The following is a 117,593-nucleotide window of genomic DNA, read 5'->3' on the forward strand; positions in this document are numbered from 1 at the left end:
GAATTTTAATGCATGAGTACAGATTCTGGGAATCCTGTGACTTTCTCAGCAACAATCATCAGAGACTTTTTTTTTTTTTTTTTGTCTTTTTGCGATTTCTTGGGTCGCTCTCGATACATATGGAGGTTCCCAGGCTAGGGGTCCGGCAGAGCCACAGCAACGCGGGATCCAAGCCACGCCTGCGACCTACACCACAGCTCACTGCAATGCCGGATCCTTAACCCACTGAGGGAGGCCAGGGATTGAACCCACAACCTCTTGGTTCCTGGTCGAATTCGTTCACCACTGCGCCACAACGGTAACTCCCCAAAGACATTTTCATATCACTTTATAATTGTTGGAGAGCACTCAACATCAAGTTCATCATCACTTAAGTTGCCGTAGTTAAGAGACCTGCTTACCTATTTCTACAGTCTGTTAAGAAGTTGCTGCAGCTGCATCATAGGTGGCAGCTGCGACTGGGATTCCATCCCGGGCCAGAACTTCCATAAAAAACAAAACTTGTTGCTGCTAGATCTTGTTACTTAATGGAGAATTATATTTTAATATAACTAGTTTCTTTTAAAGTTCTATGCATTTTATTTTATTCATTTAAAACATCATTATAATGGAGTGTGTTGTATTTGAGAATATTCAGTTCTGCTATAGAGACAAGAAAAAGAAACAGGATGAAACAAACTTGTTAAATAGAGAAGAAAGCTAGTAGCTTATGAGACATGGATATTGATTAAGCAAGTAGGTTGTGAGACATAGGTAAGAACCTGTTTTGTTTTGTTTTGGGGTGTTTTTTTGCCCATGGGAATTGGAATGTGGAATTTCTAGGGCCAGGGATCAAACTGCACCACAGCGGTAACCAGAGCCACTGCAGTGATAATGCCGCATCCTTAACCTACTATGCCACAGGGGAACTCCAGCAAGAATCTTAAGTAGTGAGCTGTTAGATATGTTGATGGCGAATAGAGTAAGTGAAGTATATGATAGAACAAATCAAAGAATTTTAGTAACCAAATCAAAGGCTATGATCATTCAACCTCTGCGTTGACAATTATGTCATCCCTAAAGGCCACTCATGGGTGATGACACTGTGGTTCCATGGCTTACATATCCTCTGCCCAAGAACTGCAGGTAAAACCAGTGTCTGGAGTTCCTGTCATGGCTCAGCAGAAACGAATCTGACTAGTATACATGAGGACGCAGGTTCGAACCCTGGCCTTGCCAAGTGGGTTAAGGATCTGGCGTTGCCCTGCCATAGTGTAGGCTGCAGATGAGGCTGGAATCTGGTGTTGCTGTGGCTGTGGCTACAGCTCCAATCCACCCTAGCCTGGGACCTTCTATATGCTGTGAGTGCAGCCCTAAAAAGACAAAAACAAAAAACAAAAAAACAAAACAAAACAAACAACCCATCAATTTCTGTTCAGCAGGCTGATTGGGGAGCTACATCTGTGACCAGGTGTACTTGCTCCTATGTCTGTCTTTTTTTGGGGGGGGCACACCTGTGGTATATGGAAATTCCCGGGCTAGGGGTCGAATCAGAGCTACAGCTGCCAGCCTACACCACAGCCACAGCCACACCAGATCCAAGCCAACACTGGATCCTTAACCCACTGAGGGAGGCCAGGATGGAACCCACATTCTCATGGATACTAGTCGGATTGGTTACTGCTGAACCGCTATGGGAACCCCAGGGCAGAGATTTTTTAATCTGTTGTACTCCTTGATAATATCCTCAGTGCCTGAACAGTGCCAAGCACTCAGTAGATTTGCTGAGAATTTCTGCTGTGGCAGAGTAGGACCCGACTGCAGTGGCTCGTGTTGCTGCGGAGATGTGGGTTCAACCCTTGGTCCATTGCAGTGGGTTAAGTATCTGGCATTGCCGCAGCTGTGGCATGGGCTGCAGCTGTGGTTAGAATTCGATCTCTGGCCTAGGAACTTCCATGTGTTGCAGGTGCAGCCAAAAAACAAATGTATTCAATGAATGAATCCACTTTGGCACTTTCTCTGCACAGCCCACCTGTTTAATAATAATGTTCTTTCACGCTTAGATTTGTATGTTTTACAAAGCACTTTCCCAAACATTATTTTGTTTGCCCCTCATTATAATACCATAAAATAGCAGTAGGGCTTAAAAAAAAAAAAGACAAATAAACTATTATATTTACTTAGACACATTCACTGTCACAACACTATTGCAATTCCCCCATTACAGAATAGTATTCAGTAACAGAACAACAATTTTTTCATATAAGCTGCATGACAGACAAATGAAAAAGCGACCATGACCTATATAATTAATTTGTACTGTGTACCGACAAGAACCTGCTTTGAATTCCTGGGCTGATTTGTAACCTGTACACAATACCTGATGAGGTCAGTAGCTGTTGAAAATACCACCAGGACACTCTAAAAAGTTGTTGGAGGATTCTTGTTAACAATACCTCCTCCCAAAGAGGCAGTTTAAAAACAAATCTTACACACCTTTACATTTCAAATTTTTTTTTTAATTTAAAATGAATTACTTGTGTCCAGGAAGGTTAAATCCTTCGTAGACAAGAAAGAAAAAAATACTCTTGTCCTTGTACCACTTCATTCATCAGCATCATCTTCAACTTTGTTGTTTTAACGTCCCCTTCCTTATCTTTCTTGCCTTCTTTGTCTTTCTCCTCTCCCTTTTTTTCTTGTTTGGATCAGCCTTGACAGCATCCTTTTTTTTTTTTTCCCCTGCCACATGAGTGTTCCTTGGCTCAGGATACAGCAGGATCCTTTTGGTACTTTTCCTTCCTCTGCACTGCCTTCTTTTCAGGCTACTGTCCATCTGCAGGACTGTCATTCACCTCTCTCCTGGCTTCTTTGCATCATTGCCAGTAGACAGACCAAGAGACCAAGATCTCCTTTGGTTTTCAGCTGGTACTCAGAGCTTGAAAAAGAGGCCATAGGAGGCTATTTGGGGTCAATGAAATCTCTGACCTTTTTTTTTCGTCTTCTTTTTAGGGCTGCTCTTGAGGCATTATGGAAGTTCCCAGGCTAGGGGTCGAATCAGAACTATAGCTGCTGGCCTACACCACAGCCACAGCAACACGGATCCAAGCCACAGCTTCGACCTATACCACAGCCAGATCCCTGACCCACTGAGCAAGGCCAGGGATCAAACCCGCATCCTCGTGGATACTAGTCAGATTCATTTCTGCTGCGCCACAGCAGGAACTCCTTGCTCGTGACTTCTACCCTGTTCAAAACCCTCTGTTAAACTCCTGTATTAAAACTTTTTGGGGAGTTCCTGTTGTGGCGCATCGGAAATGTATCCGACTAGGAACCATGAGGTTGCATGTTCAATCCCTGGCCTCACTCAGTGGGTTAAGGATCCGGCGTTGCTGTGATCTGTGGTGTAGGTTGCAGATGCAACTTGGATCTGGCAGTGCTGTGGCTGTGGTGTAGGCCAGTAGCGGTAGCTCCTATTGGACCCCTAGTCTGAGAATCTCCATAGGCTGTGGGATCGGCATCCCCCCCACAAAAAAAGGGGCAAAAAAAAAAAAATTAACACTTGAAAGAGGCAATGTTGGTAGAAAGGAAAGTTGCTTTTAATCATAATACGGGCAGTCTGGGGAGATGGTGAACTCAGTGTCCCTCCCAAAAACCACCTCCGAAGATTCACCTGGGCTATGAAAGTTTTTCAAGGGAGAAAGGGAAGTCATCTTAGTTAATCATTGAGACAGGAGTCAGGGTCATTGCCAGCCCCACTGTGTTTAGGCTTGTTGACTGGTGATCTTTCTTTAGATGCTGTCTGGTTCACACAGTTTGTTTGTTTGCGAGGTTACTTGAGGGGAAGCTAGGAAAGAGATCAGGTCGTCTGTTAATGACTTATTCTTCATTTCTATGTCTTTGATCTGCAGAAAGAACCAGCACCTTAGGCAGGGTTTGTATGATCAAAAGATCTGAAAGCTGTGCTAGGGCGGGAGAGTCGAACATGGGGGTGTCTGGTTTAGGGTTAGTGACAAGACACAGGGGCCCCTGCTGAGAGCTCCTTCCTGCCCAAAGCCGCTTGTAGTTTGATTTACTCTTGAGCTTCACACATGGAATCACACACTCTGTGTTCGTTTGTGCTCATCGCTTTTACTCGACACTGTCTGGGACATTCACCCCCTGGTTGTGTGCATTTACAGTTTGTTCATCTGATCACTGTGTACTATTTCATCAAGTGACCTCATCTCAATATACTTCGGTTCTTTAGTTGATGGATATTTAGGCTGTTTCCACGTTTTTGGCTAGTTCAAGTCTTATTACCATCCCTTGGAAGGCACATAGCTTTTGATGCTCCTTTAGACCAATGTTAGAGGTAGACCTAGGGCTGGGGTTGCTAAACCATAGGGTTTACATATGTTTAACTTGAGTCAACTCTGCCAGTTTCCCAACATGGTTGTTCCAATTTACACCCCCGAGAACAGTGTCTGAGGGTTCCATTAGTTCTACACCTTCACCAATACTTACTATTGCTAGGTTGTAGTATTGTTTTTATTTTTTAAAATTTATTTATTTATTTATTTTACTTTTTTCTAAAACTAAAGTATAATTGATTTACGTCATGCCAATTTCTGCTGCACGGCAAAGAGACCCAGTCGTACGTACATATATATTCCCTTTCTTATATCATTTTCCATCATGTTATGGCCCAAGAGACTGTGCTGTACAGCAGGGCCTTATTGCTTATCCATTTTAAATGTCAGAGTTTGCATCTACTAACCCTGAACCCCCATCCATCCCACTCCCTCCCCGCTCCCCCTTGGCAACAAGTCTGTTCTTCATGTCTGAGCGTCTGTTTCTGTTCATTATAGATAGGTTCATTATTTATTTATTTATTTAGGCCAAAGCATGCAGCAGCTTCATGGGAAATCTCAGTTCCCAGATCAGGGACTGAACCCAAGCTACCCTGGTGAAAGCATCAAATCCTAACCCCTGTGCCATCAGGGAACATCATTGGGAACTCTCCAATATTATTTTTATTTATATTTATTATTTTTATTTATGCAGTTTTTGATTGCCAAGAAAATTGAGTATCTTTTTTAGATTCATTGGCTATTTCAATTTCTTCATCTATGAATTTCTCCTTCTACCTTTTGCCCATTAAAAAAATTTCCCAGGAGTTCCCGTCATGGTTCAGCGGTTAATGAATCCAATTAGGAACCATGAGGTTTCGGGTTCGATCCCTGGCCTCACTCAGTGGGTTGAGGATCCGGCATTGCCTTGAGCTGTGGTGTAGGTCAGCTCTGATTTGACCCCTAGCCTTGGAACCTCCATATGCCACCAGTGCGGCCCTGAAAAAGACAAAAAAAAAAAAAAAAAAAAAAAAAATTTCCCCACACTGTTTACTCTGAGTCATAGTTCTTTTTATATTTATTTATTTATTTATTGTCTTTTTGAGGCTGCACCTGTGGTATATGGAAGTTCCCAGGCTAGGGGTCGAATTGGAGCTCCCAATGCTGGCCTTCACCACAGCCACAGCAACGCAGATCCAAGCTGAGTCTGCGACCTACACCACAGCTCACAGCAACGTCGGATCCTTAACCCACTGAGTGAGGCCAGGGATCGAATGTGCAACCTCATGGTTCCTAGTCGGATTCACTTCCACTGCACCATGATGGGAACTCCCACAGTTCTCTTTAAATGATATAAACATGTCTTCCTTTATTGCCCTGTTTGTTCTTAACTTCCAAATCCTCTTTACTGTACAGTACATTGGCTGGGTTATTAATGGAGGGAGACTGGAGAAAAACAAGCTCCTGCCTGATGGAGGAGGAAGGAATGATGATGGGAGGCTGTGGTGGGCGGTGGAAGCCGGGCATCTGTGCCAGGAAGAGGCAGAGAGGGGCTGTTTCCATGGCCGCCTCCACCGCATGGGGCCTCACCCTCCTTTTCTTGTCTTCCTTTAAAAAAAGCACAATATAAACAGCCTTGTTGTTTTCCCTGATTATATAAGCAATGCATGCAACCTGTAGAAACACAAAAAAGCCACATGACTTTGCGGATGAAAGGATGCAAGGCTCCAGTTTTGTTACCACTTTGGTGGCTGCCCCAGAAGGCGGTGCCCGTGGGCCTCTGTGGGTCTGGTTCTTGTTCACTGCTATGTCCCTGGCCCTGGAGCAGGTGCCTGGCATGAATGGGGTGGCATGGATAACTACAGGGCTCCCTCTCACTCCCAGGATGGCCTCCTTGGCCTCGTGCAACAAGAAGGAGTGTAGTTTGAACTCAAGGAACACCCTGAGCCCAGAGCCTCTATGGGGCCCCCAGTGGGAAACGGGGAATGTTCATGAGCATCTAGCTGTTTAATTCAAAATACAGGCCGCAGGAGTTCCCCTTGTGGTGCAGCAGAAATGAATCCGACTAGTATCCATGAGGATGCAGGTTTGATCCCTGGCCGTGAGCAGTGGGTTACGGATTTGGCGTTGCCATGAGCTGTGGTGTAGGTTGCAGATGTGGCTTGGATCTGGCGTTGCTGTGGCTGTGGTGTAGGCTGGCGGCTACAGCTCTGATTCGACCCCTAGCCTGGGAACTTCTATATACTGTGGGTGCAGCCCTAAAAAAAAAAAAAAAGGCAAAATACAGGCCACAGTTGTGCTGTAGCCAGTACCCCTCCCCCAATGGTCAGCCCTGGCATCTTTTGGGCCCTCATGGCCATTGTTGACTGTGGCCCTCAGATGGAACCATTTCAGAGACGTTTTGGTGAGCAGGTGGTCTGCCTATTTTCCCCAAGAGTCTCCTTGGCCCCCTACAGTCTTGTTTCCTCCCACCTCCCAGAACCAGATCTACGTGCCAAGTACTGAGCAGGACCCCCTTGGAGGCCGCACCTCCAAAGGAGTCATGGGGGGCCTGGGATTTTTGAGTGATCGGCACTGGAACATAGTCTCTTCCAAAGGGACCCCTGAGACAGGCAGTTTAGATAAAACAGCTTTCCTAGGAATGAATGAATGGATGGATGGATGGAAGGCAGCCCCCCAATAACCCTTATCATGACAATTGCATTTCCTACTGAACTCTACATTTTTTGAGGACTGGCACTTGCTCCTGGAGAGTCTTACCCTTACTCCACCTGCAGTGCCCTGTGAATGAATGAATGAGTAAACTACATAGCATTCCTACTTGGCAATGTAGGTCTGTTTTAGCATATGAATTTTTTTTAATTTATTTTAAATTTATTGCAGGATCACTGATTTACTATGTTGTATTAATGACTACTGTATAGCAAAGTGATTCACTTATGCATATATAAAATATATGTAAATATATTTATATATTTATAAATATATTAAAATGAGCCTATTTTTGTTTTGTAAATAATTTCATTGAACACATGAATTCTTTGGTATTCTTAACCCTTAGCCTCCCACTGGGCCCATGGTAGGCACTTAGCAGACATTTGTTGAATGAATGAATGATACATATATACATATATAAAAATATTTTTGACTTGCCATTGAAGAAGTGGGGGTAGGAGTTCCCATTGTGGCACAGTGGAAACGAATTTGATTAGTGTCCATGAGGATGTGGGTTTGATCCCTGGCTTCGCTCAGTGGGTCAGGAATCCAGTGTTGCTGTGAGCTATGGAGTAAGTCACAGACGATACTCAGATCCTATGTCAGTGAGGCTGTGGTGTAGGCCAGCAGCTGCAGTTCTAATTGGACCCCTAGCCTGGGAACTTCCATATGCTGCGAGTGTGGCCCTAAAATGCAAGCAAGGAAGCAAGCAAGCAAGAAGTGGGGCAAGGGATTTCCCTGGTGACTCAGTGGGTTAAGGACCTGGTAGTGTTATTGCTGTGGTGCTGGATCGGTCCCTAGCCTGAGAACTTCCTCATGCTGTGGTGCAGCCAAAAAAAATTGTTTTACAGAAGTAAGGGCAAGTCCAACAAGGCCTGGTGAAGAGCAGAGCCCTGTGGTGACAAGCTCAGTTCATTGGGCAGGTGGAGTCTCGGTCGGTGCCCAGCGCTGTGCCCGGGCCGCTGCTGCACCTCGCCACCCACATTGGCCAGTTTCTCCTGAGTGCATTTATCACAGAGCAAATAAGTGTAGTTATTTTGAACCACGAGTCTGACGTAAAGAACCTAATCGCAATTGCTTCAGAAAATTATGTTCCCTTCTGAGCCCTCAAAATTGTCCTGGATGCTGATCTTCTGTCAGGAATGGGGCTCTGTGGCGAGGGACTGAAATGTTCTAGAAAGAGCTGCCAGGAAATCACAGCTTCGTCCGTAGGTCTCCGGCCGATGCAGGAACTGAAATGCAAGCTCATTTCTCAAGGGAGAGCCACGCCGCAGTAATGGACATTCTCATGCCCTCTCTCCTAGTCTGAAGATCTCTGTCCTCGCGCTCTCAGTGACTGGGCTGATCTTAGTTTACCCCTTTGTTCTTTTAGAAAACATAAAGAAGGAAAGGGGAGAAAATAAAGCCACAGGTAGCTCACCAATTCAAGAAGGAAATAGCTTCACCAAGCTGCAGTTACTTTACGATGCAGTGGGGGACCTTTGTGTTTATGAAACAGAGCTGTTTTGGAAATTACATAATTCTAATCAGAGTACAGATTTCCTAACTGCACTCGCACAGAGACACTTTTCAACTGTTATGGTTTATTGTTCAATCACTCCTCTTCTTTTTTTAATAGCATCAAAATCAGTGGTTCTCCCTTCTGTACAATTTTGGAGGGCAGAAAATTTAGTTAGAACTCAATACACAGACATAATTTAATGTTTTAAGATTTGATGTTTTGAATGGCGGTAGAACCCTATTATAGTGTGATTTGTTATTTGACATACTGAGAAATAACTGAGTTGGATTTAATTCCCTAGGATACAATAATAGCAACCCACCACCCCCACTGGCCGCCCCCGGACTTTTTAAACAGGCAGGGATCCTGGAGCTGTGTCTGGTCCCCTCAATTCACAGCTGAAGCCAGAGGTAATGTGATTTCCCAAAGGTCACCCACCTAGTGACAACTGAGTGGGGCAGAACACAGCTGTTCTGGCCCTTGCTTTCTCTACTCTGCCCCAGTAGGAGCACGATTAATTTTTACGATTGTGGGCTGGTGTTCTGGAAAGAAGCTTTCTCTTATTGAGAGATGGAGGCGTGGGCTGGGTATGGGGGATCAGCAGTGGGCAAACCAGTGATGATTCAGACTCAGGGAGCCAGGTCGACCCCAGACAGCTTGGTTACCTGGATTCTACCTCAGAGGGGGCAAGGAGGGCAAGGGCCCTCTCCGGACCCAGACACTGTGCCCTGGGGACACAACCAAAGAGCCTTCTCGCAAAGTCTAAACTCATGGACTCTGGGGAGTTCCCAGTGTGGTGCAGTGGAAAGGAACCCAACGAGTATCTATGAGGATGCGGGCTCGATCCCTGGCCTCGCTCAGTGGGTTAAGGATCCAGCGTTGCCATGAGCTGTGGCGTGGGTCGCAGATACAGCTGTGATTTGATCCCTAGCCTGGGAACTTCCATAAGCTGCAGGTGCAGTCCTAAAAAAAAAAAAAAAGGAAAAAAAAGAAAAAAAAAAAAAGAAAGAAAGGAAAAAAAAAAGAAAAAAGAAAGGAAATAAACTCACGGACTCTCCTCAACCACATGTGGAGTTCTGTTTTATAATAATCTGCTCACATAGCAGACTTTTCCATCGAACCTGCGAATCCTTGAGGACAAAGGTAGTATCTGGCTCAAATTTTTTTAATTTTTTTTATTTTTTTAGGGCCGCACCTGTGGCATATGGAGGTTCCCAGGTTAGGGGTCGAATTGGAGCTGCAGCTGCTGGTTTACGCCACAAGCCACAGCCACAAACCACGCAGGATCTGAGCTTCGTCTTCATCCTACACTGCATCTCACAGCAACACCGGATCCTTAATTGACTGAGCAAGGCCAGGGATCGGACCGCATCCTCATGGATACTAATCAGATTCTTTTTTTTTTTTTTTTTTTTTTTTTTGTCTTTTGTCTTTTTTGTTGTTGTTTTGTTGTTGTTGTTGCTATTTCTTGGGCCGCTCCCATGGCATATGGAGGTTCCCAGGCTAGGGGTTGAATCGGAGCTGTAGCCACCAGCCTACGCCAGAGCCACAGCAACCCGGGATCCGAGCCGCGTCTGCAACCTACACCACAGCTCACGGCAACGCCGGATCGTTAACCCACTGAGCAAGGGCAGGGACCGAACCCGCAACCTCATGGTTCCTAGTCGGATTCGTTAACCACTGTGCCACGACGGCAACTCCTAATCAGATTCTTAACCTGCTGAGTCAACATGGGAACTCCAGGAAGAGTGTGATTTCATAGAACCACAGGCTGTTAGAGTAGGAAGGGATTTCAAACTCATCTAGTCTAAGCCTCTTGCTTACCGATGAGACAGCAGAGGCCCTGGGCACCAGAACTGCTCATGATCAGGCGTTCAGTGGCACTGCTAGCCTTGGAGGCCAGGTCACCATCTGTGTGGAACAGCCCTACTCTTCCGTTTCCTGCGCCTATTGCCAGGCAGCTGCCCTGAAGCAAGCTGTTAAGTCACCTTGGCCACACTGACCCTACCGTGGAGTCAAGGGCAATCTTTGCTTTTAAAGTCTGGCCGTGTACTAAATCCTTGGTATTAGGGAATTTGACTAGGGCTTGGGGAGTTCATCCTGCAGCTGGAAATAAGTCGCCCTACTTTCCACTAGATGGTGTCCAAGACACACACACCCCTGCACACACATCACTGGAATCGCACAACTAAGCATGCAATCAATGAAAGAACCGACCAGATCTAATCCATCCCAGGTTGGGTGTCTTGCTTTGTGGGCTGACAACAAGCTCTAGAAGAGATTTGGGAACTGGCAGGAGACGAGGAAGATATGTCTTCAGACAATCTCTCCAGTTGCACTGTTATAAGCCAGGAGGCAGAGAAAAAAAATAGGGGCTGTCTGAAGCCATCCAGGTAGGAGGCAATGGTGGCCTGGACCATGGCCGTGGGTGATGGGGATGCAGAGAAGAGGATGGATCCGGAGGTAGGAAAGACAGGCCTTAATGGAGGATTGGATATAGCTTGTACTCTTTACTAGTTTCAATCTCTCTTTCTACAAGATGGAAGAGGGGTTGGCTTATCAGTGTTGATATTTTCATTGCAGCTCAGAGTAGATACTTAATATACATAGACTTTTTTTTTTTTCTTTTTTTCTTTTTAGGGCCAAACCTGAGGCCTAGGGAAATTCCTAGGCTCTGGGTGGAATCAGAGCTTTGGCTGCCGACTACACCACAGCCAGAGCCATGCCAGATCCGACCTATACACAACCACAGCAACATTGGATCCTTAACCCACTGAGAGGCCATGGATCGAACCTGCATCCTCATGGATACTAGTCAGGTTCATTTCTGCTGAGCCACAACAGATAATGTTGAACAATTTGGATAATAATGAATAAAAGTGCTAAGATTTTTCAAGCATTTCTGTGAGCCCCTCTAAGCACTATGTACTGATTTCCCTTATTCCCCCCAAAATCTACACCTTGGTGCCCCACCAAGATCAAAAATCTCTGGGCCTGAGCCAGTGTATTTTGAAAAATCTCCCTGGGGTAATCTTTCTGGGCCCTGATGGGAGAAGCAGCTGAGGCCCAACAGGCTTGTCCGATGAGGGGGACTTGGGGCTCCCGCCTGGCAGAACCTCCGGTCAAGGTCTCCCGGTGGCCTTGGGCCATGTGTCTCTCTTCCACTTTGACCTTCGCAGCCCTTCAGTGTGCCACACACCACATGCGCCCTCTCCTCATTTCTTGATTTCTTCTTCCCAGCACACCTCCAGGCCCTGCTCCCACTCTCTCTCTCACTCTCTGTCCCCGATCCCTCCTGTGAACCATGCACAGCCCTGGAGCACATCTGAGATGTCGGGCCTGGTCCGGTCAGGTGAAGAGCCCTGTCCACTCGTTGCTCTGCAGAGGGGCCGTCCTCACAGCCTGGATCCCGACCTCCTCGCAGGGGCAGTGTCTGGACTCCACCTCAGGCCCACAGCCTCGCACCTGGGCCTCCTACCCCTGCTGCTGCTGCTGGCCTTCTGCGGTAACCTCCATGGATCACGCCCTCTCTGCCTCCACACAACTCCCCAATCCGTGCTTGGAGCACATAGGTGGGGGTGGCTCTGGGTCCACAGAGGCCTGAGGATACAGCCATGGCAAAAGGCTGGCTTGCTGCTCCCTCCCTAACAAAAATGAGACCCATAGCTGCATTCAGATCAACCACCGTTCACATGCACACCCCGCGCTGAGCCAGGCCCAGAGTCACCACGGTGAGCAGACGTCCTCCTCCCACCCCAGCGCCTTGCCTCCTTTCACAAATGCAGCCATGAAAGCAGAAAAGGTGCCCATGCATTGGTCACAGGGAAAAAGGATTTTTTTTTCCCAAATAATTTTTCTTTTGGTGGCCCCTTGGGATATGGAGTTTTTGGGCCAGGGGTCAGAGCTGTGTCTCAGCTGTGACCTACGGGGCAGCTCCGGCAACACTAGATCCTTAACGCATGGTGCCAGGCCGGGAACCGAACCTGTATCCCAGAGTTCCAAAGACACTGCTGAGCTGCAGTGGGAACTCCGAGAAAAGGGATGTTCACTGAGGCCGTGAGAGTCTGAGAAAGCCTCCGGGGAACCCTGGGGCCCCTCAAACCTTGGTCCAAGTATCACATTCCCCCAGAAAACTTCAACCCCCTTGCGCGGCTCTCTGGGTTGTTATTGCTGGTTATGGAGAGCCGTGATTCCCTCTCTGCTATGAGCAGCTTCAGGCAAAGCTTGGGCTCTGCTTTCCATCCCAGAAATCGGGGCCTGGCACACAGTAGGTGTTATATATTTGCATGTTGAATGAATAGGAGGTGCCCTTTGAGCTGGGCCTTTGTGCACGTGGAGGATTTGGAGTGTAGGGGGCAGGATGGGGTTGATCAGGAAGAAAGGAAACGCTGTAAGAGGCCTGGCTACTTCAGTGCCCCCTTCCCTGGGTCCTCTCTGGGGCATCTGAGCACCAGGGACCCCCTCCACCTCCAGCCAAGACACACAAGGCCAGCCTTCTCCATTAGGGCCCGGGTGCACACCCATGTCCCCTTGTCTTCTGACCTTAGAGGGGGAGGTGTGTAGCAGGCCTGACACCTCTTCTCAGGGGGTAGGGTTGGGGGAGTGGGGAAGCCAGTGTGTGGGGGGGTATCTTCCTCTCCCCACCCCCATCAGCCACAGCTGAGCATGTTGATCTCATCTCTGGGTGAACTTTAGAATCACCAGGGAAGCTTTGAAAAATTACTGATGCTTTCTTTAATTGGTCTGCAGTACAGTTCAGGCAGCCTGGTTGTTTCAAGGCTCCTCCCGTGATTCTAAGGCCCGGCCAGCACAGAGAAGCCCTGAGCTGGCCTCCACCACGAGGCCTCTTGCCAGCCGGCTTTGATCTGCTCCAAGCCTCCCTCCCAGCAGTTTCCTCTCCAGCAGTTCAGCCCAGAGCCTTCTCAGCCCTGAATCACACCCACTACAGCAGATGGCTGCGGTGCGAGTTGCTGAGGCGGGAGCTGCAAGGAAGCTCTTGGCCAATAAATGTTCCATCATTCGGCCAAGAGCCAAGGCCAGAGAGACTCTCAGCCCCTGGAGAGAATGACGGGGTGGGGGTTGGGGGGGCGTGGAGAGCTCCCGGGGCTGCCTCCCTGAGACAGAGGGAAGAGGGCAGTCAGTGTGCTGTGGGCGTGGTAATGGGGCCAGCGAGGAGGGCCCTTCCTTGAGTCCTATCTTTGGAAGACTGGGGCAGGAGACCCCTGTCTGGGGTGTGGAGGCCAGAGCCCAGCAGGGAGGGCACAGGGGGGCTATCGCTTAGGGGTTGGGCAGACTGGGGGCTTCTCAAGGTGGGCAGATGAAAATAGGGTGTTTATTTATATATTTTGCTTTTTTAGCATATGGAGGTTACCAGGCTAGGGGTCAGATCCGAGATACAGCTGTTGGCCTACGTCACAGCCACAGCAACACCACGTCTGCGACCTACACCACAGCTCACGGCAATGAGGGATCCTTAACCCACTGAGTGAGGCCAGGGACTGAACCTGTCCTCATGGATGCTAGTTGGGTTCGCTAACCTCTGAGCCAGGATGGGAACTCCCTGGGATGCATCTTTAAATGTGGCTCTCTTTCTCCTTTAGCAAGTAGCTGTGCCTTTGCCCAGGAACTGCCAGCGGGGACATCAGCTGAGGACCGCAGATTCCCCCATGAAGCCATCCTGTCCGTGGGGTCTCGAAGATATGTGGTGAGAGAGCCCGTTAGGCGTGGTGGTGGTGAGCCAGGCCGGGGGCTGCTGCCTGGCCCTGCTTGGTCTGTTGCTCCATCATGGATGCGTCCCCAGGCAGCAGCTCATCATCTGTGCCATGGGCCAGGGGACTTGGGCAGGCCTTTCCCACTTACCAGAGAGTCAGATGCCCAAACATAGGACCTCAAGCCCTAACACCCCAAGGACAACCCCTTCTGGGGTCTCCAGTTCTAATTCTGGACAACCCTGAGAAGGCAGTGTGACTCCCAACATGACTGCAGTTGCATCTTGGTAGGGTATGTGTGTGTGTGTTTCTGTGACACCAGTGACAGAACAAACACTCGGTTAGATGGTCCTTCCATGGCACTCATAAAATTTCACAGCACAATTGCCAGAATTGTGGATGGCTAATTATTAAATTGAGTCACGGCCCTGATTGGATCATTATATAAAAATATATATTTTTTTCTTTTTAGGGCCGTACCCACAGCATGTGGAAGTTCCCAGGTTAGGGGTCAAATCAGAGCTGCAGCTGCCAGCCTATGCCACAGCCATAGCAACGCCAGATTTGAACCGCATCTGTGACCTATACCACGGCTCCTGGCAACACCAGAGCCTTAACCCACTGAGTGAGGCCAGGAATGGAACTCACAACCTCAGGGATACTTGTTAGGTTCATTACTACTGAACAACAATGGGAACTCCTGGATCATATTTAAAAGTGTATTCTTGGAGTTCCCGTCGTGGCGCAGTGGTTAACAAATCCGACTAGGAACCATGAGGTTGCGGGTTCGGTCCCTGCCCTTGCTCAGTGGGTTAATGATCCGGCGTTGCCGTGAGCTGTGGTGTAGGTCGCAGACGCGGCTCGGATCTTGTGTTGCTGTCGCTCTGGCGTAGGCCGGCGGCTACAGCTCCGATTCGACCCCTAGCCTGGGAACCTCCATATGCCGCGGGAGCGGCCCAAGAAATAGCAACAACAACAACAACAAAAAAGACAAAGGACAAAAAATAAAAGTGTATTCTTTACATAACTGAAAGTGAAAAATACGCCTCCAGCTCTAAATGAGGAAGTGGGTTGTCTGCATCCTCCGGTCAAGGATTTAACATTACCCTGAAGATCCTGGAATCACACAGAGGGCGAGGGGCGGGGGCCTGGAGGGTAGGGTTGGGTTGCTCCCTGTTCAGGCACCTGATACTCTGGGAAGTGTTCCCAATGCTGTGTCCATCGGAAGGGGGGCGGGAAGGATGAACCCGCTGTCGACCATGGGAGGTGCCGAGCCAGGGGAACACAGCCCAGGGTGCGGACCTCAGGCTGCCGTCATCAATTTCCAATTAGCTGGAGGCTTGGCGGGCAAGTGTGGGCTCCAGACTCCACCATATTAATGAAGGCACTGCCCCTGCTGGAGACAGTGCTGACCAAGGATGGAAACCAAATTAGGTTATCCATATAGGAGGATGGCCAGGATCTGGTTTGGCGCTATCAGCTGACTTCTAGCAGGGCTGGAATTTTCTCCGGTACCGAAGGCAGGCTGTGCCCAACATCTTCCTTTGGGCTGAGGATCCTGGGGGTGGGAGATTTGTAACCCTGGAGCTGAGCCTCATGGCTCTATGTCTTCCTTCCAGAGAGGCAAGCAGGAGCTTGGAGGAGTTCCCACTGTGGCTCAGTGGTAAAGAACCTGACTAGTATCCATGAGAATGTGGGTAAGATCCATGGCCTCACTCAGTGGGTTAGGGATCCAGCATTGCCTTGAGTTGTGGTGTAGCTCACTGATGTGGCTCAAATCCAGCGTGGCTGTGGCATAGGCTGGCAGCTGCAGCTCCAGGTTAAGCCTAGCCTGGGAACTTCCATATGCTGCACGTGCAGCCCTAAAAAGCAAAAAAAGAGAAAACTCCCAGCAGAGAAGAAAGCAGGAGCTTGGGACAGAGCTGTGGGGTTTTCTGTCATCTTGGGCTTGTAACAGGGAAGAACACTGGGGACCCAGGGCTGGAGAGGGGCCTGGGTGGGGGGCTGTGTTGTCTGGGGGACCTAGGGAAAACTAACCCTTCTGAGCGATAGAGGCGGCTCAGAGTCCCTGACAGTAAGTCTGACCGGGTCTCAGGCCCCAGCTCTGCAAACCAAACAGCACCTATTTGCAGTAACAGGAAAGGAGGGGGTCTGAGAACTCCCACCCCTCCAGACACCAAATAGTGGCAGCTGGCAGCGTGCGCCAGCGCAGCTGCTGGGGAGTGTGTGGGGGGCAGTCCCCTCCCTCCCGCAGAGCCAGAGCCCCAGGGAGCATCAGCTTCCCTTACTGATGTCTCTCAGATCAAAACGGAGGTTTTCATAAAACTTGGGGAGACATATGCTGAGAAAATTAATTCAATGGGCAATGAAGAGTTCTCTTGGGAAGCCTCCAGGCTTGTTCCTCCCCCTTCCTCCCCCTCGGCTGCTCAGAGGGGTCTGAATTGTGGCTGGAGCCCAGTCTGAGAGCCCGGCTGACCAAGGGCTCAGGGCCAGCCCTTTCTCTTGCTCTCTCTCTCTCTTTTATTTTCTTTTTAGGGCTGCACTTGCGGCATATGGAATTTCCCAGGCTAGGGGTTAAATCTGTGCTGCAACTGCCGGCTTACACTATAGCCACAGCATTGCGGGATCTGAGCTGTGTCTGTGACCTACACCACAGCTCATGGCAATGCTGGATCCTTAACCCACTGAGCGAGCCCAAGGGTCAAACCTGCAAACTCATGGATACTAGTCAGGTTCTTAACCCGATGAGCCACCACGGGAACTCTAGCGCTTTGTTTTTGGCCTGGATCCTCAGAAGGTAGGAACAGCTAGGTGTCTTGACAGGCCAGGAACCTAGCAGAGCGGCTGGGCAAGTATGTGGCTCGTCCTGACCCACCCTTGGCACCCAGGTCACTGACTTCATGACCGTCATATACCCTCCCACTGCTGAGTGTGTCTGGCACTAGACAGGGAAACGTGGGAGACGTGGGAGACGTGGGAGACGTGGGAGGCAGGGGGAGAAGGGGCAAGGAATGGAACCCGCATCCTCATGGATACTAGTCGGGTTCATAACCCACTGAGCCACAACGGGAACTCCCAGACTTAATTTTTTTTTTAAATGGATTTTATTATATTTATAGTTGTACAATCATCATCACAATTGATTTTTTTTTAAGAGCAGTTTTAGGTTCACAGCAAAATTGAGAGGAAGGTACTGGAAGTCCCCTTATCCACCTGCCACCACACAGGTTCCACCCCCGGTTATCCACATCCCCAAGCAGAGTGGTACATTGTTACAGCCGATGAATCTCCATGGACACAGCATCATTACCTGGAGTACCCGAGTTTGCACTGGGGCTCATTTTTGGTGGTGTGCGCCCTATGAGTTTGGGCAAATGTAGCCATCAGTGTGGTATCATACAGGGCATTTTCTCTGACTTAAAATCCTCCTCTTCCCCAGCCCCTGACCACCACTGATCTTTTCGCTGGCTCCTCAGTTTTGCCTTTCCCAGAATGTCATAGAATTCCAATCATACAGTATGCAGCCTTTTCAAAGATTAGCTCTTTCAGTTAGTAATGTACAGTTAAGAAAGATTCCTCCACATCCTTTCACTACTCAGTAGCTTTTTTTTCTTTTCTTTTTTTTTTTTTTTTTAGGGCCCTACTTGTGGCATATGGAAGTTCCCAGGCCAGGGGTCAAATCGGAGCTGCAGCTGCCAGCCTACCCCACAGCCATGGCAATGTGGGATCTGAGCCATGTCTGTGACCTACACCACAGCTCATGGCAATGCCGGATCCTTATGAGGCCAGGGATCGAACCCGAATACTCATGGACACTAGTTGGATTGGTTTCTGCTGTGCCACAGTGGGAACTCCGCTTTTTTTTTTTTTTTTTTTTTTTTTTTTTTTTGAGTTGAATTACATTCGATTGTCTGGATGTACTACAGTAGTTTATTTATCCATTCACCTACTGAAGGGCATCTTTGTTGCTTCCAAGTTTTGACAATTATAAATCAGGCTGCTATAAACAGCTTTACAGTGCTATAAACAGCGTACAGGTTTTTTGTGTGGACATAAGTTTTCAACTCATTTGGGTAAATACCAAGGAGCACGATTGCTGGCTCATATGGTCAGAGTATGTTTAGTTTTGTAAGAAGCCAAGCTGTCTTCCCAAGTGGCAGTACCACTTTGCATTGCCACCAGCTGTGAATGAGGCTTCCTGTTGTTTCATTCTCTCCAGCCTTTGATGTTGATGAGGTTCCAGAGAGGGCCATTCTCATAGAAGTGTGGTGCCATCCCACCGTGGTGTCACTTTACCTGGCTGCACAAGAGTTAGAGCATCTCTTCACTTACTCATTTGCCATCTGTATATCTTCTCGGGTGAGGTGTGCTTGCCTGTGCTTCAGGGAGTCCAGATCTTCCTCTCCTGCAGGTAGAACAAGAAGGAATGTGCTGACAACCCTCCCTGGGAGCTACCTGGGAACTGCCGGATGAAGTGGAACGGCCCCTGGTGTTCACCTGTTCTGTTTCACTTATCACATCAAGCACACACCATCCCTGATATAGCATGCAGAGCTTAGGAGCTAATGTAGAACAAAGTCCTTGGTCAGTATGAAATGTTAAGTAACACAGAGAACAAATATTAGGTCTTAGTGTATACGTGTATACACACACATACCATGTATATATATATAGTCTTTTTAACGCCACACCCATGGCATATGGAAGTCCCCAGGGTAGGGGTCAAATCAGGGCTTCAGCTGCTGGTCTACACCACAGACCCAGCAACTCAGGATTCAAGCCACGACTGCGACCTACACCACAGCTCAGGTCAACGCCGGATCCCTAACCCACTGAGCGAGGTCAGGGATCAACCCCACATCCTCATGGATCCTAGCTGTGTTCGTTAACTGCTAAGCCACAAAGGGAACTCCAAATGAGTAATTTCTTGTCTTTTTTGTCTTTTTTTTAGGGCCACACCTGTGGCCTATGGAGGTTCTCAGGCTAGGGGGCAACTCGGAGCTACAGCTCTGTGCCTCCATTTCTCATCTGTGAAAAAGGAAAAATAACATCTACTTCGTAGGGCTACTGTAAAGATTAGATAAGATGATCCAGGTACCGCATTTAAAATGGTTTGTCATATTTTAAGCCTTGGTAATAATAACTGTCGCCATTGTTGTTTACTGTCTCTGCACAAGCACTTGGGAGTCAGAATGTGAACACTGCTTGGACATAAGTCTTGGGCCAACCACCTAAGAATGAGGCAGCTCCCCTCACTTTACCCTCAATCCCAGCTCTGCAGGAAGTCTGCCTGGCTTGTCCTGTTCCAGCGGCTTCTGTTGGCTGAATTCCCCGTTTCTTGGGGGGCGTTCAGTCTTGTTCTGTTTAGCCCGTCACCTTATGAGATGAGGCCCACTCACATTATGGAGGGCAATCTGTTTTACTTAAAGTCAGTGATTTAAACAGTAATATCATGCAAAAACACCCTCACAGACACATTCAGAGTAACATCTGACCATATATCTGAGCACGAAGGCCCAGCCAAGTTGACACGTAAAATTAACCACCGCAAATCTCAACACAAGTCCAGAGTTCCCATTGTGGCACTGTGGAAATGAACCTGACAAGTGACCATGACCATGAGGATGCCGGTTTGATCTCTGGCCTTGCTCAGTTGGTTAAGGATCTGGCATTGCTGTGGTTGTGGCATGGCTGCAGCTCCATTTTGACCTTAGCCTGGGAACTTCCATATGCTGTGGGTGAAGCCCTAAAAACAAACAAACAAAAAAAAAGAAACAATCTCAACCCAAATCCCAGCCCTAATCCTAATCCTCTCCAAAAAGAGCCCATTCTCCCTACCAAGCTGACTTCTGCAAATGGGATGGTGGGCAGGACACAAGGGGCCCACTTGGTAGGTGGGTGGTGTGGGTGTGGTTGACATGGGCCGCTTGAAGCCAGCCTGCCTTGGCACAGTGGGATTGATAGCTGGGGGGAGGGGGAGCGGGCAGAACCATGTAAGGAACATCATATTCTCAGACCCAGGCCCACCGGGCAGCATGAACACTGGTGGTATTTGCACTATAAGGTGGTGTTAACTTCAGAATGCTATTCTACCAACTTGGCCTTCATGTTGAATTTAAGTACAATTATGGCAAATTATGCTGATTTCTATTTCACATGCTTGGATGCAGTGGCTTTTGAATTCATCTTCTCAATCTATGTAAATTATCTACTCTGGCCTCAAATCTAGCAATTTTTATAAGAAGACTTCGGTCTTTTTTTTTTTTTTTTGAGGACTGTAATTTTTGTAGGAGGATTTTATACCAGCTTCTGTTAGCACTGGCTCACTGGGCATGGACCCAGCAGATGATTCAAATGAAGAATGAAAGAGCATCAGTGGAATTCATAGGAACAAGGAACACGTTTTAGAGAGCAGAAGAAAAGCATTAGATGGTCCTGATTCTGTACAATGCAACAAATGCTTTTTGGATACATGCCAAAGAGCTGGGATTGGCACCGCAGCAAATCAAATGTGGGAGAGATGGTTACCAGGCATGGGGATGGGGGAACGGGAGAGGGGGTACCAGGACCAACACCCAAATCACTTTCCACTTTCTCAATCAATACTGTAATTGCTTCCGGGTACTGTAATTGCTTCTGAGTACTCTATGAGAAAGGGCAGCCCTCCTGTGCGAATCTGGGTCCCCTAGGAAACAGGAGGTATGGTGTGCAGGGATTTGGAGAACACTGATGAAGAGTTAGAGGAACTATATCTAACCACTTGTGATGGAACATGGTGGAGGCTAATGAGAAAAAAAAGAATGTATATAAATGTATAACTGGATCACTTTGCTCTACAGCCGAAAATGACAGAACATTGTAACTAAACTGCAAAAAAAAAAAAAAAAAAAAGTTAATAATTGTGGCCCAGCGGGATAAGAACCTGACTAGTATCCATGAGGACGTAGGTTCCAACCCTGGCTTCGCTCAGTGGGATAAAGGACTCGGTATTGCCGTGAGCTGTGGTGTAGGTCGCAGATGTAGCTCGGATCTGGCGTTGCTGTGGCTGTGACATAGGCTGGATTTCGCTGGAAGTCTCTGGATTTCACTGGAAGGATGTCAGAGGAGGGGACAAATGTCCAAGACAAGCCTTGGGGAGGGGAAGGGTGGAGGGAATGGAGAACCAAGGAAGCAGACAGAGAAGACCTAGACAGGGAAACAGGAGACTGAGCATGAGCTGTGCAGCTTAAGGAAGGAGCACGGTGGGGAGACAGAAATAAGTGGTGCCCATGGAAACTGGCACTCAGTCAATGTTCAACCCATGTTCGTGCTGAATGAGGTCAAAATGAAACTTGAGAAATGGCCTCTAGACTGTACACTGAAGAAATGACTTGTGGCCAGAGTTCCCATCATGGCTCAGTGGTTAAAGAATCTGACTAAGAACCTTGAGGTTGTGGGTTCGATCCCTGGCCTTGCTCAGTGGGTTGAGGATCCGGTGTTGCAGTGAGCTCTGGTGTAGGTTGCAGACGTGGCTCGGATCCTATGTTGCTGTGGCTGTGGCATAGGCCAGCGGCTACAGCTCCGATTCGACCCCTAGCCTGGGAACCTCCATAGGCCATGGGAGTGGCCCAAGATATGGCAAAAAAAAAAAAAAAAGGAAATGACGTGTGACCAACACAAGTCATTTTAATAAAGTGACGGGTCCAGAAGCTAGGTTCCAGTGAGTTGAGGAGTGAATGGACTGCTTTACGAATTAGGTATAATGCTACAACAGGGATGAAACTTGAAAATATGCTGAGAGCCTGGGCCTGGCCCACCCCTGCCTCTCCTGCCCGTGGGGGTGAGTCACCCCTGAAGCCCCCTCACGGGCACAAGCAGCGGGAGGGAGCCTCAAAGGGAAAGGCTGAGATGGATGCCATGGGCAGGCACGGCTGGGCCCTCAATACAGCCTGCCATTCTAGAACCAGACTGACTCTGTGATTTCCTTTGATTAAACTTCTGTTTTCCCTCAGCCCACTGGATCCATCTTTCGGTTATTTAATTTCAACTGTAATAAAAAATCTATTGAACTGCACACTAACACAATAGGAGGCTATGAAGCAAACAGCAGGACTGGAATCCGCAGGGCTTTGTCATTTTATGTGCTCTGGTACATAAAGTCTGATCACTTTTTTTTTTGTTTTGTTTTGTTTTTCAGGGCCCCACCCACAGCATATGGAGGTTCCCAGGCTAGGGGGTGACTCAGAGCTGAAGCTGCCGGTCTACACCACAGCCACAGCTACGCGGGATCCAAGCCGAATCTGCAACCTACACCGCAGTTCACAACAACACCAGATCCCTAACCCACTGAACGAGGTCAGGGATCGAACCTGTGTCCTCATGGATACTAGTTGGGTTCGAAACCCGCTGAGACACCACGGGAACTCCCTGATCACATTTTTTGCTTCAGAATGCAGGAATGGGAGGCGCCCTCAGGACTAGCTGGGGGCTTGGCGAGGGACAGGAGGAGGTTCCTATGCTGTCATTTTCCTGTCACAGCCCCCTCCTCATCGCTTTTCATGTATCTAGGTCCTAGGCCTCCCCTTCCCAGTCTTGGAGCCTGAACGCCATGAACCAGCATGGCATGAAGCAGGCCTCAGGCACCTGATAACAGTCACATCTTGAGAATGAAATCAATGCTCTGACCCACCTCCCAGGCCTCGAACCAAATTGTTCTTACTCTTCCAGCGTCTGTCTCAGAGAATCGTTTCCAGCTTAACCGCATCCCACAGACCCATCCTTATGGCTGATTCTCCAATGTTGCCTTCCTGAGCTTTTGGTCCCTTCTGGGCCGCTGTAGACCTTATCCCTGGACCATTCTTCCAGCCCTCCTGGTTCAACAGGGTCCCACAGTCAGTTCAGGCATGCACGGGAGTTGTCCATCTTGGTGATGGGGGTCTCTGAAGGGCCGATGCCTGCCCTGGCCAGCTTCTTGCCCTGGGGACACCCTCTCTGTGATGGCAGAGCCTGATCCCCCAACCCCGACCTAGATGCTGCTTCCTTAGGGGGTCTGAGCAAGGAGGACTCTTTCATCCCAGTGGCCCAGGAGCTACGGGAGATGCCCTTTCAGACCAGCAGTTCCCAGAAGAGGGAGGGCCCCAAAGGAGAATGACAAAATAATGAAAAAGTGGGCATTGGACCCAGCTCTGACCAAGCCCCAGCCCTCCCCCAGGGCAGGGTCCAGGAGGCCCTGTGCAGGGCGGGATGTGGCCTCAGGGGAAGCTCCTGAGTGCCTGGGCCATCGAAGTGATGGGACCCAAGAGGAAAACATCAGGACAGCAGCTCTCTGCCAACGTGTGCAAATGTATTTCAGTGTTTCACCAACAGGTACAGCTGTTTGGGGGCACACCAGCTGGTTAGCAGTCCTGGGTGGTTTTGCTGAATGACAGCTGGGTAAAAAAACAGGCCTCAGTTATAAGGGACCTTTGTGGAAGCAGCTGATTTGTCTGAAGGCTCCACGGTCGCATACACTCAAAGCCTCCCCAGGGAGTGGTCAGGTTGCTGACCTCAGGTTTCTGGTCCTGCTCTTGTTTGCTCTTTCTGAGGAGGGGAGGGAAGGGGAGAAGTACCAAGCAGTCAAGGAGTCTTGCTGGGGTCAGACTATCCTGGGTTTGACAGCTATGTCACCAAAACTGCCCTTTTTCTCCTTCACCCAAAACTCTGTTTCTGCGTTTCAATTTGACACTGGCAGACAGAGGCCAAATTTTGGCATCATTCGTGCCACCAGGAAGGACCCTGAGCCAGACTGAACATAGGCCGAGCAAGATAATTGGCCAGAGACAACCTGGAAACTAACCGCATTCCCATAAAACCTGAGGCTGTGGGTCTCATGGCAGAGCTGTTCTCCTGGGTTCCCTCACCTGCTGCTCTGGGCCCGGGCGCCCCTTCCCAATAAGGTCTCATGCTTTCTCAGCCACATTCAGAGGGTTAGACAAGAGCCCAAGCTTGGGCCCTGGAAGGGGTCCCCCTTCCTGCCACAGTGTGACCTTGGGGAGTTTTCTTAACCCCTCTGAGCCTTGGTGTTTCCTCATCTGAAACAGAAGGCCACTACCATCTCTCTCCCTGGAGGCCCGTAAGGGTTCATTACGTTAAAAGTCAGTAAAGTACCTGGTAGAGTCAGTGCTTAATTAATAGTAATGTTGCCGAAACGCAGCCTCTGTCTGCGGTTGCTGAATAGAAACTCGGAGACAGGGTTCTGGGTGAAGGAGAAAGAAATAGCTTTTTTGCTTTGCCCAGCAAAGGGGGTCACAGCAGGCTAACACCTTAAAGACTGTGCCCCCCCTTGGAAGGGGTTAGGAGTTGTTTTATTGTTTGGGGAGTGGAATAAGGATCAGAGGAGAGGCAAGCTTGCATTGTCTTTCAAAGCTGGTGTTTAGTGGCCCCAGGACTGGCTCTGGTGGTCCTCCTTCTTCCTGGAATGAAGAAGCTTCATCAGGTAGCTCTTTCTTTTGCTGGGGGTTTTAGTTCTGCAGAAAGGCTCAAAGATATTGTTCTGTATATTCCTTAAGGAGGAACCTGGACCCTGCCCTAAGCCTGCACTATTGTCTCTTGACAGCTCCTCCCTGGTTTCTGCACTCCCTTCCTTCCCCGATGAGCAACTGCCCCTTGGAAACTCAGGAAGGTCATGGAGGCTGAGGCTTATTCCCTAAAAACAAGAAAATGGAGGACTCGGCAAGGCTGTGTGCCCAGGAGCCCCACAGGCCCTGCCCGGTTACAGTAACTCACATGGTAATTGGTTGGACTCTGATGGGTCCAGCTGACCATTTCCCCCTTGCCAACTTGACCGTGCCTATGCTCTGCCTCGGCAGCTCCTGGGGGCTTCCCGTGTGTCCCTCCCACTCTGCTAGACACTGAGTTTCAGAAATGAACACTGCAGCTACATACTAAGTCCTATGCGGAGTTTAAATAAATGAACGAGGTTCTGGCAGTTCACCGCCTCCCTCCCCTCACACCAGCCCATCTCCTCTCTTGCATGAAGATGTTCCTACCTGTAACGGTCTATGGTCTTGAATTCCCACAGAGAGGTTGATCGGGAGTAGAACCTGTGCACACAGGGCCAGGGCCCACACGGAGGGGATTTTGACCTCCTCCGAGGTGGCCAGTCCCTGGGGAGGGGGCTCTGCATGGCGGAGGCAGTGGGTGGAACAGCAGGACCCCTGAGTGCAGGCCAAGTTCAAGCCTCTGGTGTTCAGCGCGGTGTGGAGACCAGTCTGGGGAGCGGGCTGGCAGGCTCTCTCCACCCTGAGGACAAGAGGCTTGCCTATAGTTCTTTCTGAAAGAGAACCAGACATTCCCTGCACCGAACGGGGCCTGTTTCAAATGGGCACTAACATTAGGGTTCATACGTTTCTTTAAGAGTTTTTCAGATGTGTGCACTTAAATAAACTAACCTGGCTTCCCACCTACCTCTCCAGGGTTCAATTAGAGATCACGACTCAAATCTGGCCTCCCTGCTAAATCTGACAGGGTAAAATTGGACACACCTAGAAGAATAGAAATCCTATCCCTTCCTGCATTACCCCTGCAGCGGCTCAGGTCACAGCTGCAGCTCAGAATCGATCCTTGGCCCAGGAACTTCCATATGCCATGGGGGCAGCCATTAAAAGAAAAAAAGGAAGAAAAAGGAACCATATTGCTGGAAGCATTGTTTGCACTTATAAACTTGATGTTGCTGGTAATAGTAGTGAAGAAAAGAATTCTCATATTTTGAAATAGAGGTAATTGCTTGATTTTCTTTTTTTCCCTCTCTTCACTGTCCTGCCGCATACAGAACTCCTGGGCCAGGCATCAGATCTAAGCCACAGTTGCGACCTACGCTACAGCTGCAGCAACGCTGGATCATTAAGCCGCTGTTCCAGGCCAGGGATTGAACCTGTGTCCCAGTGCTCCCAAGGGGCCTCCGATCCTATTGTGCCACAGCAGAAACTCCTTGATTTTCTATTATTGATACTTTGTAAAACAGTATTTGTACCCTGAGGCTGAGGCTGCTGGCACATCCTTTCAGAAGCGCCCTCATCATGGCCTGAAAGGCCACCTGTGTCCTTGGTGTGACACCTGTACAGCGAGACGGCCCAGATGGATGTGGAGCCCATGCGGTTCTTGCATGAGGAAGGGAAAGAGGTGAGACTGCATTTTCTAGTTGTCAAGCACGCAAGCTTAATTGGGCCAGAAATACTCCCTGGTTCCTGCTTCTGGAAGACAGATCTCAGCTGTCACTAAGCATCTGTGGTCCCCGGAAGGGACAAGTGGAAGGAATTCTGTGGGCTGGAGGTTTTGAGAAGATTTTTTTCTTCTGTGCCAATTATGTACATGGCGTTTGGTTTTCTTTGTCTGAACCATCATGTCTGAACCTCTGGCCCCGAGGCTGACATGCTGAGCACACCCGAGTCTCCAGCACTGCTGCATGACCCGCAGGGAAGCCTGGTCCCCAGGCGTGAAGGCAAAGGGGGGCTCTGATCTGGCGAGGCTCCCAGAGGCAGGTGAGGGGAGACTTGAAGAGGTGATGACCTTGGATCTTGGAGGGAGGGGAAGGGCAGCAGAGGAGCTACCTGTCGAGAACACACAGGGTGGCCGTGTTCCTGCCGTGGGAGAGGGGGAGACAGGTGAAAAGCAAACTTATAGATGTGATGATATCTGGCGGTGAAGCAGGCTTTGAAGAAAAATTCCTGTTGTGACTCAGTGGAAACAAATCTGACTAGCATCCATGAGGACGCAGGTTCGATCCCTGGCCTTGCGCAGTGGGTTAAGGATCCAGTGTTACCGTGAGCTGTGGTGTAGTTTGCAGACATGGCTCAGATCTGGCATTGCTGTGGCTGTGGTGTAGTCCGGCAGCTACAGCTCTGACTGGACCCCTAGCCTGGGAATGTCCATATGCCACAGGTGTGGCCCTAAAAAAAAAAAAGAAAAGAAAAGAAAAATTAAACAAGACGAAGGAGACAAGGGAGTAGGGGCTGGTTTGGAGGGGGACATCAGTGCAGAGTTGGGCAGAAAGAACAGCAGGCACGCAGGGCTCTGCCAGCCTAGCAAGTGGTTCGGAGGACAGGGGAGGTACGGCCCTGGGGACCAGATGTCAGCTGCAGAGTTTTTGTTTATTTTTAAAATTGTTTTATTTTATTTTATTTTTAGGGCTGCACCCCCGGCACATGGAGGTTCCCAGGCTAGAGGTCGAATTAGAGCTACAGGTGCTGATCTACACCACAGCCACAGCAACTCTGGGTCTGAGCCTCGTCTGCGACGTACACCACAGCACATCACAACACCAGATCCTTAACCCACTGAGCAGGGCCAGGGATTGAACCCGCATCCTCATGGAATCTAGTTGAGTTCTGCTAAGCCACAACGGGAACTCCTGGCTGCAAAGTTTTGATGCTGCCTGATGGGCAGTGTGGGGTCCTTATTGACATTACCCACAGGGCCAGGAAGAGGAACTGCCAGATGTTCGAGCTGAGCCCTCCACTCTGTGAAGGAGCTGTTACCTTACTTCACCCAAGCCCTCCAAGCCAGCCCAGGGGTGTCAGTACTTGAGGACAACCAGTGAGCCCACCGGGCTTTTAATGGAGGAGGGAAGTGAGCCCAGGGAAGGGAGGTGACTCACCCAAGGCCACTTGCCCAGAGAGCTGCAGCTGCCCTGAGATGGGAGGCAGTGCCGTGGGTCAGTCCCAGGGAGGTATGGCCTGGCGTTGTCGGTATGAGCCTGTAACCGATCAGGGCCCTGTGGGGCTCCCGGGCACACAAGCCTTTCTGTGGCCCCCATTTTCTTGTTTTTAGGGAATAAGCTTCAGCCTCCGTGACCTTCTCTGAGCTCCAAAGAGCAGTTGCTCATCAGGAAGGGAGGGGATGCAGAGACCGGGGAGGAGCAGTCAAGACACAATAGTGCAGCCTTGGGGCAGGGTCCTGGTTCCTCCTTAAGGAAGATACAGAACAATATCTTTGAGCCTTTCTGCAGAACCGAAACCCCCACCAAATGGAAGATGTTAGGTACTTGAAGCATTTTTCACTTCAGAAATGCTGACTCTCAAAACCAGTCCTGGAGCCACTAAACACTAGCTTTAAAAACAGTGCAGGCTTGCCTCACCCTGATCCTTATCTGTGGCCAGCAGTATTTTCTACTCCCAAAACTGTAAAACCATCTCCTAATCTCTCCCAAAGAGCAGTACAGTCTTTAGGGCGTGAGCCTGCTGTAACCCTCCTTTGCCTGGCAAAGCAATAAAGCTATCTTTTTCTCCTTCACCCCAAACAGTCTCCTAGTTTCTATTTGCAGCAGGCGGACAGAGGCTGAGTTCTGGCAACACACCTCCCCCATTGGACCAGAGGACCTTTCCCGGTTCTCTCCCCTCCTACCTTTACTTTCCTCAGTTTTAGGCCCTGTCTCTTCTCTCTAAAGCCCCTTCCTGGAGTTCCCATCATGGCTCAGCGATTACAAAACTAGACTGGCATCCATGAGGACACCGGTTCGATCCCTGGCCTTGCTCAGTGGCTTAAGGATCCAGCATTGCTGTGGCTGTGGTGTAGGCCGCAGCTGCACCTCTGATTCAACCCCTAGCCTGGAAAATTCCATATGCCACGGGTGCGGCCCTAAAAAGACAAACCAACGAACCAAATTCACTCTTAAGACTTAAATCCTCCTTCTGTGTTTCCCAAGCCCCCTTCCCCATTCTCCTTGAGACTCTGGGACCTATCCCAGGAAACCTAACTATAAAAAAGCGCTTGTCCCAACAGGGGACAAGATCTCTCTGCTTGGTGCTCCTGGCCCACTGTGTTGATCGATTAACCTGCTTTCGATTCCTCCCCCGCCACTCCCCGCTCCAGCCCCCAGTTCTCTCAACTCCACTGTCCCAAGAGTGCAGCGTCCCAGTGGTGTCATTCCAGGCGGGAGCAGGGGCTGGCTGTACTGCGTATTAACTCCCAGGGGGACCATTGAGCAAACCATCGGCTGTGTCCTGAGGGGACTGTGAATGCTGTCACGGCCAAAGGCAGGCCGGCACGGGCATTTCAGCGGCCCACTGGAGTGACCCTTCAACCACATGAAGGTCTCAGAGCCTCTCTGACATTAATTAGCCTCCAATTAATGTCGGACAGAAGCTCACCCCAGAGAGCCAGCAGGATGGGCTGCCCCTCATTTGTCTGTAAACGGCCCAGCACATCACCACCAGGCTTCAGTCCAGCCAAACAACTAAACACGAGAATTTTCAGGGCCATTGGAGGCTCATTTATTTCTCAGGCCCATCACTGAAGAGTCGCCCCAGTGCCAGCTGCAACTCCAGCTTTCCCTCCTCGCCGTGGCTTATCCTGGCACGCCGAGAACCCTCGTTCGCAGCAGCTCAGGTCTTTAATTAGCAGCTTTGGAACTAATTAAAGGAGCTCTGAGGAATGCAGATGCCAAGGTTTCTCTAAGAATTAGCCTTAGCAGCTTGCACAGGGGTGTCTGAGGCTGGTGGTGTTGTCACGGGGACCCCTCTGTCCCCAAGAAGAGGACCTTGGAGCCCAGCGCAGGCAGCGGGGGGTGAGTGGGAGGAGAGGAACCAGAATGGGCTTCCCAAGTGAGCTTTCGTTCACACCTCCGGCAGCTCTGGGACACCCACTCTACTGCCCAAGCACTTCAGGGACAAAACAATAAATCAAGTCAGAGCCGAGGAGGGCAGTCAGCCCTGCACTCAGATGACAGAGGCGAGGGCGGAGCCCGATGGCAGAGCCTCATGTCACATTTCACAGCCCTTTTTTCTTTTTTTTTTCTTTTCTTTTTTTTTTTTTTTTTTTTAAGGGCCACACTTGTGGCATATGGAAGTTCCCAGGCCAGGGGTCAAATCACAGCTGTAGCTGCCGGTCTACACCACAGCCATAGCAATGCCAGATCCCAGCCGCATCTGCTTCCTACACCACAGCTCAAGGTAACGCTGGATTCCTAATCCACTCAGTGAGGCCAGGGATCGAACCTGCAGCCTCATGGATAAAAGCTGGGTTAATAACATTTTTATAATTATCTTTAACATGTTGATTTGTCCAAAGCAGGGGCCACACAAGCTCTGCATATTCATTCATTTAGACTCGTCCATTCTTTTTTTATACATGTATTTATTTATTTATTTTGCTTTTTAGGGCCGTACCCACAGCATATGGAGGTTGGGAGGCTAGGGGTCCAATCGGAGCTGTTGCTGCCAGCCTACACCACAGCTGCAACAACGCAGGATCTGAGCCGAGTCTTCAAACTACACCACAGCTCACGGCAATGCTGGATCCTTAACCCAATGAGCAAGGCCCTGGATCAAACCCACAACCTCATGGTTCCTAGTTGGATTCATTTCTCCTGCGCCACGACGGGAACTCCCTTGTCCATTCTTTCATTTAAACAGCTCTCTCCCCTCCCTTTCATCCTTTTGATTTGCTAGAGAACCTGGGTGATCTGTCAGGTAGAATGCTCCATATTCTGATTTGGCATGAATGCTTCCTTATGATGTCATTTCCTTATTCTCCTATATCCTCTGTTTTCTGTAAGCTGTTTTTTATGGCTAGAAACTTGATTAGATTCAGGCAGTGGTGTATCAAGGATGGAGAACATTAGGAACAGTCTGGAGGAAAGGGGTATTTTATCACTGACATTGTTTAGCATAGCTGGTGCCCGGTGATAACCGCAAACAGACTCAGGGAGTTCCCATTTTGGTGCAGTGGAAACAAATCTGACTAGTATCCCTGAGGATGCAGGTTTGATCCCTGGCCTTGTTTAGAGGGTCAGGGATCTGGCATTTTCTTGAACTGTGGTATAGTTCACAGACGAGGCTCGGATCTGGTGTTTGCTGTGGCTGTGGTGTAGGCCGACAGCTGAACCTCTGATTCAAGCCCTGGCCTGGAAACTTCCATATGCCACAGTTGCAGCCCTAAACAGCCCCCCCCCCCACAAAAAAACCCCACAAACAAGCAACAGAACAACAAAACAAAACAAAAAGCAGACTCAGTTTTAGTTGGTTTTATTATTGGTTTAAAATTCTCTACAGGAGTTCCCGTCGTGACACAGTGGTTAACGAATCCGACTAGGAACCATGAGGTTTTGGGTTTGATCCCAGGCCTTGCTCAGTGAGTTAAGGATCAGGTGTTGCCACGAGCTGTGGTGTAGGTTGCAGACGCGGCTCGAATCCCGAGTTGCTGTGGCTCTGGCTTCAGCTCCAATTGGACTCCTAGCCTGGGAACCTCCATATGCTGCAGGAGTGGCTCAAGAAAAGGCAAAAAGACAAAATAAATAAATAAATAAAAAATAAAATAAAATAAAATAAAATTCTCTACAAAACTACCTATTACACACAGGTGGATCCTTCTCCTAAACCCCTCTTTGGCAGAACACTGGATTCCATTTTTTTTTTTTTTTTTTTTTTTGCTTTTTAGGGCCGCACCTGCAGCATATGGAAGTTCCCAGGCGAGGGGCCGAATTGGAACTACAGCTGCCAACCTACATCACAGTCACAGCAACACCAGATCCAAGCCACTTCTGCGACCTACACCACAACTCACGGCAACACTGGATCCTTAACCCACTGAGTGAGGCCAGGAATTGAACCCTTGTCCTCATGGATACCAGTCAGGTTCGTTACTCCCTAGCTGCAATGGGAACTCCTGGCTTCCACTTTTTAGGCAAGAATATTTTAGAGGCGGTGTGGCACCCGTACATTCGCATCACAGCATGAGGCACAGGGTCATGCCTCTCTCTCTCCCTCACCAGGTGGGGTTAAGCTGTGCCAGCCTGGTGGTATTAGCAGCTCAGATTCATTAATTCGCAAGGGTTGTGAAATAGTGATTTTTAAAATTCTGTCATTTCTTTTGATTTATTATCTGATTGTTACCTTCTAGAAAGAAAATTTTCTCTCCCCTTTTAGTCTGCTGTGTAAGGAGTTGATGTCCTAGCAGCCTCAAATATTGATGGATTAATTTCATTGTTTTCAGTCTCATTTGGGTCCTTTTTAGGGCCACACCCATGGCATATGGAGGTTCCCAGGCTCTGAGTCGAATCAGAGCTACAGCTACACCACAGCCACAACAATGCAGGATCTGAGCCTTGTCTGTGACCTACACCACAGTTCACGGCAATGCCAGATCCCGGACCCGTTAAACGAGGCTAGGGATCAAACCTATGGATCCTCATGGATACTAGTTGGATTTGTTTCCGCTGTGCCACAGTGGGAGCTCTCCGGGCGCATTTTTTATATGTGTGACATCTCTAACCTACTGCAGTCATTAGTCTTTTGTGTTGCTCAGATTGTCCTGTTTTAAGTCTGTGGGTACACCTTGCACTTAGCTCCCTTGTCCTCTTGACATGACCTCAGGGCTTGCTTATTTTTTTGGTACAATAAGATACCCTAAGCTGCTCTTAGGCATTTCCTGCCCCAAATTCAGAACTGTCCGTTTCTCCAAGGAGCTTGTTTACTTGGGAAGAAATGGTACATAGAGAATGTCAGCTGGTCATCACGGGTGCTTATAGCTACTGCATTGTCATTACCACCAGGACCTTACAGGATTAGAGCTCAGGGTTTTGTTTTTTTTTAAACTTTTTTTTTTTTTTTTTTTTGTCTTTTGTCTTTTTTCCTTTTTTTGGGCCGCTTCCACGGTATATGGAAGTTCTCAGGCTAGGGGTTCAATCAGAGCCGTAGCCACTGGCCTACACCACAGCCACAGCAACGCCAGATCCGAGCCGAGTCTGTGACCTACACCACAGCTCACGGCAATGGCAGATCCTTAACCCACTGAGTGAGGCCAGGGATCGTACCTGTAATCTCATCGTTCCTACTTGGAGTCATTAACCACTGCGCCACGACAGGAACTCCTTTTTTAAACTTTTAAGTTCAGCATAACACATATAAACACGCACAAATCATAAACATATGCGGAATTTCCAGAGTGAGACCATTTGTTTAATCAGTACCTGGATCAATAAATAGATCATTAGCATCTAGAAAACCACTCTCCTGATTTCTAACATTGTATGTTTTTGAAATTTGTATGTGTTGTTTGTACGCTCATATTTTTTAAAGAGGAAAAATAATCATGATTTCATATGGATATTTCCCATTCAACTGTAAGATTACAGGGTTTTCACTTAACTTGGTTGCATTTACATTTTCATTTTCTTTCTCTTTGCCGAAAAGCTTGTTTTGTTTAAAACGACTTTAACACAATTACTTGTTTGCCTTGTTCCACAATACAACTATAATAGTTTCAGAATGGCTATATGCATATCGCTACTAACAATAAAATGACTGAATACAGTATAAGGTTTCTTTGTGGCTCATTTTTGTCCTTAGAATATTTCCCACTAGGACTGTATAATCAAAATTCTATATTTCTTTTTTTTTTTTTTTTTTTTGTCTTTTTAGCTATTTCTTGGGCAGCTCCCTCGGCATATGGAGGTTCCCAGGCTAGGGATCGAATTGGATCTGTAGCCGCCAGCCTACACCAGAGCCACAGCAACTCGGGATCTGAGCCACGTCTGCAACCTACACCACAGCTCACGGCAACACCAGATCGTTAACCCACTGAGCAAGGGCAGGGACCGAACCCACAACCTCATGGTTCCTAGTCGGATTCGTTAACCACTGCGCCATGACGGGAACTCCAAAATTCTATATTTCAAAGTCATTTGAAGCACTTATTTGTGTGTGTGTGTGTTGTTATGCCATTATCTAGATATGCAATTAGGTGCATTTCTTTCCTTTTGTTTTCAATTTTAAGACTTGCCTTTTTGCCTTTTTGATTTTTTTTAAATGATAGATTCAAAGTCAAAACTATACAATATATTCAGAGAAATCTAGCTTCTAACCTCATCTCCTCCAGCTTCTTCTCTCTCTGCATAGGTAACTTTATGAACACATGTAATATCTATTAGCATCGTCAATGATAAAAAAATATAAGCAAAGGCGTTTCCATTGTGGCTCAGTGGTAATGAACCTGACTAGTATCCATGAGGGTGTGGGTTCGATCCCTGGCTTTGCTCGATGGGTTAAGGATCTGGTGTTGCCGTGAGCTGTGGTGTAGATCACAGACACAGCTCGGATCCCTCATTGCTGTGGCTGTGGCATAGGCCCACAGCTACAGCTCCTATGTATACAAATTATATAATATATATATTATATATATATTTTAAAAATATGTGTTAGCACACAGGAGGGAAGAAAAGACAGTCAACTGGAGCAGTGAGGTCCCAAACAAGTTTTCTTGACCAGAGCGGTGGCAGGAGCATTGAGGAAGAATACAGTCCCCCCGACGTTTAGGGACAGTTAAGTTTTATAGGGCAGGGGTTGTGTTGAGTCACATAGTCATGGGATGGTAGTTAGGGTCTGGCCCAGGTGGGAGTTTTAATTTTTATCTGGCCAAAGTTTAAACAGACGGACATGTCTGAAAATGTTCTCAGGTGGTGGCAGGCACGGGCTGGAGTGGACCTGTAGCTCATGATGGCATTTTCATGGCTGGTTTGTTCACAGTTTCCACCTAAGAATCGGTCTATATCCACATTTTCCCTCCCATTTTGTGGTGGATGAGTGACGGTAACAAATTATTTGTTACTCTCCCAGCTGAGAGATGAACTTTCTTTCTCCTCCCTTGAACTTGGGTTGGTCCTGTGACTGCCTTAAGCAAGAGAATGTGGAGCAAGTGACCTTCTGCCAATTCCAGGCCTGCGAGGACTGGCAACTTTCATTGCCTCCTTGGTACACTCCCCCTTGGGATTCAGGATTTGGCTGCCAAATATAAAACCCCAAGGCAGCCATGTGGAGGCAGAGAAGGCCAACCTCTCAGCCGTGCCCGCCAGCACAGCAGACATGTGAGTGAGGCCTCTTAGACCATCCAGCCCAGCAGCCAGGTGCCTGGCAGCATGAGACACGCCAAAGAAACCAACAGAAGAACTGCTATGTGAACTCACAGATTCAGGAGAGCTAATTCAGTGTTTGTTAATGCATTAAATCATTAAGTTTGGGGACTGCTTGTTATGCAGTGGGAGATAACCAAAACATCTTTTTTTTTTTTTTTTTTTTTTAATACAGCAGGAAGCAATCCAGATAGGCTACTCTAACTGCCTAATGAATGCTGGAGATCACTGGGTATTATATACATTGATTTTCTTTTTTTGTCTTTTTCAGGGCCACACCCGTGGCTTATGGAGGTTCCCAGGCTAGGGATTGAATTGGAGGTACAGCAGCTGGCCTATGCCACAGCTACAGCAACACCAGATCCGAGCCGCGTCTGTGACTTATGTAACAGTTCACAGCAACACCGGACCCTTAACCTACTGAGCAAGGCCAGGGATTGAACTTGCATCCTTATGGATACTAGTCGGTCTTGTTACTGCTGAGCTACAATGGGAACTTCAACCACTTTTTTTTTTTTTTTTTTTAAGTGCCTGGGCTAGGGATCGAGCCTATGCCACAGCAGTGACCAGAGCTGATGCAGTGACAATGCCGATCCTTAACTCACTGTGCCATAAGGGAACTCCAAAACTTTTCCTGTTCTTTTCCATGCTTTCTCTGACTGTTTCTTCCTTTTACCATGGAAAAAAATAAACATCACAGAAATGATTTGTGACAGACTGGGCCATTTCCTTTCCTGTTCTTTTGTCCTGATGAAGTCTGGTTCTAGACCAACCAACAGCACCTGGAAAGAAATAGAGGTCCACCCAGGGGCCTGAGGTGGCTGAGGTGACTCAGAAAGTATCAGTCAGGGGCTGAGTGGGAAACCAGGGCCCATGATAGATACTTCCACGGAGGGGGCTACTCCAGCTCATTGGACACAAAATAGCCTTGAGGCTGTGCCTTTGGCTGCCCAGGGAGTGGGTACAGGGCCCATGGCTTCGCAGCAGCTTGGCGCAGCCCCTGGCCAGGACATGCTGTGGCCACTTGGCTGCTGAGTGTTACTGGCTTCAACCCACAGCTTGCTGTCCCCACTCCGAGCTGCTTTAGTTTCCTCACGCCACCCTAACTACTGAACCTACTTCCTGATCTCAGAGAAATTTAAAGCTGTGGTCTTTTTTTTTTTTTTTCTCTCTTTAGGGCCATACCCACGGCATATGGAAGTTCTCAGGCTAGGGGTTGAATCGCAGCTACAGCTGCCAGCCTACACCACAGCCATGGCAACGTGGGATCTGAGCCACATCTTCGACCTACACCACAGCTCGTGGCAACACTGGATCCTTTTCCCACTGAGGGAGACCAGGGATCGAACCCATGTCTTCACGGATACTAATTGGGTTCGTTACTGCTGAGCCACAATGGGAAGTCCCCCATTGCCCCTCTTTCACCTACTTTATTGAGCAAATTGTCCTGGCTTGGGTGCCTAGGGCACGTGCCCCAATTATAATGATTAGAATGGCTTCTTAGTGTATTCATTTCCCCAACTCAACTGTGCCCTTCCTTGGGTCAGGATTTGTCCCTTACTCCTCTGCATGTTCCTGGTACCTGGCACATGCAGCACCTGGAACCTCTGCAAGGAAGGCAGAGAGGCCAATGGCCTAGACCGGGAGAGATGCCCCCACCCCAAGCATACACCAGATCAGCTCAACGGCTGTCTCCTGGGCTCCGTCTGCTGCTCGGCTGGCACTGAAACAAGAGAAGACCTGTCCCCACTCTCTGCTCTCTGCATTCTAACATCCTGTGTCGGGAGATGAAACTCACAATGCAGGCCATTCAGTCCTTTACAGCAAGGTTTCCATGGTGACCGTGGTCCATGCCTGGTAGGAGGCATTCTGCCGGCTAGAGCAGGCCTGAGTACCCCTGTGTGTATAACAAGAGCCCCCCTCATCCTTCTCTTGCCACTGGGTGGGTGTCCATATGTTTCCGAGTCTCTTCTCCGTTGCTTCACACACTGAATAGCAGTTAAGACCATGAATTTCCCTGCAGAGTCGAGACCTTGGGAAAAGCACGTCCTGGGGCACTAACCCTGAAGGATGGGCTGCACCCATACACCCCAGACCGTGGGTCCTCCCGCAAGCACCGCCCTCCAAGGTCACCTGGCCTGGGTGGAGCCAGGCATCTCAGCCTCTTTGCTCAGTGATGGGGTCCCACGGAGATGTGTCAGGATAATTTTCTCACTCTTCTCACCGCTCTCCTAACCCTCTGGGACACAACTGAACTTCATGGATGAAAACTGGCTTTTGAGGTCCTCAGTTTTCTCATCTGAAAAATGAAAATGTCAGATGGAATATCAGTAAGTTCTTTATTTTATTTTATTTTGTCTTTTGTATGGCCACACCCGCGGCATATGGAGGTTCCCAGGCTAGGGGCCTAAGCGGAGCTGTAGCTGCCGGCCTACGCTAAAGATACAGCAACTTGGGATCCGAGTCGAGTCTGCAACCTACACCACAGCTTAAGGCAACTCTGGATCCTTAACCCACTGAGCAAGGCCAGGGATCGAACCTGCAACCTCATAGTTCCTAGTTGGATTCGTTAACTTCTGAGCCATGATGGGAACTCCAGTAAGTTCTAATTATACTGCGTTTCTGTGTCTGCCGGGTCCCACTCCACCGCCCCCCCTCCACCCCATTCTCACCCCACCCTCCTCACTCCTCTTCACTCTCCTCCCTGCCCCTCCCAACCTTCCTTCCCATCCCCCTTCCCTGCCCCGCTGGCTCCCAGTGGGTCTGCCCACTGACCTCCCAGTCCCTCCGTAGTGAGGTCTCAGGAGTCTTCATCCTTCTTTTGGATGTTTGGACCACAGTCCATCCTCAAATGAAGAAGAAGCTAAGGGGAGTTCCTGTCATGGTGCAGCGGAAATGAATCCAACTAGGAATCATGAGGTTCTGGGTTTGAACCCTGGCCTCGCTCAGTGGGTTAAGGATCTGGCGTTGCTATGAGCTGTGGTGTAGGTCACAGACACGGCTCGGATCCTGAGTTGCTGTGGCTGTGGTGTAGGCTGGCAGCTGCAGCTATGATTTTACCCCTCATGTGCTGCAGGTGCGGCCCTAAAAAACAAACAAACAAACAAAAAACCCCAAAAAAAGGAAAGAAAGAAAGAAAAAAAAAAGTCTCTCAAAGTGCCTGCCTCCCAACCCTGACTAACCTTGCCTCTTTCTCTTGCCTTTCTCGTTATTTCCTGTCACAACCTGTCCTGCCCCAGGCTCTCATTCTAGACATTAACTCTCTAGGAGCCAGCCCCGCGTGCTTCTCTCAGGGAATGTCTGTGCTGGGCGCCTGGCTGCATCCAGCTCCTGCCACACCTACGGGCAGAGAAGATGGTGCTTATTGGCTGGCAGATCAGGGCTAAGAAATGGAGCCTCGGCCTTACTGTTGTTGCTCAGGGGTAAGGACTCGACTAGGAACCATGAAAATACAGGTTTGACTCCTGGCCTCGCTCAGTGGGTTAAGGATCTGGTGTTGCCGTGAGCTGTGGTGTAGGTCGAAGATGTGGCTTGGATCCTATGTGGCTTTGGCTCTGGCATAGGCCGGCAGCTGCAGCTCCAATTGGACCCCTAGCCTGGGAGCCTCCATATGCTGCGGGTGTGGCCCTAAAAAGACCCCCCCCGCCCGCCCGCCCCCAAAAGAAAAGAAAGGAATGGAGCTTGGCACTGAGCAGACACTGGCTCTTACTATCGCTAGCCTCTGTCCAGGTACGTTTAAAGCTTTGGTGGAAGAGCAGGCCTCAGGCCACTCTGTCCCCCTCAAGGACCCAGGAAGCCCACCTTGGGAAGGCCATTTGGGAGATGAAGGCCGATGGAGGGGTGACGGGCCGTGGGGGTTTGGGGCAAAGCAGGCGCTGCCAGGACTTGAGCTTGAGCTGCTGCTTTTCACCGTGTGACCTCTGACCCCTTTATTTTCTTCATCTGGAAAAAAGGCAGTAATGCCTTCCTCATGTGTCATCTAGAGGGAAACTTAACAAGACGATCACGAGAAAGTGTCCCTCTGAGAGGGACAATTTCAGAGACGACGTGAGCCAGAGGCCGCCCTCGGGTGTGTAGCGATTCCTGCAGCTCCAGAGGACCCCACAGAGGAGCGTGTGGCAAAGCAAAGGCCAGTGGCCCTGGGTGGGGACAACAGCAGCCACTGGCTTGGAAACTCATGGCCTCGCTCTCCCATTACGCCTGCTCAGCAGTCCTCTTGCATCCTGTCCACTCTGACGCCTGGCTGCTCCAGCCGCTCCCACTGTCCAATCCCATTTTACAGCTGAGAAAACTGAGGCACAGAGAAACTAAGAAATTTACCCAAGGTCGTACAGCTAGTAATTGGCAGAGCTGGGATTTCACTGAGGCTGACTGGTCCCAGAATTGAGGATCTTAATCACGACAGTATTTTACCTCCGCTAAAAATAAAATAAAATAAAATAAAATAAAATAAAATAAAGGGGTATAAAGAGAAGTTCCCTTGTTTCTGCTTCATTCTCAACTCAATTTTCCTTCTCTGTCTTTCTCTCTCACTGGCCTCTCAGCAAAGGCTGGCTGACCTTTCTATCCTCAAAGCTCTGTGGTTTGGGGACAGCCTGGGACAATCCTGAATCAACTGCCCTGAAGGATAGTCACTCTGCATCCTGCCAAGCTCCATGGCTTTGCTCGATTCTTGTCCTGCCCGCAGAGATGGCATCTTCTTTACCTCAGCCAGCCTCGTGTAAAATAGCTTGTCCATGGGGTTCCCTTTGAGGCTAAGCAGTTAGCGAACCCGACTAGGATCCATGAGGATTCGGGTTCCATCCCTGGCCTCACTCAGTGAGTTGGAGATCTGGTGTTGCCATGAGCTGGGGTGTAGGTGGCAGATGCATCTTGGATCCCTTGTGGCCATGGCTGTGGTGTAGGCCAGTGGCTGTAGCTCAATTCATCCCTTAGCCTGGGAACTTACATATGCCACAGGTGTGGCCCTAAAAAGTAAATCAGTACATAAGTAAATAAAAATAAAATAAAATAGCTTGTCTAACTCTGGGGAAAAACCTACATGCTTTCTGGGATGTTCTTGCTGCTCTCCCATCCAAAGGGTACCCCGTTCTCTTGGGCAGGACGTTTTCTCTGGAGGACTGAATCCTAGGAAGCCCTGTGTGCTCTGGCCCCACTGACCACCAAGGCCCAGAGCAAGTTCTGGTCCCCAGGGCCCAGGGGCAAGCGGCAGCTTTCTCTGTTTCCATGACTTCAGAGTCATCACAGGCTAAACTCGTCCTTGGCTTCCTCCTCCTTTAATGTCTTGGGATATATTTATTCAGAACAGGATGGCTTCTTTCTATCCTTGTTTCTTGCTTGAGTTTTTCTTCTTAATTGTCAGTTTTGAAATAATGAATCTGTTTATTAATCTCCTCAACTGATAACCAAATCGTTTCTCATTGCAGACTCACAGGTTTAAATATATTTGACCTGTTTCAATCTATCGAAGTTACTGGGAGTTACTGCTGTGGCTCAGTGGTAATGAAACTGACTAGGATCCATGAGGTTTCGGGTTTGACCCCTGGCCTCACTCAGTTGGCTAAGGATCCAGTGCTGCCGTGAGCTGTGGTGTAGGTCGCAGATTCAGCTTGGATCCCTTGTTGCTGTGGCTGTGGCGTAGGCCAGCAGCTGCAGCTCTGATTCGACCCCTAGCCTGGGAACCTTCATATGATGCAGTTTTGGTCCTAAAAAACAAACAAACAAACAAATAAATAAAATGAAGTGACTGTCCTTACTGATAAACACTGTTACATCTCCGGCCACAGAGAGCCCCTTCAGCCTGGCTCCTGTGTCCTTTGGCCCCAGCCCTATTTGTCTTTGATGACTTCTCGCTGTCTGGTGTGACAAGTTGCTCCAGGTGGCATCCTTTTTGGGGGACCTCTTCTGTCAGCGACAGTGGGAGAGGCCTCGCTGAGTTTCCAAAAGACAGGGCTTACAACATCTTTTTCCCCGAGGGCAGGAAGAAAGGATAGGAAGGTGGGAGGAAATCTCTGTCTTGTTTGAGACTCAGGAGATTTGAGCTGAATTCTTCTTCTTCTTTTTTTTCTTTTTTTGTTTTTTAGGGCCACACCCTCAGCATATGGAAGTTCCCAGGCTAGGAGTTAAATCAGATCCACAGCTGCCAGTCTATGCCACAGCTACAGCAACGGCAAATCATGATCTGAGTCATGTCTGCAACCTACACTCCATCTCACCGCAACGCCTGATCCTTAACCCACTGAGTGTGGCCAGGGATTGAACCTGCATCCTCATGGATAGTTAGGTTCATTTCCACTGCACCACGTTGGGAACTCCTGAGCTGAATTCCTTCGGGTTGGGGAGGGGCCAGGGCTAGTGTGGGGAGGAGCCCGTCCAGAGGAGGAAGCTTCCCCAAGAAAGGGGAAGGGCTGCCTTGGGGGGTTTCCGAGGGTGGCAGGGGACAAGCCCTGCTCCCCTTGGAACCTGGGGGCTGTCAGACCTCTGCTGGGGTGGCCTGTGGATGCAGGGGGCTGTTTACAGTGAGCTGTGGACTTGGGCTCCTCCATGGGGATCCCTGTTCCCAGGCGTAGCTGGGCAGAAGCAAAGCTGACCCCCGACCATGCCAGCCAGGAAACAGGCATCTCAGATACGATCCTGTGATGAAGACTGGAGTTCTCCCCTGGTTTTCTGCAAGTTCTGCTCTCTAATCTTGCACAGCTCTTGGGAGGGGGAGGCTGAATTTGACACCACCCTGGAAAGGGGCTCAGAGCCACATTTAATTTCATTTAGGGGAAGTCATAGGAGCAGTCACCTGTGACCAGGTCTCTAATCTTCAGACACAGTTTTGACTTAGGGCATTTTGTTCCCCAGTCCCAAGTATCAGGAGAAGAGGAAGGGGAGGATCAGTTCTTTAAAACCCTTCATCCAATGCCAGCAATCATGGGTCCCTTCTGTGCCCATCATCCCAAGAACTCCAGTCTCACCCTGCTTCCCTTTCCAGGCCCTCCTGCCACCCCTCCCCCATCATACACTTTATTCAACTCCAGCCTTTTGGAACCATTTGCAGAGGCAGAGGGAGGAATATGCCAAGTGCTCTGTCACCTCTGGACCTTGGCACATAACATTGTCATCTGTTAGGACTAAGTGCAGCTGCAACAGCCACAAAAGCAGTAAGTGGTTGGAATATGGCATTTATTGCTCTTGCGTGGGAGGTTCTCCATGGCTGGTACAGCTACTCCGTAGTTGTCAGGGACCCAGGCTCATTTGAACTTTCTGTACCACCATTTTTAGCAGCTGGTTTTCATCCTCCAGTTTGCTCTGGGATACAGAATGGCTGCTGGATTCCAGCCATCACATCTGTGTTCTAGGCAGGAAGTGGAAGAACTAGGCTGCATCTCCTAAGTGAGACAGAATTCCTTCCAAGAAACCTTATAAACTTCCATTTATATCTCATTATTTATTACTAGTGACAAGGGAGTCTTTTAGCTGGACATGCTGCCAGCCAGGATAAGATGACATTCTAATCATAAGGAAGAGATGGATGGATATTGGTCAGGAAGTAATCTCTGGTATTTAATATCTTTTTTTTTTTTTTTGTATTTTGTCTTTATAGGGCCGTACCTGTGGCATATGGAGGTTCCCAGGCTAGGGGTCTAAAGGGAGCTGTAGCTGCCTGCCTATGCATGAGCCATAGCAACGCGGGATCCGTGCTGCATCTGAGACCTACACCACAACTCACAGCAATGCCAGATCCTTAACCCACTGACAGAGGCCAGGGATCGAAACTGCAACCTCATGGTTCCTAGTTGGATTCATTAACCCCTGAGCCTAGATGGGAACTCTGTAATGTCTTTTCTCTTTGTTCAGCTGTTCTATTGACCCCTTGCTGTCAGCTTAGATACAGCTTCTTTAGGATTCAGCCTTCTTCTAGGCGCTTCTCTCTCTCCAAATTCACCCATTATCACACCATATGGCACCTGCTGGCTCACCTGTCTGTCTTTCCCTTTGAACAGTGGGCTTCAGAAAGGCAGGGACTGTAGATGCTCAAATAATGCTCATGGATTGAAAGCGTGGAGGCTGGGGCACCATTCATTCTAGAACATTTCACACTAATTCCCTCTGTTCAGAATGCTTTTATAATCCCCAATTGATCTGGCTGTTTTTTCCACTTCTAAGTCATTACCACAACATGTACCCAAATTGCCTTTTTTTTTTTTTTTTGAAAGGAAAAGGCTTGTCTTCCCAAACCACTGGAGTTGCACATGATGTGTACCTTCTCAGCTTTGGAAAGCCACTGGTGTATCCAAAACAGCCTTTGAGCCTGTCTGGATGCAGGTTTGGAGGGTAATAAAATGAAAAGTAATTTATAGGTGGCAAGGAATTTGAACCGAAGCATAATTCCATTTTGCGCAGAAAGCCAAGCTGTTCTGCCTAATTTGTCATCCAGCCAGGGCTCTCCAACTTGCTCTAGCCAAAGTCTCCTGCCTCCTCCCCATCTCTGACTGGTCCTTCTAATTTCATTCTAAGTGGCAGGGCTCCCAGTGTCTAGATGTTTGTATCTCACAGCTGAGCCAGCTGGTCTGTGCTCTCTGCAAATGGCTGACCTGGGATGAAAAATCTCAGCTATACTAACCCAGAAACTCACTCCCAGAAAAAGCCCATCAGTGGGTTTGGTGATCCAGCCCAGCCTAACAACAGCTCTGAATGCAGTGGCTTAAAATAACAATTTATTATTTCTCGCGGTTCTGGAGGTTGGCCGAGTTCGGTCTGGCAGGTCCGCTCCATGTTATTGTTTGGTTCACTCACGTGGTGGTGCTCAGCTGGGAGTCCACTGTGGCTGAGAGTTCACCCTGGTTCTCCTGAGCTTCTCTCCACATGGCCTTGCACCATGCAGTAGCCTAACCTGTGCTTCCTTCAGCACGGTAGCTGGCTTCTAAGAGGGAACTTTGGAAGTGGCCAGTTTGCAGGTGCCCATGAGGACGTATGTGGCTAGTATCACAACTGGCCACAGCAAGCCACGTGGCCTACCAGAAAGTCAGTGAGGTAAGAGGATGTACAGGCCACGGATACCGGGTGGTATGGTTTCTTGGGCCTCCAATGTACCAATCTACACAAGAGACCTCAGAGAGGGCAGCCTGGAAATACAAACTAATAGGTGGGATCCTATTAGGGGCCCCATTTTGCAAATGTGGAAAAGAGTCTCTGGGAGTCCCTGATTACACAGTTGGTGAGTGGCAGAATTTTCCTTCCCGGGCAGGTCCGACTCCAGAGCGCATGTCACAGCCTCTTCCAGGCCAGAGCACGTCCTGTCCTGGCTATTGAGCATGTGCATACCTCCCAGGGAACGCAGTCCCCCTGGGGTTCTCTGAGTCCCCCTCTGGGACCCTGGGAGAGTGGGGGGTGGGGAGGGGGTGCCTCCTAGGGGCCCTCTGCGGCACGGCAGCTCCAGCAGCGCCCCCGTCCCCCCAAGCCTTGGAGATACTGACATCAGTGCTGGGTGGTGAAGGGAGAAACAGACCAACCTACGCCGCCCAGGAACTAAATGCTGAGAGAGACCAGTCTGTGGTGGCTGGCAGAACAGCAGAGCTTCGTGTCCCCATGTGTCATCACAGGAAGCAGGAGACCAGGCAACTGTGCAAAAATGGCCGGGGCTGGGAGCGGGAGCCAGCTGGCCGCGTGCTGCAAGGGGCCACTGGGCCAGGCCTCCCCGTTTAGGGCCAGAGGGAGTTCGATTGACAGGCGTGGAACCAGGTCAGGAAGAAGACACTGTCTTCGTAATGGCCCATCCTGGGTGACTTGAGGATGTCCAGGACAGGCAGCATCCGCCTTCTAGGCTGGCCGGGCTTTGTAGTTGCTTTCCTTTGTTTTGCTTTCGAACATGTTCATTTCTTTCTTTCTTTCCTTCTTTCTTGCTTTTTAGGGCCGTACCTGAAGCATACGGAAGTTCCCAGGCTAGGGATCAAATCAGAGCTGCCGGTCTAAATCCGAGTCATGTCTGTGACCTACACCGCAGCTCAAAGCAATGTCTGATCCTTAACCCACTGAGGGAGGCTGGGGACTGAACCCTCACCCTCATGGACACTTTGGCTTTGTAACCTCTTGAGCCACAACAGGGAACTCTCAGCACATTAATTTCTTAGTTAAATGCCAGGGTTGTGAGTGCCCTGGTTCAGATTATTTTTAAGGGAAAGGCGAGCTCTCTGTCTCTGTCTGTCTTGCCTTTTTCTCCCAAACGCTCCTCTTTCTTTCCTCCTCTCTCTTTTTTTCCTATTTCTCTTTAGATTCTTCCTGGCTTCTCTCATCCTCTATCGAGTCATCAGTTCTAGGACTCCCACTACTTCCGAAGACATCAGTGAATCGGGGGCTGTCTGGGACAGCCGGAAAATACAAACTGCATGTGCAGATATAGCAATTGATTGGTGCCTGAGTAAGCAGGCAAATTCAATTCGCATTGATTGAACACTCAGGATGCGCCAGCCTCTGTGCTCATCCCGGGTGTGGGAGGGGATTGCAGGGGAAGGGAGTTGGGGGTGGGAGGTGAAGTCTTCAGAAGCCCCAGGACCCTCACAGGATGGGGGAAGAAGGGTCAGCATCCCTGCCTGGACTGAGCACCCCTGCTCCAAGCCCACTTGGGTCCCTGGAGAGAAAGGAGAAGCAGATTGGTTTCCAGTTTCCAGGGCATCTGGAAGACTACCTCTTAGCCTTCTTAGCAACCCTCCCCGCCTTTGGCCCCCACCACCATGCCCACCGCTGCCTGCCATCCCCAGTTTGAGTTTCCGGACTAGCTAGGGTACCGCCATCTCTCAGAAAGTCCTGGAGTTCCTGTTGTGGCTCAGAGGGTTAAGAGCTCTACTAGTATCCATGAGGATGTGGGTTTGAACCCTGGCCTCGCTCAGTGGGGCTGGGGATCCAGCATTGCTGTGAGCTGTGGTGTAGGTTGTAAACGTGGCTCGGATCTGGCGTTGCTATGGCTGTGGTGTAGGCCGGCAGCTGTAGCTCCAATTCGACCCCTAACCTGGGAACTTCCTTATGCCGTGGGTGTGTTGCTAAAAAGCCAAAAAAAAAAAAAAAAAAAAAGATAAAAGAAAGTCTCACTCCCTCCCACTCCTGTCCCCAAGCAAAGAGAGAGAAACCCCAGGAAACCAAAAGAATTCTCCAATTCTTACCCAAAACCCAGAGCAGAAGGGGTTTTTGTGCATGGGAGGATGCACCCTGGAAGATTCTTGCTTATCTTCGAGATCCCTTTCCTCTGTGACCTTCCAGATCTTGACCTCCAGCCCAAGGTCAGAGGCCTGATCTGGCTGTTCCACCCTCGGCCTTGGGAGCAGATGTGGAGTGAGCCAGGTCACCTGCGGTCAGGGCCTGGTTGGACAGACCACAGGAGAAAAGGCATAAGGTGTTTTGAGGTAACCCCATTTTTTCTCTGACAGTCAATTTGATGTGCTGCTCAGGTCGTCAGCCGTAGTTACAGAGACAACGCAAACCTCATCTCCACCAGGTTTACTCAGGAGGCCTGATTTATGGATTGATTATCGCTTAAAGATTTATTAGGTGCTGAGTGGAAGCGGTGAATAATCGGCTGAGTGAGGCCCGCCTGGTGACACTGGGAACTAGATGAGAAGAGTGAAAGGAAGGGCAGGAGGGGGTTAGGATGTGAGGAGAGAGACAGGCAGGGGAGGGGAGCCATGGAGAAGGAGAGCAGGCCTGAGGAGGGAAGAGCAAGAAGCTGTGAAAGTTAGCGAATCTGCAGAGAGCACCTCGGGAGCAGCTTAGTCCAGCTCATCATTAAATTTTCTGAGTCGCAATGTCTGCATCTATAAAATAGGCATAATTAACACTTCCCTCACCAGGAGGCTGTGACGGTGAAATGCGATCTGCTCATGGGGCCTGCAGCATAGCAGGGGGTGCAGTGGGGAGGTGGGTAGAAGGAAGAGGGAGGGAACGGGGAAGAAGGAGGATGGAGAACAGAGAGAAAATGTACAGCAAAGTATAGTTGACTTACAATGGTGAGCCAATTTCTGCCGCACAGCAAAGTGACCCAGTCATACATCTGAACTTTTCATTTCTGACCAGAATCAAGGTTCCCAGTGTCCCTTGCAGTTAAGGGAGGCTATGGGACAAGATCTCTTGGTGGGAATTTAGGCTGGTGAAACCACTGTGGAGAACAGTATGGAGGTTCCTTAAAAAACTAAATATAGAACTACCATATGATCCAGGAATCCTACTCCTGGGTATACATCCAGAGGAAACCACAATTCGAAAAGACACACATACCCCAGTGTTGATTGCAGCACTATTTACCATAGCCAAGACATGGAAGCAACCTAAATGTCTACCAACAGAGGAATGGATAAAGAAGATGCGGTGCTTATATATAATGGAATATTACTCAGCCATAAAAAAGAATGAAATATCGCCTTTGCAGCAACACGGATGGATCTAGGGATGATTATGCTAAGTGATGTAAGTCAGGCAGAGAAAATCAAATATATGAGATCACTAATCTGTGGAATCGGATACAGATGATACAAAAGAACCTATTCACAAAATAGCAAAGATTTCAAAAGTTTTGTTGAAGTTTAAGCAGCCGCAGTCAGCTACAACTCCATATTGAGCAGTGTGATAGCGGCTGTGTGTCCAGGCTGCTTAGTTCTCTCTGGAGATGACCCTTTTATATAGGGAAGAGGTTCCTGGGACAGGGTCCTCTAGGCCTCTGCTGGTTTGGAATTTGGAACTTCCGTGTGCAGGGGTCTAGGAGTGCTCAGTTTTTTTGTTTGTTTTGTTTTGTTTTGTTTGTTTTTGTCTTTTTTAGGGCCATACACGTGGCAAATGGAAGTTCCCAGGCTTAGGGTCTAATCAGAGCTGTAGCTTCCAGCCTACACCACAGCCATAGCAACATGGGGTCTGAGCCGCATCCGCGACCTGCACCACAGCTCATGGCAACACCAGATCCTTAACCCACTGAACGGGACCTAGGAAAAAACCCACATCCTCATGGATGCTAGTTGGATTCATTACCACTAAGCTACAATAGGAGCTCCTAGGAGTGCTTAATTTTGTTTTTTTTTTTTTTTTTTTTGTCTTTTTAGGGCTATACCCATGGCATACAGAGGTTCCCAGGCTAGAGGTCGAATCAGAGTTGCAGCTGCCGGCCTACACTATAGCCACAGCAACTCGGGATCTGAGCCACGTCTGTGATCTACACCACAACTCATGGCCATGTCAGATCATTAACCCACTGAGCAATGCCAGAGATCGAACCCTAGTCCACATGGCTGCTAGTCGGGTTCGTTAACTACTGAGCCATGGCAGGAACTCCAGGAGCGCTTAGTTCTTAGGAAAGTACAACTCCGTCTGCTTTGAGATCAGAAAGGCAGCTGCTGCCTGACCGACTTTGGAAAACTGGGAAACTGTTTGCACAAGAAGTAGAACTTGCCAAGGTAAAGCTCTGGCTCTGAGTGTCTGCTGAGGACTCTTAAAGAGAGAGAGGTTTCCCCAGGCCTCCTGCCTTGCTTGAGTTCATCTTAAACATTTTTTTTTTTTTTTTTTCAGATCATCAAGACTCTAAATTCAGTGTGACAAATAGTTCGTTCATTCCTTGGTCTTTCAGGATTGTGCAGGGCAAGGAGGGAGGTTGTTTCCAGTAACCCTGGGTCCCAGGTCCATCTTCCCTCACCTGGAGAAGCTATGCCCAAGCTCACTTCCCTTGGGGGATAGGTAGCTTCTGCCACGCTTCACTCTTCCCTGTGAGGGGTGACTCCCTACAAGCGCTAGGTTTCCAAAATTTTTTTTCTTCTTTCCTTTTTAGGGCTGCAGGTGCAGCATATGGAAGTTCCCCCGCCAGGGTCTGAATCAGAGCTGCAGCTGCAGGCCTACCCCACAGCCACAGCAACAACAGATCTGAACTGCATCTGCAACCTACATAGCAGCTCATGAAAACACCAGATCCTTGACCCACTGAGTGAGGCCAGGGATTGAACCCGTATCCTCATGGACACTATGTTGTATTCTTTTTTTTTTTTTTTTCGGATGTTTCGTTCAACTTTAATAGTTTTGTATATCAGCAAATGGAATCTCATTTTTCAAAGTTACGGTACCAACACGGTTCATTTTTAAAAGAACAGAATTTGCCATTGTCTTTACAATTGTTGCTATTGTTTTAATTAACATTTTAATTTAAATTGGCACATTTGGTATATGGAACTCAATTTTCTTTCTTTTTTTTGTGGACCGATTAAAACTTTATTTGTGGACACTGACCTTTGAATTCTATGTAATTCTAATACATCAAAAAACTGTTTTTAATTTTTAAAAACCATTTAAAAATGTAAGAATTGGTGTTCCTGTCATGGCTTAGCAGAAACAAATCTGACTAGTATCCACGAGGACACAGGTTTGATCCCTGGCCTCCCTCATTGGGTTAAGGATCCGGCGTTGCCATGAGCTGTGGTGTAGGTCGCTGACATGGCTTGGATCCCTAATTTCTGTGGCTGTGGTGAAGGCTGGCAGCTGTAGCTCTGATTCGACCCCTAGCCTGGGAACCTCCACATGCTGCAGGTGTGGCCCTAAAAAGACAAAAAAAAAAAAAAAGGAAAAATTGTTCTTAGGTCACATGCTATACAATAATTGGAGGCCACTTGGCCCATGGCCCATCACTGGCAGGTCCTTGAGGTAGAATGAATGGTAAGCACAGAAGCTAAAGAAGGCGCAATTGAAATAAGAGTAATACCGCAAAGTGCTGTTTTCCAAGATGTTTTAATTTTTTATTTATTTTATTTTATTTTTTTGCTTTTTAGGGCCACACCCACGGCATATGGAAGTTCCCAGCCTGGGGGTTCAATTGGAGCTGCAGCGGCCAGCCTACACCACAGCCACAAGTAACACCAGATCTGAGCCTCATCTGCAAACTACATCACAGCTCATGAAAACGCCAGATCCTTAACCCACTGAGTGAGGCAGTTATCGAACCTGAGTTCTCTTGGTTACTAGTCAGGTTCATTTCTTCTGAACCATGGCGGGAACTCCCTTTCCAAGTATTTCTGTAAATAGCTAGTGTCCAAATCTAGACATCCTGGCCTGATTATGCCTCCACAGCCAAGGTTGCTGCCAGGCTTACCCTGTAGATCAGTCACCCACCGTGAGTGCGGGTGCGAGCACCCTGGTACCAGCACCGGAAGATGGGTGAGTGGGGGCCCAGGCCTTCACTTCTCTGTTTGACCTTGGCCTTATAAACATCCCTTCTATTTCATCATGTCCCTCTGCAAACATTACGCATTATGCCTTCGGGGAAGGAGGCAGATGGGCAAATGTCACTTCGGGAAGGAAGGGGAAATTTCATCCACAGAGGGAGCAGGGAGATGACCCACCTGATCCAAAGACCCACAGTACTGCTACTGTTCTAATTTATGCTCTAGGTCCACACACTGGTCTTTAAGAGCGAGAAGGGTGGGCATGAAAATGCCGATTCAACAGATGGATAAATGGAGGCGCAGAGGGCTGACTTGCTCTGATCAAGATCACACAGTTGGGTAGGAGTGGAGATGTGAGCTGAAGCTGAATTTATTATCAACATACATTCCTTTTTACCCTCCATAAGCTAAATTTGATTTCCCGGACGGGAGTTCCCGTTGTGGCTCAGTGGTTAACAAACCCAACTAACATCCATGAGGATGTGGGTTTGATCTCTGGCCTCACTCAGTGGTTAAGGATCCAGCGTTGCTGTGGCTGTGGTGTAGGCCTGCAGCTGTAGCTCTGATTTGACTCCTAGCCTGGGAACTTCCACATGCCATGGGTGCAGCTCTAAAAAGGCAAAAAAAGAAAAAAAAAATTGAGTTGGGTTTTTCTATCACTTGGCATGAAAGGGCTCCTGACTCGGTTGCCATTTGTTGAGTGTCTTGCACATATTTTCCTCCCCTAATCCTGACTCACAGAACAATGAGATAAGGATTATTTACAGTTTGGAGACTGAGGCCCAGAGAGGGTAAGAGATTGTTCAAAGACACAGAACTCCAAATAAAGTCTGTCTCTCTGCTGCCAAAGCTGCAATGTAGTCTTTGCCAAAAGGAGCCATTCAGGTTGATATGTGCATTCCTTGTGCAGTGTGGAGGCTGACTTAAACAACAAAAAATTGTTTCAGTTAAAAAAGAGGTCCAAAGCTGAGGTGACAGAACGAGGTCAATAAAACAGATTTTATGTTTATGACCCAATGCCTGGCCTAGATGTGTTATTTGGTTGATGTAATCAACCTTTGATTTGTTTCCCTGACAGTGTCTGTGTCTGATTTGAGAGAGATTTTTTTTTCTTTTTAGGGCCTCATCCATGGTGGTTCCCAGGCTAGGGGTCACATCAGAGCTGCAGCTGCAGGCCTACACCACAGCCACAGCAACGCAGGATCCAAACCTTGTCTGTGACCTACACCACAGCTCAGGGCAACACCGGGTACTTACTCCACTGAGTGGGGCAGGGATCAAACCCGCATCCTCATGGATACTAGTTGAACTCATAACTTGCTGAGCCACAACAGGAACTCCCATACCTAGATGTCTTTCTGACAACCAGATATTAAGCAACTCATCTAGAAAATGGGAGGATATAAATCCAATTTCTTCCCTGAAATACTTTTAGTGGCCCCCAGATGTTTGAAAGAATGTTCAAAGGATGTTTACTTAACCTCTCTGTGCTCCAATTTCCCCATTGGTAGGTAAAATGAGGATATAAATAATCCTTACTTCATAGACTATGGGGAGGATTAAATAAGCAAAAATGTGTAAAGTGCTTCGTGCCTCATAGAGTGCTCAGAGAAATGTGTTTGTTTAAAATAAAATAAATCTCCTGTGAGTAGTTAGCTCTGGTCATCGCTCATCTCATTCCCATCTCCTTCTTTGGGGACAGTGACACCTGACGCCTCCCCTCTCTAGCTGGTTTCACAGATGGGTCCTTGTTTTCTCAGTACCTTCAGCTTACTGCACGACAGCATTTGTCACCGCCTGTAATTCTATCATCCTGGGGGTTAGTGTCAGTTCATCTATTAAGCCCTTGAAGCCAGGGGCTGGGTTTTATTCCTTTCTCTCTCCCCAGAATCTAAGCCCTATTAGGTCTCCCATAAATACGTATTAAATAGAATCTTGCTTTGACTTTCCAATCACAGTAATTCAAGCCCCTGAGAGGCTAAATGAGTCTTCTAAGTCATACGGGTAATTAGTGGCCGAGGAAAGACTAAAACTTTCAGTCTTGTTCACTTCTGACTGCCAGACCTAAGCTGGTAGTGTGTGTGCGGGCTCACCAGCATCACCACTAACACCTGCTGACCATCTGCTTCTAAAATTAGTTTATTCAGATACCCATAAAAGAATGCATGGTCTTTCAGCATCCTTCCTCAGAAGTTCCTGGAATGTTTTGGGATGATTTAATCACCATTGTTCCTGGAGAAAAAGAGCGACTGGGAAGGAAGTGGATTTGCATCTGTCCAATCCGACGATCTGCTGACTATCTGGATAATTCTGATGCCTTGAATCCCTCCCTAAGGTAAGAGGCGGTTGCTTTCATCCGTTCATTTTTCCAGGTGTGGCGATGAGGGCAGAATTATTTGGAAAATCTTATTAAATATGGGGCCTCCTCCTGCAGGCTTGGACCTGACCAAATCCTTCTGCTTCTACCAACTGCTGCATTAGCAAAACACCAGACGGCGCTGTGTCTTCGCTGGCTTTTTAACCATCACGTCCAGCTCACAAAAGCCCCAGGTTTCCCCTAAAACTGTTCAAGGGATGGCCCAAATCCTCCCTTCTGAGCAACAGGCTCGTTTCTTGCAGCTTTTCGCGTCTGCATGTATGTGTTTTAGGGAGGGTCCCGTTTTAACTAGCCTCGCGGAGACCTGTTTGAACAGCTGTGTCTCCTGCTTTCTCTTATCCATTCTAAAAGAGCGTTTTCTCTGTGACTTAAAACAAATCTATGTAAATTGGAATGAATTTAAGGCACACTAGGCTCGCTTTCTTGGCCTTCATCGCCCTAGTTTTAAATGCATCCTCCAGAAGAAAGGATTCAACCTCGAAGCCTTTTCCCAACGTGCCAGAGGAGCGCACACGCCCGATTCGCGGTGTGCTTGGCGGGGGTTCCCGCCCGGGTTCACCTGTCTGGGGATGGAGAGGTGTGTCCATGCCTCCCAATAGCTGGACAACTGGCTCCCTCTGCTTTTCTCTTCTACTTTCTTCCCTCCGCTCTGATTAGTAAGTGGTATTGGGGCGGGAGGGTGGTGGGGAGCGGTGAGGAGGGCGGGGAAGGGGCCCGGAGGGGAGGGGCGTCAGAGCGCTGTCACCGAGTGTCGCGCCGCCCTCCCCGCCCCTCTGCCGGGGGTGTGGGAGCGCAGCCGAGCGCGCGGCAGAGGGCCGGGCGCGTGGGGACGCGGGAGTGCGGGGTTCTGGACAAGCCGCGCGGCACGAGGAGCGCGCTGGCCTCCTGAGCTCGGCGCTGAGCCCGGAGCCCGGAGCCCGGAGCGGGCCGCTACCCGCTCCCTGTGCGCTGGGCGGCAGCCCCGGCCGCGGCAGCCCGGCTCCCGGGGAGCGCGCCTCGCCATGGAGCCTTCGCACAAAGACGCCGAGACGGCGGCTGCAGCGGCGGCAGTGGCGGCGGCGGACCGGGGGGCGTCCTCGTCCAGCGGGGTGGTGGTGCAGGTCCGCGAGAAGAAGGGCCCCCTGCGCGCCGCCATCCCCTACATGCCCTTTCCTGTGGCCGTCATCTGTCTCTTCCTCAACACTTTTGTGCCGGGACTGGGTAAGACGCGGTGGCCGCGACCCCGGCGCCCCGGGGCCCTAGCGCGGGAGGACAGCAGGGGAGGGGTCGAGGAGGGACCCTCGGGCGGCGTCCACCGGCGGCGGCAGCTGCGCCGGCGCTCCCAGCGCCCCCTGGCAGGTGGCAGGGTCGCGTGGAGCGGGTGCCGGGAGGGGGGCGCGGCGCAGGGTTCCCTGACGCGCCTTGCACCTTCTCGGACCTGGGAGCCAGGCGATTCAGCCCCGAAGAGCTAGAAACTTTGCCGGGGATGTTGGAGCCCGCGGGCGGCGGCCCAGACGGTTCCCTCAGCCCCAGCTAGGCTCCCCTCCAGGCGCCTCCAAATCCTGCTTCTTCCCTTCGCCGCGCGCACCCTCCCACGAGCTCCTTTCTCCCAGGGGCACGGGGTCTGAGCAGGAGGAGCCTTGGGGCCGCGCCTGGCGGAGAAGTCAGGCGGAGCCGGGTGGGGGGCGGGGGACGAGCCAGGTTAGGAGACAGCCCGCAGCGCCGCCTGCATTCGCGCGCTGCGGGGCGTGTGGGGGCGAGAGCTCTTCAGCCAGAGCCTCCTCTGCCTCCTTCCCGAGTACCCGCGATTCCGCCTGCAGCCCCAAGGCGAAGCCGGGTGATTTTATTAGCTTGGACGTCTGTGGGTTTGAACCGCACGTGGCCAAGTGGTTGACCCTATGACCCCCCTCCCATCACTTCCGTTCCTGAGAAAGTGGAGAGCGCGCGCCTGTAATTACGTCGGACTTTGGCTGCCCGCAGGGTCCCTAATGGCACGAGGGTCCCTGATGGCACCAGTGTCCCAAATTTTAAAGCAGAGGCTCATCACCGAGATAGGAGTGCCGAAAGGTGCAGAAAAGGGGGCAACGCGAAGTTTTCTCAACTCTCTGTCTCCTAACCCCGCTCCGAAATTTCTGTCTGCGCGCTTGGCACTCGCTGTTCTTGCGTGCCAAGGGCACCCTCCCCAATCTCAATTCCATGCCAGACCTGAAGGGGGCAGGCACCTCTGGGCCCTCTCCAGGAGGGAGCTCGCCGCCGCGCTCGAGCTGGTTGCTAGCATAGGCTCCAAGTTCCCAGGAACAGAGGTCAGCTGGAAGCGGTTTTACTTTGGCCTTTCTCACGGCCCGCGCTTAGCCAGCTTTGCAGGGTCCTCTGCGACGCTAACATCAAAGGTCACACGCACCCACTACAGGTCGTGTTCACTTTCCCCTTGGCGCTCATCTGTGGCCAGAGCAGCGTATTTGTCTGAGAAGGAAGTTAGGTGGTCTCTAGTTGGGCTTCCCCCTCGTTGGTGCCCTCAGCAGCCTAGTTGACGTCATCAGGCCTGCTCTCTTTGCGCCTTTAGGCACTGTGAGGAGGCAAGCTGCTGTTAATGCAGTTGTGTCAGAAATTCCCACCTGCTGGAGTGAAAAGACACTGCCTGTCCATCTCTCTAGGCATGTGAAGATAAAGAGCAGGGACACATCTCCATCCGACTTTTTTTAGAGTGGTGAGGTAGATGGCCAGCTTATGGTCTCTCTCTCTCTCTCTCTTTTTTTTTTTTTTTTGGTGGCTTCTTAGGGCCGCACCTGCAACCTATGGAGGTTCCCATGCTAGGGGTTGAATCGGAGCTGTAGCTGCTGGTCTACACCATAGCCACAGCCACACCAGATCTGAGCCACATCTGCCACAGCTCACAGCAATGTGGGATCCTTAACCAACTGACCAAGGCCAGGGGTCAAACCTGTGTCCTCATGGATACTAGTCAGATTCTTTTCGGCTGAGCCACAACAGGAACTCCAGTTTATGGTCTTTGAGGAAAGAAATGCATTGGTGGCACGTGGGAGGGCCCATATGCCCCGTCCATGCTGGGTGAGGCCACAGCCTGGGCACCTGCACACGTCCTTCTGGGTATGCCTCACTCGGCCCCTTTCTTACCCTTTGCCCTGCCGCCTCCCTGCCCTGGGCATCCAGTTTTTCCCTCTTTACACTTCCCTTTGTTAGATCATCATCCTTGGAGATATTTGTAAGAAGCGTTTTGAAGAAGCCAGAAGAAAAGAAAGGGAAAATAAACCAACTACCAAAGGGAAAAAACAGGGTGAGGCAAGCCATGGGTATACAGAGTTAGGAATTTTCAGAGACTGACTCCAGGCATTTAATTGTTCTGATGGGGGGGGGCGCCCCTCCCCACACTGAAGGGCGTTTCTGATCCTTGGTGATGTTTCTTCTTCGTGAGTCAGGGATGTCTGTCTCTCAGGGTTGCTGGGAGGATGAAGTGAGATTACGTAAAGCTCGGGTCTGGCCATTAGAAGTGTTCCAGAGACCTGAGTCCTTGCTCTTTGCTCTTCTGCAGAGCTGAGCACTGGTCCTTTCCCTGGTGTGTGTGGGTGCCTTCTGGGACCTTTCTTCTGATGACTTATTCACCTCTCAGCTCCTCTGCACCTGCAGAGGAATCTTGGACCACAGAGCTGCCCAGGCTAAACTTGCAGGCTCCGCCCCCCCCACTTGCCCCCAGTGGTTTGAAAGGCTCCAATTCTTAGAATTTTTTTCCCTCAATCCAGATCCACTTCTCCAGGTGTGCCAGGCTTATCCAGTGCTCCTGTGAAAACTGAATATTCATGTCTGGCTCTGCCCTTTGAGGAAATGAAGCTTCTTTTAATCCATTCACTCAGTCATCCAACAAACACAGGGCATCCACCACGTGCCAAGCACTGGGGATGTGATGAGAAATAAATTAGTCAAGATGTCATAGATTGTTGAGGACAACTGATGCAAACTTTAAGTTTGTAAGTGCTGGAGTTTCTGTTGTGGCTCCGTGGAAACGGACCTGGCTAGAACCCATAAGGATTCTGGTTTGATCCCTGGCCTCGCTCAGTGGGTTAAGGATCTGGCAATGCCATGAGCTGTGGTGTAGATTGCAGATGCAGCTTGGATCTGGTGTTGCTGTGGCAGTGGTGTAGACCGGCAGCTGGAGCTCCGATTAGACCCCTAGCCTGGGAACTTCCATATGCTGCAGGTGTTGACCTAAGGGGGAAATTTTTTTTTGTAAGTGCTGTGATGGCAGCAAGAACAGTATTGTATCAGTAACTGGGGCGATTCTTTCTGGGTTGGGGTGGCGGTTCAGAGAAAGCTTCCTGGAGGGAGTAGTATTAGGCTAGACCTTGCCGAGGGCATCTATCTCATGGGCCCAAGCACTTGCCATCCTCCCTTCACTCTTACTCTCCAGAAACTGGTCAGAGCACTCGCCCAAAGAGCTCTTTTTTTTTTTTTTTTCCTGGAAACTTCCTTACCTGCAAGTCCTTTCCTAATTTGCAAATTGGATAAGAGCACGGGTGTTGGGTTGAGTGAAGGCGTGGTTTTTCTCTGATATAGTGTCTCAAATCCATCTGAGAATTCTAAGCCTAGTCCTTACCTGGTACCTTCTAGATCCATGCAACAGGGCTGCTGAGCTAAATACTATAAGAGGGATGTTTCCTTTCCTGGGAAGTGGATAGGAAAGAGAAGTGATTTATGATTATTCTGACTCCTCATGGGACTAATATGAAATAAATTTGAAAAATAGACTATGGTAAAATGAGTTTCCCTCGGTCCTGTTTAGGGAAACTCTACTAATAAAGACCATGGCTAGTACTTTGATCCTCCAGCAGGAAGGGCATTTATAAGTATGCACAATTACTCACACATGTAATGGAAGTTCACTGTTATGTCCCCAAATGGCCGGAGTGTTTATTTATCTGCAGGTTAGGAGCAAAATTATACTTTCATATTTAAAAATTGTCTCGATCGACTTGGCGAAATGAAAATGTTGATAACTCAGAGAGTGGCAGGGAAGGGACAGAGGAGAACTTGTATTAACTGTTCATTATTCCATCTGATTAATATTGGCTATTAATCTACTGTTAAATATTCATAAATATTTAATCTATTCCTAATACACCGTCTACTCTTTGACAGTCAACTAAGGTCTTGCTTCCCTGGTCAGAGCACCACAGGCTGGCTCAGCTTCTTCTCTTTCCTCTAAGCCTCAGCCTCTAATCAATGATTAATCATGCCCTACCTTGTGGTACCTTTTGTTTCAAGAGTTTATTCTTTGTCTATTTAAATAGATTGTAAGGAGTTCCTGTCATGGCACAGCAGAAACAAATCAGACTAGGAACCATGAGGTTGCGGGTTCGATCCCTGGCCTCGCTCAGTGGGTTAAGTATCTGGCATTGCCATGAGCTGTAGTGTAGGTCGCACACACGGCTTGGATCCGCTATGGCTGTGGCTGTGGTATAGGCTGGCAGCTGTAGCTCTGATTCGACCCCTAGCCTGGGAACCTCCATATGCCATGGGTGCAGCCCTAAAAAGACAAAAAAAAAAAAAAAAAAAAAAAAAGGAAAGAAAAACAGAAGGCAATCAGTAACTGCAGTAAAGACTGAAAGCTATGCAAAAGCATTAAGATCTCCAAATGAAACAAACTATCCAATTATATCAGGTCAGCAGGCTTCAAAAAGAAGAATTTGGAGTTCCCATCCTGGCTCAGTGGTTAATGGATCTGACTAGGAACCATGAGGTTGCAGGTTCGATCCCTGGCCTCACTCAGAGGAGTAGGCCAGCAGCTACAGCTCTGATTAGACCCCTGGCCTGGGAACTCCATACGCCACAGAAGTGGCCCTAGAAAAGGCAAAATAAATAAATAAAAATAAAAGAAGAATTGAAGATTCCAAATAATAAATAAAAATTTGAAGATATCAGGAACATAATGTAGAAGGCACACGTTTCTTCTACCAATAATAAAAAAAAAGAGATAAAGCAACTTCAGGAAAAAAAAAATATCTATTAAAGCGATAGCTCAGGAGTTCCCATTATGGGTCACTGGTTAACGAATCCGACTAGGAACCATGAGGTTTCAGGTTTGATCCCTGGCCTCCCTCAGTGGGTTAAGGATCTGGCCTTGATGTGACCTGTGGTATAGGTTGCATACGTGGCTCTGATCTGGCATTGCTGTGGCTGTGGCGTAAGCTGGCAGCAACAGCTCCAATTAGACCCCTAGCCTGGGAACCTCCATATGCCTTGGGTGCAGCCCTAGAAAAGGCAAAAAGACAAAATAAATAAATAGATAGATAGATAGATAGCTCAAATAGGAAGCAAATAGAATTGTGGCCTGATTTTGAGCAAGTGGTAGAATGTAAGGAAGGCTTTTTTTTTTTTTTTTTTTTTTTTAGGGCCACACCCATGATATATGGAAGTTCCCAGGCTAGGGGTCGAATCAGAGCTACAGCTGCCAGCCTACACCACAACCACAGCATCACCAGATCTGAGCCGCATCTGTAACCTACACCACAGCTCACAGCAACGCCAGATACTTGACTCACTGATCCGAGGCCAGAGATTGAACCAACATCCTCATGGATACAAGTCAGGTTTGGTATCGAAGAGCCATAGCGGGAACTCATAGGAAAGTCTCTTTTAAGTGCATAGGGTATGCCATTGGAAGAGCGGGGCATGATATGGCCTCGTGGTTTCTCTTTGATTCTGTAGTGAAGAATATTTGCTTAGTCATAATGATATAAGTGCTCCTCCGTGGGTTGTTTTTTTTTTTTTTTTTGTCTCTTTTTGTCTTTTTTTGTTGTTGTTGTTGTTGCTATTTCTTGGGCCGCTCCCGCGGCATATGGAGGTTCCCAGGCTAGGGGTTGAATCGGAGCTGTAGCCACCGGCCTACGCCAGAGCCACAGCAACGCGGGATCCGAGCCGCGTCTGCGACCTACACCACAGCTCACGGCAACGCCGGATCATTAACCCACTGAGCAAGGGCAGGGACCGAACCCGCAACCTCATGGTTCCTAGTCGGATTCGTTAACCACTGAGCCACGACGGGAACTCCCTCCTCCGTGGTTTTTAACTTCTGAAACCAACCAGAGGAAAGCACTGAAGACTATTTAATAATAGCTATAGGGAAGGATATAAGAGTTTTAATCTTGACAATATAAAATTCAAAAAACAGCTTGTAGAAGTTGGCAGATATATGGTCATAGATTAAATTATTGTTCCCATTTATCCACTGTCCTCCCTGAAAGATGATGGCACATTCCACTTAATACCATATGGCTTGCCACGATTCCTGTGGGAGGGGATGACTTCCTTCCCTGCCCGTCAATATCAGGCTTGGCCATGTGACTTGTTTTGGCCAATTGAAGGAGTGGCAGCGACACCTGCGGTGCCTGGGCAGACATTTTAAGAGGGATTGTGAACTTCTGCCATTGTTCCTTTCCCTTTCTCTTGAAAATGACAGGTCTCAGATGGGGGCTGCTCTTTTTTTTTTTTTGTCTTTTATGGCCACACCCAAGGCATACGGAGGTGCCCAGGCTAGGGGTCCAGTAGGAGCTGTGGCCGCTGGCCTACATCACAGCCATAGCAATGCACGGTCCAAGCCACGTCTGCGACCTACACCACAGCTCATGGCAACGCCGGATCCTTAACCCACTGAATGAGGCCAGGGATCGAACCCACATCCTCATGGATGCAAGTTGGGTTCATTAACCACTGAGCCACGATGGGAACTCTCAGATGGGGGCTGCTCTTCACCCCAGTTCTTGGAATAAAGAGGACATCCGTGGCATGGCATAACATCTCGCATGAGTGAGAAATAAACCTGAGTTGCTGAGTTATTTCTCTTGTGATGTAAGGGTTGTTATTGTCCCAGGACAAACTACCAGAGCTGACTAATGTGGGGAGGGTTAAAGTGGAGGTGTAAACACCTGGAAAGGAGGTGATCAAGGCACACTGTCTGCAGTTGATAGGCCAGGAAATAAAGGCTACCAAGGAAATCAATAGATGAACTGAAATAATGAAGTATCGGGACAATGGAACTGTGTTGGCATGAGTACAAGGGGGCTGAGGGTGATGTGATCAAACTAACTCTCATGTCTCATAGTAGAAAGTCCATAAATGATGTGTAAAGTTGATAAAACATGAAAAAGCCATAGGAGCATCCTCTGGAGATTAAGAAAACACCAGAATAATTACCAGGATCAACAGTCTTAAGATTTGCTAAACCCAGTGGTCAATTCTCTGTCATCTTCCTGGACCTCTTGGTCCCACTGGATGAAGTGGCTCACTTCCACTTCCGAACGCTGTCTTCTCCGCCTGGCTTCTGGAACACCACCCTCTCCTAGTTGTCCTTGTACCTTCATGAATCCTCTTGGCTCCTCCTGAGAGTTCCCTGGGGCACTTTGGCTTCTTGATCTTGATCTTCAATTTGATCTTGATCTCTTTTTCCACCTACACTCCCCCGACTGATGTTCAAGCTCAGTCTCTTGGCTTTAAATTGCATCCCTGTGGAGTTCCCTTTGTGGCTCAGTGTATTAAGAGCCTGACTAGTGTCCATGAGGATGCAGGTTCAATCCCTGACCTTGCTCAGTGGGTTAGGGATCCGGCGTCCCCATAAGCTATAGTGTAGGCCAGCAGCTGCACCTCCAATTCAACCCCTAGCCCAGGGACTTCCATATGCTGCAGGTGTGGCCCTGAAAAAAAAAGAAAAAAGAAAAAAAATTGCATCCCCAGATCCAGATCTCCAGCTCAGCCTTCTCCCAGACCTCTGGAGTCTCATATCCAACTGACTTCTCAACATCTCCCCTCAAAAACCAAAACCAAAAGTTATGCCCAACCAAACTTCTGATTTATTTCTCCCTCGTCTTTCCCCATCTCAGCAAATGGCATCCCTCCGGCAGCTCAGGCCAAAAGCTGGGCTTCATCCCTGACTCCTGTTTCTCTCACACCCCACGCACAATCCATCAGGAAATCCTTTGCCCTGCTTTCAAAATCTAGTCACTATCTGGCCACTTCTGACCCTCTTGCATCCACCTCACTGGTCCAAGCTCCCGTCTTCTTCCGAGTGCAGTGCTCTCTTAACAGGCTGCATCCCTTACTGATCCCCCTGAGAGCCTGTCCCAAACATGGCAAGAAAAGCAATCCTTTTCAAACATGGGGGGGCTGTCAGATCCTGTCACTTTTGAGCTGGAAACCCTCCCATGGCTCTTGAGTAAAAAGCTCAAGTCCTTGTGATGATCCACCAGCCCTTTGGCCAAAACTTTTCAAAAAGAAATGTAACAGGAGCCACAGGTTGTCATCTAAGATTTTCTAGTACCTACATTATAAAAAAGTTAAAAGAAACAGGTGAAATTAACTTTAATAGTACCTGGTACTTAAGCCAGCATAGTTGAAATATGATCATTCTCTGTATATCAATATGACAGTCATTAATGAGATATTTTATATTTCTTTTGTGTGTGTCTGCTAGGCTTTCAAAATCTGTTGTGGATTTTACCTTTACACTGCCTCTCAGTTTGCACTAGCCCCATTCAAGTGCCCATTAACCGCAGTGGTCACCCCAGGGGACAGCGCAGCTCCACAGTGTCTACCCCTCCCCCGCAGTCTTTCTGACATCATCTTCTACTTTCCCTCTTGTTACTCTGCTCCAGCCCCATTGGCCTCTTTGCAGTTTCTTGACCATGACAGAAGCACCTCCTCACCTCAAGGTCTCAAGGCTTTTGCATTTGCTGTTCCTTTTTTTTTTTTTTTCCTGTCTTTTTATGGCCACACCCTTGGCATATGAAAGTTTCCAGGCTAGGGGTCAAATCCAAGCTGCAGCTGCCAGCCTGCACCACAGCCACAGCAACACTATGGGATCCGAGCTGCATCTGCGACCTACACTACAGCTCATGGCAACACCGGATCCTTAACCCACTGAGCAAGGCCAGGGATCAAACCTGCATCCTCATGGATACTAATCCGGTTCATTACTGCTGAGCTATCATGGGAACTCCATGCATTTGCTGTTCCTTCTGCCCGAGTACTTATCCTACAGATATCTATGTGACTCCCTTGTTCATGTCCCCTGTCTTTGCTCAGAGGTCACCAACCCAGCGAGGACTTCTGTATTTGTTTGCTAGGGCTGCCATAACTGTACCATGGACTGAGTGGCTTAACCAAGAGAAATTTATTTTCTCACAGTTCTGGAGGCTGAAAGTCCAAGGTCAAGGTGTTAGCAGAGTTGGTTTCTCCTGAGTCCTCTCTCCTTGGCTTGCAGATGACCACGCTGTCCCTGTGTCCTCATATGATCTGGTTTCTGTGTGTCTCTGTGTCCAAATTGCCTCTTATAAAGGCTCCAGTCATACTGGGTCAGGGCTTCTCCTCAAGACCACATTTTATGCTATTTACCTCTTTCAAGACCTCATCTCCAAAAAGAGTCATAGTCTGGAGTATTGGGGGTTAAGATTTCATCATAGGAGTTTTGAGGGGCCACAGTCCAGCCCATAATACCTTCCAAATTATCTTAGAATTGGGCCTCTTTCCCTGCTTCCTAGACTCTGATCTTTCTTGCCTTCATTTTCCTTAAGAGCACTGTCAAACACACTATCAAACTCACTGTCAAACATACCGTATATTTTATTTATTCTTCCTATGTTCTATCTCCTCACACTTGAATCTATTCTCTGTGAGGGCAGGGCCTTTTTGGGGAGCAGGGGGATCTGTTTTGTTCATTGCTGCATCCCTGCCCTGTAGAACAGTGCCAGGTTCACAATAGATGCTCAATAAATATAAGTTGAATAAATGAAGAAATATGTAAAAACCGGAAATAGAAGTCATTCCCTTTGGGAAGCCAGGCTTAGAGCAAGGAGAGCTGGGATAAGGGGCTGTAGCTTTTCATTAAAAGTTTCCCCTCCTATCTGATTTGCATTATTTGTTGTTGTTGTTTGTCTTTTTAAGGGTAAGAATCAATGTTATAGAAGGAGAAGGGACTTTTATGCACTCTTGACAGGAATGTAAATTGGGCCATCTTTTCTCAAAAATAGCCTAGCACTTATATCAAGAATCTTAAAATGTTCATACCCAATGATTCAGTAATTCCACTTGCAGGCATTCATCCCAAGGAAACAATCAGAAACATGGACAAACATTTACACATAAAGATGTTCCATGAAGCATTATAATATTTATAATATAAATTTAAAAGAAACATAAACATATTGAAGATTATAAACAAACTCAAATGACAGTAATAGAAATATAGTTAAATAAATTGTGGCTATTTATGGTAGAATATTATGCACCAATTAAAATGGTGTTTACACAGAGTTTCTGATGATGTGGAAAGTTTTAGGGTATAAGGAAAAGAAGTTAGTTGAAAACTGCACTGTCTGTTTGATCTCAAATATTTGTTATTTGCTTGATTCTAAGGCACCACCTTTCCCCCATTTTGCATGTTTCTGCAATTGAAGTATGTATTATCACTGATAATAGCGAGAAATGGTTTTTTTTTAAGTTATTACTAAGTTAATGATGTATTTTATGATCAATGGCATCTTAAAATCAAGAAAAATATAAGGTTGTGGAATTCTCTTCGTGGCTCAGAGGTTAGCAAACCCGACTAGCATCCATGAGGACACCAGTTCGATCCCTGGCCTCACTCAGTGGGTTAGGGATCCGGCCTTGCCGTGAGCTGTGGTGTAGGTCGCAGACATGGCTTGGATCCTGCATTGCTATGGCTGTGGTGTAGGCATGCACCTGTAGCTCCGATTGAACTCCTAACCTGCAAATCTCCATATGCTGCGAGTGGGCCCTAAAAAGACAAAAGACCAAAAAAAAAAAAAAAAAAAAAAAAAAAGAAAGAAAGAAAAAAAAAATGTAAGGTTGGAAATTCCCATTGTGGCACAGTGGAAACAAATCTGACTAGTATCCATGAGGATGCAGATTCAATTCCTGGCTTCCCTCAGTGGGTTAAGGATCTGGTGTTGCCTTGAGCTGTGGTGTAGGCCGCAGACACGGCTGGGTTCTGGCATTGCTGTGGCTGTGGCTGTGGCTGGCAGCTGCAGCTCCCATTCGACCCCTAGCCTGGGAACTTCCATATGCTGTAGGTGTGGCCCTAACCAGCAAAAATAAATAAATAAACAAATAAAAATAAAAAAGAAACTATAAGGTAGATGACAGATAATAAAGACTGGAAGGAAATACATTAAAATGTTAATAGGTGGTGGAATATGGGTGATTATTTTCTTTATACTTTTCTATATTTAAAATTTTCTAGAATGAGCATAAAATATATTACTTTTATAAGCAGAAAACCTAAATAAGCATTGTTTTGAGAAAACATTCTCCTCACAGGTAACGATGATGCTCTAATGCAAAGACGGCATCACTCTAACCATTGTGAAAGACTGTAGCATATCTGGGACAGTGGGATCTACGCTCCACTGTATTTACCTTCCATGTCTACGTATTCATTGCAGGATCGCTTACAAGCCAGTGTATAAATGTCACTGTGCCACGCGATACCTGCTCAGTGAGTCTCCCCATGGGACGTATCCCATGGTGAGTTGGGTCACAGCCTAGGGCCGTGACACTTTGAGGGATGACCGGGTCAGGTTCAATAATATAAACCGCATCCACATTTCCTCCGAGATGTTGCAAGAAGCAGAGCCGCTGGGGGGGCGCAGACGTGGTCAGTCAGCAGAGGATGCTGAGGAAGTTTGTGTTTGCCTCAAGCGGAGACAAGAGGGGCGCGCTGAGCCGAGGAGAGCTGACTCAGCGCCTCTACAGCACATGCTCCCCGATGCGCTCCTGCTCCAGCTGTGGGCCAGGTCTGTGCTCCAGCAGAGATGTGAGGTCAAAGGAGGCGCAGTCCCTGTGCTTTAGGAGCGGATGGCCTGGGGAGGGGGGCGGTAGTAGACGGTAGTAGACGGTAATAAAGCAGCCAATAGATGTGTGCTTTTGTGGAAGAAAGGGGTGGGATGGCTTCTGGGTGCATCTAATTCAGTCCCCAGCCTGGAGGCAGTGCTTTCCTGGCTACACTATGGGGAAAGGAGCCTCAGGCTGAGCAGAGTGACCAGAGGACACCGGACCAAGTCACATCTCCAGTTGTGCCGCGGATTCATGAGTCCACAAGGCATCTTAGGAAAGGGGTGAAGCAGAAGTGAGGAAGCCTCAGGACTGGTCCTGCTTCAGGTGCAGAGCCCTGAGCCCCCTCACCTCTCTGAGTCCTGTCTCCATCCGTGCAACGGAAATAACCCCTGCCCTGCTGTCTCATTATGTTAACCAGGAAGCATCCAGTGGTCAGAAAGGGGGTTACCACTACTAGTTAGCACTGGCATCATTTCCTTTGTTCCCAGGATCGTTCCCTGAGTTTTCCTTGCAGTGGCACTGGGGCAGGAGAGCCAGAAGGAAGCGGGGCCACCTTTTCCAGCATCTGGTCCCCAGGTTGAGCTGGGACCTGGGAACGCCTGCTGGTCACTAACCCCCACCTCACGCACCTGGCACCCATTGCTGGGGGTGAAGGGGCAGCAGCGTACTTTCTCCAGGGCTTGGTTTATCATTTAGGAGAAGGTTTGCTATTATACTCGCCAAACCCTGGGCTTTAGCAAGGAATGTTTCTCTGAGGCCGACTCTACCGTTCGGTAAGAGGCTGTGGGAGCATCAAACTGATGAATGAATGAGTGTATGTGCGTGTGTGGCTTTACCTATCATTATTCTATTATAAAAGTTAGTTCCTAGGTCTGTGTTTGAACATCTCAGCTCCTGAGTCCAGGGAAACCACTGGCAGCTCCTTCATTCATCCTGGAAGCCATATGGGTGATTTGTATCCCTGAAGCCACATACCTGGGCAAGGAGCTGGGTGGGGGTCCATCTTGGGAGAACATATGTTGGGGGCAGCTGTATTTTCAGGGTGGGAGCTTCCCAGTGAGCATTGGGTTCTGGGTCTCAGTGGGTCCAGCTGAGTACATTTTCTTCAAGCCATGTAAATTAGGAATGGCTTCTAGGAGTTCCCGTTGTGGCTCAGTGGTTAAGAACGCCAACTAGGAACTATGAGGTTGTGGGTTCGATCCCTGGCCTCCCTCAGTGCGTTAAGGATCCAGCATTGCCGTGAGCTGTGGTATAGGTCACAGACACGGCTCTGATCTGGCATTGCTGTGGCTGTGGTATAGGTCCGTGGCTGACAGCTCCGATTAGACCCCCTAGCCTGGGAACCTCCATATGCCACAGGAGCAGCCCTAGAAAAGACAAAAAGACAAAAAATTAATAATAAAAGGAATGGCTTCTAGGGGAAAGGGCCAATATTATTTGAGAGAAAAAGCACAGGGATTAATTATGCATTTATTGTACTTACTTTTAAATTAAATTTATTTTGTATTGAAGTATAGATTTATAATATTATATTAGTTTCAGGTGTGCAACAGTAATTCAATATTTTTATAGATGATACTCCATTTAAAGTTATTAAAAAGTATTGGCGTACTGGCTCTATTCCCTATGCTGAACAATATATCCTTGCTGCTTGTTTATTTTATTTTATTTTTAATTAATTTATTTATTTTTGTCTTTTTGCCTTTTCTAGGGCCACTTCTGCGGCACATGGAGATTCCCAGGCTAGGGGTCTAATCGGAGCTGTAGCCTCCCGCCTACGCCAGAGCCACAGCAACGCGGGATTCGAGCCGCGTCTGCAAACTACACCACAGCTCACGGCAACACCAGATCCTTAACCCACTGAGCAAGGCCAGGGATCGAACCCGAAACCTCATGGTTCCTAGTCGGATTCGTTAACCGCTGAGCCACGATGGGAACTCCAAGGTCATCTTTACAGAGCAGCTTTACAGAGAAGAGGCCTCCTCCCAGACCCAAAACGCTTACCCCCAGTCTGACATCACTTACCCCAGCCAGTGGCCCGGGTGCCACCACCGTGCCTGGCTGGAGTGGAGGGTTCCTTCCATGTGTGGATAAAATGAATGTGCGGGTATTGTAAAGCTCTGGGGAGGGCTGCGGGCACATGTCCTGTCAGTGACCACATCAGATCCTGCCATCCAGACCTTCTTCTCCCCCATGGCCCCGCCTTTCCCTTCCTAGCGGCTGTATTGAGATAAACCTACATAAAAGCCACCCCCCACGTCAGTAGGTTTTAGCAAATTCAGAGCCTTTTGTTTTGGTCCTTCCCGGGCCCTGCCTTCCACCCTCGCCTTGTGACCGCTTCCCTTCAGAGCTTCAAAGGCTTCATGTGACAAGAACACCTTCCGGCAGGTTCTTTTGAGGAGTGATCGCTGGGGAACCTCTTGTCGCCGCTGTCTCAGAGTTCCCCCAGTCAGGAACCTGCCTCTCAGAAGGCCAGGCCCAGATCAGAGACACGCAGGCTGCCTGGAGGCTTTGGAACAAACACTGTTTGCAAGGTTGTCAAGCTGCATTTTCTGTTTTCTTTTTAAAAAGAAGCATCTCACCCTGAAGGAAAACTTTCTCAATGGAAAAGTGATAGCTTGGCCCCAGTGGCCTAAGTTGAAACGTGGGCCATTTCCCAGGTGGGGCGGGCCCCTCCCTTGGGGGACATATGGCTCTGGCCCTGCCTGTGGGTGTTGCGTGGGCCTGAGAAGTGTCACCTTGGGAGTTCCCGTTGTGGTCTAGCAGGTTAAAAGCCCACTGGTATTCACAAGGATGCGGATTCAATCCCTGGCCTTGCTTAGTGCATTAAGGATCTGTCGTTGCTGCAAGCTGTGGTATAGGTCAAAGACTTGGCTTGAATCTGGTGTTGCTGTGGCTGTGGTGTAGGCTGGCAGCTGCAGCTCTGATTCGACCCCTAAACTGGGAACTTCCATATGCCCCAGGTACAGCTCTTAAAACAAAAAGAAAAAGAAAAAGGAAAAAAGAAAAATGTCATCTTTAGGCCAGGTGCCACCTCAGGTGGACCTGGGTCTTCCTGGGCCACAGCTCAGGCTGCCTATCGTTTCCTGCTACTGTTTTTGTTTTTTTTATCCTTTTGTCTTTTTAGGGCCATACCCACGGCATGTGGAGGTTCCCACTCTAGGGGTCCATTTGGCGCTGTAGCTGCCGCCCTACACCACAGCCACACCAACGCGGGATCCGAGCAGCGTCTGTGACCTACACCATGGTTCATGGCAACGCTGGATCCTTAACCCACTGAGCAAGGCCGGGGATTGAACCTGCAACTTCATGGTTCCTAGTTGGATTCATTAACCACTGAGCCAACATAGGAACTTCCTGTTACTGTTTTAATAGCATTTCTATGTTAGCAGATGAAGCCCATCTCTGCCCAGGTCTCAGCTATGACCGTCTCATTCTTCTGCTCTGAAATCATCAGGAGCTCCCTCTTGTCCATGGACTAAGTTTCCATTCCATATCGGGCCCACAAGGATTCAGTGAACTTCACCTGTTCTTTCCCTCCCTGTATTTAGTGAAACTGGACAACTTGCTTTTATAGTGATGCCCAGACTTTTCTGCTCCTTTGCACCCTGGCATGGAACACCCTCCCCTATCCACCGTTATGTCCAAGTCCTGCCCACCCTCCAGGCCCTTCCCCAGAGCCTGCCCCCCCAAGCCTTTCTTGACCATTCCACCCCTGTCCCCCGCCCCCGGGGGGGGGTGTTGCATGCGCCTCCTTTTTGGGACTCAGGCCACTTAAGACATGTCCTTGCTCTCCTTAAAGTCTGTTTCTCTGTTGATGTCTTAACCTTCATACTCAAATCATTTCCTTGAGGGTAGGGGCTCTGCTTTAGCACCTTCTACCCCCACAGTGCCTCGCATGGTCCTGTAGGTCTTTGTCAAAGGACAGGTGTGTGTGCAAACTGACTTCTGGTTGTACAGGTGGAATCAAGAGCATGTCTTTGCTCCCTTAACCTAGTGCGTCTCTTACCCGAGGGACACAGGCTTTCGTGTCACTTCTCAGCCTTCCTTGCTTAGAGGGAAGGACATGACCCAGGTTCATGGCTGAGGCAGGCCTGCAGGAGTGCTGAGTGTCACAGGGAGGTCCTTGGTGTTCTAGCCACTCAGAGGAGGGACACGGAGCAGGGGAGGGATGGAGGCTGTCTCATCGTTGCGACACAGGGCTTGCTCTGTAGGGGACTCGTGAAGGACAGTCACCATGTGACTAGGAAGAGCAGGGGGCAGGGGTGGGGGGGTCGACTTCCATCCTTTCAAGTTGTTCAGCCTACGATTGGGTTGATGAGTGGGTGGGGGACTGGGGCGGGAGCAGTGGAGGTGATCAGTCAGAGAAGACATTTTAATAAAGATTGGTTTGGGCAATGGCCGTCAAATTAAATCCAGGGGGGAAAGTTTGATGAGAAGCAGGATGTCTGCATGATCTTCAAATGCCTCTCCGCAGAATGCGTATTACTTGCATGGGGAAAAATCATACAGTGGAGAAACCGGACAGCCTCTTGATTGGGTGAACGAAATCACATTACCTAGACCTTGAAAACATGATGCGAGGTGAAAGAAGCCAGTCCCAAAAGGCCAGATACTATACAAATTCCCTTTCTCCCTTCCTCCCTCCATCTCTCTCTCTTTCTTTCTTTGCTTTTTAAGGCTACACCTGCGGCATATGGAGGCTCCCAGGCTAGGGGTCGAATCAGTAATCGGAGCTGCAGCTGCCAGCCTACAACACAGCCACAGTAATGCTGGATCTGGGCCACGTTTACAACCTACACCACAGCTCAGGGCAATGCTGGATCCTTAACCCACTGAGGAAGGCCAGGGATCGAACCTGCATCCTCATGGATACTAGTCGGGTTCATAACTGGCTCAGCCATGTCGGGAACTCCTGAAAGTCTTTTAAAATAAGACATTAAAACATATGGTTAAAAGCTGAATATTCTGAACTGATGTAGTTCAGACATAGCAATTGCACCTAAATCCAAACTACCATACCCTACGTACGTGCTTTCTTAATGCTTTAAGGTCTACTAGCTCTAACTAACTCGGGGCCGCCCGGGGCCACAGGAAGAAAGTCATGGTACAAGATGGTCTTGATTTGTGGGGCCCAGATCCCCTACAGAGATTCTCCCAGGGAGGCTCACCCCAAAAGTCCCAAGGTGGCACGGAAGTTTACTGCAGCAGTTTGAGAGTGTGAGCCGTTCCTCTGTTCCATCAGCACAACCCGATGCTTGTGCTGGGCATGCAACGGGCCTCCCCAGCACAGTGGCTGGTTGGGACTGACCCGGCTGCATTCCCAGCCTTCCTTAGGGGCGGAGCAGGCATCTGAAACCTTGAGCTAGAGCTGGAACAGATCCCAAAGCTGCAGGGCTATTTTGGAGAAGCCTCTCTTAGTTAGTAATTCCTCTTTGTGACATGTCAGTGTGGAGTCCAAGAAGCATTTGTGGACCTCAAAGAAACCCACCTCCAGCCAACAACCAATGACCGCACCACACTGGGAAGGCATGGGTGAGCTGCTCCTTGGCCTTGGCCGCTCTGAGGGTCATGTGCATTGAACATACAAGTAGAATCTTCCCAGGGATCACCCTGTAGCCTGAATCAGGAAGGTGCAAAAGAAGCATATCATCTTAAAGTCAGGGTTCAGAGGCTCAAGGCAGAAAGGGGGGCAGTGGCCGATGCACCAAATCTCACAAACCTACCGTGGCCCAATTTCTGAGGTCTGGGGCCTCAGTGCCGGTGGCTGGACCCCGAGTCCTCCATCCTGCAGAGAGAGACCTCACCCGGGTACTGGGGAATTGCTTTGGGCCGGTGGAAAGGAGAGAAAGCCATGGCCTTGGCAAGATCCCCGGTAGCTTGGGCCCACACTTGTGTGGGATGGCTGTGTGTTTTCTTTTTCCCTGCTGGGTTCTCAGTGTATCCTGAGCCCAGTGCAGGACACGTGTCAGGAGGTTGTAAATGTTCCTGCGCAGATTCCCCTGGGGACTCGAGAGCTGGTCTTTCTTGTGTCGGGATGTAGGTACTTAGAGATGAACCCAAGCTCTCCTTAAAGGTAGACCCAGGGAAGGAAGGAGCAAGCAGTTATGTCTCCCAGCACCATTTGTGTCCCATCATTTCAGATTCTGCATGGGGTTCCCCGCCCACCACCCCCAGCATCAGAGGGTGAGTACTACCATCAACCATGGGGGAAATTCGTGTGATTTTTTTCTTTTTTTGGCCCTGTGTGCAGTGGCTTGTTGTGGGATCTCTGTTGTTCCCAGACCAGGGGATTGAACCCAGGCCACAGCCATGAATGTGTGCTGAGTCCTAACCAGTAGCCCACCAGAAACTCCCCAAGTGGTTTTGGGCATAAATCTGAAGACAATAAACACTGACCGGTGGTAGGAGGTGGGGTGATGGGTAGAATGTGCATTGAAACAAGGCATCTTGGATTATCTGGACTACCTGCCATTCTGACTTTGGGTTTTCTTTTTTTTAAAATTTTTTTTATTAATAATTGATTTACAGTGTTCTTTCAATTTCTGCTATACATCAAAATGACCTGGTTATACATACATAAACTCTATCTATATAGTCTTTCCTTTTTTTTAATTTAATGATTTTTTTCCCATTATAGCTGGTTTACAGTGTTCTGACAGTTTTCCACTGTACAGCAAGGTGACCCAGTCACACATACACATATACATTCCTTTTTTTCTTTTTTTCTCATATTATCTTCTATCATGTTCCATCACAAGTGATTGGATAAAGTTCCCTGTGCTCTACAGCAGGAGTACTTTGGGTTTTCTAATCTATCTCATGCATTAGTCTTGTCTCTTTCACTACACCTCTTTTGTGATGTCTCCTAGATTGTGGTCTAGGGCAGAGCACAGAGCAGGATCCCAGCCATACGTGCTGATAATGAGCTGGAAGGAGTGTGGCCCCTGCTGGGCTGAGATCTGGAATTGCAGCTTCTCATTCTAGATCTGTCTGGATCTATGCTTATTTCACTAAGCTCTATGGTGTTCACTTCCCTGATAGGCCCTATTTTGTGCCCATCTGAAGCAAGAGTGACTATTATTCTTGCCTCCTTGTTTGTGCTGAGATAATAAATGAAATACGATCAAGGTCATATGCACCCTGTAACTTTAAGTCAGGAAGTGAATGGGGGCTGTGCTCCAGGAGCTTCTCTGGCAGATCCCAGCTTTCATGCTCTGAGGGCAAGATGTTCTGCAGAAAAGGAGGCTTCCTCATCCTTCTCCCTACCCGCCCCCCTCCATCCATCCCACCCATTTTCAATCCCTCCCTGGCTGGGAGGCAGACCTCTTTGTAACCTCACCTGCTCCAAGGGTGTCGGTCAATGGAGGCATTAGCAGGGGGTGGAGGAAAGGAAGAGGGAGGTTGTGTGTTGCCCCCCCACACCTACCTTCGGTTTCTTGTGTGTGACCTTGGCTTCTGTCCTGCAGCCCCTTTCTCCACCCAGCCCTCTCCAGACTCAGAGGACAACCCCCTTCCTGTTGCTAAACATCAGCCGTTTGCTCTCCTTGTTGGTTCTTCGGGTCCTGCCCAGACTTCTGTCAGTAGCCACTGCTATAACCCTGACCCCCCAAACCAGCACAGAGTCCTTTGTTTCTAGCGCCCCCAACTGGGCTGTGGGTTTCTGAATCACCAGCTTGGAACCACTACCGCCTCCCCCCGCACCATGACCCCACCCCCAGCCTGGTTTTCCTAAAGAAGTTGGTTTTTAACACAGTCTTCCTCCTGGAAGCTCTGGAACAGCCAGTACACGGAGCCAGAAGAGTGTGGGCGTCCAGCTTCCAAATGGCTCCCGTGCTCCTGAGATGCCACATTCCCGAGGCGGGGCGGGTTGGGGGGGGTTGCTTGACACGGAGCTGAGTGGGCTCCCCCTGGGCCCCCGGAGTCTCTTTTCTGTGTTCTCCTTTACGGTTTTTCCTGCTCTTGCTTAGTGACGGGCACCAGCCCCAGCTCTTCGCTGGGCAGTCAGTTCTGGCCCCTGGCGCTCGGCTCAGAGGTCTCTGGGCGGACCGGACCATCTTTCCCCAGCGTCTGGCTGAGGCGGGAGCTACTGCACCCCCTCCACCTGGAACGCCCCCCTCCCTAGCTTGCCTGTTGGCCCCTCCGCCCACTCTTCCCGCATCGCGAGTCTGCACACCATCCATCTTTTAAGACCTAGCACGCCATTCACCAGCGACTGCTATTTCTCCAACCTTATGATCATTTTGAAAGATGCAGCATTGATCAGCCCAGGCTGTTTGTAAGCTATTTATTCCTCCTTACACCTCCTGCTCTAAACGGAAGACGGGAAAAGCAAATCATCACCTCAATCCAGTGTGTATTCGGCTACGGAGGACCACCCATCCCTCGGCTTTTTGCTGTCCGTTTCCTTCAGCTGCCCCACCCCTGCCCCCGCTTTGGAGCCTGAGAGCAGCTAAAGCACGAAGTCCTCAGGTGCATGGTTGGATTTTTCTTCCTCTGCTCTCAAAAAGAACCTCCACTGTTTGAGTTGTTAAAACCCCCAAAGATTCTTTGTTATGAGAAGAGTCATCAAAATACGCCTATTACGTTTAAAGTCTTTACAAAAGACACCGAAAATTAGTGCATCATCTACTTAAAAGGATCCCTTTTGATAGCCACACCAATTACATTTTTAAAAAGCAAAAAGGTTCTGGTTGGGTTCTTCTGAATCTGGCTTTCCCCCCACCCCTCCTGTGTGATTTGTGTGCAGACTTCTGAGAAGCAGGTTTTATAATAGAGATTCAGGCAGGCTAGATCACAGTGGCAGAAGCTTATGCAACTGTTAAAAACCTATGAGTTAAAAATGGAATAGTCTTGCAGAGTGGGGAAGGTAATAATATCAGTGATGTGAAAATAGAAAGTAAGAAATTCGTATTTCGGCAATTCAGGTCTCTTAACCGCATTTTTCTGCACCAGGAGATCTTGGTGTCATTTTCCAGAAAAAATCCAAAGTGCAACCTCTTATTAGAAAAATCAAACTTTGCTTTCACAGAGTCAACCCTCTGTCCCCATGTCATCCAGGGTCAGGAGGCTTTTTTTTTTTTTTTTTTTAAACTGACTTTTGGGCACCATGTCACAAAACACAGTTTGTAATTGTTAGAGTCTGTATGTTCACTAATGCCCATACAGGAACAGATTTTGGATTTTTATAAGTGGGTTTTGTTAATTTGCTATTTTAAAAATACTTGTGAGACCTTTACCGTTGCCATGGTGATATCATTTCCATAAACATGATTTTTTTGTGGAGATTTTTGCACATTGAAGGCTGAGGTTGATATGGTTGGGGGAAAGTAGGTGGTGAATTTGGCAGCCATCCATGCCGCTCCCTCAAATACCACAAATCTGATTCCAAGAATCCATGTTGTGGCAGAGACCTGGATCTCTATAAACCATGCAGTCAACACGAGAGAATTCTTGGAAGTGGACCTGTCAGGGGAGAAGGAGGCTAGTCTGCGCTCTGGATGAAACCAACGGGGTGGTGGGTCCCGGGTGCCTTCTCTGCTAATTGGTGGTCCTGCTGAAGTCACAATGACCTGCAGTCTTTCTAGATCTCGGGTTCATAAAGCCTTTGAGGACCAGACACCCTGGAATGGCCCGAGGGGGAGTAAAGAATCTGGGGGGGGGGGTCATTTCTTTTTAACCAGATTTGCCAGGAATTTAAAAATCCCACTTAACTATACTACTGAAATGCTGAAATCTGTGGTGGAAAATAACAGGAAATCAAAACGTAGCAATATTAATTGTTAAACAAAACAAGAAGACACTGAATAAGAAATAGTTTCATGGTCTTGAATGCCAGCAGTTAAGAAAAAGCAGATTTAGGAGTTCCCGTCGTGGCGCAGTGGTTAGCGAATCCGACTAGGAACCATGAGGTTGCGGGATTGGTCCCTGCCCTTGCTCAGTGGGTTAAGGATCCGGTGTTGCCGTGAGCTGTGGTGTAGGTTGCAGACGCAACTCGGATCCCGCGTTGCTGTGGCTCTGGTGTAGGCCGGTGGCTACAGCTCCGATTAGACCCCTAGCCTGGGAACCTCCATATGCTGTGGGAGCGGCCCAAAGAAATGGCAAAAAGACAAAAAAAAAAAAAAAAAAGAAAGAAAGAAAAAGCAGATTTAATTAGAAGAGACCTATGGTCCCAGTGGCACCAAAGTTTTTTTTGTTTTCTTTTGTTTTTAATCAATGATGCTGGGTATTTGGCTTACAAACTGAGGGGCTTTTATTTCCCAGAAAGTGGAATGTGCAAAGCCATGGAGAGAGAAGCGGAATGCATGAGACAGAGGATTTTCTAGTACCTAAAAATGTTTTGGAAAAGAAAGGACCAGTGAAAGGAGTTAAAAGCGGAAGTGTGTCAGCGTGAGATAAATTCCACTGAGGGCTCGGGCGTGAGCAGGTTGGGCGCTCCCTGCCAGCAGCCGCCTAATGGAGCACCTGGACACAGCCGAGGGGTTTGAATCATACAGAATTATGAATCACAAGGAATTATGAATTACTAGAAAGCCATTATGTTGACTGTTATTGTTTATGGAGTACCAGAAATTCGAACAGGACTACCAGAGGACGTGCCAGACTCCTTGTCTGGCGGCGTGCTGATCTCCATTCCTTGAAAGCCAAACTGCCATGCCCAGGAGAGGTGTGTGTGCACGTGGGAACCTGCGCACTGGTGCCCCCGATGTGCACAGGACAAGGGCGTGCCCAGAGTCTGCACAAGTTACAAAGATTCAGAGCCCCAGCTATGCTACCCAGTCTCACCCTCACGCCATGGGAAAAGGCCAGCCAAAGTCTACAGACTCTGGGAACAGCAGCCGGACTCATTATTTGTTAAGTGTGTTTATTGCAAAAGAGTGACAGAGGAGTTCCTGATGTGGCGCGATGGGGTCAGTGGCATCTTGGGAGCCCTGGGACACAAGTTCAATCCCTGGTCCTGCAGAGTAGGTTAAGGATCTGGTGTTGTCACAGCTGTGGCTTAGGTCGAGACTGTGGCTTGGTTCTGACCCCTGGCCCGGGAGCTCCATATGCCATGGGGCGACAAAAAAAAAAAAAAAAAAAAAAGAGCGAAGGAGAGGCGTGAAGTGGTACCTTTGGTGCTTCTAGAATAGTGAGGCTTGAGGCCAGGCTTGTCCAGGGCCAACTTGGGCTGAGTCCAGCCTGTGGATGCAGAGTGGAGAGCCAGCATCTTTGTGGTCACCAGGACTTCCCTGTGACTTGTTTAGGACCAGGTGATCAACCTGGAGTGATGCCTTCCAGGGCTGCTCAGAGGGCTTTCCAGGTGTTTTTATTTCCCCTGAAATAGACCAGAGGACTTTGGCCTGGAGAGCTGCCGGAAGTGCTCAGTGCCCCGGAAAGTGCTCAATGCCCCGGCCAGAGTGGGAATCAGAACCAGAACAGTGCCTGGAGCGCGGCTCCAGCCTCTTCCCTTAACGCATATTTAATTTAGAAGGTTTTTTTCTTCTTCTTTTAATAATACATCAGTGGCAGGCAGCGTGGCTGGGGTGGGTGGGCGGCCAGGAGTGGGAATGAGCCTGCTGAGCTGAGAAGGCAGCAGCCACAGTATGGGAGTCTTTCTGCCTATTGCCCCCTCTGGTGCCCACTGTCCAGCCCTTGGCTTAGGGCTCTGGGGGATGCACACTGCAGCGGGCAGTTATATTCCCCAGGCGTTGCTATCCGAGATGCTCCTCACAGCTCAGGGTACAGGAAGGCTAGGGCCGGGCCTTGCTTCCCCACCAGGAATGGGAAGCTTTCATTCTCAGGGCAGAAAACATACGTAGAAGCAAAACCACCCGCCTCATTGACCAGAGGTGGGAGGGAGAGGCCCCTTGGGGTTCCAGAGCAAAGGACTGTTGATGACAGGGAATCAGGGATCTTCAAAAAAGGGGGGTCCCCTGAGGCATCTCAGCACATCAGAGCCCTGCTTGTCCCCTTAGCCAGTGTCGGTCCTGTGCTGGAGGCCTCCTTTGCCAGCCCCTGCTCCGAGCCTGCAGGCAGTTTGGCCTGGGTGGAGCCCCTCTTTCTGCCCAAAGCCATCACCCCAAGCTTGGAAAGTGGCTCCTCTGTTTGGGTCAATGGAGCAGTTCATCGGATTTTCCTTGAGGCTCCAAATGAGGCCTTTGGAAAATAGCTCTTAGTTTAACCTAAGCGGCCCAAGAAAAGACACATTGGTGTTAAGTGAGGAGGAATGTGCTTTTATGGAGCTGTGTGTTTAAAGATACCTCTGGGGTTTGTTTCTTAGCAACAGGGCTCATCCAGAGCACTCTGGCAGTGTCAGAACAGCCAACGATGCCCGCAAGCACCATCTAAAATACAATAAAAAGCTGTAGAGTCTGAGAGAAACGTCCGAGCATAGCGCCTCCAAGGGGTAGAAAAACTCAGAACCCTGAACAGATGCAACAGCCATTGGTGTAGACCGGAGAGCTCCACGGAGAAAAGTTTCTACCCACGCCGCCAAGCCTCCTCCCTCCACGTGGCTTCCTTCCAGCCCGTGGATCAAGCATCACTTGGAGCGCTTTGCTGTCCTGATGCCTCCCTCCTCCTGGGCACCTGGAGATCCAGCATCCAATCAAATGGCCAAATCTCTAGCTTGTAATTGAAGAGTGGCAGGTTTGAGCCATGGAAGAGATATTAGATCCAAACGCAGGGGTTCTGAAACTTGTTTTGTGGCCATAGGACCCTTTAGCTGTCTAGTAAATTCTTGGATCCGTTCTCGAAATAATTTTTAAAAATGTTATTGAAGCATAGGTGATTTACAGTATTGTGTTAATTTCTGCTGTACAGACTCAGTTATACGTATATAATATTCTTTTTCATATTCTTTTCTATCATGGTTTATCACAGGATATTGAATATAGTGCCCTGTGTTGTGTATGCATTCTATGTATCATCATCTGCCTCTGTTAATCCCAAACTCCCAATCCCTCCCTCCCCCATCCCTCCTCCCCTTTGGCAACCATAGGTCTGTCCTCTATATCTGAGAGTCTTGTTTTTGTGTCTTAGATATGTTGATTTGTGTCCTACTTCAGATTCCATATGTAAGTGAGGTCTTATAGTATTTACTTTCTGACTTACTTTGCTTAGTATGATAATCTCTAGGTCCATCCATGTTGCTGCAAATGGCATGATTTCATTCTTTTTAATGGCGAGTAATATTCCATTGTGTATATATACCACATCTTCTTTATCCATTCATCTGTCGATGACATTTAGGTTGCTTCCATGTCTTGGCTATTGTAAATAGTGTTGCTGTGAACATTGGGGTGCATGTATCTTTTCGCATTGTAGTTGTATCTGAGTATATGCCTAGGAGTAGGATTGCTGGATCATATAACAATTCTATTTTTAGTTTCAAAATAATTTTTCTAGGACCGCACCTGCAGCATATGGAGGTTCCCAGGCTAGGGGTCAAATCAGAGCTGCAGCTGCTGGCCTGTGCCACAGCCATAACAACACGGGATCCAAGCCACGTCTGCAACCTACACCACAGCTCATGGCAACACCAGATCCTTAACCCACTGAGCAAGGCCAGGGATTGAACCTGCATCCTTATGGATACTAGTTGGGTTCATTTCCACTGAGCTACAACAGGAACGCCTCAAAATAATTTTAGTGCATTTTAAATGCATATAATACATAGACTTACAAAGAAAACTACTGATATTAAAAAGTTATCAAAATATTAAAAATAAATTTGAATGGAGAAACCTCACACATCTGTATTAATGCACTAAATAAGAAGAATCAGTACTGGGTCTGATAAGTACTGTAAGTCCAAAACAGTAATAAATGTCAATGATATTTTGAGGTGTCTACTTCTCAGCTTCAGTCTGGAACGGAAGTATCTGTGATTTTTCATGTGATGAAGACCAAATTAGGTAATATTACTGTGGTTGTTTCTTACATCCAAAATGAAAGAACTGCTGGAGTTCCTGTCATGATGCAGCAGAAACAAATCCGACTAGGAATCATGAGGTTGTGGGTTCGACCCCTGGCCTTGCTCAGTGGGTTAAGGATCCAGCATTGCTGTGAGCTGTGGTGTAGGTCGCAGATGCAGCTCAGATCTGGTGTGCTGTGGCTTTGGCGTAGGCTGGCAGCTACAGCTCTGATTTGACCCCTAGCCTGGGAACCTCCATATGCCATGGGTGCATCCCTAAAAGGACAAAAGACACACACACACACAAACCCCAAAATGAAAGAACTGCTAAAATTGAGTTAATGGTGACTGAAGATAAAGATGTGATTTTTTTCCAGTCCCAGTTCACGGATCCCCAGTGGGTTTGGGGCCCCCGGGTTTACCCCTTAGACCCTCTTTCCTTCCTAATCCTCCTACTTTGCGCCTCTGTGTACCTGAGGCCTGTTAACCAAAGTTGCTTTAAAACCTACATTGTCAGAACTGCTACACAGGTATGGACAGACAGACAGACCCAACAAGAGGCAGCAAGACACTGCTGAACAAGCACAGTCAAGAGCTGAAGGGCATAGTGGAGGGACCTGGCCAGGAATCAAATCCAGGTCCTCATGGAGGAGACTACATCAGGTCCTTACCCCACTGAGCTAAGTGGGAATCTCCTGGCTTGTTGTTAACACAACTGTCTGAGAGTCAGCACCCACAACTGTGTTACCTGGGCAGTTCTGATGAGGTGACCTGGGTCCCTCCGTCGGGTAGCAGTGCATACTGAGGTTTTCCAAAGTAGTTAGGTCATCAGCCCTGACAGCCCTGGCTCTACCCTCTCTAATGTTGGGGCAGGTCAGTTAAACTCCTTGTACCTCTGTTCAAACAACCTGATGTTACTAGTGCCTACTTCACAGGCTTGTTGCCATACGTGATTTTAGTATGCATAGAGCTCTTGGTACAGACAGTGGTAGGTTACCATCTCTGGGTTAGGAGTGTCAGGAAACCAACTCAACTGGCTTAAACAGAAGAGGAAATATATTGCCTCACAGAACTGTGAAATCTACTAGTAGATTGGATTTCAGGCCTTGCTGGATCCACGTGCAAAGATGGCCTCAGAACTTAGTTTCTCTTCCTAGCTCTTGGCCCTAATTCCATTCCTCTATGTTTGGTTTTTAGGTGGCTCTTTCTACATGGTAGCTCCCAGGCGCTGCATGTTGATAATGTCTTTTGAACTCACAATTCCTATGAGAAGAAGGCTTTTTCTTCCAAGAGGTCCAGTAAAACTCTTGGAACTGAATCTCATGGGCCTGGCTTGAGTCATGTGCCCATTGCTGAGCCAATCATTGTGGTCTGGGGAGTGGAATGTCTGGATCAGCCACGTCTGTATCATGCATCCGCCTTGGGAATCAGGGGCCAAGGTCAATCCCACCCATACTTCCTGGCCTGACAGTGGGAGAGAGGGAGGCCCCAAAGGAAGCTATGAGTACTCTTTTCAGAAGAAGGGGAACTGATATGAAGTAGGGGAAAACTACAGGTGACTGGACAGATGAGGGATGTGGTGACCTTACAGAACACACGGACCTGAGTGTGGGGATGTTACCACTGCCATCTCTCAGAATGGAAAGAGCTGAGTAGAGGAAGGGAACGCGGTGGCTGCGGCTGGTGTGCAGGCCAAGCGAATGGGCAAGTAGTCGAGAAATTGTCCCTGATGTAAACCTGAGGCAGGATTGAGGGACGTCCTTGGGGAGCTGCTCATATTGTTAAGAGATTTGGGTCCATAAGTCTCGTTCCCATCCACTGGAAGCAGCTTTCTGAGGGAGACATGGGAAAAGGGCTGGGGGGGGGCAGGTTCAGAAACCTGTTATGGAGTCCGGAGTCTAAACATCCCCAGGGCTGCACCTGAGCTGGGCCTGTGACAGGACTTCTGATGTCCAGAAAGGGGAGGAATCAGGCTCTGGCAGTAAATGAACTGGAAAGATGGAAGAGGCACCAGCCTGGGTGTCAGGGGACCCCAGAGCTGTAGACGCTCCGAGGAAAGGGATCCGGCATTGCCGTGAACTGTGGTGTAGGTCACCGATGTGACTTGGATCCTGTGCTGCTGTGGCTGTGGTGTAGGCCAGCAGCTGCAGTTCTGACTTGACCCCTAGCCTGGGAACTTCCATATGCCGTGGGTGTAGCCCCCTCCCCCAAAAAACCAAAATCAGTTGGCACCTTGATCTCAGACTTTCCAGTCTCCAGAACTGTGAGAAATACCTTTCTGTTAAGCACCCTAGTCTGAGGCCCCTTGTTATGGTGGCCCGAGCTGCCTAAGACACTGACATCACCCCCATGGGGCAGAGGAGGATGGGAACCGGAGGCATGAAAGGCCTAGGTGACCTGCGCTAGGCTGAAGGGGGTGGAGCCAGGTCGACACAGGCATCCTGGTGCCTGCTGCAGCCCATGACTGCTGCCCTGCCACCTGCCTTGCAAGGGGCGCCCACCTCGAAGAGATGTTGCAGGTAGAGCCCTTGACCAGCCTGGCAGGGAGCGAGCCCCCCGTGAAGGTGGGCGTTTTCACCATGCCCCATGCACACAGAGAAGGTGCCAGAAAGGGAGCAACAGAAAGTTCGGAACCACCCCAGCTGGGAGCTGAGGCTTCCCAGAAAGACGGACTGGCTGGCCTGTTTCTCAGGCCCCCACACCAGTGGGGTGCCCAGCGTGGGGAGCGTGGAAGAGAGGCAGGATGGAGATGAGCCGCTGCGTCCTTGAACCTGGCAGTTAGGCCTGGCTGGTCCCTGGGTCGTGGGGAGCAGAGTGGAAAGTGACATGGGGAAGTTTGGGGCAGGATGGGTGAGAGGGCAGGGGGCAATGTGCCAGCCTCTGCCCACACTGTCCCTGCAGGGGAGGGAGGCGCGGGTAGCCTGGGAGTCCTTTAGAGGACAAGATTTCCCAAAGTGCTCTTCCAGAGAAGGGAAAAAAAAGAAAAATCACCAATTGCTCCTACAGAACTGCGTGCCTTATTCACTCACCCATTTTCCATCCCCTTTGAGGCAGTGGGGACCTACGGCGGCGAGTTTGAACTTCCAAAGTAGCCAACAGAACTACACGCCAACCACGAATTCAGCCCTTCTGGTGTGCAGTCTTCTTGCCCTAATAGGCAATGTCTGGTGGTGAGCTCTTCCCCTGAGCCTGCCCTGGCATCTGGCCTGGAGCCAAGGCCCGCCCTCCCATCTCCCAGGGCCACCACCTCTGTCATTTTCCTGCTTGTTTAGACCGCTGGAAAGAGAATGTCCCAGCCAGGTTGCAAAGCCCCGGATAAATCTCTCTCCACTTAATGAGTTCTGCTTGGAGAAATCCATCAGCTGGAAGTGGCTCCATCTGCCCCCCTCCCCCGAGTTTCTCTCCTTGGCTCAGCCATCAGACGGGCATCACCACAAAGGACACGACTCCCCGCCCACCTGCTCCCTGGCAGGGGGATTGATGATCTGTCCTTACACCAGGTCTCAGAAGTACCTCATTAAAGGCAGTGACATACCGTCTCCTGAGATGCTGGCTGGGTGGCTGCAGAAGCAGTTAGCGGGACAGAGTTGTACTGGGGGGTAGGGGGTGGGCTGTGTGTTCCCCCACGTGTGAGTGTCCCTAGGGGGCTGGCCCTCCTGATTTGGGTGTTAACATGCTGCCTCCCTATGGGTTGAATCAGCGTGGCATTCAAGTCAGAGAAGAAAAAGGGATTCTTTCCATAGGTTAAAAACCATGATGAGGAGTTCCTGTAGTGGCTCAGTGGTAACGAGACCGACTAGTATCCATGAGGATGTGGCTTTGATCCCTGGCCTTGCTCAGTGGGTTAAGGCTCTGGCGTTGCCCGTGAGCTGCAGTGTAGGTCACAGCCATGGCGGGGATCTGGCCTTAGTGTGGCTGTGCTGTAGGCTGGCAGCTGCAGCTCCGATTCAACCCCTAGCCTGGGAACTTTCATATGCCGTGGGTGAGCCCCCTACCAAAAAAGATGAAATTAAAGATTCTTGGAGAGATTACACAGGGTCAAGTTTCCCAAGCAGCTGTGTTACCCAACCAAACTTGGGTCCTCTCACCCTTGCACAGTAAAACCAATCTGCTGACCTCGGGTTGTGATGAAGGAAAGTGCAGCATTTATCTCAGGTGCCAAGCAAGGAGTCCGGGTGGCCAGTACTTAAAAGGTTTGAACTCCCCAAAGACTTTCAGGGAAAGGTTTATAAAGACAGGGTGAGGGAAGGAGGCTGTGGGGTGTGTGATCAGCTCGTGAACGTTCTTCTGATTGGCTGGTGGTGAGGTAATCAGGAGTCCATGTCATTGTGCTCCCGTGGCGTGAGCTGTGATGTCAGCCCTGCTAGGAGAGAGCCATCCTGAGCCCAGTTCCAGAAGCCCCGGCAGGAAGCTGTCCCTGGCACAGGAGTGCGCCCACATGGGCCACCCTGCGGGGCACAGCTCCAGGGAACAGCTCCTGTGGGGAGTCCCCAGCCAGACAGGGAGCACCTGAGCACAAGACCCATACAGGCCTCTTGCTGCCCTTCCTCCTTCCTTCCTGAGCCTCTGGAAGGCGGGGTGCCAGCTTAGCCCAGCCACCTCCTTTTCCACTGTTGTTGTCCTGGAGCCACCTAAACGAATCCACTAGTTCTCTTGGGAGTGAGACTGCCCTACCCCCTGCTCCCTGCTTTCAAATAGGAAACCTCAGCATCCGTCCTCCCATCCCCCCTCCAGCAGGTGAGCCCGAGCCTCCCATTTAGCTGAGAGCCCTGCTTTGCCTGCTGAACTAGCCAGTTTGCCCAAGGACTAGGAGCTGCCTCGCAGAGGTGCTCCTGGAACTTCAGGGCTTTTTGTCGCAGCCCCAGCACGGTCAGGTGACATCATTTATTTTCTGTGTCAGGTGTCTGTGGGCCAGCTGACCCCTAGTGTGACTGCCACAGGGTTTTCCCTGTCACCAGTAAGATGCTGTTTGGTGGACAGCAGAGTTGGATCTTGACACAGGTGGCTGAAACTTTTTTTTTAACTGAAAAGAGAATTTGTTTTTGAAAAAAGAGAAAAAGCTACCTATAAATCTCTCATGGCAAAACAGGTCTCATTTTGCCTAATACACACCCGGCTGTGTCCACATACATAAGTAATTTTCAATAGTCCCCTGCAGGGTATACGTACTATTTTGGTAATTTCACTTAAAGCACTTGCCTGGCTTGCTGTGTAGCCACGATAATGATAATGTTGACTGGTGGCAGAATCATGGCATACAGATGAGAACCGTGCCTCCACCCCGCGAGGCTGACGTAGTGAACTTGGCAATTACAATGGATTTTAAGGTGGAGTGAAGAGTGGCACCATCGCCTATAAGGCACGAGGAGAGCGGGATTCCTTGAGATCTTCAGCTGCACTCATGTTCACAGAGAATAACTCGGGATTGGTCAGGGTTCTGCTGCAGCACAGGCCTCCAGGGGAGACTTTCCGGGTCCCCCACCCCCGCCAGGGTGAGGGTTTGTCCCCGGCTCCCGTAGGTCCCGGGTTGAGTACTTTACGTACTTTACGTACCTGTACCCTGTTCCCTACGCACTCTACGTGCACGAACTCCATCCTCACATAGTCACATCCACCCTCTGAGGCGGGCTACCATCACTGCCTGAACTTCAGAGATGGGGAAACTGAGGTCTAGCAAGGTAAGGTCCCTCGTCAGTCTCACGGCTTCTGGGAGGTGCCGCCGGAGGCCGGAGGCCCCCCACCCCTCCGCCACCTTTGGAACGTGGCGTCCCAGCGTCTGCCCCGCCCGCAGGGCTGACCACACGGGTTCCGCAGTTTCTGTTTCTCCCACCACCTTGTGGGATTCTCGAGGGCCGGGGCACCCTTGCTTGTTTGGTGCACGTGGATTGAGCCCAGTTCTTGGCACCCAGCAGGTGCTTCACCAGTGCTGCCTGAACCCAGGGGAAAAAGAGTGGGTGAGGAGTTCCCGCTGTGGTGCAACGAGATCAGCGGCATCTTGGGAGCGCTGGGACACAGGCCACCACCTACCCTGTCCTCCCACCTGCCCAGGGTGTTTGACCACTGCTTGGGGCACCTGGGACAGCTCACCCAGCATTCCCATTGGTGAGTGCCCCCCCCTGGGGCCTGGTACACCTGGACTCCTGCCCACTTGGGTGCTGTAGGCCCGGGGCAGCCTCATCCCACGCTTGACTCAATCAGGAAGCGTGACTTCCATTCAACCAGCTCCATGTGAGCAGATGGTGGCCGTCCCATGTTATTCATCATTTGGGTGATTAAATGGGGGTCAGCTGCAAACCCAGTGGTCTTGCCCGCATGGGTGAAGGACACCCACTGAGGCTGTCGTGGCCTTGGGGAGGGGCTCCTGCTATCGGTTGCTGCAGCAGCGTCCCCGGAGCCATGCCTCCGAGTCTCACCATGTTGCAGGTTCTCACTGCGGTGATCTCAGAAAGGCTCCCCAGCAGCTGTGACCTTGGGCAGAGCCCCTCTCTGTTTTTAATCTCAGTGTCCACCCATCCATGGAAGTTTCATCTTGTCGGCCTGCCAAGTCTAAGGAGATGGACGCTGTGTCATCTCCTCCAACAAATGTCACCACTGCTGCCCTTGCTCCTCTTTCCACCTGACTGACCACCCTGAACGCCAGTCCTGCTGGAAGGCGGAAGGATGGAGCTCCCCCTCACTCTTGGTCCCATTCCCACCTCCTCAGTTTATCCTCTGCCATTTAAGCAGATGCCTTTGCATCTGTTGGACCAGGCTCAGAACTGGGGAACCGAGAAATTCTGCAAGGTCAAAATTTCTGCTCAGGTTCAAGATCCTGGGGAGATCCTGGTGTCCAGTTCTATCCTGCAGCTCATCCGGGGCTGGGAGTGGGTCCTGGAGCGTGTCAAGGATCTGGCAGAGGAGGCCGGAGGGTGGTGGAGATTTGCCAACCAGCACAGGGAGGCCAATGCAGCACCCAGAACCATTAAAATTAATCAGCAGCTCCAGTTGGCCTGTCCCCAGGGGGAGGATCAGCCTGGTGTCACCATGGAGGCACTAAGAGCGATGGAGGAGGGAGCTGGTCTCATCTTCTCTGTCCCCAAAGGAGGCATGACAGATTTAGGAGTGGCAGCCAGGGGGGCTATCTGTCCTCCTTCCTTTAAGTCACAGAGCCTTTTCAGTTGGAAAAATCCTTGGCTCCATCCAGGGCTGTTACCTACCAAGGTCGCACTTGTAAGCCACCTTATTCATCTGAAGCCTTCTTCCTGGCTGCCTGTCCCCAAGCTCCTGATCCTCGGGTCCCCAAGTGACTCCTCAGCGTTTGCCTGAGGCTCAGGGCAGGTACCCCAAGCTGTTCCTCCCTCCCTTCCTTCCTCCATCCCAACCTCCCTCCCTCCCTTCCTTCCTTTTAAAATTTTATGGCCACAGCCATGGCATATGGAAGTTCTTGGGCCAGGGATCCAATCCGAGCTACAGCTGCAATCTATGCTGTAGCTGCGGCAATGCTGGATCCTTTAACCCACTGCCCTGGGCCAGGCATCGAACCCGCACTTCCACAGTGACCTGAGCCACCGCAGTCAGATTCTTAACCTACTTACGCCATGGTGGGAACTCCCAGAGCTGGTACTTTGTGATTGGAGAGAGGACAGAGGAGAGGGGTCCCCCAGGTGTGGAGTAGCAGCTTGGGCCCGGGATGATGTGGTCCTGGATGCCTTACGTCTTCCCTCTACTGCGGGGACAGAAGGTCCCCTCTGCCCACCCTTCATTATTTTTCTTCCATGAACTTGATGCTTAGAAAGATTTAAGCCATGATAATTCACTTTCCCATCTCTGATTAGAGGTAGATAGAATGGCTGTTAGGAGCTGCTGACAGCAGGAGCGAACCCCTAGTTACTGCACTGAGATGGTGAGCTTCCAACTGAGCACTCATAAAGCTGCCTTCTGATGGGCTACTTACTAGGAGTCTGTGTGCTGTTTGGAATAGTGAGAGCCATTCGGAAACCCCTTTACTACTGGTCTAGAATCTATGGGACAAAGACACTGGCAAATTTTTTTTGGTCTTTTTAGGGCTGCGCCCAAGACATATGGACATTCCCAGGCTAGGAGTCAAATCGGAGCTGCAGCTTCTGGCCTACACCACAGCCACAGCAACTCCAGATCCAAGCCACATCTGTGACTTACACCACAGCTCATGGCAATGCTGGATCCTTAACCAGAATCAAACTGAAGTCCTTAAGGATACTAGTTGGTTTCGTTACTGCTGAGCCACAATGGAAACTCTGATGTTTTGTTTTGTTTTTACTATATTTTCCTTCCAGCTGCAGTGTGCAGTGGCTTCATGTGAGATCTTAGTTCCCAGACCAGAATCAAATCTGGGCTGTGGTGGTGCAAGCACCAAAATCCTAACCACTAGACCACCAGGGAACTCCCTTTCCCTTACAGTTTTATTGAGCTATAATTGCCATACAGCACTGTATAGGTTTAAGGTGTACAGCATAAAGGTTTGACTTACATACATCATGAGGTAGTTATGGCAAGAGTCATCTCACATAGATACAAAATTAAAGAAATAGAAAAAAAGTTTTCCTTATGATAAGAACTTAGGATTTACTCTCTTACAACTTTTCTGTGTAACATAGAGCAGTGTTAATTATATTGATCATGTACATTTCAGCTTTGGTACTTATTTATCTTATAGCTGGACGTTGGTGCCTTTTGACTGCCTTCATTCAGCTCTCCCTTCCTCTTGTCTCTGGTAACTACAAATCTGATCTCTTTTCTGGGAGCGTGTTTATTTGTTTTTGAAGTGCAAGTGACCTATAACACCATGTTGGTTCCTGTTACACAACAGAGTAATGAGGTATTTCTATACATTTCAAAATGGTCATGATAAGTCGTTACCATCTGCCGTCCTACAAAGATATGACGTAATTATTGACTATATTACCCACATTGTACATTTTGTACCCATGACTCATTTCTTTTGTCAGTGAAAGTTTGTACCTTTTAATTTCTCTCACCTATTTCTCTCCTCCTCCCACCTTCTCCCCCTCTGGCAACCACCAGTTTGTTCTCTGTATTTATGACTATTTCTGCTTTGTTATGTTTGCTCTTTTATTTTGTTTTTTAGATTCCACATGCAAGTGAAATCATATAGTATTTGTCTTTCTCTGTCTGATTTGTTCATAATACCCTTTAGGTTTATCCATGTTGTTGCAAATGGCAAGATTTCATTCTTTTTAATGGCTAAGTAATATTCCATTGTGTATGTACACACCACTTCTTTATCCATTCGTCTATCATGGACACTTGAGTCTCTTTCATATCTTGGCTATTGTAAATAATGCTGCAATGAACATATAATAAATCTTTCAAATTAGTATTTTCATTTTTTTTCAGACAAATACCCAGAAGTGGAATGGCTGGATCTGTTTTTAATGGTAGTTCTTTTTTTAATTTTTTGAGGAATCTGCATAATATTTTCCACAGTGGCTGCACCAATTTACATTCCTACCAACAGTACACAAGGGTTTCCTTTTCTCCACATCCTCGTCAACACTTGCTATTTCTTGTCTTTTTGGTGATAGCCATTTTGACAGATGTGAGCTGATATCTCATTGTGGTTTTGATTTGTATTTCCCTGATGATTAATGATGTTGAGCATCTTTTCATGTGCCTTTTGGCCATCTGTATGTCTTTTTTGGAAAAATGTCTATTCAGTTCTGTCCAATTTTATTACTCTTTTTAAAAAGCTTTTTTAGGGCTGCTCCCACAGCACATGGAAGTTCCTAGGCTAGGGGTCGAATTAGAGCTGCAGCTGTCACCCCATGCCACAGCCACAGCATCTGCAACCTACACCAGAGCTCATAGCAACGCCAGATCTTTAACCCACTGAGCGAGGCCAGCGATCGAACCTGTGTCCTCATGGATATTGGTTGGGTTTGTCACTGCTGAGCCATGACGGGAACTCCCAGTTCTGTCCAGCTTTAAATTGGGTTGGGTTGTTTGTGTGTGTTTTATTTTGGGTCTTTTGGATGTTGAATTGTGTGCATTCTTTGTATATTTTGGATATTAACCCCTTGTGGGAGATATCATTTGCAAATATCTTCTCCCATTCAGTAGGTGGCCTTTTTGTTGTGTTCTTGAGGAATGCAGTTAGCTGACAATAGATTCGTTTTGAAGAATGTTGAAGGTGGTCAGGATACTGCAAATCCTGGGATGGTCCGTGTTGTATCTGGCCTTGTTCTGTCTTGGTTTGACAGTTTAATCTCTGCAAGTTCTTTGCTGGCCAGGACATGACAAGCACGGTGTTGGGTATACAGAACACTTTCTGGTTGAGGACACAGACCTCCAATGGCCTTGAACCCTGAGCTGACTGTCCTTTGTCTCACAGTGATTCCCTTCACTCTCTGAGACGCACTCTCGGCCACTTGTGATGGTCAGGGCCTGCCCTCCTAGCCTGTCCAGCACGGCCTCCTCTGACTCTGCTCCAGGGTTATCAGGCTGAGCAAGCAGCCAGTGCCTTTCCACAGCATGTGTGAACACAGCATCCAGCATCCTCTCCCCTTCCTGCCCCCTCTGTTAAGAAATCAGAGCCAAAGGAGCCAGGATGAGAGAAGGAGCACGGAGTCTGCTCTGGGACCAAGGCCTTATCTTCTCAGACTGACCTTGGCTTACTTAGGCCATGGGCACAGAGACTCTGTGGGCTTTTTGTTTTTATTAGCTTTTTAGGGCTGCATTCACGGCATGTGGAGGTTCCCAGGCTAGGGATTGAATTGGAGCTACAGCTGCTGGCCTACACCACAGCCACAGCAACACTAGATCCGAGCTGCATCTGCGACCTACACCACAGCTCACGGCAACGCCGGATCCTTAACCCACGAGTGAGGCCAGGGATCGAACCTGCATCCTCATGGATGCTAGTCAGTTTTGTTTCCTCTGAGCCACGGAGGGAACTCTCCTGTGGGCTTTTTTTTTTTTTTTTTTTTTTTTATTTTTTTTTTTTTGTCTTTTGTTGTTGTTGTTATTGTTGTTGCTATTTCTTGGGCCGCTCCCGTGGCATATGGAGGTTCCCAGGCTAGGGGTCTAATCGGAGCTGTAGCCACCGGCCTACGCCAGAGGCACAGCAACGCAGGATCCAAGCCGCGTCTGCAACCTACACCACAGCTCACGGCAATGCCAGATCATTAACCCACTGAGCAAGGGCAGGGACCGAACCCGCAACCTCATGGTTCCTAGTCGGATTCGTTAACCACTGCGCCACGACGGGAACTCCCTGTGGGCTTTTAAATTATTCTCGTTCTGTTTTCCTAGGGCTTTTATCCAGGATCATTTGTGAATTGGTAGTCACTTCATTGTCCTTCCCTTTTCCCTTTCCAGTTGAAATGAGTGCACAATGATAAAGCGAGGATGACCAGGCCTGCTGACTTAGTATCTCAGGGTGGTATAGCCCAGGAAGGTGTATTTTTAGCCCAAGCTCCATTGCTTCTTATGGCCCCTCAAGGTTGGAGACGTGAAATTCCATTAGGTTGAGTGTGACCCTGAATGTGATCTCCCGTTTGTCTCATTCTGGCTCCGGACTGGACACAGTCAGCACTGGGACCTGTTTCATAGGGTGTGGCTTGTCCTTCCAGATCGGCTGTGTCCTTCCTGTCCCCCTAAAGCTCACGTTCAAGGTTGTGCTGGTAAAAGAGCTGTGCTCAACCAACCCTCCCTGAGGAGTGATGGAGGGCGTCCAGGTGGAGGTCTCAGGCGCTGATGAGCGGCACATCTTAATGACCACAGAGCCAGGTGCAGGTGACCCCGGGGTCCAGCTGGACTTACTCTCCTCGGTCCCAGGGGAGCAGCCCTTCTCCCCGAGTTCCACGAGGCCTTGAGACCTGCCCCCTCCAGTCCAGTGCCTTTCACTGCTCCCACGTGAGTCATGCAAAAAGCTGAACCTGACAGGGACTTGTGAAGGACGATTTCAGCCCCCAGGCTCCATCCTTTGGAGGCAGAGCTGCCCCCTCTCCTGGCGGTGCCCACGCCAGCCCACTTCTGCGCTGCTTCTCTTCCAGCGCCTGACCGAAGCAGGATGGGGGGGCGGTGGGAGCCAGGCTGGGGAGCCCTCCCCCAGGACCCTTTGGGACATCCAGGACAGACGTGTCCTCCCTGCTGCCTGTGTCTGGAGCCTGAGACCTGAGCTCCTTGGGGAAGCCAGTGACCTCAGAGCGATGGTGGCCAGAGGGGACTGTGGCTGCAAAGCGCTCTGGTGTCTTTGCTGTGAGTCTGGTGGGGTGGGGGTGGGGTCTCCTAAGCATCTCCCGCCTGGCCGCCTCCCTCGGGACCCGGCAGAGTGCATGTCTGTGCCTGAGTTCCAGCTGTCCTTACAACACTGATTTTGGTGGTTGACAGTTCAGTTCATTACCGTCATTTTCCGCTGTGCCCATTAGCGTTGGCAAGGCCTGGGCATCCTCAGAAATATTATGGCTGGGCCCTGTCCACCCGCCTCTGCTCCCTGACTCAGCGCCCAGGCATGTGGCGGTCGCTGTGGGACAGAGTGAAAGGCCAGGATCGTGGACTAATCTCCTGCCAGGCGGTGTGGTTTTCTGATTCTGTGTCTGCCGTGCCAATCCCTCCACTGCTCCAAGAGCAATTCTCAAACCTGGTTGTGTGTTAGAATCAACGGGGGCAATGTTGCTTTTATCTTTTTAATTTTTTTTCTTTTCTTTGCTTCCCCTGTATGGACCTCCTAGGCCAGGGATCAGATATGAGCTGCAGTCACAACCGAAGCCGCAGGTGTGGTAACGCCGGTTCCTTAACCCATTGTTTGGGGCCAGGGATTGAACCTGTGTCCCAGTGCTCCCAATATGCCTCTGATCCCATCGTGCCACAGTGGGAATTCCTCTTTCATCTTTTGAAACGAGCAATCCAATCCCTGGACCCATTCCTGTGCCTTTGGGGGTCTGGAAGTGGGGACCTGCAACCTGCATTTTTATAAACTTCAGCTTGAGTATTCTCACGTGCAAACCAGTTCGGGAGATCTGCTGTGGGTACCCCACCCACCACTTCTCACCTTGTCGAGAACCTTTCCACCCACTTAGCCCTTGTCTGGTTATGTCCTCATCCTCTCCCATCCCGTCCCCCGTGGCTTCTCCTCAGCAGACAGACAAGCTGCACTTTCTCTTGTGTACTTTAGAGAAAGGGCTCGTAGAGCATGTTCTGGAATCCTCACCGCATTCTCTCTGAACCTCTGACATCCTGCTGTCTCCCCGCCATCCCCTCAGACTCCCACTGAGGCCACCCAGACTGCGTCCCCTCACTGTCTCTGCGGCACGTGATCCTATCCAGCACCTTCTCTTCCCTGAGGCGCCCCTGTTTCTGGGACACCCTCCCTCACCTCTCTGTTTGGTCCCCCTCTGTCCCCTTTGTGGCCATGATAGGTCCCCCAGGAAAGATGAGTCTTTCCTGGATCTTTCCCTGAATTCCACGCCCTCCTGGGTGACCTCATTCACTTGGGTGACTTCTGTTTCCTGCAGCCCACCCTCCCAAGGCCCCATCTAGGGTGTGGCTCTGGGCCCAGGGTTCCCCACCTGCTTCTTGGCTCCACCCTGTGGAAAACCAGACACCCAGACCCGTCCGTGCCCCCTTCATCCTGCCCCAACCTGCAACATGTCCCCCAATCTCAGGCCACTCCCTCCTCCTGGGGGTCCTCCCTTCTCCTCCCAGTCCCCCCTGCCCTGTCTCCCTGCCCCCCTCACCTCCTCTCCGCTCCAAGCCTCTGCCTCACCCCTGCCCTGCCCCTGCCTTGGGGGTCACAAACCTGATGTGTGATTCCCCATCCAGACCCTTCCCAGAGGCTGCCCTTGCTGCAGCAAGGCCCTCAGATCCCGTCCAGTCTGACCCCTGTCCTGCAGCCCTGGTTTTCATCCCTGCCATGCACACACCCTCAGAGCCCCCGCCGCCCTCAGCTTCCGGAAGGATGAGCATGCTGGATTGTTTTGGGGGGCTCTCCCCCTGCCCCTCCGTGATTACTTCCACCAGCTTGCCAGACCTCTCCTCCCACAGAGTTCTCTTCTCCAAGCCTTTGCTGCTAAACCAAACAGGGTTCAACACTGTTCCTTTTGGGACTCAGCGTCCCCAGCAGAGTGTGAGGTCCCGGATGGGACCAGGCAAGCCCCCCCACATGCCCGCACTCCATTCCCGAGCCGGCACTGCTGCCTGGCTGGTGCTTATGGACTAAGAACTAACCCGTTGCAGTTGGGGAGGGCTTGTTCTTTAGCAGTTAAGATTCACTTAAAATAATTAACTGTGCTAAAATCATTTTTTAAATGTCCCATTGATAGATCAAAACAGTGTTTTTATATTACAAATCCATTCACTTCATCCTTACCTTCTATGGCCTGTGTTACCCTATATGGCAGAAGGGACCTATCACCATTGTTTCCTAATTAATGAAATTCTTTACCCCAACTAATGACTAATTAATGATTAATGTATGCACATCAACACAACTGCAGGTGATATATATACATATTCTTATATGTGCTTATATTTTTTGTATGCATCTGAGAGTTATCATAAGCCTATTAATGTGGGCCCTCCCACACCGCATGGGAGCCAATGTTTTCATTTCTTTAAACAGAATATGGAGTAGCCCAGTTTTTCCCAGCAGATATGCTTTCATCTTTGCTAATGCTGCCTGTTGGTGCAACAGTGGGCTCGCTGGGCCTCTCTGCCTCCGTGGCAATCAGGCAGATGCATGAAGAGGCCCATTGGCCTCTAATCAGTTTGGCAGTTCTGGTGAGATTCCATCTTTTGTCAGGGGATGGACAAGATGACCTAACTTCAAGAATCTCTGGGAGTTCCCGTCGTGACTCAGTCGTAACAAATCCCACTAGTATCCATGAGGACATGGATTCGATCCCTGGCCTCGCTAAGTGGGTTAGGGATCCGGCGTTGCTGTGAGCTGTGGTGTAGGTCACAGATGTGGCTTGGATCCCAAGTTGCTGTGGCTGTGGTGTAGGCCATTAGCTGCAGCTGTGGTTCGACTCCTAGCTTGGGAACTTCCATGTACCCTGGGTGCAGCCCTAAAAAGACAAAAAAAAAAAAAAAAAAAAAAAAAAGAATTTCTGAGTTTAGGGCCAGAGTTTCCTTATGCTCAAAATGTTCATATACATATTAGGCTGAGCCATAAGAAATTGCTATTAATAGAAACATCTTCCTGTTTCTGAGCAGGAAGACCAGGGCAAAGCCACAGCTACAAAGAGACGGAGTGTCACAGGACCTCAGCCAGCTCCCACTGAGTCAGGACACTGCCGGCCACAGTCAGGGCACTATCTGCCTCAGGGCTTCTGGGAAGGACACTGACCGGGGCAGGGAGACGGTGCAAGAATATTTTGAAAATCAAGGATGAAGTGTTTTTCCTTTTTTTCTTCAATTCTCTGTATTGTGGTAAAATACAAATAACATGAAGTTTACCATTTTATTTGTTTTCGTTTTGGAGTTTTTTTTGGCTGCACCTGGGGCATGTGGAAATTCCCAGGCCAGGGATCGAACTGAAGCCATAGTCGTGGCCTCTGCCACAGTTACAACAGTGTTGGATCCTTAACCCACTGTGCCACACGGAAATTTCCTGAAATTTACCATTTTAACCAGTCTTAAGTGTACAGTTCGGGGGCCTTAAACACACGCACGTTGCAGTGTAGGCATCACCACCATCCATCTCCAGAACTCTTTCCATCTTTCAAAGCTGAAACTCTGTTCCCATTAAACAGTAACTCCTCATTCCTCCTTCCCCCAATTCTTGTCCACCACCATCCTATTTTCTTTTCTTTTCTTCTTTTCGTCTTAGCACCACACCTGCAGCATATGGAAGTTCCCAGGCTAGGGGTTGAATCAGAGCTGCAGCTGCCAGCCTGCACCACAGCCACAGCAATACAGGATCTGAGCCGAGTTGGTGACCTACACTGCAGCTTGTGGCAACGCTGGATCCTTAATCCACTGAGCAAGGCCAGGGATCAAACCTGCATGCTCAGGGACACTGTGTTGGATTCTTAACCCACTGAACCACAGTGAGAACTCCAATGTTCTCTTTTCTGTTCCTATGATTTGACTACTCTAAGTACCTCATCTAAGTGAAATTATGCAACATTTGTCTTTTTGCACGTAGCTTATTTCACTTAGCATAATGTCTGGGAGGTTACAGATGAATGTAGCAGGTGTCAGAATTGCCTTCCTCTTTAAGGATAAATAATACTCCATTGTGTGCATATACCACGTTTTGCTTATCCATTCCTCCATCTGTAGACACTTGGTTTGCCTCCAGGTTTTAGCTGTTGTGATGCTGCTGCTATGAACATGGGTGTGCAAATATCTCTTTGAGATTCTGCTTTTAGTTCTTTTGGGTATATATCCAGAAGTGGAATTGCAGGGTTATAGGGTAACTCTAGGTTTAATTTTTTGAGGAAGGGCCATACGGTTTTCCATAATTTTCCTTAATTTTTGACATAAGAATGCAACTTTCTAGACCAAAAAGAGCTCTGGCTTCCACTCTAGACAGATCCAGGCCTAAATCTGGGCTCTGCTCCGTGGGCAAGTCATTTAGCCTCTCTGAGCTTTGGTTGCCCCATCTGTAAAGTGGGGATAATAACAGCCACCACCAACCATCTTGAGAATCAGAGGCAGTGTCAGTAGAGGAGGCAGCATGCAGTCGCTCACTGTAGGTGTGTAATAATGACTTAGTATCTCCCCCACATGCTCTGTCTCATCTTCTGCCATCTTTCTACTTTGGCAGTGTCCTCTTTTTTAATGGTGTCAGCTCGTGTTCATCTCATTTCCCACAGCACAGTACATGAGCAGAGGCCAAGGATGGAGACACACACTTTCTAATGGTCCGCCTGTCCCCAGTTGCCACCACCAAACCCTGAGTTGATGTCCCCATCATTTCCCAGCTCTGCCTTCTCCGAGTTTGTCTTTCTCATCTCAGACACCTTCGATCCACCCAATACCCTGCTGACAAAATGGACTGTCCATTTGGTGGGAAAACGGCCTTCCCCTCTTCAGGTCTCCCCCAGGGCCCCCTGGGGCTCTGCCCCCTCACCAGAGGCAGTTTTCTTAAGGATCAGGAAGGACCAGAAGTAGGAAATCATGGGCTGATTGCCCACATGGGCTGCTTTCTTGTCTGGACCTGCTTTCCCAGTTCTCTGCATCTGTGAGATCGGGGGACAGGACATGGCCATGGGCATCAGACAGCAGTGGGCTCAGTGCTCACCGGTGAGTGTGACCTTGGACAAGATCCTTAATTCTTTTTCCTTTTTATTCTTTTTTTGGGGGCCACACCTGTAGCATATGGAGTTTCCCAGGCTAGGGGTCCAATCAGAGCTACAGCTGCCAGCCTACACCACAGCCACAGCAACACCAGATCTGAGCCGCATCTGCAACCTACACCACAACTCAGGGCAACGCTGGATCCTTAACGCACTGATCGAGGCCAGATCAAAGCTACATCTTCATGGATACTAGTAGGATTCTTAACTCACTGAGCCGTATTGGGAACTCCTAGCTTGTGGAGTTTTTCTTTTTCTTCTTTTTAGGGCCAACTCATGGCATATGGAAGTTACCAGGCTAGGGGTTGAATCAGAGCTACAGCTGCCAGCCTATGCCACAGCCACAGAAATGAGGGATCCAAACTGTGTTTGCGACCTCCACCACAGCTCATAGCAATGCCGGATCCCCAACCCACTGAACAAGGCCAGGGATTTGTTACAGAAGATGAAGCCAACAGATCAGGAAGCGTTGGCCACTGCAGAGCTGGCTTGTTGCTCACAGTTCCTAAGGGTACCGCGCTTTGGGGGTGGGGGGTCCACAAGGAAGCACCAACGATAGTCAGAAGGCAGAGGGAGTGAGGGGGAAACATGGGCAGGAGCCTTGACTGTGGTTTCCAGAAGAAGGAACAGCGAGATGGGTAAGCGGGCTTGGGGTTGGCTAGTTGGAATCTTCAGTGGGCTCTGGGGTTAGGGGCTGCCCTAGTGGTCTGGCACCTGGCCCTGGGTGATGGGCAGGGTGGCACCCAGAATGTGACTGGAGTTCCTGTTGTGGCTCAGTGGTTACAAACCTGACTAGTATTCGTGGGGATGGGGGTTCGATCCCTGGCCTCACTCAGTGGGTTAAGGATCTGGTGTGGCTGTGAGCTGTGGGGTAGATCGCAGATGAGGCTTGGATTTGTTGTTGCAGTGGCTGTGGTGTAGGCCAGCGGCTACAGCTCCCATTCAGCCCCTAGCCTGGGAACCTCCATATGCCGCAGGTGCAGCTCTAAAAAGGAGGAAAAAAAAAAAGAAAGAAAAAAAGAAAAGAGCCACTATGAACAGACACACACTCTACTTTGCTTCGTGCCTTGCGGCTGCTTCCTATCCCTCTCCTTGCGGGTCTCAGATGTCTGGGGAGCCCCCTCAGGAAAGGGCCCTGGGAGCTATGCCCCAGCCGTCTCCCCTCGAGGGCACCTGTGATCAGTGTGTGTGCTGGGGGTCATTTCCTGCATTTACCCTAGTGACACCAGCTCCTCCCTCTGAACCCTAGGCTCTTAGGATCTTTGCTACATGAGACTGGTGCCCTTTCTACCCACCGTACGGTATCCTTGCAGATGGCTGCTCTTTTGCTCCTTAATGCCAGGGACCAACTGTCATGTGACACCTGTGTTCTCTCAGAGGCTCCAGGACTGTGCTGGGCCCCTGGCAGCCCCCTGCCACGCCTCCTCCAGGCGGGTTCACTGGCATCTCTAGTAGGGGCCAGAGGGGTCTGCGTGCGAAAGTGCCAGACGCTGGCCACTCCTCTCGGGGCTCCTGGAGGGTGAGCAGCTGGGCTAGTGAGGCCCACACAGGCCACAGTGTCCCCCAGCGCCCTCAGAAGCCTGTCCCCTCCGGCCTCTCACAGGGACGTTCGTCTCGGCCTTCACCGTGCTGTGCGGTGCCCGCACCGACCTCCCGGACAGGCACGTGTGCTGCGTCTTCTGGCTGAACATCGCCGCGGCCCTCATCCAGATCCTCACGGCCATCGTCATGGTGGGCTGGATCATGAGCATCTTCTGGGGCATGGACATGGTCATCCTCGCCAGTGAGTAGCCGATGGCCCACACCTCCATGTGGGGCTGGGCTGAAGCAGGGCTGGGGGCGGGACGGGGCTAGAATGGTTCCAGGAGATGGTGCATCGCAGGGAGATGTGCTCAGCAGGGCCTGCTTCTCCCCCGAGGGCACACCTGTGTCCTCCTCACTAGTACCCAGTGGTCACCTGGCCTCGGGGACGGACACTCCCCGCAGCCCCACCCACCGACGCCTGCAGGAAATCAGGAGAGCCCCAGGCAGAGGCGGCAGCCCGATGGCGTGAATAAGGGAGGTGGGCCCTGTTCAGACACATCAGGCGTCACATTTGCAGAGGAAGCAGCCTGCTGACCACACTGGGGAGCAAGAGTGTGGGTCACGTGAGCTCAGGCCCCTGCCTCCATCAGGCCATTTCCAGAAAGAAGGAAAAGGCCGCTGGGTGTTGCCCTCAGAAAACCCTGTAACCACTTTTTTTTTTTTTTTTTTTACTGCTAGAACAGCATGAATTCAACTTCTTTTAAACCTAAGCTCTGTTCCTCGTTGCTAAAGGCCTTTCGCTTCCTAATTTGTATTGAGTGGACTTTCACCAACCACTTAATGCAAACTTGATCCTGACACAGAATTACCAAAGAAGAGTTGATTAACATTTTAAAAATAACCTAGCAGGATCTTCAAACAGACACCTATTTTAAGCAGCCATGCTCATCACCCTGTGCCCCCATGCGGGCCCCTGTATTGTCACACGTCCTGGCTACCTCATTAGGCCCAGTGTCTCACTGACAAGGAGCATTCTGGCCTTCTCCCCACACCCCACACTCTGCACTGTGTCCTGCACCTGCCGGAACCCTTCCCAGCTGCAGCATCAGTGTCCGATGGGCTGTGCCAGGCAAAGTCAGCAGGGGCAGGAGGGGAAGCCCAGGGGTCAGACAGCTCTAGAATCATCTAGAATGATTCCTAGTCAGCTTAGCCTGAGTTCAGGATCCTGTGAGGACCCAAGACCCAGGGCACAGGCAGACGTCAGGGCCCGCCAAGGCTCAGGTCAGTGACCAGTCAAGCCACCAGGCCAGAGAAAATGCAGATCCCTAGGCCTGAGTGAGCCGAGCAGAGCAGGTGGACTGGGCAGGCTGCCTGGGAGCCGTTCCTCCAGCCGAGGGCGGGGAGGCAGTGGGTCAGCTGGACTGTCAGCTCACCCCAAAGTTAGAGCAGAGCAGGCAGATGCTGGGAGAATGGTCAGTCAGAGAAGGGGGGGGGCACCAGGCCGGGAAGCCAGGGAGCAGCCAGGAGACCCTCATCCCTGTGAAGGGTCTGTCCTCAGGGCAGGGGCTTCGGTCGGGGAGGGTGGAAGGTGAGCCAGCAGAGTCGGTAGAGAGGAGGCAGTCCCATCCAGCTCCCCCATGGGAGCCCCGCCTATGAGCCTGTCCATGGATCACTTCCGTTTTTGTTTGTTTGTTTGTTTTAGGACCGTACCTGCAGCATATGGAGGTTCCCAGGCTAGGGGTCAAATCAGAGCTGCAGCAGCCAGCCTACACTACAGCCACGCCAGATCCGAGCCTCGACGACAACCTATGCCAGAGCTCACGGCAACACCGGAGCCTTAACCCACTGTGAGGCTAGGGATCGAACCTGCATCCTCATGGATACTAGTCAGGTTCGTTTCCACTGAGCCCCAACGGGAACTTGGGATCACTTCCATTTGTGGGGAGGGGAGCAGAACATGGCCGAGAGGTGCTGCCAGGTATCCTGTGAGTCCTGAGAGGCCGAGCCTGACGGTTTCCCAGAGGGAGTTTGGTGCTCCCCGAGGGGCCTGTGCCAGCCTGCAGGCTGTGCTCCCAGTTGGAACCTGGAGGGGCCCCTGCTCTCAGATGTTTCCTTGGATGTAAACAGAAAGCCTGTGACGCTTGCTCCATCCCTGCCTCATATGAGCCCTGAGCCGTTTTACTCATCACATCAAAAGTCAGGGCACCAGGGCCCCTTAGTAAGGAAGGGCCATCATGGTGGTGCAAGCTTGAGTCTCAGGGTGGGTCCTAACAGGCTGATGGCTAAGCTGATCCCCAGAGCATTCTGGTATTCTCTCTTTGGTCACGCTTGATTCCAGCACCCACGGGGTCTGAATCCTAGACATAGCTTAAAGAACTCCACTTATCACCTCCTAGATGAAGAAACAGCCGAGAAGGGCAGCTGGGGACCCATCACTTCCTCCCCTTCCAGCACCCTAACTGGTGACTCCACAGAAACTGTCTTTTGCGGCTGGTGTGGGGCCGTAGCTGGGCTGCAGGATAAGGAAATGCTGGCATGCACCTCCGCACCTTCCTCCCTGCGTCCCCTGATCCAAGCCTTCCCTGTGGGTGACCTCCTTGGTGTCAGGGATGCTGTCTTTGTGTCACACTTTGAGGGATGGACTTGAGGGCTGCACAAGAAAACCCATTACATCTCCCCGCTACCCATTACCCCACCTGGACCCTCTTGCCCAGCAAGGGGTGCCTCTGCCCTTTCTCCAAGAAGTAAATGCACCGTCAAAGGATGAATGATTGCCACTGTTGAGATGGTGCTGTGGGCTGGGATCGTTCCGAGCAGTGGTGGAGGGGTGTGACCTGGACGGGTGCACTGAGGAGCCACAATCGCCATGTCTGTCCTCATAGATAGTTGGATAAGCACCGTTCTTGTGTCATTCTAGTGCTTGCCTGCAAAAATGAAGGAAACATTGCTGTTGTAACAGCACAGGGTGATTTTTTTTTTTTTTTTTTTTTTACCTGGCATTGCAGTGGCTTGGGTTGCTTTGGAGGCATGGGTTTGATTCCCAGCCTGGCATGGTGAGTTAAAGGACTGGGTATGGCTGAAGTTGCAGCTTGGATTCTATACCTGACCTGGGAACTTCCATATGCCTTGGATATGGCCATTTAAAAAAAAAAAAAGGTCATGTGTACACACACCCAAACTAAAATTAAAATATGTTATCTATAAAGTCATAGGAATCACACAGGCAAAGACAGATTCTCCAAAATAAGCTGTGAAGCTAAAAGTTCATGCAAGAAAAATCTCCTAAGTGGGGACTCAGAGAAATATAGATCAAAGTGGAAGTTAAAATCTGGAACTTACAGGGCCGCTGCTCTGTTTATATTATTAATAACAAATAACAATCAAGAACAGCCTGTATTGGTTGTAGGTCAATAAATACTTGGTAATTGTACACAGGTAGCCTCTTTCTACTGCTATACCTGCAGCAGACATTGCTAATCAATCACGACACTCTCGCAGAATAGTTTTACACGCTCTCAACACAGGGCTTTGTGCAGTCACTGCCAGTTGATCCAAGATAACTGCAAGATAAAGTCTGCCCTACCCACCCGGGTCTTTCCCAAAGCATGAGGTTTTATACAGGTGGCTTCTGTCTACATAAAAGGCAAAAAGCACATGGCTCAGATAGAGCGGGGTGGGGGCCAGGATGGGTCACTTCAGCATTGTTAGGTTGTCAGCGTCAGACCTGTCCTGTAGTCATCCTTCTTCAGGTCCATCCAGAATGTACCTTGAGGCAAAAACATGGGTTGGAGGCAGAAGAAGAGGGAGGGGCAGGAGTCAAGCAGAAGACTGGGCTTGGCTGAATACAGAGGGAAGGGGGCATTGAAGAGAGCTTCTTGGCAGGGTCTCACCCTGCGAGACCCCCAGGGAGGGAAGACACTCACCGTGCGCTCCTGAGCCTCGCCCACGCACCCTCGGGGGCTGACCGCTGGCCACGGGGGCCAGTCACTGTGAACCCTGACCCCAGCCACCTTCCATCCCAGGCCCCACCGTGAATCTTCCTTCTTTCTGTATTCCAGCAGGCCCTCTGACCTCTGTTTTCAGACTGTTTTTTCTCTTTTTCTCCTCTCCCTCATGCTGCCTCATATCCCTGTGTTGCGCCAAAGTTTCCCAAGGTGAGTGTATTGGTGGCCATGCAAGCCTCCTGCTGGGCTGCCTGGGGTCCTCCCCTGCCCCCCCACCCCCACTGCCGGCCCGCGCCCCCCTCAACAAGCTTCTATTTTTAGTTTTTTATTTTGGAAAATGTTTAAACATAGGCACAAGTGGAAGGCCTGGTATGATGACTCCCTAAATGACCATATTGGCTTCAACCAGTATCACCTCATGGCTACTTTGGTTTCACTTATTACTCCCTCCATCTTTCTCCCCAACAACACCTAATTTGATGAATAACCTGGTAAATAAGAGGGAAAAATACCAGATAAGTCCATTGAACAGCCTCTGTGGACTGAGTTACCAGCTAATAGGGTTTATCACTCAGTAAATTCCAGACTTAGAATTTCACCCTTAACTATTTCAGTAGGAGTTCCCACTGTGGCTCAGTGGTAATGAACCTGATGAGTATCCATGAGGATTCAGGTTCAATCCCTGACCTTGGCTCAGTGGGTTAAGGATCTGGTATTGCTGTGGCTGTGGTGTAGGCTGGCAGCTACAGCTCCAAATTCAACCCCAAGCCTGGGAACCTCCATGTGCCATGGTTGCGGCCCTAAAAAGAAAAAAAAAAAAAATTAAAAACAATAAACAATGAAAATCCAGGGCCCTTGGGAAAAGCTGGACTGCGACTGGAGCAGGCATTGACACCTCTGCGATAAGCTTCTAGCATGTTCTAGGCTGGGGCCCCGCCCGGAGAAGTGCGGGAGGAACAGGTGTCTGACCATCTCTCCTCTGCTTCTTCCTCACAGGCTACAAGGAGCAGGGCATCCCACAGCAGCTGTGAGCCTGCGGGGGCCGCCGAGAAGCCCGGGGCCCGGGAGGACCATGCCAGGCAGCGGTCTTCACACGTTCTCTTCCGCTGCTTCCTGGGTTTGGAGGGGAAAGAAGGGATTTAAAAATATTATTTATTTTCAAAACGCATCTGCTTTTCTCAGCAGGCTCTGAGGGCTGCTGGCTCCTCCCCCTGCTCCAGAAAGCCCTGTAGCGCAGGCACCCGGAGCATCAGGGTGGAGTGGGGGTGGGGAGAGGGTGGCGACGGCAATGCCCACGGAGAGGCTGCGGCGCCGGCCCCACCCACCTTGCACACCCGCTGCCCACCTCCAGGGCGCCTGGGCTGCCTGGCCAGCTTGTCAAGGTGCAGGATCGCGGTGAACACCTCTTCTGGTCCCCAGCCCCTGCCAGAGTGGTCTCCTGGGGCTGCACCAGGGCGGAAGTGAGGATGGACAGACTCCAGCCCAGTGTGGACAGCCTGCTGTGTCCTTAGCTGTCAACGGGCGGGGCGGGGGGGCAGATCCTCACAGGTGTCTCCTTATCGCTGCCCCTACCTCCTTGCCAAGGCCTGGGGGTGTTCGATCTCTGTTTCTCTGGAAAGGAAGGAGAGCAGTGGCTCCATTCCTGGGGTAAAACTGCCTGAACTGCCAGACGTTCATACACAAATTGACCATCCATATCTCAGTGGGCAGCCTTTCCCATTATACGCGACATTTCAGGTCCACGGTCTTTTTTTTTTCCCCCCAAATCCTTAGGATCAGATGGGTCTCTCTGGATAAATTTGGGATTTGAGAGGAGAGTAAGAGACACTAAGGCACATTTCCTAACAGGTGGGCAGAGCCTGGAACAGTGCTCCCCCTTCAAACACGTGACCGTTTCTGCAGAGAATCATGAATCCATAAAACTGTAAATAGCCCCACCTCTGTGCTGGGTGGGCTTTGCCACTAACTAAGTTTGGGAGGGAACTCACCTTTTAAGGACTTTGAGGGATTTTAGAATTGCAAAAAAAAAAAAAATGTTTGGGGCAGTGGACCTCTTTCTGAAAATCCTGCAAACAGATGTATCAGGGTGACATTGCTGTGTTACATGGAGATTTCTCCTATTGCAAAGGGTCAGTCCTTTAAGACACCTCTGGAAGTGATTGTTACAGAGCCGGAGGCAACAGAAGCTCAATCAGAAATGAAGAGAAAGGAGAGCTAAGTGACAGCCACACACTGGGCAAGGACATAGCTGTTTTATTTTCATCTTCATTCTAACGTAGGAATCATTAAAATGTGAGACTGGCCCAAAGCCAGGTTTGCGCCTTCCTGGACTCTGCGCCATTGGCTGTGTGTCTCCCCGAGGGAGAATTCAGCCAGGGCTGGAGGAGTAGCCTGTCTGGCTGTTTTCCCTGTGCCGGATGGAAAGGCTTGGGGAGCCTGCGGCTGGACAAGCCCCTCACTCCACCGTGAGTCTCTTTGGGGGCCTCTGCCTGCCTAGTCTCTTTTTCTAAATCCTCCCCTTGAGGCGGTGGTCCACCCGTCCCATCCACTGGCTTTTCTTAGTTCTTTTTTTCTTTGCTTTTTTAGGGCCGAACCCATGGCACATGGAGGTTCTCAGGCTAGGGGTCGAATCAGAGCCTCAGCAGTCAGCCTCTGCCACAGTCACAGCAAGGCTGGATCCGAGCCACATCGGTGATCTACACCACAGCTCTACGGCAATGCTGGATCCTTAACCCACTGAGTGAGGCCAGGGGTCGAACCTGCATCCTCATGGATACTAGTTGGGTTCTTAACCTGCTGAGACACAATGGGAACTCCCACTGGGTTGTCTAATTCCAGTCCTGCTGGGAAGTGGGCCTGGACAGCAAACTGGCATCCTCAGGACGAAATCCCTTTCAGCTCCTCATCTGGTCCCGGGCCCGACTCAGGGCTGGGTTCGCTCCTTCTCCCCCTAAGCCTACCGGGCCGCCTACCCCTTAGTTCTGATGAGCGTCTGGTCCCCCTTCTGGGTCTGGGTGGCGCTTTCTGAACACCTGGCAGTGTCTGTCTCTTCCCTCCTCCCTCCCTCCTGGCTCCCACCCAGGCCTTTGCTGCTTCTTTCATGTTTGGAAGACTCCATGCTTTCCAGGCGTGGGCTCGGCTTTGGTTTCATCCTGAAAGTCAGAACCTTCCTCTGTGTGAAGACGGCATCCTCCAGGCCAAGTGCAGAGCAGGCTGGCGGCTGGCGGCTGGCTGCTGTCGAGGAAGCGGGGCGAAAAAGCCCTGAGAATCACATAAAAACAGCTTCCCCTAGAATCAGATAAAAACAGCTTCAGGCGAGGGAAGTAATGTCCCTGCCAGCCCACAGCCCGTCACCCCAAACAGCTCCCCCCAGTTTGCCTGACTCTCTGCAGCAATGACAGGTGTCAGGTGGCTGCCCCCACAGGGAGAGAGGTGGATCTTACTTTCCTGGCGTGGCCGGGGGTGGCTGCTGAGGGGGTGAGCAGAGACAGAAATTTATGTCTCGTGTTTAGTGACACCCCAGACACAGGTGGGGTTTTCTTGAGTGACAAGTGTCACCGTGCGTCCCAGCGTGGGATGGCTTCACGTGGGTGTTTGTGCGCTTGGAAGTTCACCTCCCCTCCTCCGCCCCCTGCCCCGGATTCTCCCCTCACCTGCCGCTGCCCCTCCCAACCTCAGGAGGAAGATGCTTTCCAGGTAACTGAAGCACGGAGGGACCCCAAGGGGCCCCTGCCTGTCTTCTGAACATCGCGCCTGTGAGGATTGCCAGGTGGGAGGATCAGCTCAAAAGAGCTTCCCTCTAAGGGAGACCATGGCCTCGGGGTTATTGTCTTGGTTAGATAAGGAACGGGGGCTGGTGTACTGGTCGTCTGAGCTGGCCGCTCAGGCTGTTGGAAGGCCAGGGTTAACTGACCGAGTACCAGCCAGCTGAAGGGTTCTCAGGCCAGTAAGTGCCCGGATAACACACAGCCCTTTGGTGAGACCTGGGCTTGTCTCACTGGTGCAGCACGAGGGTGATGGTCCAGGAGTCCCAGGGTCCACGTCCAGGCTTTCATCAGTTACAGGTGTTCGGGGCTTGCAGGCACAGAGAATTTGACAGTGAATGAGATGCTCCCGGGACCTAATCATGCCGCTTGAATCAGGGTGGCATTCCCTTGGGCCAGAGCGGGATCCTGGAGCAAGGAGGAGCCACCTGGTGGCTGGGGAGTGCCCTGTGGGCAGTGGAGACGGCTGACCTGGATCTTCAGATCTGAGTCCGAGCCAAGACTTGGGGCCAGGAAGGCACAGGGTCCCCGTGGCAGATGGCTCCTGGCTCTGGTCTGGTACCCCTCCTGCTGGGGGCAGGAGACACCCCGCTGTGGCCCTCCCCTGGCCCCCACCTGAAAGTGGCCTTGGCCTTGGCGTCAGCTTCTGGCTGCACTTGACAGAAGGGAAGGAAGGGGCACAGGGCCCTCCCTCTGCTGCCCTGGACCCATGTGTCAGCCCCAATGACAAGAACAGCCTCCCCTGTGCTGGGCCCTTGCTAGGCACTGTGCTGCCTTTTTTTTTTTTTTTTTTTTTTTTGGCTTTTTAGGGCCGCATATGGAAGTTCCCAGGATGGGGGTCGAATCAGAGCTGCAGCTGCCGGCCTACACCACAGCCACAGCAATGCAGGATCTGAGCCTTATCTGCAACCCACACTACAGCTGACAGCAATGCCAGATCCTTAGCCCACTGAGCGAGGCCAAGGATTGACCCACGTTCTCATGGATCCTAGTTGGGTTCATTAACCGATGAGCCACAACAGGAACTCTTGTGCTGCATTTTATGTCCTGTAACCCTTAGAATGGTCTGGGGAGCGGGTGGTGTCAATGTGCCGAGTTTTTAGATGTCAGAACTGAGGCCCCAAGAGAGGAAGCCACGGGCCCCCAAACATATGCTCCAGAGGAAGGAGGATGGCTGTGGCAGAGACAGGGTTTTCTGAGGGGGCCTGGCCCCCTCAAATGTAGTAGGGTGCCACTCTGCTGTCACCATCCTGAGTAGCCCGCAAACCCTCACTCCCTGGTGGAAGGCAGGCCCGAAGGGGACCCGTGCTGCCGTGAGAGAATGGTGGCTGCAGCTGGAGCTGGTACTGGGGACTGCCTGGTCCAACACGCAGGACCGCCCCGGGGTACCCGTCCCTGATCCACCGTGACTCAGAGACACTGCGATGATGCCACCAGGGCTGAGGAGCCTCGGCAACGACACTAACAGGAAGTACAGAAAGAAAGCCAGCTACACACTAACGTCTTCTCCTGGAGGAACAGGACTGAGATCTCAGAAAAAGCAAAACACAGACCCCAAACAACAAGCCTGGGGCTTCAGAAGGAGGTGCTGACTCCACCCACCAGACCAGGAGGATGCCTTCCAGAGGCCTCCCAAGGAGGAAAGCAAGGAGCTGGCTGATCCTTCGGGGCCACCTTGGCTCTTTAAATTAAAGACATGCCTCAGTTTAACCATCCATAGCTTGGGAACAAGGGGCCTGGGCAGCCATCATTGTTTTCATTTCTTTCAGAGCAAAGGGCTTGGAGTGAGTCTCCTCCGGCAAGGGACAAGGAGTAGCAGAGGCTGTTCTGTCCTGTTGCAGGCCCCAGGGGCTCAAGGGGCAGGGCTCTTTCCAGTAAAACAGGAACACTTGTCCCCCGAGTCCACTCTGCCTTCCTGAGCCTATCACAGAGCAGGGAGGTTGATGACAGAGTCCTGCCTGTGTGTGTCCTGATTTCTGGTACAAGTTGTCACTGGCTGTGGAACCTCTGTTCCCAAGCCCTCCCAAATGCCAGCCATGCCGGCCACCCCCGCCCCCACACTTTCACCCTAGAGTGGGCAGAAGCACAGACAACCACACACGTGTGGACACCTAAGTGGGTGGAGCAGGTCCCGGGCGTAGCCTGTGCACACACTCACACCCGCACACGTGCACTCCCAGAGTTGCTTTGATGCCGGGTGAGGCCAGGCTGTCTGGAGACTCAGGATTGGGACTTAACATCTCCAAAGGGGCCCCGTGCCTCCCCCAGGAGCCGTCTCCCTCTGGCGGGGGCCTGGCTGGAGGCACTTTTGTCCTCAGTGCCCCCACCCCAGGGCCCTGGTGTGCACACTGTCTCCTCTCTTGGACCTCTTCCTCTAGGGGTCCACAGGCTCAGCACCCCCGCATCCCCACACCCGGCTGTGCTCATCCCCCACCCGCCCCCGCTTGGCTTTTTGTAGGAGTGAGTGGAGGGTCTGCCCAGAGAAGAGGGGACAATGGTCCCTTTCTGGACTCTCATGGGGCTGCCGACAGTCCTCTCTCCTGAGATTCTCTTCTACTCCCTCATCCCTCCCACCAACCCCAGTATAGGCACCCGTGAGGAAGAAGGGGGTCAGAGGTCACATCCACCCCACTTTCTGGGTCAGTGCTTGGCCCATATTCTAAGCAGGGAGAGAGTGATAGCCCTGTAAGCCGCCTGGGCACCTGTTGGGGACACTTGGCTGGCCCCATTCATGGGCGAAGTTCCATGCTGTTGTACATGGGGCCATTTGTTTATTTTTTTTAAGCAGCATACATAGAAACAAGACTGGTTCTGTGTGTTTCAGTTGAATTTACATACGGATGAGTGTTGTGTTGTGATGTATAGTTTTTCATACCATGATTGGCTTTGTTTGGGTCTCTCTTCTTTTGGGTAAACTAATCACGGTACATTTCTGTTGTTCTCCAACAAGACCCACTCTCTGATCTCCCAGGGCTTCCTCATCTCCCTTCTATCCTGTGGGGTCCACCCCACCCCCAGAGGCTTCCCCTGGGGTGCTATCCAGCCAAGAGGGTTTTCCAGCCCCTGTTCTAATGACTGGAGCCTTCCTTGGTTCCAAGAGAGGATACCACAGACACAGGGAAGCTTCTAGACTTTGGCCCAAATCTTGCAGCCTGGGGCCCAGGCCTGCCCGCCCCTTAGCTCTTTCATAAGCTCAGAACCCAGCCCCCAGCCCCCCAGCCCCAGCCCCCAGCCCCAGCCCCCGACACCGCCCCCGCAGATCTGCCCGCTGCTGCGGCTGCGTCTCCACGGCGCCCTCTAGGGGCCGAGCAGTGTTCCTTTCTCCAGCGTTCCGCTAGCTTTAAAATGCGTAATTCAAGCACCCTTACTGAACACATAGTGAAACGTACAAATAAAAACCGGTGTACATATCTCCATGTACATATTTATAGATTCCTATTATAAATGTATAAAGCATGGCATCTCTTTGACATTCCAAGTTTGCGTTTTTTTAAAATCCCGGAACTATGGCTTTGGAAACCTTTTCTGCCGTTCCCTCTTTTCTATGTAATAAACATTCATGTGGCCTTTCTGGTGGCATCTTAAATCCCTGTGTCTTCTCATTTTCATAATTGGACCGCTCTCTGGCTCTGCCTCCCTCTTTCTCCCTCTGCAGCATTTGTTGTTAGTGACCTTTCTGTTACGAAAGTTGCCCTTCTCCAAGGTGGCCTGCCTGCTTCAGACCTTATTGCTCGCACACACACCGCCCCCCCCCCCCGCCCCCGCTCCTGGGAGGCCTGTACAAGTCACTCCTTAAAGGGCCACATGTTTGGTGATCTGAGCCCTTTGCCAGCAGGAGTGTGTGCACTGAATCAAGAGTGGGGGCCCAGACGGCGTCCGTCAAGAATAAATGTACAGATGAAACTCGTTTCCTTCTCTTGATTGCTACAGGGGTTGATGAGGGAAAAACGTGGGCCGCATCCTCATTTGTGGAAGTCCCCTGTGTAAATGGGAAGCTGGGTAAGGGCGATTAGGAGAATTCATAACTAGCAGTTCAGCTTAGGGGCTGGTTGAACTGATGTTACCTTGCAGGGAATTTCAGGCCAGAGCCCGTGGCCCAGCCAACATTCTCTCTCCCTCTCTCTCTTTTTTTCCCTCTTTTGGCTGTCCCACAGCATATGGAGTTCCCGGGCCAGGGATCAGATCCGAGCCACAGTTGCCAGCTAGGCTGCAGCCACGGCAACGCTGGGTCCCAAACCCACTGTGCTGGGCTGGGGATCAAACCTGCATCCCAGTGCTCCCAAGATGCTGCCGATCCCACTGCGCCACAGCGGGAACTTCCGACATTCTCTGTAATAACTGGATGAAGACCTAGAAAACTTATCAAACTTGTGGATGTAGGGAACTAAATGCATTAGACAAATCAAAATTCAAAATGCTCTTGCCAGGGAGAGGCCATCAAGATGAAACCTAATAGCGGGAAGTAAAGAAGTCGTGCCTGGAATTGAAAAACCTCCACGCATTCCCTCTTGCCCAGGAAGTCATCTGACAGGCAGCTCCATGTTTAGCGGCACTGCAGGTGGGTGACAGAACAGACCATTTGATTGCATTAGGAGCAGTGGGCTGGGGTCCGGAACGAGGCCACGTCTGCAGCGCTGCATTCAACACCGGAGGCTGTGGGAGCTGAGCCCTTGGGTGTCACCCTGCTAGGCACACCCCCCCCCCTACCCCGGGAAAGGCCTGGCCTCTCACCATTTCCTCACGTCAGCCCAGAATCCTTGGGGGCGACCAGCCCGGTCCACCCAGAGGCGTTCTGGTGTTTCTGCTGAGAGATGCTGCCGTCTCGGAGCCTTGGTCCTGCCCCAAGGAGTAAATCTGCAGCAAAGTACAACCTTCCGGGGAGACTTTAGGCTCAACCCCAGGGACCCCTTTGAGGCCCCAGAAATGCACCTGTGCCTAAGGGTTGACTTTAGTCACCGCTAAAACCAGGACGCCAAGCCTAAGGCAGCATCACAGTCGCCCCGACATCCCAGGGAGCTCTCCCAAGTACTTAGTGGGCTCAGAGCATGGCAGGAACACTCTTGGCCAGAGAAGAAGTTTCTGGTTTTGGGGGGTGGGGGCTGGGGGAAAGCACGGGGTAAGGTCAGCAGTGCCCTCCAGCCCCAGGAAGGGAAGGAAGCTTCAGGGCCACCACCCTCTTCTCTTCCTTTCCAGCCCCAGTCTGCTCATCTTCGGGAAGGTGACATGGTTGAACCCCTCCCCCCCCCCCGCCAGGGCTTCTCCCAAAGGCTTCTGCTCCCCAGAAATCTCTGTGCTCCCAGACCCCAGGCTCTGAGAGGGGTCTGGGGTGGCCTGTGGTTGGTTACGGGAGGGGAGGCATGAGGATGTATCGCCTTTGCAGGCGAAAGGAAGCACAAACCTGGGGCAGAGATGGTCCCGGGACCAAGGACTTAGGCAGGACTTGGTGTCACTGGGGAGGGGCACTCAACTTGAATCGGTGTCCGAGATGGAGCAATGGAGGCGGGCAGGGCCACTGAGGAGGCAGCAGCTCCTTGAGCAGGAAGGCACATCCTGTCCATCTGGCTCCTCTCCCCCACCCCCCGGGACCTGTCCCCCAGCCCCCAGCTGGCCAGTGGCCCATGAGGTGCTGGAGCAGGATGGCCACCAGCCAGGTCACTGAGACCTTGTCATGCAGTGACATAAACTAGGAGTCACAGGGGTGCTGGCTTGGCTGGTAGCAGGAGAAGGGGAATCCCTCCCCAAAGAGGAAACAGAGCAACGCCGGGCCACGTGGGTGGAGTCCACTTTCGTGGCTCAGGGGCAGCCCCATGTCCTGGGCCGAGGCTGCCATGAATACTTCCGGTGCCCACTCGCTTGCTGGGGTCTGAGAGGCACAGCCGTGCAGGTGCTCCTGGGGCCGGTAGCCCCATGTTCTTGCGGGAAACCTGGAGACCTGAAGGGCCTGGGGTTAGAGTGCCCTCCGCCCCGATGCCTAGCCCAGGCCCAGACGGGCCCCAGCGGTGGAGCGTCATCGGAGGGCCAGGAGCGGGAGTCTGCAGCTGTCTCTGCAGTCAGGGCAGTGGATATTTTTATTTTCGTCAAAAATAGCTGTGTTCAAAAAAAAAAAAAAAAAAAAAAAGAGAGAGAAGAAAAAAAGACTCTAGAAAGCAGCAAAGAAACTTTGACAACTAGGAACGTCATCGGTGGAGGAAATAAGCAATTTCCAAACACTGAGAAGCTGTCCCATCTTCTGAGGTTCCAGGAGGGGAAGTGGGCGCCAGGGACAGAGGGTTCACCCCCACTGCTGGTTTCTGGGGAAACTTGAAACACGCCCAGGATCTTATGAAGAACCTGAGGTGGTGACATATAAATATTACCACAAAGAGATTAGGGCTATTTTTTTTTTTTTTCTCTTTTTAGGGCCGCACCTGCGGCTTATGGAAGTTCCCAGGCCAGGGGTCGAATAGGAGCTGCAGCTACTGCCACAACCACAGCCACGCAGGATCCTTAACCCAATGAGAGGGGCCAGGAATCAAACCCGCATCCTCATGGATACTAGTCGGGTTCATTACCGCTCAGCCACAGTGGGAACCCCACCCCCACCCCCGTTTAAGTGTGAGCCATCTGGGCTTCTCCCCACCCTCCTTTTTTTTCCTTTTCTTCATTCTCATAAACTGGTTCAAGTTAAGATTCTCTAACAAGAGAAAACCTAAATAAATATTTGCTTCCAAAGCCTCTTCTGACTCATCCTGTCTTCATGGCCCTTCCCACCTATGAAAAAGAGCCACTGTCTACTGAGCTTCTACAAAGGGTCAGCCACAGACTAGATATATACATCACACGTGTACACACACACACACACAGAAGGGCACAAACCAGGTCTAGGCATGCCTGTGATTGTTTTCCACCTGTGACAACGGATGGATTTAGCTCTTATTGTTACAAGTTTTCACCTCTTCCAGCCCCATCCTCCCAGCTTGCCACTCCTCCTGACCCTCTTGTCTCAGAGGATGGTAGCAGAGAACAGGATTTAGAAGAAAAAAAAAAAAAGAAAAACTGTGGTTGTATATATTTGCACCACGATATCAATGAAAACACTTTTTATAGGAGTTCCCTTCATGGCTCAGTGTTAACATACCCGACTAGGATCCATGAGAATGTGGGTTTGATCCCTGGCCTTGCTCAGTGGGTTAAGGATCTGGTGTTGCTGTGACTGTGGTGGAGGCCGGGAGCTGCAGCTCCTATTAGACCCCAGACCTGGGAACTTCCATATGCCTCAGGTCCAGCCCTAAACAGAAAAATATATATATTAAAAAGTTCCAGAAAAGGTTAATATACATGGAAAACCCCTTTCTTTTCCCATCCAGAAAAGATCATAAGCATGGACGCTCCACACTGTGAATGCAGAGGCCCCAGGAGGGCGCAGAGCCTCTGGGTGTGTGGCCAGGCACCCAAGACATGATGGGAGCTATGATGTGGTAAATGAGGGGCCAGTTAAAGAATAAAACACTAAGGCTGAAGGCGTAGATCTCGGGTCAAGGCCTAGGTCTAAGTTTCTCCCTTTGGCCCTGGTGACAACTGAATTTGTCGTTGTGGTTTTTTGTTTGTTTGTGGCCACAGCTACACTGCAGCCATTCATGGCCACGCCAGACACTTAACCCACTGAGCGAGGGCAGGCATCGAACCTGCCTCCTCACAACACTATGTCGGGTTCATAACCCCCTGAGCCCCAATGGGAACTCTGTGAAATCTGAATTTAGAAGTTAGGCCTTGGGAATTCTCTGTGATTCCGGACCCTTAGCCAGCATCCTGCCGTCCAGCCCCACCAAATTCTCCACAAAGCAAGGCCAACAACCCAAGTCACTTCACAGAGGGAACTAGACATGAAACTCTCTCCCAAATGGCACCAGCTCTGATAATACTTTTATTTTACTCGTGTGCCATTCCTGGCCCTTTTCCAAGCCAGCTCTGTTGCCTGGGGAAGGTGGCATTAGAGGCGCCACGTTGCTACCTGACACAAAGCACACCTGCGTGTTGGCCCCCTCTTCCTGCCTCCCACCCTCCACCTAAAATGGGAGATATTCTGAGCAAAGCATCCTCTCAGAAGCTAGTTTAGAAGCAAAGTTTGTGTCCATTGGCTTCCTGCCCATCTAAAGTGCTGGTTACTAGTCACGAAAATAAGCACGAGCCAACAGGCCTAGGGGCTCAAAGAATCTCGTCTGGGCTGGAAGGATGGTAGAAAGAGAGCAGCAGCAGCAGAACAGCCCCCTCCCAGGAAGTGGTGGCCTTCCAAGGGTTTCCAAAATGTCTCACCATTTCAGAGACGGCATTCACCTGTCGGCTCTCTTCTCTCTGTGTTGCGAGAACACAAGAAGCCTTGCTCGGTGTGGCCACACGACAGCCCAGAGACCTGAGCCCCGGGGCATTTGGGGGTGAGTCTGGAGACTTGCACAGGAGCCACACTGCACAAGTTGTACGGGGATGGGTACAAAGGCTGATGGGTACAAAGGCTGATGCCCAAAATGACACTCAGTGGGAAAGACCATTTCAAGGGCAGTTTCCGGGGGGGGTTTAGGCAGAGGGTTGGGGTTACGTGCAGAAACAGCACAGCCGACTCTGAGAGGCCTCTTGAAATGGGTCATGCAGTGGTCTGATTTGAGTCATCTTGACTGTTTTAAGTACAGTTAATCTTCAGCTCCAGGGTCTGTTTATTCCCATTTCTTTTTTTTTTTTTTTTTGGTCTTTTTAGGGCCATACCCACAGCACATGGAGGTTCCCAGGCTAGTGGTCAAGTTGGAGCTGTAGCCGCCAACTTACACCACAGCCACAGCAATGCCAGATCCAAGCCACATCTGCAGCCTACACCGGAGCTCACAGCAATGCTGGCTCCTTAATCCACTGAGTGAGGCCAGGGGTCCAACCTGTGTCTCATGGATACCAGTCAGATTGGTTTCTGCGGCACCCCGACGGCAGCTCCGGTTTACTCCCGTGTTTTTGAGGCCAGTTCTCAGAATCATGGCAGCTGATGCCACGGCTGTGGGCTGGTCATCGTGTAGTTAACTTTCTCCACCTGGAGGGGTTTCCCGTGCCTACAAAACAGCTCACAGGACGTGGCTCCGAATACAATCTATAGCCCTTGAGGAGGAACTTGACTTTGCTTAATGACTAAACTGTTATTATTTGGTCCTGTTTGTTTTCCTTTGCTTCTGCATTCTCCCACTTCTCTGATTAAACTGATTCTTTGGCTAAAGTTTTTCTATGGACAAAAGCTAGGCAGAGGGCTGGGGCGCGGGTAGGGGAATGACCGCAGGGCCCTGCTCTATTTCAGTAATACGTGTTCATTAAATGTTCATTAAAACATATTGGAAAATATAAAAAAGGCCGTTAAAATAAAAGCATAGGTGTTGGTTGAAAAGTACTACTCGAAAGGTCAAGTGGCCTTCACATGGCATTGAACGTGCCTGCTCACCTGCCCCCCTCCACACCACAGCTGACACCTGGGCTCACGTCCTGGCTCCGGGTTCACTTGCAGTGCAACCTTGATCAAATCACTTAACCTCTCTAAGGAGTAAAGCTAATCTACCGACCCTGGGTTGTGGCGAAGGAAAGGGCAGTGTTGGTTTGCAGGTGCCGAGCAAGGAGTCCAGGGACTTAATGCTAAAAAGGCCTGAACTCCCCGAAGGCTGTCAAGGATATGTTTGTGTTTTTTGTGGCCACACCCATGGCATTTAGAAGTTCCCCTGGCCAGGGACTGAACCCACGCCACAGCAATGGCAGTGACCCGAGCCACTGCCATGATGACACGGGATTCTTAACCTGCTGAGCCACCAGGGAAATCCAGGGCAGCGTTTTTAAAGACAGGATGTGGGAGGGCTTTGCAGGGGCGTGACTACCCTGTGGATGTTCTTCTGACTGGTTGGTGATGACGTAATCTGAAGTCAAGGTCATCACCCTAGAGTTAACTTCTCCCACCGGGTTGGGGTTTCAGTATCTGCAAAACAGCTCAAGAGATGTGGCTCAGAATATTATCTACAGCCCTTGAGGAGGAACCCAATGTCCTTGACTTTGTTTAATGGCTAAACTATTATTATTTTGTCTTGCTTGACTGTTTTTCTTTCTTTCTGCATTTTCTCACTTCTCTGATTAATTTTACTCTTTGGGACTCCGGGAAAGCCTAGGAGGCTACCGTTTTTCTCAAGAGGCAGGAGGAGGACAAGTATATAAGGGTGGCCTGTTCCGGGAAGACCTCATATGGTCCTGCTCAATTACATCAGTATCTCACCCAACTGTGCGTTGTGAGGATTAAGTCAGGTCCGGAGCGCACCACCTGAGCCCGCCCCCACCCCCACTCAGTGAACCCTCTGCAAATGGCTGTGCTGACTCGATCATTGCCATGGTCACTGCGTCCCTGCTAGTTAAAGATGTAGCTAGCTGGGAGAAGCCATGAAAGGAACGGAACTTTCTCTTCGCCAGGGCATTCCTGGGGGACCGGAGAGGAGGAGGGGTAGCTAATCTTTGGGGGCGGGGCCTTGTACCTGTAAATTCAAGGACTTCTCCCTCCATCCTCCTTTTCTTCGCGTGCATTGTAGTGTACACGACTGTCCAGCAGGGGGCACCCTCCCCCTGCCGCCGCCTCATTATTTCAGCCTTCTCTGCAGGCTGCGGGGTTGACTTCCCTCCAGCGCCTGTTCTCAGAAAGCATGACTATAATTGGGCATTTTTCCCCATTGAAATAAAACAGGGCCGCTGTCGACAGCAAGTTGTCTCAGCAAGTTGTCCACGATTTGCAGAAACTATTTTTCAAAATAACCCAAATCTATGTTGCCACAGACATTAGCTTTGCACAGTCACCCCGCCAGCCCCCACTCCAACTGCTTTACTCATTCACAAGCTTGGAAGGTACAGGCCCGGAAGGTGGGGTTGGACACGGTCTCTGATGCGAGTTAGCACAGGGGCTCTGCTACCAACTGGATGTGTGTGTGTGTGTCCGCCCCCCCACACACACTTTGTACGTTGAAATCGGAATGTGACTGTATTTGGAGACAGGCAGGGAGGACCTGATAAAGATGAGGTGAGGTCATGATGGTGGAGCCCTAATCAGATGGGACTGCTGCCCTTAGAAGAAGAGGAAGAGAAAGCAGGGCGGCTCCCCCGACACTTGCCCCCCCCCCCCCCACCCCCCGGCCAAGGCCAAGGGGGAACCCGGTGAGAAGACACCCTGAACTTCCAGCCCCCAGAACTGGGAGAAAATAAACATCTGCAGTTTAAACCACCCCATCTGTGGCTTCTTCTTTTTTTTTTTTAAACGAGACAAGCACCTATTCAGGAAAGCACTTTCTTTCTTAGATCATTATTATTGTTGGTGGTGTCATAGCCAACTCATTATTTTCTCGGTAAAACTAATACTTACAATGATGATGCCCACAGGTCTGCCCCTCCTGTGAAGTGTGAAAGCTGTCTTCTCACTCAGCACTTTCTACACCCCGCCTCGCTTCTCTGTTGCGTTTGTCCTCTCAGGCCTGCGCCGCTGCGCACCAAAGGCCAGATGCAGGCCACAGGTGCCACAAGCAAGAGAGAAAAATGAAGTGGAACCTCCTTGTAATTTTGATTTGTGTTTCTCGCAAAATTACTGATGTTGAGCTTCTTTTCATGTGCCTGTTGGCTCTCTGTAGGTCCTCCTTGTTGAAATGTCTATTTAAGTCTTCTGCCCATTTTTCAAATTTTTTTTCAA

General features: G+C 50.0%; 1 protein-coding gene across 2 annotated transcripts; it reads left to right on the forward strand.

Annotated features, from left to right (window-relative positions):
- Window positions 53,374-109,469, forward strand: STUM (stum, mechanosensory transduction mediator homolog). 2 transcript variants are annotated; one of them, XM_003357643.4, is made up of 4 exons: window positions 53,374-53,835; window positions 98,255-98,434; window positions 102,321-102,329; window positions 103,116-109,469. In XM_003357643.4, the coding sequence occupies exons 1-4, from the start codon at window positions 53,637-53,639 to the stop codon at window positions 103,148-103,150; spliced, it is 423 nt and encodes a 140-aa protein (XP_003357691.1). In that variant the 5' UTR covers window positions 53,374-53,636; the 3' UTR covers window positions 103,151-109,469. The 2 variants fall into 2 exon arrangements, with proteins under 2 accessions (XP_003357691.1, XP_005667995.1); XM_005667938.3 differs by lacking the exon at window positions 102,321-102,329 and having other exon boundaries at window positions 53,376-53,835.

This window comes from Sus scrofa, chromosome 10, assembly GCF_000003025.6.
Source record: "Sus scrofa isolate TJ Tabasco breed Duroc chromosome 10, Sscrofa11.1, whole genome shotgun sequence".
NCBI classification, from domain to species: Eukaryota; Metazoa; Chordata; class Mammalia; order Artiodactyla; family Suidae; genus Sus; species Sus scrofa.

What these genes read in the sequence shown, in the direction of transcription:
- STUM (XM_003357643.4), top strand. Translation starts at nt 53,637, where the DNA reads ATGGAGCCTTCGCACAAAGACGCCGAGACGGCGGCTGCAGCGGCGGCA. An exon ending in CACTTTTGTGCCGGGACTGG is followed by an intron (nt 53,836 to 98,254) that starts GTAAGACGCGGT and finishes GGCCTCTCACAG; the next exon opens with GGACGTTCGTCTCGGCCTTC.